Source organism: Oryzias latipes, chromosome 17 (genome assembly GCF_053564925.1).
Source record: "Oryzias latipes strain Hd-rR chromosome 17, Olatipes_Hd-rR_3.1".
Lineage (NCBI taxonomy): Eukaryota > Metazoa > Chordata > Actinopteri > Beloniformes > Adrianichthyidae > Oryzias > Oryzias latipes.
Window position 1 is genome coordinate 28,869,142 of NC_136253.1, and position 110,297 is coordinate 28,979,438.

Below are 110,297 nucleotides of genomic sequence, written 5' to 3' on the forward strand. Positions count from 1 at the left end.
TGTGTGAAGACACAGATCCAGTGTGTGGGATAACAAGCTCCGAGCCACCCCTTAAAGGCACAAACACTCGCAAGCTAGATATTTTGCAGAGCACCCTTCGCTAATTAACTTAACATTGAGTGAGTCTCGATTGGGATCAAGCCTTGTGCGCTGAAATCACAGGAAGGAGCAGAAGGTGTCCAAAGGTGTCCCTTTCTCCTTAATCTTATTAGTTAAAGTGGTTGAGGTGGAAGTGCCAATAAATTGGATGTGTCAAACTAACAAAAATAAGATTCACTCATTTCCGTTAACTTTCAAACCAATTTATTGCAGTGATTCCCTTTGTTGCTTGATGTGGGTCAAAATATGACACAACTTTAGTTCCTATCTCATCAAAATAATGTTACTTATGGAAGAAGAGAAGCAGAAAATAGATTAAATTCTGTTATCTCAACGTGTTCAGATGGGAGGTCCTCTGATACGGTTTTTCATCACAGTGTTCTTTTGAAAAGCCACCGCATTTCATCGGTGTTTGCTCACAGACATATATATATATATATATGCACGCCGCCGCTTGTGAGGTTCTTTGCTTTCTTTTCAAGCTGCAGGTCTAAGTTTGCATTACCACCTGCTAGCCGCATCTGACAAAACCACTGTTACAACATCGCAAACAAAGACTTAAAGAAAAGTGTGTTTCTCTGTCTCTGTCTGTGTTCTGTGTGTTTTGCTCCAGAAAGGCAACCATTCATTACGATGACAAAGGGGTAAAGAAATGCATTATCATAATTAATCTTGTGTGAAACTGTGGGTGGCAGCTTCAACTCTGCTAGGTCTCTGAAACAACTGTTCAGTGGAGAAAGAGTCGGTATGCCACTGGGAAACTTTTTGCCTTTTCACTTCGATCTGGGAAAATTTAAAGACCACAAATCTCACAGGAAGTTTCCTCTAAATAGTTCAGTGGAGTATTTTTTAAGCTTCAAAGGAACACGTTTCACACAAAAAGGCATTTTTGGATAGTTGATAAGCTTTAGTTTTATTTTATTTTTTAAAACAAATGCAATTCGGCTGGATCACAACAAATAAAGCTCTACTATTTTTGGGGTAAAAAGTCATTTCGATGGCCAAAATACAAAACATCCTACCTGAAAAAAATCCCTTTTTTCAGAAAACAAGAAACATGTTTCAAATATTTCAGTCAGTGCTGATAGGAGGTTATTGTCGTGTGACCTTTATGTCATTAAAAAAGGGCAGAGTTCTCTTGAAGATTCCATTCAAATTTGGAGTTATCCTTGTTATCCTCACCTTTTAATGTAAAAACTCAAAATCAAGACATTTGCAGACAGGACGTTTTACATTTTCGCTATTGAATTGATTTTGCCGTTATCCATCGAGCTGAAAGAGGACAAATTTAATTCATTTTTTTTTCCTTCAAAACTGAATTAAAATACAAAAATGTAAACTCTAAACAAGCGCTCAAAACAAGCACAACCCCAAAGGATCCGATGAACAATCTGAGAGTGTACTGTTTGATTTTACGGATCATTTATTTCCTGATGCTGCTTGAATTTGTTTGGGACCTATAATAAGTTTTCAAGCTTTACATGTCTAAAAAATAAATCAGACTTGGATAACAACACTGCTGATATGAACATTTGTGCACACATACGCACATGACCTGAGGATGAGATGAGTGTGACATACAGATGTCCTACCCTCAGAAAGGTAAGCCTAAACAATTTGCCTACCTATACATGAAGAGACAAAGAGATGTGTTTTAGGAGGGGGTTTACATGTGGCGGGGTGGTGCAAAGCGAACGTTGAGGTTTTTGTGCAAATACACAAATTACTGCTGAAACACACCCAGCTGCCAGATTTCATCATGTGGGTGAAAAGAGAGAGATCAGAGTGGAGTTTTTTCATTTAGATCAACACACAAAAAAACACAGAAGTGATTTCTAACTGTTGTTTTTTTTCTTTACAGCTTAGATGACAAATGTGCTCTTTTACTAAAAACATTATGTTTCCCTTAAAGTGCAAGGTAGCAACATCAGATTTATGTTTCTGCAACCTTATTGCCTTAAGATGCAAAATTACAGGCAAACATAACAGTAACAAACAGTAACATGTCGAGATTGGACATCCTAGCAAGTGCGGAAAAAAAATAAAAATAAAATCCTAGATACAGATGTGCAGTGGGGGTTATATAACAGTATACATTCAGTCCAAAAATCAATTTTCAGCTAGTTGGGCAGTCAGACACTCCATCAAACAGACCCATCTAAACGTTTGTATCCACTGAGCCACAAGTGGTGGTGGGGGGGCTAAACCAGTTTAGGGTAATGGACTTTCTTGTAACCAACAATAGTGAAGCTTTGGGACTGTTTCAATAAGGAAGATCTATCTCACTATCAGGTAAGCTGGGTTCTTACGTCCTTCACCCTGCACGCCACTCATCAATTAAGCCTTCAATCTAAACCGCTAAATTCCCTTCTTTTTCTTCTCAATCAATCACAAATTTTTAATTTGTGGATGTTTATCTCTCTACATTTTTGACCATTTTACCGGCCCTCCTCCACCCGATCTTCCACCTGGGACCAATGGTTTGTCGTGGACTGGCCCTCAACCACCATCAGCGTCTGAGCTCTGGGGTTCATTCATGTATGGTTCGAGGTCATTCCCAGGACGCCATCGGCACAGAGCCGAACCGCCCAAGACTAAGGACTTATTTCATGCACATCTTTTGCATCACAAATAAATCTATCTTTATTTGCATTCCAGAGATCTTTCCTTATTGAAATATACCATTGATCTTTGGTGAGTGGATACTTGATACATAAATCCACAAGAAATATCAGAGGATCCATGGAGAGATCTGTCCTTAAGATATTTACTACTTGATAGTCTCCCAGAATGATCTTACTTTATAACGTTAAGTTTTATATGGTTGATTTTGTGCTCAAATCCTGTAATTGTCTTTAGACTTTGTAGCTTTAAATTAAACTTCAAAATAGATTAAAATGACTGACTTTTGTTAACATCTGTCACTCAAAGTTTAATAAATTACTAACATTGTGACTAGTTCACATATCCAAAATGTCAATAGTTCAATGTAATGTAGGAGCTCCGAGTAGAATTACACAATTTCTCCAGTTTTACAACCAACTATTATCCCCACCCAACTAAACAAAATCCAGCATTTGTTCTACCTTATAGTCCAACAGATTTTCTTCTGTCATTACTATAAATTCTCCTCCTAGTTTTTTTCCAGAGACTCATTACTTTTTTCCTCCTCATAGTATGACGCAGATGCCAGTTTCTTTGCTGGTTTGTGGCATCTTGTGGTTAAACTATCCGAGTGATAAATGCCCTTTTAGACCTATTGGCATCTTTACAGAATTGGAAAGATGGAAAAGCATTTTAAGTTAGAACTGTACGTTACAAATCGAATAGAAAGATAACTGCGTGAGAAATCATGCAGGATTATCAAAAGTCAGAGCTCTGCCTCCCCCTCTGGTCACAGGCAGAAACTGTCTCCAGACTACTGAATGTACTACATCTCCCAGCAACCCCAGCACAGTTCCTGGATGCCACTCACTTGACTTTCATTTGCAATCACTCCCAGTTTACTTAACGATGCACTAAGCTTCACTCCCTGCGAAACATTGTTGGTGCCGCTCTGCCTGCATTACTGAGCGTTATAGCCCGACTCAATCGTTTGATTTCCTGACTCAGTTTTGTCGTTTGCCTGCCGCGAATCTCGCCAGGATCCTGATCAGTCATGTTTCTTCTCTAATGCTCCCATGCTTGATATCGACCCCTGCCTACTTGACCCTGATTTTTTTTAAATCAATTTACAGCTGGTGCATTCCAGAAAAAAAAAGATTTTTTCTTTCAAATATTTACTTACATTTTACATAAAATAACTGGCAAGTATGTCAATGCCAATGCCATTTCTATGGTGGTATTTCAACTGTTAAAGCTTGTTTTTTTCAGACTAAGCTATTAAACAAATGAGTTAGTGGGAATTATGAGGTGAGGAATGGGGGATAAATCAGTGAAAAAGTATTTGTTTATTTTCACATCTTAAACTGAACAGTGTTGTGATACTTTGGTTTAAAAAAAAACATCTTTTCAGATAATAGTATATTATCTAAATAATTGATTTAAAAGATGTATGTGTAATTAAAGGAGCTAAAACAGAAAATGGATTCATATTCAATGTCATACCTGCATTTGACGAATGCTTTAAACTTTTTCCACATAAATCATTGCAAAAAGGAATATGGACGGCTGCAGGGCAGTGAATGAAGAAAATACAAGATGATGATCTCGACACACATGGGTCGTAAAATAAAGCCACAAAAGACGTCTTCAGTGACTCACACAATGCCAACGACAAAATAGGACGGACAGTAAATTAGATATGGACACATAAAATAACTCTGCAGACATCCCTGTCCTTGTCAGTCATTTGTGACTGAAAAAACCTTAAACCTGTAATTTTAGAAATGAAGCTCCACTGATGGAATGCAATAAATTTTGTGACAGCAAAAGGAGCAGAAAAGGGAAAATGATAGGGAAAAAAAAAAAAAAAGCTCCAGGCGCGAGTCAGTTTCCTTCTCTGCTGTCTGTGTTTTTGAGTGTGAGGGCGGGGTGTCGGTGCGAACTGATACAGGATCGAGCTGGGTGGTCCAGGCCTAACATATACACCATTTTTGTGTACAAATAAACTTAACCCCCACGCCATAGTGGTCACCCCTCCCACTGCTTCTTCTCCCGCCTCTGGCCTCACAGCTGCACGGCATGCATGTGCAAACACCTACTGACTTTCAGTTAGACCATCCTGTTGGAACCCTGTAAACCAAGAAGCTGAGCTCTGTCAGTAATGACCTGATAATAACTGAGGGAGTCACCGATTGTTAAAGCCAGCTTCGTGCTGTCAATCACAATATAAAGTGAAAGCAGGAAAACAACGCACAGTAAGTAGCAGCGCATTTGCCTTTATTTGAACACAGCGCTTAAAAAAAAAAAAAAAAAAAAAAAGAAGCGAGAGCAGCACTGTCAATCCTTCAGAACTCTGGGGAATTTGTTTTCCTCTGGGTCAGCGAAGGAGGCCATTTCTTTCCCTAGAAGAAGCTAGATCTCCATCAGCTGGTCCGTTCCAACGATGACCTCGTTAGTCCTCTCGGCTAAACAGGAGACACATTTATAAATGGGAAGCGGTTAAGATGACATCAACAGCACAGCTTCCAGCTGCACAAAGACAAAGGCAGGATGACAGAAAAAAATAATCCTAAATGTGTGATACTTTTGAGGCATCAAATAATAGTGTGTAGATTTTAAAAAACCTCTCTATGCATCCACTTACACAACTAATAAAGAGAAAATATAATGCATTGAATTTATTGTAAACAAAACAATTGATTTTAAGCTAATTTAGCTTAATTTAACATTTAGTGTTTTGACTAAAGTATAAAACAAATGCAAATTTAGCTTAGCTTCTTCTATTGCAAGCCTTGAAAACATGATTATTTCTTCCACTGCCATCACAAACTGATCGGAACATTAGGAATGATGGTAAAAATGTAAAAGTCCAGGGTCCTCCTACAAAACAACAATTTTTGTCTCTTTTCCAAACTTAATAAAGCTTCCAGGACACTAGTGTATTCAAAGAAATCTGTTAAAATGCAACTATGTATTTAAACTAGAGGCAGATTGAAGTTATTTCAGTGTTTGTGGGCTGCTTTGTCCATATCTAATGTGTCACTCTCAACTCAGTGCAGGCCAAAATCGACGTTAGTATCAGAAATTGGCAAATAAAATTTAAAATTTAAAGCGCTTAAGAATTTTTCAGGTTGGTTATTAACCTCTAAAAGTGTGAAAACATATTTAATCTATTGTAGCTGCTCTTAACAACTGTGTTTTTCTTGCATATTACTACCACTTTGGGTTATCATGCCAATATCCAAATAACCTTCTGTCTTTAGTTAATTTAAAATGATAACAGGATAATATTTTAACCAAACTTGCTTTAAAATGCAGAAAATAAAAAAGAAAGGATCAATATAGCAAAAGAGATAACTTGGTTCTTGTTTTTTTGTCTCTACATGTGAAGTTATCTAAACTGTTTATTTTCCCCATTCGTAAAATAGATTTTAAGCATTTACAAGTTATACAAAAATCAAGAAAAATGGAACAATTAGAGCTAAAACATATGTATTAATGCTAAACTTGTGTTAAAATCATTATTTCATCTTTACTTTAATATTTTCTTATATTTATTTATAAAGAAAGGGACATTGCATATTACTGAACAGTCAAAATCAAATTTAGAATATAGCCACATGCTAATTTCCATCTGTAGTCCCCTGCCAGGTTGAAGTCATTAAAGAATTAAAACCGATTTAAAAAAAAAGAAACTACACATAAGAATATAAAACAATATAAAACAAAATATTAACAGATGGTTAATATTAACTACATTTCCCTAAATTTCCCTTCGGGGATTAATAAAGTTGTTCTTGAATCTTGAATCTTGAATAGTGTTAAATTCAAGGACATTAAAACATTCTTTAACAAATAATTTATTATAAAAAAATAAAAATAAAAATATGAAACAGAGCAGACCTGACTGTTGTCCCTGAAAGGAAAGGTGTAAACATTAAGACGGTATCCAGGTGCAGATGTTTAAGTGAAGGTCATTCATTTATTAAACATCTCTGTTAAAGATTTTTTGCCATTTTTGCGTAAGCTTTTATGAAACATATAATAGTAATCATCTAAAAGGGTCATGGGGCAATAGAAGAAACTATCATAAAGCAGTCACTTGACAGATTCTCAGGATGAAGACCTTTCCAGAAGTGGATTTTCCAGCAAGTTTCCCATAAAATGCCAACCCTGTAATTATCAGGGGGGCTAAAAACAAAAACAGCAACAGATCTCAGACTCTGCATACAGTAAATAATAGAAAACCCTCACTGCTTTTCAGGAAAGATATATCGAAGCATTAATGAGATGATGCACATTCCCCGTTTGATCATTCGAGTTTTTGGAAATCACTTTTGAGACCTTTAATGTTGCAAGGATTACATTTCCCCGATTGCTACATTGAGTCTTACAAAAGAGGCAGATGAGGATTTAGACAGAGTGAACTTTTCTCCGTCTTAACCCATATGCAGCCGAGGATGAGGAGCACAGCCACAACTCCACCGTGGATACCCTCCTTTCTCCCTCCCATCTGCCAAGCACCAGTCTGGTTCCAAAGCAAATGATGGCAGAGCGCAATGTTCCCTCCACACACAGCTTTTAGTGTGAAGGAATCTCAAAGTCTAGAACGAGCTTATACAAGGATTTGTGTAGGAGAGGACAAATGAAGCACAGGACAGCAGGAGAAGTAAAAGGTGGGGAGTGACTGGAAAGAAAAGAGAGGAAGCGATACTTTGTGTGTATCAAGTGATTTCCAGAAAACTCATTTAGACTGCAGATGCATGAAAACCATATGTATTTACATATTTCTCCTGACGGGGTGGTGACATGATTCAAAGAGGAAGTCTTGTATGTTGAAAAGAATGCCGGATTGTTTTACATTGAGCCAAATACAGATGTTATACTGATATTTCGCCATAAAAGCAGAGCATGCTTCAGCGCACAGAGGGAGTGTGGGAGGAAAATTCTGCTCCCTCTCGTTTGACTATTGTAGCAGAGCAGGTGAGTATTTGTGAAAGTGTGCAGACAAGGGGGATGTATCTTTAAACATCAACACCCAGTGGACTGCAGTGAAGGATTGTGTACGGATGCTTGTGTTTGCATGTGTGCCTCGGGCTTTCAGGGTGGTCTTTGGCTGTTAACAGCTTCAGCAGTAGAGTCGATGTGTAATGTCTTCAACAGCAAATGATCAACCGCTCGACTGCTTAGCAGAAAGAATAAAAAAAAAACAAAAAAACGGTTTTTTGATCTTGACATAAAAAAAAAAACGATTGCTAAAAAAACAAGACAAGAAAAATGTGTAGCTTTGCAGTAGATTAGACAAAAAAAATCAAATTAAAGTAAAAAAAACATTTTTATTAGGGTTTTTAACAAAAACACAAAAATACATATTATTCAAATAATGAAATATGGATTTAAAAATAAGTTGTCAATTGGCAAAAAAAAAGTATTTTGTTGGATAAAGTGTTAAAATTGGTCAATATTTCAGTATAAATAAAACTTAATAAATATTTTGTGCTTTATTGCATCAGACAAAAATAAAATAAAAAGTTTGCGAATTTATTGTAATTTGTTCGCACCTTTATATATTATATATTGTATATAATATATTATGTACTGTATACATTTCAATTAATCCTCAAACAAATGTGTACAAATCTGACAGAAAGAGGCCTCCACTGTTTGATTTCAGTGTGGCTTTAGCCTAAATTCAAATATTTTGTATTTTGGGCAGCCTGTTGTTCAGTCGGTAAGGCCGCTCTGCCTGGCAGCCGAGCTCGCTTGCTCTTTCTTTGGTGTGTGTGTGTGTGTGTGTGTGCGTGTGTAGATGTGGCTGCAGGCTGCTGCTGTTGAATTCCGGGTGGTCCTGTTCTGGCCCTGCTCTCTAACCTCTCCATCAATGTGACACACATACACACATGTATATACACACACACACAGCCAGCTCTGGGGACAAGAGGATTAAGGAAATTAAAAAAAAAAAAAAACTTAAAAAAAAAAAACTTTGTCAAGTCAGATTTTAGAAAAGAGAAACGTTTCTTGTCGGCTCAAACGCTTAGCTTTTCTAAACGGATACCACACACGTTCATTAACACCTTCTATGATTGAGTCAGAGAGAGGAACTGAGTTCATGAAGTAATGGCAACAACAGAAACTGCACATGACAAAACTCTGATAGAAACATTTATGAACTTTTATACAGCAGCCGATGACACACTTTCCAAGATTCTCTTCTTCTTTTGTTTACTCTGGCTGCTGCGGTATTGTTTTATGTCTAAGTAAGCCATCCTGTCTAGTTTAAATTTAGTGCCAACTGAAGTGAGAAGAGTTGGATCCTTTTTTCTGTGCCATGTCATTTCTCTGTACCTCCTTAAATGCCAGAATGTGACAGCTAAAATCTCCCTCTGGCAGATACTACGCTATTCTGACGAAGTCATACGCTTCTAAGCAACGTATCAAATACTTCAAGCCTCAATATGGCTGGAGTTCTTCTGCACAGAAAAAGAAAAAACCTTTCTACTAATTGAGAAACATTTGGGATATAATATCTATTAGCGTCAAGGGGAAAAGTGTTATCAGTGTAACATTTGCGGAAGTGGGCTGTTACTAGATTTTACATCGTGTGCCGATGACAGATAATGAAATGCTAGAAAAGTGGAGAAAAGCAGAAAAAACAGACCTTTTTTTTTAAAGTCTAAGTTGGAGCGTCTCACCTTCTGGTTCAATCCACTGTCCACTTCCAACCAGGCAATATTTGAGGTCTGCTCCTCTGCCAATTACTGCATTACTGCAGATCACGCTGCCCTGGATGTTGCATCTGGAAGCCACACAAAGACACAAAATAAAAAGAATCGTTAGATATTTGTTTAATCCATTGGTTTATGATTCTGCTGCACACTGAACCTCCACAGTCAGAGGTGTCTGTCTGTGCACCTTGGAGAGCTAACATCAACAGATTAGCACTCTTTCAGGTGGAGAGGAGAAAAGTGAAACCAGATGTGGAAGTGCTTGGTACGGGAAAAAAAAACGCATTCAGACTCCTGGTTCCCCTAAGCTACATGATTGGTAATTTTTAAATTGGGCTTCTCTGCAGAAATCTGGTGCACCTCATTTCATATCCTTCCTTTTGCGTCTGAGGCACCAGATTTTCGTGTAGCGGTCCACAGGAATAGATTCCGGGAAATTCTTTGTTTTTCCTGTCACTCATTTTAGGGCTTTTTCCTAACAATTTTAGAGGAACCCTGTTTGTTTTGTGGGATGTTGGCTTGTTCATTGTATGAATGACTGAACCATACAAACGGATGAAGCACTGTTGTCTTTAGGCAAATAAGATAAACGGACAGAGAAAACATTAAAACCTCCAAAGGGGGTCCTTGACAAAAACGATGCAAAAACAAAATCAGACTTCTTTGAATGTTTTAATGCAGCATATCATTTTTTACTTTTTTTTGCAAATGAAAACAGTACAAACACTTTTTATTTTCAAATCCGTTTTTTTCCCTTTTCGGGGTCACGGGGCTGCTGGAGCCTATCCTAACCACTCGTGGGCGGAGGCAGGGAACACCCTGGACAGGTCGCCAGTCTGTCGCAGGGTCACAGTCACAAACCCACGCACTCTCACACCTATGGACAATTTAGAGTGACCAATTAACCTATGAAGGATGTTTTTGGACGGTGGGAGGAAGTCAGAGTTCCCGGAGAGAACCCACGCATGCACCGGGAGAACATGCAAACTCCACACAGAAAGGTCCCCCATTGATGTTCTGGTTCAGGTCCCCCCAGCCGGGACTTTAACCAGGGGCCTTTTTGCTGTGAGGCAAAAGCGCTAACCACTGTTCCACCGTGCAAGACTTGTATTTATAATTATCCATTTGAAACAACAAGCCATAAGGCAGTTTTAAGGTTGTGTACACTAAGGGAAATCTCTTTAAAGTCCCACTCTGATCCTATTTTGATCTAATGTAAAAGTTTCTCAGGTCTTTTAATTGTGATTATGCTGTTTTTGGCCAAAAAACGGTGTCATTTTTTTAGTACTTAGTTTCTGCAGAGGTGCAGGAGTTCACCAGAAATCGGCATCTGAGTTGTGGGCGGGGCTGTTGGCACGGAGCACACCCGCCCCGCCTTCCCCTCCCCACTGCTAAGAGCTGTCTGTTTACGCACTCTTCCGCTAGCTTACAGCCCCTCACACCCCCAACCTCTCATTAGCAGTGCAACACAAAAGGTGAGCAATATTGGAGCTATCCAGCCGTACAGTTTTGAACCATATGGCAGTTCGGACCAGGAAAACAAAGACGTACATGGATGTAGTTCTCTACAAGTGGATTGATAAAGGGGGTACTTTTGTCCCGCCCACTACATAACAAATCAAATGAATCAAACTTCTTTTTTTTTTTTTTTTGCTCCTGATTCACAGAATAAAGAAATATGCTTGAATAAAGAAATACTCAGAAATGTAATTTTAAGCTTAATTTTCTTTATATATGCGCTCGATTATCAGAAAAATGCCACAAGAACATGTTAAAAACTCAAAAAGAAAATCCTCTGAGTGGGTCTTTAAAGCGCCTAGAAAGGGTGAGTCAGTGGCACAATTATGTCAAAAAATTATTTTTCAACTCAGCTACCTGTCATCTTAGATTTTACACACACATTCTGAGACACACACACACACGCTTCAACCAGATTGAATAAAGTGCCACCACTAAAGAGCCAAGACTGTTTCCTTCAATGACCTCCCCACCTGCTGTGAAGACTATGAATTATCCAATCGAGCAAACTTAATGACAAGACATTAGCATATTTATTAAGCAGAGGTCTGTGTTTTGCATGTCGAGACCTTCCTGGCCCTGGACCGTGTTCCCACCTGAACTGGAAGTGCCAACCCTCCGTCCATGCTCGCATTCATCCAAACCATCACCGTAAAATTTTTGGAGACACACACAGACCGTCTTATGTGTCAGGCGTCGGCTGACTGTGAAGGGGTGTGTAAATGAGTACGGGGCAAAGAATGTGTGTGCTTCAGCTGCTCGGGAAGCCCAGCGGAGAACACATTTTGGTCTTGCCCAGGTAGTGACGCACTCACATTTGGCCCTCCGTACCCCACACACACACGGGTCTGTATCGGCTCCTTTTTTTTCAGGTTGTTTGGAACTAAAAGGGGGTTGCGGGGGTGGGGAAATGTGTGTGTTTAAGTGACTACCTTGGAGGTGGTGGCAGTACTTGGTGATGGGAGATTACAAGATTCAGAGTTTTGTAACATTAGAGAGAAAGAGACCACCAAAGAAGCTTCAGAGCTGAAACACCACTAATTACTAACACCAGGGCTCCTCCTTGTCATGACCCCCCATCCTCCCTCTCTATCACACAAACACACTCGTACACAAACACACACATCCACCCCCACCTCCTGTGCCAGCCCCCTTATAAAGTTGACCCTTAGTATCCTTCTCCTCAAACATGCGGAGCTTTGTCAACAAGCTCTGGTCAGCTGCAAACAAAGAAACCAGAAATGTGAGGGGTTTCTGCGACATGGCTGGGGTCTGCTAATCCCCTCATACTGGCTCTTTCTTTTCTTTTTTCTCCTTCCTTCGGTGTCCTCAAAGCAAGAAAAGAAAGAATTGCAATTTCTTTCTTGCCTACTAGCTCACTTTCCCCCCGGCTTCTTTCTTCCCTTCTCCCAGCTCTCTTATTCTTTCATGGCTTTGTGCGTGCGCCTACATGGTCATGATGAGGGTCCCCAGCCAGCACGAGGACCCTGAAAGGCTTAAGACGGGATGGCAAGAGACAGAAAGAGAGCAAGATGGTGTTGAGGCCTGGATGGGCAGAGGCCACGTAAGAAATTGAGATAAAAGGAAGTGAGCTTGTGAATTGGAAGTATTAAAATCCAAATTTCAGGCCAAAATTATTCTCCTCTTGATCAGGAATTCCAGTTAAAAAGCTGATCGAACCAATCCACATCTAAAGAACGTTACCAACGCCCTCTATATAAACTTGTGTGAAAGCACATTTCAGGCTTCCATGTTGAAATCTCACGTTCACGCATGGCTACGCACGTTTTTAAGACATACAAAACACTATATGCACGTTGAAAGTCAAACTTTGACCAGCCAGGGGCTCGGACAAACATCGTAAAGGTAAAGGCTATCAAACCATCTCTAAGCAGCTTGAAGTTCCTGTAACGACAGTGGCACATATTATTTAGAAGTTTAAGACCCACGGGACAGTAGTCAACCTCCCTGGACGTGGCCGGAAGAGGAAAATTGAGGAAATTGAGGACACGGATAGTTGGAACTGTATCCAAAGAGCCCAGAACAACCTCCAAAGACATTAAAGTTGAACTCCTAGATCAAGGTACATCAGTGTCAGATCGCAACATTCGTCGTTGTTTGAGCCAGAGTGGACTTCATGGAAGACGACCGAGGAGGACACCACTGTTGAAAGGAAATCATAAAAAAGCCAGACTGAAATTTGAAAAAATGCATGTTGACAAGCCACAAAGCTTCTGGGAAAATGTCCTTTGGACAGATGAGACAAAACTGGAGCTTTTTGGTAAGCCACATCACCTCTATGTTCGTAGACTCAAAAATGAAGCATTCAACCAAAAGAACACTGTCCCTACTGTGAACATGGAGGAGGCTCAGTTCTATTTTGGGGCTGCTTTGCTGCATCTGCCACAGGGTGTCTTGAAGTTGTGCAAGGTCAAATGAAATCTCCAGATTATCAAGGCATTCTGGATAGAAATGTGCTGCCTAGTGTCAGAAAGCCTGGTCTCAGTCGCAGGTCATGGGTCTTCCAACAGGACAACGATCCAAAACACACAGCCAAAAACCCCCAAGAATGGCTAAGAGAAAAGTGTTGGACTATTCTGAAGTGGCCTTCTATGAGCCCAGATCTGAATCCCATTGAACATCTGTGGAAGGAGCTGAAACATGCTATTTGGAGAAGACACCCGAAAACCTGAGACAACTGGAGCAGTTTGCTCATGAGGAGTGGGCCAAAATACCTGTGGACAGGTGCAGAAGGCTCATTGAAAAATACAGAAACAGTTTCATTGCAGTGATTGCCTCAAAAGGTAGTGCAACAAAATATTAAGTTATGGGTACCATCATTTTTGTCCAGCCCTATTTCATTAGTTTGTTTTTAAAAATAATTCTGTTAATCAAAAACTCAAAGGTAATGGCTGATTTTGGTGATTTAATTTTCAGTAAATTTTAGTTTATTGTTACTTTTGAACGTTTCAAGTCATTTCAGTGAGCATTGTGGACTTTGTTTAACTGAGGGGTACCAACAATTTTGTCCACCACTGTATATGACATCAAGTCTTTCATATATCGGAGTAGAGCTGTGAAAGCAAAAGCCTGGAGCAAGATTTGCACCGCTTCGACATTTTGCACCACTGTCTGTGCAGATTTTTTTTGGTGGATTCTTTTTTAAGCAGCGCATTCTGCCTCCTGATTGGCTGTAGACCACTGTGAATCAATCCCCTCCTGTCTCCTGTACAGGATGCATTCATCTCGCCAATTTTACGAAAATCTACAATCGTGAGCAGATCTTTGTCATACTGGACTTATTTTCTATTTAGGTTTGAACTTTGAGGATTAAACAAGAGAGAAAAGTGTGAAAATGTGAACATTTTATCAAAAATAAAGATGACAGCTTAGCAGATTTCAATTATCACTAGTTATTTTTGAATGTAACTTCAACGATAAACAAGGGACAACTGTATCTATGTATTTAAAGACAAATATATTTTTTATAGTTTCCCCACCTAGGCTTGGCTTTGGTCGTAAATGTGGAATTCAAACTTCAAAGCAGTTTAAATGATGTAACTAATCATGATCTGAACTCCTGATTTCCCCCAAAAAATAATAATGATAAAACAGAACAAATATACAAGTTTTTAACGCATTCTTTTTGAGTTTAGTCGCTGTAAACACTTTAAAACCAGAAAAAAAATTCAAACAAAGTCAGTTCACTTATTAAGCTATAAACACAGATGTCCCAATTTAAAAACAATGATTTGATTCCTCAGTGAAGAAACAAAACAAAAAAGAAATAGTTAAACATATTCACAAAAAATTAAAAACGGACCTATCTTAGAGAACCATTAGGAGTCAAAGGTATTTCACTAATTGTACAACAAGGGTGAAACTTGGATAAAGGTGTGTAAATGTGACGTGGACTGAAATATACGGACGTTGTGCTTCACTTGAGCAGCTCTGTTTGTTTGGAACTGGTCTCTGGCTGGCTGCACACCAATACATGCTTTGTTAACACGATGATCCCTGTTTGACCTGCGAGAGGCCAGAAAACAAAACCTACACCTCCTATCAGCAGACACACACATATCAGTGAGCATCTGCCCTGATGCACAAACAGGCTCCCACACACCATTAGCATAGCACTGACTAAACTGGTGAAAGGTTCTGCTGGGATTTAAAAAAAAAATAGCCATTGTTCTGTTTATATTTGAATAAAATCTGACATCCAACTGAAATTTAAAAAATTAGAAGTGAAGATTAAACTAAAAAGGGAAAGAATTCCAGGAACACAGTGACAATTTACTAATAATTTCTAGTAGGAGTGACAGTTTATGACTTTATAAAGGTTATTCTGAGGCACATTCTTATACTTGACAATATGTACCGGTACATAAATGTGTGTTCTTACCCCTCCTCGATAGCAACTCCATGCATAATGATGGAGTTGGCGATTTTGACTTTTTCTTTTACTGTGGTCGAGTTTCCAATCGTGGATCTTTTTATGGAGGTTTTATCCGCCACCTGACACAGAGCCCCGATGATACTGTCTGATCCCATCTGAGGGGAGAATCCAAGCAGTGATGTGGATCAGAAACAAAACAGTAGACATACAAATCATTTCAGAGTGATAGATTTGGGGCAATTATTATAGGACTTGGTTAGGTGAAGTATGTCAGATCGTTTGTGTGTCACATATACCTGACATCTCTCTGAAATGACTGAAGATGGGTGGACCGCTGGTTCTTCAAACAGCTTTGGAGCCTAACCATGAAAAAAAGGTAACAACATCTTCCAAGAAAGGCCTTTTAAGAGTTAAAAGTAAAAATATCTGTTCTTCTATTAGGAGTAGTGCTTTACAGAATTTGAACAGACTGTAAACGGGGTCATTTGTCACTAACCAGCCGGTTTGCCTCTATATAAGCAGCCAGCGTGTTAACGCGGCAGCACAGTCCCTGCTCCATAATGTGGACGTAGCAGCGCAGCTTTCCTCCATGGTAAGCTTCACTCATGTCCCCACGATGATCATTCCAACAGGAGAGTTCCTGGGCTCGCTGGAGGAGGGATTCATCCCGTGATGAGATGACAACCTCTGACGGGAACAAGGGAACCACCATGAATGTCAGAATTACACAAAGCAACATCAGAAACAGGAATTTGGCTGCCTCTCCTTCAGAATTGAGAGGTGACTAAACCAGGTAGCAATATTTAAGCTACTGATGTGATTTTCTGTGCAGAGGATTACCGTCGTCTGTAGAGCTCTTTTTCTGCGTTTGGTCTTCGCAGTCGTCTTTTATTTTCTCATAGTTTGCTGTTTTGGAAAACTGCTTACGCACCAAATATGGCAACAGCTCTCCACGGATCGATGAAATGGACCTGAGACAGAAGAAGAAGAAAGAAGAAGTTAACAGTAACGCTAAAAATAGGTGAAGCTGATGACATTTTATCAAAGTGCATTGTTGTGACTGCAAAGATAAATTACTTCACAAGGGATCTTCAATATTGGATTTTGATTTTTTTTCAGATGTCTGATAATGACAACCGATTGTCTTTATTTTATTTACTATATAACACAAAGTCTCTCCTGTTTTTGGGTAATTAATGACTTCAGGTTTTTAATCAAAAAAATGCTTTACAATTTACCCCTTGGAGTTTGTTGCAGACTAATAATTAGTCAGGCTGAACGATACGAGGAAAACTATTGCGATGACACTATGACCTGCGACACATGAACAACGAGCAAAAACCAAGAAAACAAAAAATAACTAATGCATTGTTTTCATTTCACTGCAACAGTTCTGTTTAAAAAAAAAAGGTAACATAAATTACATAGAAAGTTACTTCAATAGGAGACTGGAAAGAACTTGTATGGTGGGAAAACACACCAAAGAACAATTTTCTACCTTTCTGGTAGTACTGGCTAAAACTAAAATGGGCAACAATAAAGAACAATGTACTGGGTATTGTGCACTTAAATGAAAATTAAAGGCTTCCCTGTTTATGCAAGTGTGTAAACATAAAGGTAACCATTTATCGCAGTTTACGCTGTCTTTTGCAATACTTGATCGCACAGGCTCATTTTGCAATAGCGATCAATTTTCCATTTTTTGTGCAGGAGCATTGTTGTGTTCACCGCCGTTGAAGCAGTTTAGTCAATGTAGAACTTTTGATTGACATCATCCGCTGATATTTTTGGTAAAATTGCTGTGCATGTGAAGTCATCACATCATTTTGCTTAATGGATTTGAGCATACAAGTGGATGTCTATATTATTTAGCATTTACAAGATAATTTAATTAGTAGAATTTACAGATTTATTCCTTGTTTGTTATTTTTCTAAATTAACATTTGGGGTTCATGTGGCTATCTTGCCCCAAAACACAATAACTGTTAAGTCTGGGAGTTATACCGCTGGCTAACCAACTGATAGTTGGCTGCTCAAATCCACTGGAATATAGTCTCATCATTTTTTTATGGGATCAATAAAACAGCGATCAATTTTTAAATAGAAGCACACTGGAGGAAAATATACCATCACCTCTAATTCTGTTCAATTAACATCCGATTTTCTTCTCTCCGCACCACAATCAGTGTTCTTCTCCACCATCCCACACCACCCTGCCCCCCTTCAACTTTCCTTCACTTACTCTCTTTTAAAGGGAGATTAGAATTTCCATCTGAATAACAGGAGAAAAACAACAGTTACTCTGTCTACTTCTCTCCTCCAGCGATAGACAGAGAAAGAACGGAGATGAAGCAGGAGAGGTTGAGAGGGGCAGTGAAAAGAAAGTCCAAGAAAGAAGCTGAAGAAAAGAATGAGTCATCTAACTGGACGTAATATATGGTGGCAATAGAAGGTGCATTAGTCATGCAATGATTGATGAAGATTTTACATCTACATCTGTTTAACAAAAACATCAACGGGAGGATGAGAAATGAGGATTTGACGTTACAGTTTGCAATCAAAGAAAAATGAGATTAAACCCTCTACAGGCTAACATTCAATTTTGAAATGATTTATCTTGGTAAAGCACCTTTATATGAAATGTTTTCGCAAATACTTTCAGAACAAATGGGGTTACCCCCATTCTACTTGCTTTAGAAAGTTAAGCAGCACAATCTGATAAAGGTAGAAACTCATCCATTTACATAATTGTCACAAATCTGCCTTTATTTAGATGTTTGTTACCATAAAGAAGATAAAAGGTGAACTTGAATTTTTTCTATTTTATTTTAAAAAAAACAAATATTTATTGTTTTCAATTACCTCTTAAACTTTAACAGAAACTGCATTTTACAGGCTGATTGTCCACCTGAAGACGCTGGAGTCCAGGCAGCCTCCCACTTCCTGTCCCATTGCTTCACTTCAGAGGCTAAAGGCCTAACAGCTTGTCTCAGTGGCACATAGTAAAACAAATTAACACCTTGCTGGAATACCCAGCTCACAGAGCATTTTCAAAGCCATGCAACTACGCTTAACCCTTGCTACAGATTTACCGGGGATTGAGAGTTCAAGTCGATAGGACTGAGGGGCACACGCCCTCCTTTTGTTCGGATGAAAGTTTGTTGACAAGTTGTTAATTGTCAGTAGAACAGTTTTTTGTAACTTCTAGAAACGTTGATCAAGTTTAAAGATGAACTGCTGAGACTGTCTGAAGTTTTTTACTCACTTGTTTTCAGATAGAAAGTCAACCACAGCTTTTTTCAGACAGTAGAGGTGAGCATCCACTAGGCCTGTTCTGATGTGCATTCTGGGATGTCTGCAAGAAAGAGAGTACAAATAAATCAATCAATCAATCAAGAAAACAGAGACGTCTGTCTATCGTCATCTTCCAGCTACTGATGCTGCCACGAGCAGGTTTATGGGAACTAATGGACAACACGCAAACATGCATTCACTCATTCCCGTACAGAGACACAGTGACCCGAGTTTAACGGCGACATTTATGGAGCGTGAGCAAAAGGAAACCATGCCATCTTTCCAGGTTTCAACTAAAAAAAGAAAGAATATTAATCTTTCACCCTCTCCGACTACCTGTCTTCTTCCTTTTTCCCCTTTCAATCCTTCCATAGTAAAACTTTGGGGTGCGTTGTTTCTAAAGGAGCACTAAAAGTTTGATACATACCCACAAACCCTTGCCAAGTACTGCTATATTATTTTTTAAGCATCCATGAATTAAACTTATACAAATTAAATACTCTCTCTGTATTACATACTAACACCATGACTTTGTCATGTCTACAAAGGTTTAAATGCAGTTTCACAGTTAAAGCGGAAGAATTTAGCTGGTGATTGTAGGTCGTGGTGCTAACAACATACTCCGACGAAAATCATGTTCTTGTGGCAATTTATTTTCTTTATTTTATCATAAAGAAAATGAAGCTCAAAAATGCATTTTCTGAGTATTTCCTTATTCAAATCAGGGGCAGACAAAAAATGTGGTTTGAAAAAAATCTTATTTTTTATGTAGGAAATATGTTGGGAGGGCCACAAGCTCCCTGTTCCGCTTAAACAGACAGCTGGATTTCTGGCTAAAACTGGCATAATCCCAATTAAAAGACCACTGGGCACGCTTTTAAAGTAGATCAAAGATCGAAGTGGGACTTAAATGAAACCTTTGAGCTAATAAGCAGGTAGTAACATTTTTGCTCATGGGTAAATGTGAAGCCACAATCACTCGTTTCCCTTAAATCTGTGATCTGAATATATTTTTGGGTTACACTGTGGCGTATAAGTGGGTGTAGGTCATGTTTGTATTTATACCCGATTTATCAAAAACAAATTGGAAAACTTGATAAGTCAGTGTGATCTAAAGGAAACAGGCAGATATTGTAAACGGTCTAAAGAGGTTTGAAATATTATCACTTTTCTTACCTTAATTCGTTCTCACCGTCTTTTCTAGTAACCAGAGCTACTCTAGAGGACTATTGCTCGGTCACACACATTTTACAGCCAGATGCTGAAGCCATGAATCAAACTGAGTGTGTCTGTTTATCTGTTTAAAGGTATTGCATTCAAAAGGATTAAAAAAAAAAAAGTCCTGCACTGAGTTGCTCTGCAGGTGTTTGTCAAATGAACAAATGTATTTATTCACATATCATTTCCCACGTGTATGTCTCTGTGAGAGCAGAATGGGTGTTAATATTACAGGAACACCCAGCCTGTGACATCACCGTTTGGCAGGCGGTCAAAAACTCTGGATAAGTCATAATCAGGTGGCCGGCCCATGCGATAAGACTGTGCAACTGCTTTTCTTTAAACCAGCAGAAACAAAATGTTATTTTGTGTTGTTGCGGATAAATTAGATTTTTTTCCCAACACATTACCTTTCCTCCCAGGAGAAGGACGCACCTTTCAGTATCAACAAGCTCATCTGAGCAGGGATTTGAAATGGCCTGAAAGGGCATTTTTCCTCACAGAAATCCACTTTACAGCATCTCACTGAGAAGGGTTCTGGGTTCTCTTTTCTTTAGCTCTGTCATTTCTCTTTTCTTTGTGCTTGTTTTTTGTATATTTTATTATGAGGGGCTTATTTAATTATTTTATTACATGTGTGGGGATTGGTTTTATTGTATTCTTGTTTGTTTTATATGGAAAGCACCTTGAGCTGTCTGTTTGACATGAAAGGTGCTTTATAAATAAAATTAATTTGAAAAAATGGCCGTTCACTGACAGAAAAGTCAGATGCAGCTAACAGTTCTATCCCCTTTTTATTTATGTTCCAAAAATCATTTAACCTTTATTTAAGGGTCAAACTCACATTACCACCTTAACCTATTAGTAAGCTTTGCTGTGAGTGGACTTGAATTGAAATTGTAGAAAATCCTGCCGTTTCTTTTCTTTAATTTGTTTATAAATCATTATTTTTGTTTATGAATATGTTTAAAAATTAAAATACAACAAGATTTGCTTTGATCAAATGAGCTCCTTTATAAAAACCTCGCACACTCCAGCTAATAAAGACAATAATATGAAAGAGAATCAAACCACTGCAAGTAAGATTTAGAAAGTGATAGGTCTCAGAAACTAAACATATTTGGAAGATTTGGCTTTAATGAACCATATTTTGAAAGCAAAAAAAGACACTTGACAGGGCTTTCACTAGTTTTTTTTCTTAGGGAAAGCTTTAAACACTTTTTTCTGGATGTAATCTGTTTTATTTTGTCAAATTTTTCAAAAATTAAAAACCTTTTTAGAAAATGTTTGGAGAAGACACTATGGGTTCCTTTTATATTTAAAACATTGATCCTGCTATAATGTTGCATAAAGAAGTTAAAAAACATTTTAAAGCCATGTTGTGATTGGGAAAGCTGTTTTTATTGTACTGGTTTACAGGAAAACCTTAAACCAGTCTGTGTATAAATAATGATGGGGGTCTAAATAAATGTAGGGTTGAACCTTTAAACAGAAAGCCAATTGAAACACTGTTACTATCTCACGCTGAAAAGTTAACCAATTACAAAGGAGATGGCGATGGAGTGGGCGGGACATCATCTATGATGGATTGCTTTCAGAAGAGAGGTAAACGAATAATTATGAAAGTAATAAAGTAAAAATAAAGCAATTATGGTTTAAAGCTTTATAGGATTAAGATGAAATTCCTTTAACATGGCATTATAGTTTATTCAAATAAAGAGACATTTAGTCAAGAAAAAAATCCCTTATTGCAAAGCAATCTTGGATATTTCAATCTTATCGGTTAGTAAGATCACTAAAACACAGCGGTTGTGCCACCATCAGAGAATTTTCATTTCTGTAGGTTATAAAGTGTATTGGGTCTTTAGGAAGGTGGAAAAGTGCTTTACAAGTATACACCCATCAGCTACCATCAAATTTACAGTAACCTCAAAAAGTACAGCAAAATCATTTGGACTAAGACTCCCTTAACTGCAAAAATAACAAAGGTGCAGCTATTTACAGGTTCTGTGAATCAGTCTCCTTGAAATTATTTTTGGAAATTGACAAATTGTGTTTGTATGCCCTGCTGCTAAAATCAAAAGAACAAACACACAAAAAGCAGGTAGACGTGCTAGTGTGGCTCTAAAGTCTGCGTGCCAGAGCATGCCGAGCAGCTGCTCTGGTCAGAATTTACAGTGGCTTTGGCTCCATGAAGTATTTACGAGCTCCCAAACACCCGCTCTCACACTTCCATGTGTTTTAGCATTGAGAAAGGACAATCCACCCAGAGAATTTACTTTAACATCTCACACACTCATACACACCTTCAGTAAAAGCCTTGGCACAGTTATATGCTGAGCCCAAGGACGACTTCTAACAAGCAACAGCAACTTTAGGTACAGATTTAGCTTATTTAAAAAAAAACAATGCGATTAAATGTTGGAGGCCTTTTCGTTGCAAAAGGTTTCAAATCAGTTTGATCCACCTGATACCACTTGAGCTGAGCATCAAGACAGACCTGATTAGGATTTCACGGGAAGGTGACACATTATCTTGTGGATTCAAAACTGTGCATGCTTTGTCAAATTTGTCATCACCTTTTAGCTGACTTACTTTCTAATGACAGACTTCCTAAGGGAGAGGCCGTCCTCTAGGTCTGCTTCATTGGCCATGAAGAGCAGCCGCTGCCCTGACTGATCCACACCCACAAAGTCTCTCTGCTCCGCTTGAATGCCAGACAAGTCGACAAAAAAGAACGTTAAAAAAAAGTTGCGTTTGTAAAAGGGATTTGTTTGTTTTTTCCTGTTACCTGTCTTTTTCTTGCCCTTCTGCCCCGGGACAGTCTCTGTGAATTCATGGGCTTTGCTCATTAACATGGCTAGTGTTGCATTGTGGGCCCTGAAAAGGTCGACCACCTCATGAAGCGCCACATCCGTTATCAGGTCACAGCTCACAACAAGGATGTCAGTCTGGAGAGAAAGTTTGGAGACAAAAATGTGACGGTTAAGCAATCGTTTATTTACTATGGTGTAAAATATGATTGCATGTCTCAAACAAACAATAAAACTGTTTAATGGAACTCAGGAAAACTGTAAAAAAAAAAAAAAAACACATTAAATAAATTAACAAGTTTATACTAAAGCAGGTTCGGTTATTTTAAGGGGGCCTTAGTGAAAATGTTTACTGCAGAGAGAACAAACTGTTCTATAATCTCTTAAAATAAAGTACAAACTTACATTGATTATACTTTTGCCTGCTTTGTACTATTTTCTGTATTTTAGTTTAAGAGCAGTGCAGTATTATAAATAGTTTATAAAATATTGCTTGTTACTGGTAATGTTTTAAGAAAATTAGCATTAAGGAATCAACAACAAAAAAAAAGAAAAGTTTTAGAATAGATTGATTAAATCAGCATAAAAGTTAAAAACCCAGCAGAATGATTTGTTTAGTTTCTGCAACATTTCAATTATTTACAGTATCTGTAAAAAACAAAACAAAAAACGGTTAAGAAAAAGTAAAACGAATATTTTTCTGCAATCCTGAACTTCAGCTTTAAAACAAACGACTGATATTGTTAAAGTCCCTTTATTGTAAAGATGAATTCTAAGTGGCAAATCCTAATCCAACATACGCAGAAAGTAAAATAAAAACAGACTCTGATCAGTCAATTTAACCGATTTCAATGGAAGCCACATGTCTGCACTTGAGCGTGTGTGCTCCTTGGTGGGCGTGCCCAACATTTGTGTGTCTGCGGTATCCATCTGCCTGTCCAGTGATGAATGCTGTCAGCATAGAAACTAATCCCACCATTAGCGCCAGCAGCTTTAATGACAGAGACATTGTTTTCCTGTGTGTGACAGGAAAGACAGAACCGAATACCACCAGGCAACTCATGAAAAAAGGCAAATACTGAAACAAATGGATGTAAACACATTCTGATATGTGTATCGTAATACAATCTGACTGGGGGGGGGGCAGTTTTTGTCATTTAAACTTAGAGTGAAGTTTCATTTATTAAAGTAAAAGTTTATTAAAGGTAAAATCATTGCAACGATTCACGTTACCCATGATTCACTTCAAACTTGATCTTTAGGTCACAGTTTGTGTATTTCAGAGCAGCAACAACACCAACAACAAAAAACGAAAATATTCAGAAAACATTCTTTTTAAAATTTGCTTATAAGCAAGTAACAACAAAGAAAAACCTTTTAGTTGGCTTATTCTAAGCCTGGTTTAATAAAATAAAACAATAAATAATAAATCCTTCTTACACACTTGTTTGAAATTTTCCTCGTAAACGTTCTGGTAAGGATGCAACCATTCACATTCCCCACGACTGGGTTCAATGGTGTAACTTTACACAGAAAATTGTGGCATCCCTTGTTTGTATGTAGCATCACATGCAAGAGATAAGCTCCTTTTTTAGTCTTCGACATTTTGAAATGAAAACGGAATGATGGAGGCAACTACCGAGAGGTAAAACTTCTGGTTTTCAAAGAAATGCAGATTACTAAATAAATGTCTGTAATTTGATTAATGAAAACTCGGCTCTTATTCTGTGCGCGTAAAAGGGAGAACTGAGAGAGACGGCGAAGGGTCGCCAAGTTGACCTCAATTTAAATCCAACCTTAACCTGCTGTTGGCGACAGAACGCTGGACGTGTCTGCAGGACATCAACTGACACAGAGACTCAGGTTTTTCAGCTTCCCTGACAAGCGTGCACACATGTTCAGAAACAAGAGCGCACAAAGCTACGTGTGACTCCGTGCACAAACACATGTACACACAGACATCAATGGACACAAATGTGCTTGTATATAGGCCACACACAGGCGACAGCAGAGTGGAGTCAGCTGGAGAGACAGAGACACTTTGGCCTTTCAACAGCCAGGATCAGTGGACAGGTCAGGACCACACACACTGATGCTCACACACACACACACACACAACAACAAAAAGAGAGTCACATACTTGTCCAAATGGTGACCAATTTCAGCCACAAACTCCTAACAAATTACACAATTTTATAAACTTTGATGTTTTCTTCTCTTAAAGCTTTTTTTCTATATTGTTTTCCCCAAAACTGCCCAATTTTAAGGCCTTTAATTGTTTGCCCCGTAACCCTTCCTGCATTGATAACAGTAGCAACTCCCAAAATGTATATTTTTAATCATTAATCCTCATTTACAATCGCTGCAGAAGCGATTTTATGTTAATGCTTCAACCATATAGTACCTGGGTTTGTCTTCTTATACTGTGCCTTAGCAGGTTAACAAAAAAAGAATAAGAGACAACAGATGGATGGTTAATGCAACATAAGCTTAATAAAAGAAAAAAAAAGAAAAAGATGGAAAGAAATAAGTTGAGTCTTGTATGTTTGTCGAGTTCCTCCCATGAAAATCCTCCGCTTTGTCTCCCAAGCCGTTCTTTATTCCTTGCTACTCTAAAGTTTTACTAGCAGACTAACATGTCTTTGCTACAGATGAACCTCTGAATCAGAGCATATAGAGAAAAGTTTGTTTTGTTGGCTTATGCCGACTCATTTTACCAGGTGGTTAGGCGGGAAAAATAATGGAAATGTCAAAAGGCTTGAAGCATGCGAAGCACAAAGTGCTTGCAAAGACCTCCTTTCACTAGTTGAGCTTATTGTGAAAGATCGGAGCATTAATCAGTGCATCCGTCTGGATTTGTGCAGCGAACTGTTTGAAGTCAGGAAAAAATAAAGTATGCCGCCAGTAATCTCTCTTTTCAGCAATCGGCAGGAATGACGTACCTCAAGTTTACACTGATTCCTGTAAGCATTTTGTTTGATAGCTTTCACCAAATCCTCAGTGAAGACATGAGGCTGTTTTTCAGTGTCTGCCCTGTGCCGATGCATGAGTCTGACAGATGGATGGATCTCCATGCTGCGATGGGGTAGAGTTCTTCACTCGTCACCATGCAGTGTGTGAGCGTTTGTAACTCAATGCCTCTAATCTAGCGAGATGCTTGAGGGATTAGGACCTGAACGCTTCTCCCTGGGAGCATGCAGGAGCAGGAGTGCAGTTTGGTGTGCACACATGTTGACATACCGAGCATCTATCAAGGAAATCTAAAGCAAAAATAACACCAATCTGTAAAGACACGAAAGAAAACATTTAAAAAAATTTCCATGTGGAAAATGTATGATTATGAACAGACAAAAATACAATCTTGTATTCCTAAATGTGTTTTTATTTGAGCAGATTTATACGCATAAAAAACAAGCCTCCAGAACACCCGTATTTTGAAAACCCCACAAGTTGACATCATATTAGAGAAGAAACTGAAGGTTCCCCCTAAAAGAGGTCTGCAATGATTTAGATCAAAGTTGTTCTGAGTAATAAAACACACAATTACTTCCTAGGTTAGACGTTTGGCACAATTGTATCTAAATTAGTAATGCAAAATATGTTAAACAAGTTAGCATAATTTGCAAAGTTCACATCAATGAATTTTACTGATAAATATTAGAATATTTGACTCACTGGTGTGAAAAAGAGAACTTAACCGTTTTCTAAACAAGATAATTTCTCTTTCAAGTGAGTTGTTGAATTTAAAAGAGCTATTGATTTAGATCTACAAATAATCAAGATTATGGACATTTATGATTCAATTAATTTAAGTAAACATTGTCATTTCAAAACCAAAATAGTTGGTAATGAAAAACAGTTTTCAAAGGACAAAAATGAACAAAGATGGAATTTTCATTAATACACACACAAAAAAATCTTGATTAAACCAACAGAATAAAAAAAAAAAAGAGCAAGAAATTCAATTTGTAAATTACATCCATAAATATGCATCTTCCAAGGGAGGATCATATTAATTATCATCTTAAATCCAGTTTAGGGATTCAGTGCACATATTTCATGAGAACTCCAGCCCAGAATTCCTCTGTTATTGCTTCCCGCTCCTGTTAAAATCACTGCAACTCATCACGTCTCTGCAGAACTGATGAGCTGGATCAGAGGTACCTGAACACCACAATCATGGTGCATCTGCAGCTCCTCAGTGGAAAAAGGGCTGCCCAGCAAGATGTGACATGCAGACAATTTGTGTACCTGTTTTGGGTTTTTAATAGAAAACAAGAGGCTGCTGTTTAGACAATGGCTGCCTTACCCTGGTCCTGAGGCTCTACTACCCTGCCTATACTTTCCAGTTCTATTGATTACCTAATCTCACGTGTCTCATCATTCTGATTGACTATACACACCTGATACAGATAATAAGAAGCAAAAAGTCCAAAAAATAAACAGTAAAAACTAAAAAGGCAGGCTGGGCAGCCCTGGTCTGGAGCAATAGATTTCAATAAAACACTGCCTTTCCTAATAAAGGCTTACAGTTGCAAAATGCAGTTAAGCTCCTGGAGATGCGGATTGTCGTGAGATTATATGAAATCCAGGCAGAATTTAAGGATTATAATCCAAGTGAGTTAGAGTACAATAATGCTCCCTAACTTCAGGAGACTGCAGCAGGACTGATGAAAACAGCTTCAAGAGTTTCAGCACAAATACAGACCAAATCTGGTGGTCCAAAGGAAAAAAAAAAACAAAGTAAAATATCACAAGACACAAATCAGTACTTTTTTTTCATCCATTCCTTGGCTTTGGATGGAAGAAAAACAACCTGCAACACCAGCATAACTGCTGAGTTTATCTTTCATAGTTTTCATTGATGTTGGCTGGTAATGAAGACTGCAGGATCTTTCATGCTCCAGTTTCATCCTCCATCAATATTTTGACCCAGATGTATCTTTTTTTTAATCAGTTATTGCTTTTTCTCAGATTTACACCACCACTCTAAAGTACAGCTATTTTATCTTTGGTCTTCAGCTGAAGATCATTCACTCTGCAACAGCAATCAGCTTTATTCACATTATGCGGCGCTTGTGTTCCTATTTTGTTATTTTCAGAGCCACTTCGCGAGTTCTCAAACAGATTCACCATAAAAACAGTCAGTGAAAATCCTACAAAATAAAAGCCTGTAACCTATGAGCAGTTCAAACTGTGGTTGATGATGGTTTAATCCTCCCCTTCTTATTTATCGAATCAGGAACAAAACGAAAAAAATGTACAATACCAACATTGAGTTTAAATAACTATTATGACCGTACGACTCAAAACTCAAGTTTCCACTAAACCTATGCAAGAAAACACACACACACACCTTAATCTTCTGCTGAATGTGTCGGAGAGCATCAGCGGTGCCCATGTCTCCATCCTCCTGGATGCAAACCACATCCAGCTTCATCTTCACGTCCACCTTTATTTTGGGGTCCATGCTCATCATCTTCTGCACTTCTTTTGTGGTGATTATAATGACCTCTGAAAACACAGATATGATTTTTTTTTTTTTACATAGAAAAAGTTGCCAAATGCATTTGCTTACTTAAAATCTAATTTGGCAAAATCAGTCATCTTCCATCGAAGCTGAGATTATACCTCCAGCCTTTTGAATGCACATATCAATCAACACATACCAGTCTGTCTACATTACTCAGCTCCATCTGCATAAATAGTTTTTAATGGGGATTTCTTCACTCTAGCTGTGACAGGCCAGTAAAATCTAATTGCATAGCTTTGGTTAGGAGGCTGCAGCCAGTTAACTGTCGGCCACACAGGATGATTACGCATTGAAAACAAGTCTTATTTAGGTAAGTAAGAAACTACAGGGTTTTACAACAAACAGTCTGGCTTACTGTCTGCAGGAAAAGATCCTGTATAGATTTAAAAACTTGCAGCACAAAAAAAAATCCACTTTGTAAATCAAATGTGGACATTCACAAATCAAACGTGGACATTCACACCAGTCAATGGATACAAATTTCCTGACACGCAGATAAAAGCATTAAATTGAATGTGCTTGATGATGTAAAGACAGGACTTGACAGCAGAGCTATCAGTAAGCATTACAGCGGAATACTGTCAATGTACTAAAGCTCGATTTAGCCATAAATGGTGGTTAAGCTGAAGCTACACTTTAAATACGGTCACAAAACTATCAATATGTAGTTTTACTTCTCCGCATATTACAATGAATACAATAAGGTAAATAAATATTTTGATTTCAATGGTTTAGTTGGATAAAGGGGAAGCAACATACTAATCTAAATGTAAAAAATGCAATAGTTTTCGGTAAAATGTGTTGCATAGTTCTATAGGTGTGTTGTGGAAAGTGTAATCTAAAGTCAAACCGATGGAGGGAAATCTCTGTTCTGAGATCTGCTGTAGAGCCTGTACATCTATACAAAATGTATTTTCAGATTATTCAATCGATTTTGCAAAACCTTGATCTTACTAAAGAAAAAAAGCATTCAAGCCATTCTTTTGAAACTTAGCTTAAGCTTGTAGAGTCAATTGTCATTTTATCACTATTCACACAAACCTTTTGCCGTATTACATCATTTTATTTTATTTTTTGTTAGTCTAAAGAATACAAAATGTTCTGTTCAGTAGCATTTAAAGTTGTTGATCATTAGAAATAAATGTACAAGCGATTTCTTTGTATTACTTTTCTCCTATTATAGCAAATGTATGTCCTAATATATTAAACATGCAAAAAAATAAAAAATAAAATAAAAACTGGTTGATCATTTTCCAAGTAATTATATAGAAAAATTGAAGGTGGTTTCAGTGAGCCTGTAAATTCAAGGGGTATTTTTTGTCCATGGTGAAAGAGTATGGATGGAACAGCTAATTGACTCTTATTGTAATATAAATATATATTTTTTGTTTATATATTCTTTGGTTTTGCCCTCACCTTCAAATCCTACCCTTTCCAGCAAGTTCAAGGGATACCAAATGAGGGGCTTGTTGCCAACGGGCAGCATTGCTTTAGGGGTGTTGTATGTTAAATCAGTCATCCGGGAACCACCACCCGCCGCCATCAACACCGCTTGGAGCTCCATGATGTCTGCAGCAACGGGCTATGGAGGACAGTCACCACCAACACAGAAGGACAAGGGTTAAAATGATGTTTATTGTTCAAAACTCCTATTCTGGACAGTCTGAACTATAAATACTGAGCCGTTCTCCAACAAATTCAGTACAAAAAGTGATGCTTTTAGTGTTTTCTCTACTGAAGAAAATAAATAAATAAAAACTAAACAAAGACAACAGTATGTCATCCACTCAGTTAAACCCTTAGGATGATTTTTTTTTTACTTAAGGAAAACTAACTTTAAGAGGAAATAAAATATCATTAAAGTTGGTTGAGCTGATTTAAACTGTTGATGAACTCCACTAGATGAAGTTAAAATATACATGTATGGTTTAATTTCAGATATATCAGTTATTAATATATTTGCTGCTTTTACTGAGTAGCAAATGAATTGTAAACTGAAAAAGACTTTGGAAGTAGATTCTGAATTAGTAAGAATGACTTAAACTTAAACTCATTTGTATAAACACAATTTAAAAATCAATCAATGAATAGAGTTTAAATCACATTTATGATTACTCTCTAAGAGAGTCAAGTGATTGAGATAAATTAGTAAAAATTAAACATCCGTTTATTTGTGCGTCTTTTTTGTTCCGTATCCAACTGAAGGATTCAATTATCTTCAGTTGTACTAATAAAAACAACAGCAACAAATCTGTGGTAATCCAAGTAAAGTATTGCTAGCAGGGAGAAGTCTCCGAATTATCAACATGACAGTTTTTTATGACACGTTAAGACCGTTATGCTATTAAAGACTTAGAAATATTCAAAATATTAAAAGTGTCTTTCAAACGTACCTGTTTCTTTGTTTTGATTACCGGCGTGGTAGGGGAATGAGCTGCAGACGCATGGAAGACGTGTTCCTGTCACTGTCAATTGGCTAACTCTGTTAGCAACTAGCCATCAAAGTTACCGCCGTTCTGCAGATAAATCAAACCCATTTAAATATGACTCATGGACGATAAACATCTAATCGGATCAGACTGGGATCCTGACTAAAATAAAGCTAAACAGTTAGGTCATTTACAGCAAACGCTTAAACAAGCTAACAGCTAGCATTGCATGATGACACATTGTGGTGTTCAGGAAAATTCATCCGTAGTTAAACAGTTTCCTATACAAAGTGGTTCCTCCAGCCGCCACCTTTGGTTAGTAAATAACAGTACACCCAAATTACTGCTAAAACAACAACAACAGCAATAAAAACAACAACAACAACAACAACAACAACAACAACAACAACAACAACAACAACAACAACAACAATAATAATAATAATAATAATAATAATAATAATAATAATAATAATAATAATAACGTGAAACATTTTAATTGATCAAATGCTTCAAAAAAAAAAGATGATTTTTATGTATTTGTATTGATTGTTGGTTCAGTATAGTTTGATTTAGTAACAATGCATCAAACCGAAGTTGTTGTCTACAGACCCACCACACTATATTTGTTTGAAACTAAAGCACTCCATCAACAAAAGTATATAAAAAACAAAATAAAAGTATAAACATATTTTTATACACTTTTGCTGATGGAATGTGGTTTCAGCAACCAAATGTAGTGTGAGCAGATTACCAGCCAGAAGAAGCCACCCACCCATCTACTGCTCCACACTTCAAGGTTGAAAACTCGTAATTCACAAAGCTGAAACTTAACAGCAAATTGAGCTTGGGGAATGTGGCTTTGGTTTTGTTTGCTCTAGCCAGGAGATGAGCTTGACTGCTCATTATGACTTGCTCAAAACCAGGCAAGCAACTAGAGAAAGAGAAGGAGAGAGGAAATGAAGGACAAAGAGACAAAGCAGCTTAGCTGCTTTAGCCCCCTAAAACAACAATACTCTCCCACAAAGATATGTGAATGCGAGTTACTGAAAAAGTTCATGATAAAATGTACTGGTTTACTGAATTTTGCTAAACTGCATAACACGCATATGTTTAACTTTTACAAAGTAACAACATCATTTCAAACTGAATGAAAACTGAAGCTTTTTAAAGTAAACTTCGTACCATAGCCAAATAGATCTGGTTATCATTAAGAAGTTTCTCGCAAAAAATGTTTAAAAAATGTTTGTCCAAGGTCACTTTCCTTGATTGACTTGTGCAGCTAACCCCAATCTTTGGAAAGAAGCGCATTTGCAAATCTGAAAAGGAATAGACTTTAAAATTGTGCTGTTTAGGGAGTACTAAATTTACCAACAACTTTCACTAAATGGAAACTTGAATGTCTGTTATTTTCTCCAATTTTACCCTTTAGAAGACCTTTTCCATTTTTCATGTTCAACCACAAACTTTACAAGGTGTTGTCAAAGTACAGGTGACATCTCGCTTCATAAAATAAAAACTTTTTTTTAATCTGGCAAAAAGTGAAGTTCTAATAAAAGTCAAACTGAAGTCTAAAAAGCTCACAGACATTACTGCTCGGCTGGTTAACCACAGGGAGCTGACGTGTGGGAGGCACTGCACATAACTACACCATGGAACCAGGCTGTTTCCACTGAAAGCTCACTTAACAGGATGAATTTCACAAAGGGCTAATAAGACTTCTTATAAGCCTACAGATATTTTTATGAATGGTTTCTTGCATTTTCTTTACATTACGTTTCTGGTTAAGATCTCCACTAAGAACATTTAAACCAGCATGTCACCTATCTTCATTTACATTTATACCTAACTTCTTCGTCTCTAGCCACTACAGTTTATGCACTGTTTTTTCTTCAGCCTATGCACACTCACACATCAGTTACATCACTCTTTCACCATTTTGCAGTTGCTTTCAAACTTTTGTGCTTACATTATTTTTTGCATTTAATGTTACATTTTATCTCTGTTTAAATAGTTTGTTTTTTTTTTTTAGTTTTATAATCCATTCAAAATGTTGTTTCATCCAAATATTCTTCAGTTTAGACCTTTCAAAACCAGAGCACGTTTTTCTATATCCTAAAAGTTTATTACTGTAATCCTTCTCTTTTGCTTTGCAAGGACTCCTCTGGCAGCTAAAGGCATGCACTGTACAGGAAAGCGGCAGTATATATTGCAAAGCCCTTAAAACACTTTAAGGGTTTTCCTTTTGCTAGATACAACAATGCTATTACAGCATGAAAATTTACATTTTATTAAATCAGAACCAACATTTTCTGGATTATGGTTTACTTAGACACAGCCTTTTGAAGTAAAAAAAAATCCTGACGTGTTTATTGCATGACAGGTTGATAAATGAAACTATAGAGCTAAGAGAAAAACTTTGAGTTTGTACTAATGTAAGAAATTTGACATTTGAGATTTAGGAAATAAAAGGCAATCAAGGTATATGTGCTCGATTTTTTTCTAAAAAATCAAACGATTTTTTTCTAAAAAATCAAAACGTTTTTCTATGACAAACGTTTTGTTCCATAATAGGAGTAAAAGAATAAAACTAAGCAGTGGCTGGAGGATGTGCAATCCCTCTCTCTATAAATGGAACCTCAGCTACGAGCACTGCTTGGGCTCACCAGTAAAAACTTCAACTTTCAATTTAATTACACACAATTCAGCCATAACATCAACAATTCAGACCCACAAACGTTCTTCGGCTTGTTCAGCTTGGGTTTCACGTGGAGGTTATTGTGACACTGAAACATTTTGCAGAGCTGAGGTGCCTCCCTTAGAAGGAAGGCAGCGAGTCCTGCAAAACCAGATTCTACCCTTCAACCTATAGAGCTTGATGATCTGCTGTCATAGCAGCCCTACACTCTCCAGAACACCCATCGAGGTTTTTTTTTAGTCCACAACGTTTGCTCCGCAACAGTTTTGGATGCTCCATTTCAGACATCATGAGTTTCTGTAGTGTCAGTATATTTAAACTATTTATACTTCATTGTTGCATCTGAGGGCTGTACAGTGGGGTATAGTGGTTAGCACTCTCGCCTCACAGCAGTGAAGCCATGGCTCGAATCCCGGTTGGGACCTTTCTTGGGTTAGTAGGTTCTCCCTGTGCATGCTTGACTTTTCTCCTAGAACTCCACCTTCCTCCGACAGTCCAAAAACATGGGATGTCTCTAAATTGCCCCTAGGTGTGAGTGTGTGGTCCTGCAACATACCCTCCCCTTTGTCCAAAAGTAGCTGCACTGGCTCCTGCAGCCACATGAGCCCAAAGGGAATCAAGAAGATGGATGGATGGATGGATGGATGGATGGATGGATGGATGGAAGTATGTTGCATGTCAAAACACAAATCAATCATCAGCCTTTGACAAATAGTATTATATGATCTTTTATTTCTATGTTTTATTATACACTTTAACAACTAGTATTTTAAAAGCTTTCTAAAATCAGACTATTGTAACAAATTATTCAGTAAAAATGAGAATTTTCTGTGTATAAAGACACAACTAAAATATAAAGTTAAGCAGTCAAATCTTTTTTTTTTTTTACATCATTGCAAACATCTCCTTTCAGTTTTATAGATAGCAAAATGAAAACCAGTTTATTCTGAAAAAAAGTCAATTCCACCAGAGCAGCAAATACCCATTGACCACACAAAAGAAGATGATATGAAAACATATGTTTGCTTTATTTATTTTGTTGTAAAACGTGTATTGACTGTACGGCAGACAGACAGTGACAGATTGTACATGAAATGTTTGTCCCTTTGAAATACACAAATCTTTATGTGCTGAGACAAAGTTCATTTATCTGCTGCTTTTTTCTTTGAATCAAAGCCAGATGTATTTGTAAAATACAGACACATAATATAAAGAAATGAATAAAAATGTATGGACAAAACTAAACACAATGCTGGTCCTCATACAGGACCAGATGGTTGCAAGAAACCATCAACAATTTCTAAATATTTTGGACGTTTTTTTCTTTTTTGTGTCAGAACAGCAATGATGGTGTTTTTTTCTTCTATATGTAAAGTCACACTTTTAAACGGTCATTGATCAAAATGATGTGTCTGTAAAGAAATCAATCCAGACAAAAGGTGTTTTAAAAATAAATAAGTAAGTGAAAAAACTGTTTTTTTGGGACAATTTGTGTTGTTTTCATCAGCTTTTATGGGACCCGACAGTCACTCGTGCACGTCTGATTACAGATTGATTTGACATGCAGCCATGAAAGTTCCTGAGACTTCCTCTTGTTGGCCATGCTGCAGCATCTTGTAAATCATTCTCAATTCACTGAAACAAGCCAGTTGGATTAGCTTGGTTTAGATCATAAACATTTGCAGCACAGACCACCAAGGAAGAGCGCAGAGCCAAGCAAGATTGTTCGTGAGTGTGCGTTCATCTGTGTGTACGTGTGTGTGTGTTTGAAGCGTTGCTCACATTCAGAGGTGGGTATTGCAGAACATAGAAGCTCATATGTGGTCTCAGACATGCAGTGGCACAGACACACACACCCACACTGAGGTTAGTGTTCAGGCCTCTTCCAGGGCCGGTGCACTGTGGGGCCCTAACCGCTGTTGTGGAAACCATAACAGCCTGTCCGCTCGGTCAGGGCCAAAATGAACATGCACTCACAGTTCAGAGATAAAGATGTCTCCCTGCTCTGCTGCAGAGGCCCATGCATTTCCTTTATGGCAAAAACTGAACTGTCTGACTGCATCGTTTGTATTGGCTTTGAATGACAGTCACTCTGATTTGCTGTGCAGCACGAGTCAAATTTGTTTGGATTTATTCAACTTAAAACCAGCCTCCAAATGTCAAACAACTGTGACATGAGGCATGTTTTCCAGGGACTTTTACACCAGTCTTCTGCCCCCCCCCCAAATTTCAACAATCCGTGTCACCAGACCTTGAAATCCATTCTTTTTTCACTTGAATGCGGCTGGAGTAAGTCTTTTCCCCCCAAATACAGAGGGGTTTCAAGAGCCAAAGGGCTGTCAGAATCAGGAAATATCTGGGTTGGGTTTTGAAGAGCAGAGAAGAAAATCCTGGTAACTCCCTTCAGATGGCCATGGGCTCTCTTCTCTGTAATCTGCCACTTTTAGTGGCTTAGCTGATGATTTACCATTTTTGTGTGCTCTGTTCTTCTGTATATGACACCGCAATGTATCACTACCATGGATGTATTACCTTTTCTGTTTGATCAAGGTTCCACCTTAAAGACCTCACAGTTTGTTCTAAGAGTTTTTTGCAATATGGTTCACATATGTCTTAAAATGTAGCATTAACAGTAACAACAAAACTGTTTATATTCGGTAAGAAAAAAGCGCGGAAAAAAGGGCTTGACCAATTGTTCTCAGCAGCATTGAATAGTCCGTTTTTGTGTATTTTTCTACCAACGTTGTGTTTGCAGGACTCTCTGGGAGGTCTCAGAAACACTCGGCCCAAACACACATAAACAGAAGAACACACAGACAGCCTTTGTATTCCATAAGCATGAAACATGAAAAAAATGCTGTGCACGTTTTAGCAAGAAATACCTGATAAGATCATTAGCAAAAATGTGTGATGAACATAAAAGAATATAACTGATAAAAGACAAATAAATTAGGGATAATCGTCTGGTTTAAATAAAGTCAGAAGTCCTGTCTTAAAAACAAAATATGTAGATGATGTACATTACATCTACGCAGACTGAAAGGTTTCCTGGATGAAGTCACTTTATTGTGGGATTTTTTAGAGACTGTTTAATTTGTGACTTCTCTGAAATCAAATTAAATACAAGTTACAACTTCTTTTTGCCTTTAACTTTTAGCACTGTGGCTAAAAATAAAAGATGCAGGAACTAAAAAAAAAATACAAACAAATGGTGACATTTATTGTCATGTAAATATTGATAATAAACAGTTTTATTGGTAAAGTAAATTTTAATATCACATAAAGACAAAAGATTACTTGTCTATTTTGTGTCCATATCTCAGTTTTTACCCCTAAAAAGAACAAAGAGACGTGTTTTTGAACATTGCCTGACTGTTTGTTGCTTATAGTTGAAGCCTTTTTGTTAAGTAAGTTGGCTGTACTTGTGATGAACTCCAAAAATGATTAGTAAGTTCTTAAATTATCATCCAAAATAAAAATTAAAAAACACAAAGACACCATGACTTAGCACAATCTTTGTTAGTTTTTCTATTTCTAACGCATTAATCTTTTCTCATTTTATTGACAGCGGCCCTAAAATATTCAGATTACTATCTGGTGGCCCACATGTGCAGTTCCACTTTTCTTCACACAGTCAAAACAGCATGGATGCATATACACACACACAGACACCCACACACACACACACACACACAATATACCCTTGAACCAGAATAAATGTTTATGGCATACCAAGCATTTCGTGTGAGGGACAGTATGTGTGGTCCTGTCTGCACCTAGCAAGGGGTTTGAGGTTAAGGTGTTTGTCTCCTGACGTGTCAGCATGTCATTGAAGTCTTTTAGCATGTTTGTGTGTTTTACTGAGTGTGCGTAAGAATGTTGTATATCTTAAAGAGAGGAAAGACCAAATGAGCATGCCTGTTTACTTCAGAAACTTCAAAGGGAATAGTTGTGTTCTTTATGATTTGAGATGAGAAATAATCAGAAATCCACATCACAAAAATGGAGGAGAAGGAAAGTGATGGAACATGGAATTATGATCGGCATCCACAACATTTCTGTATGACTCAAGTTCTTCTACACCTGCACCTCAGAAATCTCTCGTGGTGCTTTTCTTCTTCACCACTTCCATGTTTGGAAAAATACTGTAAACATAATGGAAATTTGAGAATTCCTTTGCCAGTTCTTTTTATTGATATTTAGGAAATGCAGGTGGACATCATGTTTTTTCTGTCTTTGCTTCTTTCATAAAAGTTAGACATTTCAATTAATTACTTTTAAATGTAAAACTTATAAAAAGAATCAGTTTTGAGGCATCTATAAGCAAACAATGGACCAGTGATGGATCCCAGATCTTACCCGGCCGGTGTTTAGAAATAATTCCAACATGATTAGGATTGTGTGCTGGCTGTTATGTTTTTGCAACCTTTGCATCTGTCTATCCCTATTTCCTCAACCTGAGCCAGTTCAAAAAATGACTCATGAAAAGATTTGGTTTCATAGATTGATCAGTTCCAGCTGTCTGTGAAGGAGCTGCAAGCAAGGCGAATGAATATAACTAAGGATTTCCCTGTCAGATTGGAGGTCATTGTTTTTTATTTGTTTGTCCAATGCGCAGTCACACATACATTGTTTTCACACACATATAATAACTTGTGCTTTTATAATAATCTGTTTATTTTGCCAGTAAAAGTCTTTAAGGACAGAATTAGTTTGATAAAGACTATTAAAGATATGTTTTTTTTGAAGTAGAAATAAGGTAGCGTGAAAATCCCATTGGTGAGGGTTACTCAGTTTTGCAAATAAATCCTTAAAAGCTATTGTTAGGTTATTTTTTGGCTAAACACAATCATAAATTAAATAAGCATTAGTCACCAGAGTCAGTGCAGTGGTGAAAGCTGCTATTTTAAAACTGTTGACCATAAACTCGTTCATTTGCAACAATAATTATAACATAATAGTATGTTTTAGCGGACTAGCACACTATGCATCTGTACATGAGTTTTTTATTATGTGTTAAAGTAAAAAAAAAAGAAGAATGTAGTAATATACACATTTTTTGGTGATCCTGAATGAATGCAGATCCTCTGTATCCCCCCTCTAAAAATAAATAAAGAAAGATACGTTGAAATACTATTATTGCAGAAAATAACAGTAGAAGCTCATGTTTCAGATGTGGAGAACCTCTTAAAATAAAGTATTTTATGATGCATAAAGAGAAAAAATGACAAAATAGAACATTTGAAAACAGTGAAGGAGCACCATCTGCTGGCTAAACTTGAGAAATGCCTTATCAAAAGTTATTTTGTGCTTTTAAAGTTAAGTGGTTACATAGAAACCTTCTAAAAATAACACTTTTTCTCTTTTTTCGGTGGAGAATTACTAATTTTCTGTGATGGAAACAAAGTTGAACTTCTTTTTTTTTAACTTGTCTTCTAAGATTTTTTTTGGGAGGAAAAAATACGAAAAGGATTTCTTAAATATTTGAAAAGCCTTTGAAAAGCAGCAATAGAGAGCGAAAAGGCTGCAAATAATCTAAAAAGAGGAAAAGTTAGAATATAATTACTTTTCCCCCAAAATGAATATTTACTGTAGCAACAGACAAGCCAAATACCTCCGTTTTAGGCATTTATTCTTTAGCTTTTTGGTTAGTTTCCTTAAATTAATTTATAATTCTGTTTAAAATGTGAAGACTGCACAGTGTTAAATTACCTCACTGTCATGAAACGAAAGACTAAAAGTGCAATTGGTGCCAGGAAAGAAAAGGGAAATTCTTTGGACATGATGGCACTGACCTTGCTGCCTTTAATCTGTTCACACTTCTGCCGTCTCTGGTGGATGTCACTGTGTCACTGACACTGACTGTCTCTGACAATAGAGAGCTAATAGACACATACAAATACACAGACACAGCACATCACTGCATCCTCATGTAGAGCCAAAACGATGCAACTGCTCCTCCATTGTCAAATCCCCAAGTTTCCCCCCTCCCTGTCCAGCTCTTTCTCCTCACCACCCCAGCATTGCTGCAATCCTTAGTTGGCCCCCTGTTCTTTTCTCCTGTTGTCATAGCGATGGCTAACAAAGCCATCACTTTTACCAATTTCCTCAGAGACAGGTGCTGGCACAATGACTGCTTCCTTGTCGACTGAAAGGGGAAGGGGCAAGAGAGGTCCATGGGAACTCCAGGCGGACACTCTGAGGGTTGTCCAAGTGTCCTCCTCCCTGGGCCCAGCTGAGAAAAGAAGGCTAATTTGTTGTCCCTGTTTTCCCAGGGAGGGGGGATGCAGGAGACAAGAGGAGGGGAAATGGTGGCTGGGTGTGGAGGGGGGCAAGTGGGCAGTAGAAAATGTGGCAGAGTAGGAGGCAGAGCATATGCAAAGGGGTGTTCACCAGTTTTCAAAACAGACCGCCCAAATTCTGTCCCTTCTCGTTCCGTCTGCCAGCAGGTCCGCCTTTCCTGTTCTTGTTGTGTTTTTGTCTCCTCTCACCTTTTAGCGCTCAGCTGCTTAAAGTCTTTGAGCTTTCAAAACAATGGCAGGCTGTGGCATCATGACTGTGAGATGGTTCACTTCTGTCCTCAGGAGGCATTCACGTCCTGCTTTGGTGTTTCCACGTGTCTCTGTTGTTGGAATTTAAACGAGTCAAGTGTCTAGGTCATTTTTTCACAACCAAAAACTATTTTCAACTCACTAACAAGAAACTTTTCAGTGTCTTACATTATTTGATTTATGTCTCATCAGTTTGCAGCAAACATTTATTCCTAACCCAGAGGAAACAAAAACCTGTTTAATGTTTTAAAAATCCAAATAACATCAATATTTACAGTGTCTCAGATGTTCTGTGTCACAGCAGACATCGTCACGATCTTGTCACTGATGGTGTTTTCTTCCTGTTACTGTTTACTGGTGCCTTTCAGATCCCGACTCTCTGAGAGGGGGGCTGTCTGTTGGAGCTGCTACTGAGCATTTGTTATCCTTTAGAGAGGAAAAGCTTTTATTTATTTTTAGGGAGGTGTGCCTGCATGTATGAGTGCATGTGTGCTGCTGATAGTGGTGGGGGGTGGGGGTGGGAGGGGGCTCGTGTGTGTGAGGTAACTCTCATCTGAATAGACCATGCAGCAGGCTTTGTTGGTGGTCTGGAACTTTTGAAGCACCATGTTGAGAGCTTGTGTTCTGTTTCAGAATGTTCAATTTAGCTGTACAAGACCCGAACAGGGACCTAAATAGAGTTAGACAGTCCCATTATGGGGGTCTCTTGTCCTTCCTGGCAACAAACAATAAACTATTGCAAGTACTTTATCATAGCCTTAACCTAATAAGTTTAATCTTTTTGTACTTTACACACAGGACATATATAGCAAATCCTTTAGTAGGACGATTAGAGTCAGAAGGTAAATATTTAAACTTCAAGCCTTTTGTATCTGTTTAAAACAGTAATTCAAAAGATATTTCTACATAGAATGAATGCACATTTTTTTGGCAGAATATTAGCTATAATAGGTAAAATGTAAAGTCTTGTTAATGCATGTGCTCTAAATTTCCCAAAAAAGTTGAGGAAAAGCATTACAATGTATATGTTGCCAAAATGTTAAACAGAACATAGATTATAAATTTTGATTTGAAACCACCATTCATAAAATCATGATTTGCTTAGTAAAAATATTTTTTTGTTTTGCCTTCTGTCACTTATTAAGGTTTTGCTCATCACACAACACAATGGTGGAGTACACAATAACACCACTAGAGGGGGACAAACAAACCACTCCTTTGCCTGAACCTAATAGTTATTTTCTCATCTCATTCATTAACTGTCTAGACCCCATGTGTCAAACTCAAGGCCCGGGGGCCAAATGTGGCCCGCCATGTCATTTTATGTGGCCCGCGAGAGCATCAAAGTTTTTAATTTCTTAAAATAATAAATAAATAAAAAATTGGTGTGTACTTATTCATATTTGGGGAAACGGACTTGAAATATCAGATGGGGCAACTACACATTAGGACTTAAACACTGTCCATATAATCTAACCTGACAGAATCAAATGTAAAAGGATTTATGCTAGAATAACAAACAAACATTTTTTCTATTCAACTGTTATTGTCACTTTATAAAGTTAGAATAAATAAATAGATGAGTTATTTAACATTAAGGAGTAGTTACTTTTATTTTTCATTACACTTAATTACATTTATAAATTATATCAGGCCCTTTGAGGGCAACCACTATAGTGATGTGGCCCTCAGTGAAAATGAGTTTGACACATGTGGTCTAGACCATGTTAAAAGGCTTTCATGTGATTTTTTTGTTTTCTGTCTAAAGAAATTAGAAAACCTCCTGAAGCAACTTTTAAAGGGAATTCGATCAGAGATCCATGAGATCGAATCAGCCGCAGAACAGGAAGTTTCTCATTTGCCTGGGATGTTCTCAGCAGTTATGATCAGATCTATTTTCTTTTTTCTGATTGAATATGCTGTGGCTTGAAAAGTAGAAAGGATTCAGTAGGAAGACTCAAAAGCCGTTTAAGAATTTCCACAACCAAGACCTCTTCAAAATTCTGTATTTCATTTAAAAAGTGTGAATAACAATCCTAAAGATAAAAAAAGGTGATAAATAAAATGCAATGATGAAAAAACCCAAAAAAGGATCAATCAAATTAATAAAGTGTCATTTTTTCTTTTTTACAAATAAGAATCTAACAATTAAATGTTGATGTAAGTTCTTGTTACCAAACCTTTTCTTGTTCAGTCATGTTAAAATCACTATTTCCTCCTACTTTTGGGACATATTTGTGCTTCACTGGGAGGAATTTGTCTTTTATTGGTAGGATTTGTCATCATGCAAACAGCTATGTGTCATAAAGATATTCCATTTTATCCTCCTACAGGAAGGGAAGGACCTTCCTTGATGATAAAATAAACAAAAATGTACAGTTTCTATAAAGGAAAACTTACCAAATTGTTATTTAGTCTAAATTTAAGCCACTCTTTTAAACAATGAAATCTATACAATAGTTTTAGTATTTTACATATTTTTGCTGTAGTCAATGCCTGTCTGTAAGGAAAAATATCTATCTTAATGTCCATCTCGATATCCAATTGGTAAACATTTAACTGAATCATACTTGCTTTTTTAAATTGCATGAAAGTATGGGCTTAACCGATGGAGTCCAGCATCTAAGTGTCTGTGGGTTTTAACTCAATCAGGGACACAGACTGTGTGCAAACAGAGGTCATCATCATCATTATGAGAATTACCTCACAACAGCCTATAAAGGAGTCAAGGCAATTAGTCTGTTCTTCTTACGAAAGCTCTCATAATTCCTCCAGGTGAGAAGCCACAGTGTCTCTTTAAACAGAAACCAGCACTAACGCATTTCAAATCATTTCATTTATTCGTATTTTTGATTTAAATGAACAACTGATATTTTTTACTATTAGAATTTCTATGTTTGACAGGAAAAAAAGAGAAACAAGACTAATTAAATAACATTTTTGTTAACAATGAAATATAAAAAGAAGGCAGTGTTCTTATTTTCCAAATGTGTTTATTTTATTGCCCATGAAAAGGGTTCCATTTAAATCTATGCCTTATATCAAAATACTATTACTATAGTCATATTTATTGTTTCTGTTAAAACCCCATCAAAGAAATCACCAAGCCAAATTAGGCCTAATATGAAATCTATTAAACCAGGATCAACTGTTTATTAATCTTTTAGCCCCAGTGAGGTACTTTTAGTGCCAACAGTGCATATGATGTCACTTCTTGTACTCTCCCTTGAAGGTATTTGCTCCATAATACATTACATGCTATTAGATTTCTTTTCTGCTAGGTCTTTGTTCTTGAGCTTTTTTAATCTCTTGACTACTCACTTTATCAGCATCAAAACAACCCAGCTCACCTTTGGATCAATTACAGGATTGAGTTGCAGGTTGCCTTTAATGATGATGACTATCAGTGGCATGGCTTTGATAAAATATCCTTGAAGTTGCTCTTCAAAACCGCTTGAGGAAGACCTCCAGCTGTTTCTGAGATAGTACTTAGATTGATTTAGAATGCTTAGCACTCTCTTTACTGGTGTTGGGAATCCTCATAAAAGTTATGTTTTCCTCCCTATCATGCTTTTAGGAGAGATTCATGTATGTCTATTAATCTGTACACAGACCTGCCAGTTTTTATGTTTTGATTTTTTTTGGGTTATTTTTCAATCTTTCTGATTTTATTTATTATGTATTGAGTCTGAAATAAAACAAATCACTATTACAGTTCACTGGCATTGCAAAACTACAAGCCCTGTCTTCTCTGCTTACCTTTTCAGACGTTTGACTTTGATTTCTATCCTTTTAAATATTTAAGTTGGCTGACCAACCAACTGATGATCATTTCTCTGCCTTCGGGAAACCGGATCACGCACAAGTTTCTCAACAATAACTACACAACTCTCCACCTATTTATGGAAAATGTTATTTATATAAGCACTCAGTAAGACACCTACTGTCACACAAAATGGTATTAGCAATGGTGTTTTCAGGGTTTTTTCTTGTTATATCAAAGCAGTTCCATTTGACAATGACTTTAAAGAAAAATGAATAGTAATTGAACTAAAAAAAATGTCCTTAAGGTTTGAAAAAAAATACTTTTGTTTATGTGAAACTGTTATTTCCTCAAGCTGTTTAAAATTGTGTCTATTTCATATTTTTTATGATTTGCTGTAAAGTTAGACCAGTTTTTTTTTCGAGTCCTCAACAATCTTTACTCCGTCCAGCAGGTGTCACTGTAGCACTTTTATAAAAACAGCTCAGTATGTAATGGCTTCTGCTTTTCATTGCAGCAAAACGGTATCTCTCTTTTATGTAGAACTTTCTACAACCTCTGGGCAGTGGCAGTAAAATGTAATCAATTTCAGTTTATAGCATTCGGTGGCTTTCTGCTCATTGTAATAGACAAAAAACAAAAACACAACCATGTAGTGATGACGTGTGATTCATCTATCACACATATAATGACAGTTCTAATGACTTGAAACATTAAAAAAGATCTTTATCACAAGTGACTGCATTACTTTTAGTTCACCTTTAAGCTATTTGTCCAACTGCATATAAGGGAGCCATGCTGAAGACCAGCGTGTGGGACTCTTGTCAAGGACAACAAGTTGCAATCACTCGCACTCTGGGGTGGTGCATGAAGCAAACCACTTCTTTAAATTTCACTTAAAGAATTTCTGGCTAAATCAGTGGTGATGGCCAAAAGAGTCACGTTTCAAAGTATTTAATATGTAGACAAATTGGCTAGGGAGAGGGAGATCTTCTAGGCAAACCTCAATTTTAGATAGGAGATGGAAAATAAATGGAGCAATGCATGGATGGATTTCCAGGTCAGAGGCAGGGGGAAAGAAAAAAAGGAAGAAGTTACAAATCAGAAAAATTACAGGAGGGAGGATTCGGTTTTTTGTTTGTTAAATACATTTTTCAGATAATTAAAACACCTTTTTTTCTATTTTTGTAGGTCTAATGACTTGTGTTCTGGGAGACTTTGGGTCAAGTTGCTGTTCCATTTTCAGATGTTTAATTAATGATAGCTGACAGAAAGCATAATGAAGCCCTGTGCCTTATTTAATTCTCAGGTTGAATGACAGCTGAATCCCAAGTATATCCCAGGCAGCAAAATTACTGTTGCCGAAAACACACAGAAGAGGGAAAAAAAAAAGAAATCTTCATCTTGTAAACCTTGACTGTTCCTGGGCTTTAAAAAGTCATTTCCCCCCTTCCTCCGTTTGGGGATAGCATGATGCAAGCAGTGTTCCTTTCTCCACAAGTACCTTTTGTGAGTGCAGCTGTGTTGCTTGACTCCAGTCTTCCATCTCCTTCCCTCCTGGTTCCATCCTTCACTGAACAGTCAGAGGACAGATTTATCCGATTTCCAAACAAGCACATTGATCAGAAAACAATGACACTTGATTTAAGGGCACGATTATCCTGTATTTATGGCCATTAGTGTGTCCATCTGCAACACCTGACTCTTGATACTGGCTTACATCATCTTTTGGTCCACTCACCCAGAACCAACAAGGAAAAAAAAAACAAATAACCTAAGCAGCAAGATTCACTGTAAGAGGTTCTTGGTGTTGTCAACCAAACTATATAATATTTAAGCTTATATAGATATACCAGATTTTCGTTTAAGTATAAAATCCCTAAGTGTTTTTTTTAATATAAATATTTAGTACCATAAGACTGATGGATGATTAAAAAACACGTGCAGAAACACTAAAGGCAGATCGTCTGTGAATGTACATAAAATTAATGGGTTTTAGAACAGATTATTCCAGCAACATCATCGTCCCCTCTCATGCTTTCACCGCATCATATCAACTGCGTGATCCGTCTTTATTTCACCATCAGTCATGACCTCGTGTGTCCCTAGAAATAAACAAGCAAAATCGAAAAAAAAAGGAAATCCTTTTGTGCTTTTTAATGTGTCTGTCAGAAAAATCCTCTTTGCTTTAACCTAGCAGAGCAATTTGAGGATGCAGGCGGAAACAAACTAAATAATGTGTCACAATGAGATAAAGTAAATGTGGAAAGTGGAAATTCAACAAATTCCTCATAGAAGGGGTATTTACACATGAAGAAAAGCATTTTTGAATTTTTTGAATTCTTTTTTTACAATGTTGAACTTGGCAGCATCATCAGCAATCAACTGGAATGAAAAAGGGGATGCAGGCAATCAACTCTTTTTGCCTCTTGGTTTATTTATTAGGAACAAAAGGTTACAGTTTTCACAACAAACAGCGCACTCAAACGGTCAGTCTAACTGAACAGTGGTCAAAGACGTACTTCAATGAATATTACGTTTTTAACATGTTCTTGTAGCACTTTTCTCATGATGGAGGACATATATTCAGACAATTAAGATGAAAACTGCATTTTCTGAGTATTCATTTAGGGTCCCGCTCTGTGGTCTAATAGCCATGGAGTGGGCCCTGGGCTGCTCTGTGTTGGGTGGGCACTGTGGTAATGACCCCTGTGGTCCGGCTGGGCCTTGGAATATATGGATCCCCATGATATCGTTTCCTCGCAGCAGTACCAAGCCAGACCTTATTTAAGCTGCAGTCCTTTGTTTCTGTTCAGGGTTCTACGGGGGTAATTGGGCGGGTGGGTGACCTGGTGAAGGAGGGGTCCCATCTTTGTGTGATTGTCCTGTGTTTTCTTTTTTATTAATTTTCATTTTTTATGACTATTTCATCTGTTTTTATGTTAAGCGCTTTGTGTTTTTAACTGAAATGAAAGGCGCTATATAAAAAAATAAAGTTTGAGTTTGAGTTTAAAAAGAGCTGTTTTGTACAAACATCAATCGGCCAGCTCCCTCCGCTTCATGATCATCCACTTGTAGATGAATAAATCCATGTGCATCTTAGTTTTTTTCTCATCTGAGCTGGCATCCGGCTCAAAACTGTAGCTGCAATATTGCTCACCCTTTTCTTTGCAGCTCTAATGTTAGGTTAGGGTTGTGAGGGGCTTTAAGCTAGCAGGAGACAGTATAAACAAAAAGTTCTGGCTTACGTCCTTGCCAACAGTCCTGCTCACAACTCAGAGGTGAATTTCGAATGAACTTTTGCTGCTCTGCAGAGACTATGTCCCAGAAAATTGTGAAGGTTTATTTGATTTTTCCTAAAAATGGCATAATCATAATTAAAAGACCACTGAGAATGCTTTTAGAATACATCAAACGATGATTTAAATGCGATTTTAAATGCATTCTATTGGGGAATATAGACATTCCAGGTTTAGGTCTTGAGCGCATACAAAGTAACATTTTTCAAAATCCCGACTTGTACTAAAAATCCAAACAAAGTGTACAATGCGGATCAGTTCTGCTCTTCGAGAAACCAAATACGACATTTGGAAGCTTCCTCACTTAAACAGGTCTAGGTATGTCAGCAACCATCTCGTCACATCTACAATACACCCTAACAAAATTATTTATCATCTTCACATGTTTGGAGGTTTGTGTACGGTACTATGTTTTTTGGCTGAAACTCATGTTGTTTTTCTCCTGTTAGTACATATTTGTGATCATCCACACCGTATGATAGCTGCTCTAAATAGAAGCGCTCTTGTAGGCTGAAACCATATGTTCTGGTTCATTGCTACACAGTGCTGCTGTAGGCTATTATTTTCATTTATTAAAACAAAAAAAACTATTGAGGCTCACACAATACCCTGAAGTGCTGTGTCTGTACTGTCACCTGCTCTAGTTATTGTTTCCCCTAAAACCCAGCTTCTCGTTTGCAGTTCCTCTGCGATATCTTAACACATGCTTAACTGTTCGTTATTGTTCCTCTGTTACCACAAAACATAGGTCAGATGAGTACAACTCAGGTGACTGGAGGTTTTTTATATAGCCTTTCTGTACAAATTAACATCCTCAATCTGAAGAGCATCTTCTGGGTCACCATGTCTGATCATAGTCTCTCCAGGTTGTCAGTTCTGCATTTTGAACCTTTTTAGCATCTTGTTGATCTTTGTTTCTTTTGATTTTGTTACACATTTATTAGACTTAGTAAAATGTACTTAAAAATAGTTGAGTCTCACCAAAGTCCATTTTAATTCTGTCTGAAAGCATCTCCTTAAAACGTTTGAGTATTTCTCCATTGATTGCAGCAGTAATCGAGTCATCAACCCAGATGATTACGATAACATTTTCAACCTTCTGTCTCTTTGCTATAAACTCAGTGACCCACTGGGTTCAGTGGGAAATTATTTTCAATAAGAGGCTCATTGTATAAAATCTTATTCCAGCAGTGGCCAGATGGTTTCAGCCCACAAAATGATTTTTAAAGCTTAAATACCAAATCTTTCCCTAATTCGTGACTTTCTGGCAAGCCAATGTGGATCTTGTAATCATTGTATATTTACTGTTCTCCCATCCATTTGGTTAAAAAAAATCCAAACTGCCTTTTAATTAAAAGTAGTTTTATTATTAAATGTAGTTGTTGGGAGAGCATGTTTTATCCAGCAAAATAAGTTCACTTTTCCCCCATAGCTTTGGCACAGAACTTTGAATAAAAGTGTTTTTGAATTGACATTTTCATCTTAAGCAAAAATCCCAAAATATCTAATCACAAATATTCAAGAAACACCAGTAAATTAATCAATCATTCAGCAGAAAGTGAGATGGAAATGACCTAAAAACAGAATTAGGAGACATTTACATTTGTGCTTAAATTCACAGTAAACTTATAGCTAAAAAATGTATTTTTCAGATTTACTTGAATGTGTTTGAATCAGTGATGAGTCTAACAACTTAATGATGCCTTTTGTGTGTCAGACTCATCTTTTTGTCTTTTAATCTATTCTGCCTCAATGTCCCACTTTTAGTTATGTATTGTTCTATTTTTATACTATACACTCAGGGCATTCACTTGCAGGCAAGTAGGAAAAGGCTGACTCAAAGAGACTGCTTGAGCACTAAGACTAAGTTCTGTAGATATGCCAGGCACAAATCAAAAAACAGGAAGAAACTTTTTCTTCTCATAAACACGTGTTCAGGTAAGAAAATAATAATAAGAAAACAAACATTAACATTTAAAAAAACAATTGGCTGTTGTGTTTAGTATACCACATTCAGTAGCCCTATGAATATTATTTAAAATGACCCAAATCCAAAATTCAAAGTGAGAATTACAAACTTAATAAGAAAAATTCTATTTAATCAGTGGAACCATGCATGAATAACTTAGAGAATGACTAAAAATATAGAAATGGGCCAAAATGACAATATAACAGATAGATCCTGCAAACAGTGAGGACTAATTAGTCGAATGGGAAGCAGCTGCAGTAATTGGTAAATCAAATCAGGTGTGAAAAGAACAGAGCGAAACCAAAAACTGAGAAAGAAAACCTGGCATTTTTTCAATGTTTTGTCTTAAATTTTCATTAAATTAATCATACCTGCTGTCAAAACGTATTTAAATGTGTGTGTTATATCACTTTTTTTTCCAGATATCACTGATTAGCTGTTTGATTGACTTTGTTTTACTGTTGATATCAATTCTTCATGAAACGAAGGATATCTTTGGACTGCAGCTGGCTCAGGATTAGTAAGAACTCACACACTGACTCTGACTGATGAGGTGCATGCGGCCATGCTATCTATTGATAAACTACAAACATTTATGCAGTTATTTGTGCTAAAACCCAAAAGTAAACATAAATATCTGACAAATCCAACCAGTCCTTTGTTCAAAACCTTAAATTTTTGTTCTTTTTAGCATAGTTAAAACAAGACATGAACTCATTTTAAAAATGAATCTTAATTTCATTGTTTTTTTTAAGTAAATATACCAATTATATAATTAATATGTCAAAAAGCTCTAAAACTTTATTAGACAATTTGAATAAATTATACTCACAGACACTTCTGTGTCACAAAAAATATTGTTTACTAAAAAAAGAAAATAAATGAAAAAAGAAGCATATAACAGTACACATCTAAATGCCATAGTTACTCCACTTTATCATTTGTCAGTCAGACGAAACTTATCTGAAATTCTGCTTAAAACACCAACTACAGCTCAGACAGAGTCAAGCTAAACTGGTTGGATGTGTTTTAGCTGGTTTTAAGAGCCCAAAACAACAGCAGTGTGCTGGGAACATGTGACAGTATGTTGGATTTGTGTTGGTGAGTTTCTGCTGCATGCATGTGAATGCATATACCTGTTCAGTATCATAATTTCTGTATGATTTACTGCATTACTGCTGATCAGAGCCCAGATCCACTTCTGCTGCTGAAAGGTTTTCCTTTTTGCTTGAAATATTTCCCCACACCCAATGTGGCGTTTAAACAAAACACAGCAATAAAGTAGGATTTCACAGAAACTGATGAAAAGGATTTCAGCAGAGACTACAGACCTTCAGGATTACTTCAGCCTACATCCACTTCATGTTAAGTCAATTTTTCCTCTAAGCTATGATTATGTAACTCAGTATGTATTCATTTTCTAAGATCCTTTTGTATGACTGTGAAAAGGTCTTGTTTTGTATGCTGTGGAATTAGATCCCTCAACATATTTTTCCATAAAAACTTGAATCTACAGCAACACTTTCCTGTAACCAAGAATTATTTCCTTGTTGACTAAGCAGTGTTAACATTTTATTCCTTTCAAGGTAATAGGAAAATGCCTAAAAAGCTTAAACAAACAAACAAAAAAACAAGCAGTGGCCCACATTTGGTAGTTCATAGATAAGGGCGTTTTTTTTATTTAGGTAAATCTTAAGATAAAACTACATGATTTGCTTCGGGTTGCAGGTCACACAGGAACATTAAACCTTACTGGTTGTTGTCATTTCAAACATTTGGTGATTTCCACTTCTGCTGGTGGAACTGCAAGAATTTTCCGCCCAGATTGGAGTGACAATAATGTGTGAAAAAGTTGGTTGAGTGGTGTGATTTCCCTTACATTGAACACATGCTCATGTATAAATTCTTAAATGCTTTTTGTTAGATATTTCTACTATTATGCATTAAGGTCAGTAATTACTGTGTTATGAGGTGGAATCAGGTGGAGTATTTTATCTAGGTACTACAGTAGACAAAACATTAACATTCACAAGGTGAAGTGAGTTCTTAAAAAAGCTTTTCCATTTGTTGTATAACAAAATAAGTGAAGTGAAGTGCACTCTAATGTAACGGCTCTAAACATTACACTTAGTTTTTTTGGTTCTATTAAAAGGCCTCCAGCACAAACACAAGTATGTTGATTTAGATTTCAAATAAAAACAAAAATCCAAATAGCCGACTATTGCATAATGAAGACATGTGAATCTAAGATGTGTCAGCAAAGAGGACATAATAAATGTCCATGACAGCACTTGGCTTAACTGCGATGTTTAAATAATTCCAAAAAAAACAAAAGAAATCAGAAATTTATTAACATTAACATTTAGCTCACATTGTCTTTGTTTTGCTACCAAGCTAACAAGTCAGGACTGCAGAGGATAATAGATTCATTGCAGTTCTGAGTTGACCTTAAAACTGCAAATTATCCAAAAATATTTAGCTTAAGTGGTGTTTTCACAGACTTTTGCCTTATTGTACCATCCTGTTTGACTATGATAGTCTATGTGATCTAACTGGATAAAGAATTCATCTTTCAAGGTCTGACAGTACCATTTTATGGAGCAATTTTGAATGCTTCATCTATTCCATTTATATATATTCATTCAGTGCATTGTATTCTGCACTATCCTGTCATCGGAACATGTTATAGGTTTGGTTGCATAGTAAACCACTGGTTGAACAACACAGCATTGCAAGAAAGTGAAAGTATTAAACTACCACAAAAGATTCTGAGATTTATATCATGCTTTACTAAAACTCCCCTTCTGCAACAACCCTAACCCACCAAAAATACAAGCTTGAACAGCTACACAAATTAGAACATTCCACCGATTTACATAGATTTTAGTAGATAACTATTTTTTACCGTAAAGTCCCACTCTGATCAACTTTTGATCTATTGTAAAATTGTTCCCAGTGGTCTTTTAATTATCAACACAACGTTTTTAGCCAAAATAAAAAAAAAAACCTGTGTCATGTTCTCGAACATACACTATACTGCCAAAATTATTTGCTCACCAGCCTTGACTCGCATATGAACTGAAATGCCATTCCACTCCTAACCCAGCTTCAGCTCTTCTGGGAAGGCTGTCCACAAGGTTGAGGAGTGTGTTCATAGGTATTTTTGACCATTCTTCCAAAAGCACATTGGTGAGGTCACACACTGATGCTGATCGAGAAGGCCTGGCTCAAAGTCTTCAATCTAATTCATCCCAAAGGTGTTCTATCAGGTTCAGGTCAGGACTCTTTGCAGGCCAGTCAAGTTCATTCACACCAGAGTCCATAAAGACATGGATGACAGAATCCATGTCTTTATGGACTTGCTTTGTGAACTGGCGCACAGTCGTGTTGGAAGAGGGAGGGGCCCGCTCCAAACTGTTCCCACAAGGTTGGGAACATGGAATTGTCTAAAATGTTTTGGTATCCTGAAACATTCAGAGTTCATTTCACTGGAACTAAGTGGCCAAGCCCAAGTCCTGAAAAACAACCCCACACCATAATTCCTCCTCCGCCAAATTTCACACTTGGCTCAACGCAGTCCGAAATATACCGTTCTCCTGGCAACCTCCAAACCCTGACTCGTCCATCAGGTTGCCAGATGGAGAAGCGTGATTCATCACTCCATAAAATGCGTCTCCACTGTTCTACAGTCCAGTGGCGGTGTGCTGTTCACCTCTGCATCCGATGCTTTGCATTTCACTTGGTGATGTGTGGCTTGGATGCAGCTGCTCAGTCATGGAAGCCCATTCCATTAAGCTCTCTGCACTGTTCTCGGGCCAACTTACCCTTCAGGATCCGCTGACCCCTCTGTGTCAGTTAACGTAGTCTACCAGTTGCTTTTGTTCCCAACCTCTTCCATTTGATAGAGCTGACACTGGAATAGTGAGTGAGGAAAGTTCATGCCTGGATTTGTTGCACAGGTAGCATCCTATGACAGTTCCACACTGGAATTCACCGGGGTCCTGAGAACTTTCACAAATGTTTTGTTTGAGTGCTTGATTTTATACACTTGTGGCCAGGCCAGATTATTAGGACACCTGATTCTGATCATTTGGATGGGTGAGCGAAGACTTTTTGTAATATAGTGTACTTTCTACAGAGAGGCAAGAGTTCCTTAGAAATTTACTTGGGAGTTCTGGGCAGAACCAATGAAGCCCCATCTCCCCTTCCCTTTCTGGATGCTGAGAGCTTGGAGCAGGGAGCTATTTGCCCGCCCAGCATATTTTCTACGTCACAAATACGCTCTTTTTCAAACGGTATATTTTTTTGTCTGCTCCTGATTCATAGCAACTTGAATAAAAAAAATACTTAAAAGTGCAATTTTGAGCTAAAATGTCTTTATATAAGTCCTACATCTTTACAAAAATGCCACAAGAGCAGATTGAGAACACCAAAAGCACTATTTTCATTGGAATGGGTATTTAACCATCTCTGGTTGATGCTAACTTTAACTTAACCTTTCTTCAAAATTTAGCCCTAAATCCAAACACTAACTTTCTGTGGAAATCTGTCAACATGTCCACTTACAGCTTTCAGAAGTCCTGACAAGTCAACAAATACAGGTACTCTCTGTCTCTCACACACTCACAGCCCCCCCCCCCCCCCCCCCCCCCCACACACACACACACACTCTTCAACAGAAACAAGGATGTTTACAACTTAGCTTTGGGTTGGCTGCTCTCTGATTCCCTTTTAATCACATTGTGACTCTGCTGGCCTCTGATCTTTGGCAGTTTCAACATTCCAGCCATCTGCTAGTCTGTCATTTTGCCTGGCAGCTCCCCAGCAGCACTACACCAAACAAAGCAGTCGGAGATTCCACTATGCTATACTATTCTCTGGAAAGATGGAAAGAAAGACGGCAAAAAAGAGCTGATTTTCAAACAACCTTTAATGTCATAAAACTACATAAAATCCACAAACTACCAAAAGGTCATCAACAAAGTTTCCTTATTCACAGAGTCAGCATACATGCTTGTTCAAATTCAAATTTCACATCAGGCCATCAGGCAAGCTGCAAAAAGTCTCTTGAAAACTAAAAGAGAAAGGGGAGAAAAAAAAGGGAACAAGAAAACAATGTTTGCCACCATATTTCCTGATTTTCCCACTGACACTTGACTTAGTGGGTGCAAATATTTGAATATCGTTGCTGTACAGCACTACAAAAAAAAAAAAGTGATGAGCAAAGATGCGCTGGTGAGCTGTCAGACGTTTTCCATAGAAAAAAGGTTATGATCTTTTCATTGTTTTTTTTTTTATGTCAAATGCAATGATGTGGTTGAAAAGCCGGAAGATAGAATGTCAAACTGTGGTTAAAACATTCTTTCAGTCTGTGCTCTCATTCGCTGTTTTGTTACTTTCTTTTTAACGCTTTGAAGGAATTTTCTGAACTTTTTTTTCTTGTAACACGTGTTTTCACATGACATTTTTAAAGCAGACAGGAACTAATGCAGACAGTTAACCCCAATGCCATAGCAAAACAATATTGATTTGTTTTAAAATGTCACCTGTAAATCATGTAACTTAATAAAGTCTTGTACATTTCTAAAAATAATTACCGGTATGTAAAAATGAGCTCAACCAAAATAATACAGACTCTCAGAACAACAAATTAAGACAGTACTGACAAAGCAATGAAAGTGTTGATTTATTGTAAATGCTCACCCACAGAGAGCGATATTTATCTAATCTGTATGACAAGTATAGTCTGACTAGTTCATCTTTATTGCAGGCTTTCCAAAGGTCAATCTTCAGGGAAGTTTTTAGACAACAATCACCGAACCACATGTTGAATCACGTTCCAGACGAAAGGGACCTTGAATCACAAAAACAAACACACACACCCATGCGACTTAGTGAAAACCAACCACAACACGTCACAGTGAACTGCAAGGCATGGTCTGACTTCCTGACTTTCACAGTAGCTGCCTATGACACCTCTCTGAGTTGGCTGTCTTAAGGTTTTGTTTTTAATTTTGAATTTTGTCTTTTTTAAATTCAAATGTGATGATGGTTTTCTTCTGAAAGAGAAAACGAGAAGAGCAGAAAAAGATGTGTCAGAAAATGAGAGTGAGCAAAGCAGAAAAAGAGGCAAAGCAAAGCAAGGGCCTGAGTTTACAAGAAACTCACTCTGTGATGTGAAATGGTGAGTGTGAGACTGAAAGAAAGGGTAAAGGAAAAGGTAAAGTGGAGGAGGGAGAAGACGAGGAAAGAAAGGGCTGGGGTTTTTCATACCCTCTCCTTTATGCAATCTAAACAATGACGCAGACACTGAAGATAAAGCCACACTCATGAACATAAACAATCAATCACACACATCCACACACATTTATTTTGTATTTTCTTGTGTTCTTATGTTGTATCTAATCTTTTGCTGCTCTTCATCTTTACTAATCCTTCTATCTACATCACTGTCACATTTCAGGTCAATCCTTTATGAAACTAACTTCCTTTGTGTAGTGGTGTGTGTGTGTGTGAGGAAGACTGGGGAATACTTAATAAGGCTTTTCTGTTCCTAGATGATAAAAAAGTTGAAACGAGATTTGAAAAGATGACGTTTCTTACAAAGAAATTATAACAAAAATGTACACAGAAATGTAAACACAGTTGGCTTCTTGGTGCACTCTAGAAAACAAAATGTCATATTTTAGTGAGGAGAGATGTAATCTAGGGATTGCACAGTGGGGTAGTGGTTAGCACTCTCACCTCAAAGCAAGAAGGCGCTGGTACAAATTCCATTGATGCACTGGCGACCAGTTCAGGGTCCCTAACAGTGGCTGGGATTGTGTCCAACAACTCCGTGACTCCAAAAGGGATTAAGCAGGATTAGAAAATGGATGGATGGATGGATGGATGGATGGAGATGTAATCGAACCTCTAGAGGTTTTGTTTTAATAGAAACTGGACATGAAAGGAAAACTAGCCAAAATTTAAAATGTATCAACAAACAACTAAACAAGATTACATTTGATTTGATTTTACATTAGTGTTTTTCTAATAATGTCTTCAATCCTGATCAAAGCAAACTGGAAAAGATCTAGAGCTTAGGCTCCAATCCCCAGCTTTCTGGGTCAGGAAACCACCATCTACAGAAGCATTTGGTTCCTTTTGCTGTGAGAATCGCATCAGTGGTGAATGATCTAACATCCCACCTCTGTGACGGCCCTGGACCACTTCCAGTGTGTGAGTAAACACTGAATCCATGCTCTAATTTCCTTTTTAGGCTGGTGTAGCTGAATGACACATTTTCTTTCACACCTTATGTAGCACAGACTTAAGTAAAAACCTATAAAGAAAAAGGGAACTTTTCTCTACACAAAAGAACAATTAGCATGTGTACATGTGTACATGTAGACTCTCATTCATCCAGGATATTTGTATTAAACTAAGAATTTAAGAAAAAAATTGGACTTGGTTTTTCTTTTTATTAAAGACATTTCTCTTCTTCTCCAAGAGGCGTTCTTAATTCTGAAATATAGTTGTGAAAGAGCAAGTTTATGTGCTACCAGAAAAAAGTCACCTCATTTTGTAGGTCAGGAGATCAGTATAAACCGTTTTGGGTTGTTGGTCCTTTTATCCCTATCATGGGTGAGGGGTTACAGTCATTAGCACTCCACGGCCTCATCCCCTCCTCTGGGTGAAGCCAGTTTTTGGGTTTCCAGAGATAGTTAAAGATGGATAGAAGGTTGTACCCAAGTCCACCAATTCTTTTGAGGGAAAGCCTGTTTTTTAACAAAAAACGCTTCTGAAACACTTCACCCAAACTATCCTTTATCACTAAGATTTCTGCCCATAAACAAATGATTCGTGTTCTTCAGGATTAGGTGTACCGCAGATCACTAGAGTTGGCCCTGCAATGATAATAAAGTAATCTTTACAACTGTTGTTTGGTTCCCCCAATGTACTTTTTGCTGCTGTCCACATTGGAGTGGATGAAGGCCATCACATGTCTCTGTTTGTAAATTGGGATTTTGTCCTTAAGGTAACCAGTTTCAGTCGGCAAGCACATTGTTCCTCTTTATTCCCACCTTCATTGCTTGTGGACACTTTGGGCTCATTTCTCCCCACTTCCTCAATGTTGGTCATAATGGTTGAAACTGGGGGGCCCATGGCACAACCATGTACTTGCCTCTAGAAGTGGTTCTTGGAACTGGAATTATGTTGTTTTGAGGCACATTTTCAGTACTTAGCAGATGTGGTCCAAAGTCATTTTTGTCCTTTCTCATAGTCCAAATCGTGAAGCTGTCTCCATCTAACTGTGGTGACAATTATTTTTGGGAGGCCATAGATGCCGTCTATAATAGGGTTGTTTGTCAGTAACTTGGACTGTCACAAGCTCCAGTAAATCGTCCATAATATTCTTCTTGTAGCCACTGGTAGGGCCTTGTTTTAGTTGCTCATTTATGATGGTACTGATTGTATTAAACTTCACTACATTTAGGATAACTGCATCTTTCTTTTTTGCAGGATGTTGATGATGGTTGATCATTTTACAATGTAGTTTGGGTTTTCCTTTGATTTAGGATGAGATTGCAAAGAGGTGGTTTGAACTTGGGCAGAGACATAACCAGGTTAATCAAAGGAACAAGATGTGGAACCTGGTTATTTGAAAACTAAAAAGAGTAGAGTAGACAGTTTTATCCTCTGCCTTGAAATAACTTTGGGAGTGTACACTTTACAAATGTTAACTTTGCAGCAAGAATATGCTCTCCTTTGTAGTTACGGCACATTTAAGGAATAGGCTCATTATATGGCAGCAGTACTAATTTACAAGGCTTTGGGACAGCTGGGTACAGAGGATAAAAAACACATGGTGGGCCACAATTGTCCTAACAAGCTGAAAATAGATACTGTTTATATCTTTGAGGGAAAAGGTTTTTGACAAAAAGGCTGGCCTAAAAAAACAAAAAGAAAGAAAAAAATTTGTTTTTTTTGGTCACACATTGCGCAGTTTGGTTTATAAAAATGAAATGCTTCTCCATCTGTCCCATCTTGACTGCTGAGTGTCGATGTGAAAACTGTATGCCCTTGTAAAAGTGCCATAGAAACAGTATTGATTTTACCTGCCCAGGCAACCATACTTCACTGACAGAGACCTACTCAATAAAACTGGGATTTTCCTTTGGGTAATATCAGAAAAAATAAAAAATAAAGAAAAAACAGGCTACCCGAGAAAGCCACTCATGACCTGCTACTTTTGTGCAATGTTAAGTCAGTAACCCACCCAAATATCAACTGAAATTTAAAACCCACAAGTAACCCATCATGTCAATTTGAATGGCCCACTTAGGGGAAACGATATGTTTGTGCCAAAGGTAATGCACTCTAGTTATGATTAAATTACTAAGACAGATGGTGTTAAAAAGCCTCTTTTAACGTTACTCATGTCTTCCTGTACCAAGAGAAAAAAAAAGGCGTGTAGGACTATGGAAAATGAAGAGGTAGTTTGTGAAATCTGCTAAACAAAGCAGATTTTATTTAAAAAAAAACTGCATATTCACTAGCTTGCAACTTTCACATAAGCAACATCATTTATTTAAAAAGCCAAACACATACACAGAAAACATTTTTGGGTTATGAAAGAACAAAAGAGAAGAAATTCATCTGAAATTGTTTAGTTTTGTGGGTCACAAACCTGTCAAATGTCAGCAGTAAGTGATTGGATCTGAGGTGAACAGATATTGATCATTTGGTTCCTATGATCACAAACACTATAAAAAGTGTTGTTGGGGAACTAAATATCTTCAGCACCAAGTAAGTTTAGGAAAAGTGCTGCATGTTTATCTTTGTAGTGTGACTTGAAGAACCTCAGTGACAGAAGGAAAATGATCTGTATCTGCCCTCCACAGGCATAACATCCTACATGCAACAGCAGCGGTTGGCACATAAACTCTCACTGGCAACAGCTAATGAAAGAAGCTGAGTCTGTGAGATGCTGCAGCATAACATTGTGTAACCACACAGTCTACACTTGCAGCTCTGTGTTTTGGTGGAACACTTTTATTCCAGTCACTTACTTCTCAACTTTTAGAGTCTCTCAGATTTGGGAAAAGAAAAAATTGGGCAGCAGACAACAAAAAAAAGCACAAATACTAATTCACAGCAGAAATAGGGAGAAAATGTTGGCTTTACGCATGAGGCGCTATTATTTTGACTGCTTTGGTAAAGTCAATGAGCCTTTTGGGGTTACAAAATTAAAAATATTGGTCATAAGCATTTCTTAAGACAAAATGGAAAAAAGTATATAGATTGTTTAACTGTTCAAAATAAATACCGGAGTTGTTTGAAATAGATCATCTATGAACACATAGCAAAACTTTTGCTTCATATTTGTTGTAATATTAGAAACCGGGTAAACTCTACCTTCCTTTTTTAAGCTCTCATCGTTCATTCCAAAAGTGATCCTGCAAATACTACATGATGTAATTCCTTAAATGACCACTGGAAGCTGGTTTCAAAAGGGTAAAGTTTTTTTTATTGACTTCCATGTTAAAAATGCTAACTTTACACCAAAAAGTAAAGTATGTATTGTCTGCATTGAAGTTGAGTCATACCATGTGGACTTGTTGTCCTCTTTACTCGACAGTCTGGTTTCAAAAATGTAGTTTATTGTTATATTTACTATTTATGACAACCCTGTGGGATGGTAGTGTTATAAGACAGCTATTTTCATTTTAGTAGAATTTGTGTTTTTGTTTTATTGAAGGCGGGTTTTTTCAATGGAAAACAAAGGCAAAAAACGTTTTTTCCTCACTCTATTCGCTTTTCAGAACAACATTGAGTTTGGCAGAGAATTTAGTCAATATGGCTGTGCCACTTTTTTATATTCCCTTGAATTATGTCAGACATTATTGGTCCTTTAAATGTGTGTCTATGGATTGACAGGTTCTTTTTTTTTCACCCATATATCTTTTTTTTTTTTGTGTGTGTGCTTATTTTCTTTTCTCATGTATGAAAAACAGAGGAAAAAAAAGAAAAGGGAAAAAGGTTCCTGACATTTTCTGCAGGTAGTTCTAAAATTCTCTATTTTTGTCAAACTTCAGACACAATTAGTGAAATACATTGCAGAAGGACTGCTGTCATAAACTGTTATATTGAGAAAACTAAATGTAATCAGACAAATGACATTTCTACAGTGCTTTCTCTTGAGTGGCTGTTTCAGTGTTTTGATCACCTAAGTGGATGGTTAAAATGTCAGGCATAGCCAAGTTTTTTCTAGTGAGTAGTTTAGTCCTTAAGCAGTAAACATCCTCTACTATTAAAAATGGATTGAAAAGAGTAATCAATTATTTTAATCTAGATTTGATTAGAAGTCGTTTATTCCTGTGGACAGATGAAACCAAATATTACACATAAAGGTTAATTAATACGAAATCAACGGACGCTGTGGAAGACTGCGCTTTACGTCGGACGGTTCAGGCTTCCACTACGTGCGTTAATTCTGATAATGCACACATCAAAGGCCATTAACCTACTTATACCATGGTCACTTACAAAAGAAATAAATATTAAATCAGTTTTTACTTGTTCTTGTTATTTTTTTCAGTTTAGATCGCTTTTTTCACAAAAAACTGACTATTTGTAACGTGGTGCGGCGTGTTGTCACATTAAGCGGCTGAGTGGGGACGGACCTTGACTTCAGCGTAAAAAGAAAAAATTATATATGTGCTGGTCGTCACGATGGGTTAAATAAAGCATCAGTTCTGAGAGAAAGTCCACCTCTTACTACTTGTTTTTGTCCAGATGATGAAGCTAAAGTTTGTTTAAAAGAAGCCAGCACAGTGATACAGAACCTTTAATCTATGTAACTGGAACTTAGGCGTGTGGTTATCACTGTGCGTTATCACTTTCTAACACACACCCAGAAGCCAATCAGAATTGAGAATTCACCCGGACCATGGTATAACAACTGTAAAAAAATAATGTCTTTAATAAACTTTTAATCTATTCTACGAAGTCATTAAAGACGATGTACTTTCACAGTAATCTTGAACAAAGATCCTTTTTCTTTCCTCCCAGGTTGCATGATAACACAGAAGCTTTTATTGTTCATAACTCTCAGCACAGCATTACCTGTGAAGATAATTTTATTGACCATAGCTGGACTGTGGTTTACAACTTGGGAAAAAAATCAAATATAATCTCCTGCTTTAAAAAACCGTGATAAATCACCTGCAGTGCTGTTTTGATGTTGAACAAGTGGGACTGTTTCAGAGAGGGAATGTTTGGACCTTCATGTTGAAAAAAAAAGTCGAAACTTCAGGGGAATTCCAATTTAAAATCCTCTTCAAAAGAAAACAGCTGTTAGATCATGAAAGTACAATTCGCGGCTTGGAACATATTTGAGCCAAATTCCCTGTAGCTTTTATTCTGCCTAGATGGATAAAAGTGACAGGTTTGACTTTTGTATCTGTGTTGGTTTTCCCTAAAATAAGCATGAAATGGAAATTGATGAGTCATTTTCCCCCCTTTTTTCTAGAAAAGATTAAAAAGTATAACGTTAAACATTTGGTTATTGCAATTTGTAATGGGATTCTAAACCTTAAACTTACAAACACATTGCGTCACGTTTAAGCTAAATGTAGAGCACTGTATTTTTGGTGTTATTAACAAGTTTTTGTATCATTTTTCTTATGATGGAGGACATATGTAAAGAGCATAAAATTACATTCACTGAGTGTTTCTGTAATCAAGTTGTTGTGAATCAGGTGCAGAAGAAAAAATGCCTGTAGCAGTGACGTAGGTGCCACAGTCAGCAAGTCACAAGCTCCCTGCTCCATTCCATACTGATGCATCCGCTTGCAGACAAATAGATCCGTGTACGTTTTTGCTTTTAGCCGGCATCTGGCTCAAACTGTATGACTGGATAGCTCTGATATTGGTCACCATTTTTGCTGCACCGATAACGATGGGTTGGGGTTGTGAGGGGTTGTAAGCTAGTGAAAGAGAGTGTAAACATAAGGAAGAAGGGAAGTCAGGGCAGGCTTACTTCACGTCAGCAGTCCCACTCACAACTCAGAGGCAAAGTTCTGACATTACTGCCACTCTGTGGAAACTATATCCTAGAAAACAACACAGATTTTGTAGGTTTTTGATTAATATCGGGATAATCATAATTAAAAGACCACTACAAACACTTTTAACACAGATCAGAAGGTGATTGGAGTGTGTTTTTTTATTAGATCTGTTATTATTGTGGTGCTATTCATTCGAATAAGGCTGACAAACATTCTCAACTTTGTGACTCTGTGTATTGTTGTGAACAATCAAAAAGTACTCACAAACCATTGTTTTTGTTAGAAACTGACTTTTACAATTTACCGGCTTTGTAAATGGATTTACTTGTATTTCGGTGTAAAATAATCAATAAATTAAAAACATATTACTGCATTAAAAGTTAATTAATTAATGAGATTATAAAAAATTGTTAAATGCAAAATTCGTTTTCCACTAAATTTATTTAGTTTATTTAGGTTTCACCAAATAAACTGTTTTCATTAATATCAATTCTTTTTTTCCTCTACATGTGATTTTATTTTACATTTCATTAATTTAATTCCACTATATTTTATAGATTTTTTTTCAAGACAATCCATTCTGGGTTTTATGTTGATGCACGTATAAAAGAGAGTCAGATTTAGGATATTCCCACAAAAGCTGTAACAAATGCTGAATATGCGTCCACTCTGCATGGATGACGTAGCACCAGCTGACACATGCGAGGCACCCATGCACCATGGGGGGGGATTCTTATGTTCAAACAAGTGACAACAAACACTAAACACATCAGACATGGAAGTTGTGGTGTCTGCTTTTAAAACAGCCATATCCCTTAGAAGTGTGCCAGAGACCACGAGAAAGGACAACAGCGGGGATTAACCCAGTGAAAAGAGGTGTCCCCCCACTGGGCACACAGACACACATGCAGAACCCTGACCTTTGAAGGAAGACGACAGATGGGTCCCTTTTCTTTGGCCAGGTCCACGCTGACAGCTGTCCCGGATGGGAAGAGGTGAAATGGGTGTGGGCATGTGGGTTGTAGGGGGAAACAGGGGCATGGTCAAAGGTCAAACAGTTCCTCAAAGAAAGAGCTGACCCACATGCAAATTTATATGGAATTTCTAAAGAGCACACGTGCAGCCAGATCACTATTTTAGCGTATTTGTTACAGCCATCCATATTCATAAAGGTCTCTGTCTGATTTTCTTAGTCTGTCCATCTGCCCGCCTCCTACACCCAAATTCAGCTTGGTTTTAACCCCCTCACCTGCTCAGAAATCTGGATACCAGACATCAAGGAAATCCTGAAAATCAAAGATATGTACTGTAAGTCATATGTCCTTTGTGCTTACAGATCCTGTGATTCAGGATGCAAAGTGCTTCCGCTGCATGCATGGGGGTTTCCCTTCTGGTCTTTCCGAACATGTCTGTGCATGTTCACACAGACGAGGGGGAGAGGAGATCTGAAGAAGCAGGGGGAAGTCTGTTTGGCATTAGTCTGTCAAAGATGTATTTGTGTGCGAGGAGTTTCTGTAGACTGATCTTTAGTTTAATTTAAACAGTTTTAAACCCTTTTTGTAGCAGATATCCCAGAATCCATCAGACTTGTAAACAAAGATTCAGAGATCCAAAGAAAGATGGTTTTCTTGTGCTCTGAAACCTGCAGAGTTCCACATGAAAATGAAAAGAAGAGAGACTAAAAAAGACTAAATTCCTTTCCCCCCAAAACCAAATTAAAATCAACAATTGGACAGATCAAAATGTTCTAAACACCAAACTCAATATCTGTTTGTTTTTCAGATACTTCTCTAGACTTCTACATCCATCGGTAGATCATTAGTAAACCTGCAAAGATTACCCAAACACCATTACAAAACGGGTGATTGTGCTACTTCTTTTAAAAGTTATTTCTAAACCTGTGCTCTCATTTTTTTCTTCTTGATTTTTGCTTCACTGAACACAACTCTGCTATTTCCTGTTGCTGTGTTTGCACTGTCTTCTTCATGTAGCTCACACAAAAGTAGGTTACATGAAGTTTCCATAGTCTTGCAATGCACAAACAGAAACAGGCCACACAACATTTTTACTCTAACTCAACTTTCAAAAATGGTACTTAAGACCACATTTTTGGGGGTGATATTTTGAAAATGCATTAACAGGAGATTTTCTTTAACTTTGAATCTTCAAAAACACCTGCAGATTTATTTTTCCAGACACCAGCAGATATTGTAATCTTAGCAATGTGTTTTTTATTTAGCATAATTCATCAGCATCCTCAAAAACACAGCATGAACTGGTAATGCTTCATTAAAATGCTAAAAGTGTACAGTATATATATATATATGTATATAAAAAAAACGCCCCTCTCACCCTCCGCGGGTGGTTTCTCCTCCAAGCTCGGGTCCTCTACCAGAGGCCTGGGAGCTTGAGGGTCCTACGCAGTATCTTAGCTGTTCCTAGCACTGCGCTTTTCTGGACTGAGAGGTCTGAGGTCTTTCCAGGTATCTGTTGTAGCCACTCCTCCAGCTTGGGGGTTACTGCCCCGAGTGCTCCAATTACCACAGGCACCACTGTCACCTTCACTTTCCAGGCTTTTTCCAGTTCTTCTCTGAGTCCCTGGTCCCCTAGTCCCACAGGATCTTTGCCCTATCATTCTCTACCACCTTCGGAGGTGTTTCCCATTTTGATCTTGGGGTTTCCAGTTCATATTCTGCACACATGTTCCTGTATATTATTCCAGCCACTTGATTCTATATATATATATAATATATATATATATATATAAAAAAATAAAAAAAAACGCCCCTCTCACCCTCCGCGGGTGGTTTCTCCTCCAAGCTCGGGTCCTCTACCAGAGGCCTGGGAGCTTGAAGGTCCTGCGCAGTATCTTAGCTGTTCCTAGCACTGCGCTTTTCTGGACTGAGAGGTCTGAGGTCTTTCCAGGTATCTGTTGTTGCCACTCCTCCAGCTTGGGGGTTACTGCCCCAAGTGCTCCAATTACCACTGGCACCACTGTCACCTTCACTTTTCAGGCTTTCTCCAGTTCTTCTCTGAGTCCCTGGTATTTCTCCAGTTTCTCATGTTCCTTCTTCCTGATGTTCCCATCGCTTGGCACTGCCACATCCACCACAACGGCTTCCCTCTGTTCTTTATCCACCACTACAATGTCTGGTTGGTTCGCCATTACCATCCTATCAGTCTGGATCTGGAAGTCCCACAGGATCTTTGCCTTCTCATTCTCTACCACCTTCGGTATATATATATATATATATATATATATATATGTGAATAAACTAACTGCTGGTCAAAGTAAGTTTTTAAAGAAGAACATATATGACAATGCAGATACATGTTACTCTGTACAAAAAACAAAAACAAAACAGTGTGTGACAAAAAAAAAAACAGAGAGACGTACAGTTTGGACAAATGGCATGTTTTTGCCTCCTTTTTAAAAGCGTCAAACTTTCCTGATACCTTGTTCCTGATGAATATTTTCAGGTTAGATTTGTTTACACTTGGCACAGTTTAAAATCAGATAACATGAAACAGATATGATAAACTGACGGGAAGATAAGTTTAACATTTATGTCTTTATTTTCATCCCCACAATCCCTGGAGATGCTATAAATGCTATAATGTAGTTTAGTTTTTCTTTTTTAATCTTTTCACTAGATTTTCCTCAGAGTATTTTTATGTTGGTTTTAGGTCTGCTGTCTTAGTGAAAGCATCCAGATGGCCCAGCATTGGGGGAGTAGTTTAAGGAGGCCTTAGATTCTTTTCGGCTGATAGCAAATCAAAGTTTTTAAAAAAAATCTTTTCTTCTTGAAACATTTTGGCACAAGTTTTTGTTTCAAGAAGAAAAGATAAAAAGTCCAGATTTCATGACTCCACAATATCACTTATGACTGAGAATCTTCATTGACTCATCTTTTGAACTCACCTTTTCTTAAGTACATCCAAAAGAAAAGGAAATAATCTAATTAGTACTGTATTTAAAAAAAACACGATTGAGTATTTTCAACTAAAACATCTTTCAAATATTCCAAAAAACGGCTACAAAACAAGAGGAGATCTCACCTTTCAAACTGTCGTTCCTCATCTTTGGAATTTCCTTCCTTTGGCGCTGCTTTAGATCAACTCCGTTGAGTGTTTTTTCAAACTTTTAGTTGATCTTAGTCTAACAGTAACTTTAACTCTTATCTTCATATTTAGCTGGTCTTGTCAGTTTCAGATGTTTTTGTCTGTCTGTGTTTGGATCTTGCTTTATTCTGTCTCATATTTTTTTAAAGGACTTTGTGATTTTATTTAAGTTTGTTTTTTCCCCTGAAAAAAGACTGAACGTGTTAAAGTACCCATGTCACTTTTAATCTGATTAAATCTACTATCAGGAATATTATAGTTGCAATTATGTTATTTTTTTAATTAGTCTAAGCAATTTGTTAATTAAGTCAGATTTTCTTCAGTCAGAGAAACACAGAAATTCTATTTGTAACGACTATCAAATCAACCATCACATGAAAGTCTGACCCCTGGTTGTTTTTGCTGGTTGCATCGTCGCCTGACCTTGAGACTTTGTGAACTCAACTGACGTTTAGGTCTACAGAAAGTCAATATCAATCAATGAAAACCCTGTCTGTGCAAAGAGAAAGAGAGACAATAATCAGTGGCATAAAACACTTGACTGGGATCGTTTGAACCTCTCTTTTCTTGTGAAAGTTCACAACCCCAAGGATGGAGAAGTACAGCGTTTGCTTCATTAGAAAAAAACGTCATCTGTTTGCTTGAAAATGCAAGATCTTCATGGCTAATCAGACTCACAACAAAATATAATTTAAAAAAACTGTAATGGGTCAAATAAGGGAAATATCCTGTTAATTACTGTGGTTATTAAAGGAAATAACCTAAGTTTGGAAGGGTTTTACATTTATTTCATGGTTAGTTGCTACTTGCAAGAGATTCAGGAATGTTTTATATTTCCCTTCAAAATAACTAAAATGTCATTTTTGTGTCAAGTCTTTGCTTTCACTTCTTAAAACAGAACACAAGTGGAAAGACCAGTTTTATAATTCCATGTGGTGCACTTCACAAGCTCAGCAGGATGGAACAAGGTGGTGAAAACAGTGCAACAAACAGCTGTGTAAATGCAGCTGCAGTTTCTTAAAATATAACAGAGTTAGAAAACTGCTGTTTCTTGAAAGTCAGTGCACAAGGGAAAGAGCAAGAGATCTTTGCTCAGACGTGCTGAGGGAGTTTCCAATGAAGGTACAAAGTCAGATGGCTTGAACGAGGCAAATTGACTTAAAATTTAAATCCAAGCAGAGCACAGAGAGTTCCATGGAACTATGTGAGCAGCTGTTTTTAGTTGTTTAATATTATTGCTTCTGTTCTGCATAAAAAACAATCAGTAAAACTTCCACTGACTGTTCCCTAATCTCAAATTTAACCTTCTGTTACCTTCTTATAGTTGATCTATTTAATTCATCTATTTTTCATCCAATTATTCATAATTCTCTTTAGTAGTTACTTGATTGCTGCTAGATTTTTTATTATGGCTCTAACCAAACACACTATTGTAAGATCCACTCCCAATTGGATGTTTTTTATTTCCTTGGTAAAATTAATTCGACAATTTTTTGTGTGTTTCCGCACTATAATTAGCTAATAGGGGCTTTCTAATGCAGGGATCTCCAATTCGACTCAAATTTTAAATGAACGTGAGGTTCTTTGTTTAATACATCTGTTAGGTAAAAAAAATAATAAAGAAATTAATGTACAAAAAAAGAACCACACCCAACACAAAAAAACCATAAGACATCATTTTAAAGTGCTGGTTTGATTAAACGGTTGGTTTGATGGCACATCAACACATTCATCTTTCTCTCCCCCCTCTAGTCCTCTTAAGGGGGCATGCTAAAAGGACAGGTGCATGCTTATGGCCTCCACAAATGCATACAACTGGGACTGGGATTTCAATAATGTCATTCAGAGCTGCTGAATAGCAGTCAGAGGGGGCTCTGCTCTGTCCCCGCACCTCGGGTTGACAGACGAGCAGCCGTGTTTTTGTGCTGAACGGAGGGGCCCCGATCCGTCAGCAGGCAAATGAGGTGGAGGAGGAGAGAGTTGGAGGGTTTTATGGGGGCATTAGTCGCAGTAATCAGCAGAGCGTGTAGACACACAATGTAAAGAAAAAGAAAAGAGGAGGAGAAACTGCGGCGGTTTCTGAGGCTCCAGTTGTGGCAGCCGTTGGAGCTTAAGGTCATGTGTCAAGTCAGCTCTGGCTGCTTTCGTCACAGCAGATGGAGGTTGCGTTTGGCTTTGTTTTGTTGCTTATCGTCTACTACTGTTGATTCCCATCTTGGTGATTTGCAAAAACATCATTTCAAGGAACTTTCATGCAACCATGAATGGATTCACACCTGTAAACAAACGTAGATATACTTTTGTTTCAGCCCACTAAATTCAACTAATCGTTTTTTTTCCATTTGCTATAAACATAAATCTCTCAATAAGATACTCTCATCAAAGACTAGTATTGGCTGCATGAATATTAATGCATGGCACATACAGCTGAGGTTGCTGCCTAAGCTGTTTCAGTGCTTTCCCCAATTACAAATAATGGTCCGCTTTATAAAATCCTGTTTTGCCTAAAGGGCAGCCAAGAATTAAATTAAAAGGGTCATCCTATTTATTTCACTACAGCTGCCATTATTAATGTGCATCTTGGGCTATTTAAATTTAAATGATTTCAGGAGGTAAAATGTAGACCTATAATGAAAGACGTTTAGACAGCTTTCATGCAATGTTGGTGAATGGAGGGACATTTTGGGAAAAATTTCACGATTGTCTTTTTTATAAAAATATAAATAGCAATCACCCATGTTAACCTCTTATATTGGTTTCCTTAAGAATAAAAAATTTTAAACTGTAAAATCTTAACTGTTATTGACTTACTTTTGTTCCATTTAGAGATCCATTTTTTACATTTGCTTTTGGAGAAAAATACTTATGTAGAAAAATGTCCTTGGGTTTGTATTTTTGATTTTCTTAATTTTTTTTTATTGCACTGAGTGTCTTTCTCTTTTTTTCTGTCGTATTATTATTATTCATTTAAATAAATAATTGCATTTGCTCCCGTAAACAAACTATTTGGTAAAATGCATTAAAGTAAACAGGGAAATACTTTCTGTGACTAACAAAAAGTGGCAACAGATAAAGATTACGGAAGTCTATATGGCAGTGAGATCTTTGGGTTTTTCCTTTTTTTGTTTGAAGACAAACACCAATGTGCACAAAATATATGGATCAGAGAGCTGAAGGCTTTGGCAAAACAGTGGAAAAGTTGTTGAAAGTTCATTGACATCTAAATAAACTTCCCCCAAACATTTCTAAACTCATTTTAAATGACAGAATCAAAGAAAAGTGCTGTGGAAAAGTTTAAAAACAAATATATATTCCTTAAAGTCACTGATTTTGTCTTTATATTTTGATAAAATATAAAGAATTTTTTTTTTAACTGAGCCACAAAACATGTTCAGTACACACTGATCCAATAAGAAGGCTGAAAATGATGATGGCAGGAGGTGAGGTGGTCTAATGTAGGCTAATCACATCCACACTGAAACAGACCATAACTCTGGCTCTAGATATGCAGGCAGTGACTTCCCTTCAGCTGTATTCTCAATCTAGCTAGAAGCGCCTTAAGATGCCATACGGGTTAGCTTGATAATGACTGATTATTATTTAAAAAAAAAGCATTTAAAGAAAAGGGTAGATAGAGAAATTAGTGGGAGGAAGGATTTGAAATTAATAAATAATCAAAAATTGTCAGGAACTAATGGTGTAGTAGCCACAATGCAGGAGACTGCAGAAACGTAAACAGTATATAATAAATAAACTTGAAGACAAACCCCCATGGACAAACAAAAAAAAGGTAGCAGAACAGAGCAGCTGATCTGAAAATAGACTCTTAAATAGACTGAGGGCAATTAACTAAAATTAAAAACAGCTGTAAATCATGATAAACCATACCATATGAAAAACCAAACCAAAGTTTGCAATCCTCACAAAAATGGAAGCAACAATTCAATGATATAAAAGTAAATAAAGAGGACAAGAACATGAACATGAACATGAAGACAGGAGGATTCAACAGAGGAGGATGATATGTCATTTTACTCACCAATCAACTACCAATGGCAGTGGCTTGTCTGAATGAATGGCTGCTTGGCTGGCTGTTTGTGATGGCAGTAACAACAACATGTCTCCTCTCTTGCTCTTGCAATCACCTCTTGCTGGTTCTCCGTGCTGATGATGCATGCTGTCATAATGTTCTGCTCTATCTTTCATATCTTCTTCTTCACTGTGATCTGCTCTGAACAGGAGTTCTTAGATGATGCACACTTCATCTGTGTCAACAAGTATTGTTTACCACTAATGAGAATTATCTAAGTAAATCAGCTGACCTACTTTAAAGTAGTAGTTGACATCGGCCCAAATATACACACAAAAGTATAAAAAGAAAACTGTTTTTATTGCTCCACCAGCGCAAAGACAAAACAAAAAAAATTTGACTATTTCAAGAATAAGGTAATCTTTGGTACAAGCAATTGTGCATGCCTAAGCAACCTCATTTCTCAGTCTCTCCAAAAATGTTATTCTATTTATTTAGCCTCCAGAGACTCCTAACTGTTGCAGCAAAAGAATGCAAACTAGCAATCATGGATTACTCTAATCAAATTTTCTCTTCGTTTGGCCCAACTCTGAACACAGATTCATGACGCACTTCATTTGATGCATGCATTGATTGCCTATTTCCCATTGTCTATCACCATCAGTTAGGGGGTGGGGGGTTGTGTGTAGGTCTGTGGAGGGGGCTCTATTTTACATCTTTGTGCTTGTTTTTATATTATTTATTTTGTTTTGTCTTACTGTAAAGCCCTTTGTGTTATGGTTTTATAAGTGCTACATAAATAAAGTTTGATTTGATATCTGCTTTTCTGTTGGATACAGATAAAAAACCTTGTTATTTTGCCAAACTTCCCAACTTCAAACTATGCTTTTTTTGGTCCGTTTCCCGTTCCGGGTTACAGCACGGACGCATGTGGCTCACTGCGGCCTTAATTCTGTCTGATAGAAGCTAGGAACCGGATAATGATAAATCATGTAATGAAATGGTTACGCTATAACGGGGTGGGATTATATAAGTTCGCTTCCTTCCACTCCCTTTGAAGCAATATTTATTAATATGTCTAATTTTCCTAGGTTTGATTCGTCGTTGTATGAATGTATAACTGATGATTGTATTGTAATGTAACATAATTTTGCAAATATTTTCAACTTTTGATACTTGATCTTGTGTATTATTCTTATTTGATTGCTTGAAATAAACCATTTCAAAAATAAAAAAAAAATTGGTTTCAAGATGCACCTTTCAATTCTGTCAAAATGATGACATTAAGGCTAAATGTTAAAAGTATTTTAAGTTCCTTAAAAAACGGCCACAAAGTGATCATATTAATAAATGAAAAGACATTTTTCCCCCCCATCATTCTTATTTAAGGTCACTTTTAGATATATTGTTTTTTATTGCTAGTAAAGCAAACGTTTCCTCAGTGTGTCTGTTCCAAAAGCTCCACATTTCCTCTTTTAGTGGAATACAAAAACAGAGATTTATGACAACAAAGACTCACGTTAACACTTAACGGCAGCTGTCCCAGCTGGAGCCTGAAATTTCAACTCCCCAAACCCAGTTTTGAATTTGTTTTCTCTGCCTAACTGCTTAGGTTTGGAGGTTTTATTTTTTTTACAGCAGAAAGTGTTGCAGTGTCTTTATTAGACAACCTGCAGAAGCAGAGAGAACTTGCCTAAACCAGTCAGCCAAAGATCATCAGCTCTGCATGATGTCCATGATTCACCCTGGAAATGGGAAACACAAACACACACAGGTACACATGCATCAACACGTATCTACACAACCACCTTCCAGCCATAAAACAGCATGAGGTACCGTTCACTGAGAAGTCAGTAGGGAAGAAGATCTCTGGGAAATCACTTTGACTGCACCCATACCGAGTCATTCTTGAATAATTAAACAGTTTAAATGACAAAACAGAAACTTTAAATGAGGTCAAATTGAATTTACATAAACAAGACACAAAAACAAAGCTACAACTAATGTGTTTATTCCACATTTTTTAAATAGGTTTGATTTTAACCAAAACATAAGATTTTAGAATGTGTTACATTTGGTGTGATGTTTATTTCTAACCAAAAAGAGAGAATTAGAAATTTAGAAATTTCTTAATGGAAAAAAAAGAACAACTGTCATCACTATTACACTGATGAGTTGCTTCAAATGTTATTTTCTTGCACAATCTTTTGATGATTTGTGCTGATGCATCTGCAACCTCCTTTCTGTGGGCGTCTGCATGTGTCTTTTCAAGCCTAATCATGACTCCTGGGGGAAAAAAGACTGTTGTCTCAGAACAGGGAGAAGTCAAGAGGGATTCAGCAAAACTGAAGCAAAGGTGGTCGCTGGAGAGCACGTTAGCATGTAGCGCCATGCTGATCCATTAGTTGAGATTACATGCTTCTTAATAATACCAACACTCAAAAGAACCTGTGTACTCCATATGCCCTCTTCATGGGCAATATGTGGGAGAAATACGCTCTCTGTACACGACTATATGGATTAACACCGAGTGACTCACCAAGAGAAACTCTTAGTGTGATTTGGGGTTGTCGCATCACCATGGCAACACATCCTGTAATGCGCTGTTGCATCATTTTGTGCGTCTGAGTGTGAGGTTCTGTCTCAGTGGGAGGAAGGTGACAGGAAAGTCACACATGTTCTTATCACAGCTAAATCAGTCTGTTTTAATTTTTTACATGCCACATGGGACTGCAATGTAGAATGCTGTTGAGAAGATATAAATAACATAACAACACAGCAACATTTATTAATATTTTTAAAGACCATTTGTAAAAATGTGCTCACTGCTGCAGATTTTACACCACTCCCTGACATAAATTGCTTTATTTTCTTTTAAAATGTGCTGTCCATCAATAGATTAGTAACCAACTGAAACAACTGACGAATATAGTTTTAAATGAAAAATTTACCAAAAGGGCAAAAAGGCACATTTTTGTTTAAATATTATGATATACTCCAAGTATGTTTCCTTTATTTTATAGGATGGATGAAAATCTATTGAATGTTCTGTTATAGGTTACATAGAACAGTAACAATTTTTTACCATATTTGATCATCAAAAAAAGTTAAGAATGCCTGAGGTTTTAAGAGATTCCTGAACCTTTTTTTCTAATAAAAGTGTGAAAAATAAACTTTTTAATGAACAAGAATTATCTTGGAGGTTTATGTGTATGTGAAACATTGTAACCCTTGTGCTATCTTAGATGACCCCACCCTTACATTGACGTGTTCTCCCTACCATGACAAAGGTGGATACAGGTGGAAAGATTTCATGTAATCCATGGACACCAGTGAAGATCACAAATCATTAAAGAAAAAAGGTTCAGCGCACTGCCTTGTGGGTCTAGATCAGTGTTTTTCAACCTTTTTTGAGCCACGGCACACTTAAACCTTGACAAAAATCCCGCGGCACACCAGCATCCAAAAAAAAACAAAAAGCAGAAATTCATGGTCTGTATTGATCGACAGCCCCCCCCCCCCCCCCCCCCCCCCCCCCCGCCCGCAATCTCACGTGCATTTTTGTGATAATTGTGGCCGGAAAAGCAGGAGGTTGCGGCTGTTTTTTCTAAGAGATGAAATGAAAGTTAAATTAGAAAATTTAGAAACTGTTTGTTTGTTGTGGTTTCAAGGCGTTTCTCAAGGACAACTCATTGTGCGCTGGGACACTGGCCCTTTAAGCCAATGCATCATGGGAGATGTAGTGAGAGAACTGCCGAAAACTTGCAGAAAGACTCGCGTCTCTGAGCTTCATTGTATTGTCCACTTGTTCCACGGTCTGACAACGGACTCTGTGGAAAGCTACACCGCTAAAGAAGAGCTTTAGCTGGTATTTTTGTTAGAACTGAGCGACTTTATCAGCAGAATTAAGAACAAGGAAGTGAAGACTTTAACCACTTCTGATTGGTCAGACTGATGACATGTGATTAAGCCTTCAAGAATGATTGGTGGAGACAGTTAAAGGGGCGGGACTTTTCCGCAAACTGTCATAGCTGCAGGTAAATCGCGGTAACATCATTCTTATCAAAATGTCTTTAATAGAATTAAATAAACCCAAAGAAAAAGTAATTTTAAGATCTTTTATATTCCTAACTACTCAGTGTTTTATCAGGCAGCCAGTTTGGATGAACAAAGAGCTGATTTCCTGGAGATGGGAAATGTTTTTAGATCAGTTAATGATTAATGAGGGCAATTTCCCACGGCACACTTGACCATCTCCCACGGCACACTAGTGTGCCGCGGCACACTGGTTGAAAAACACTGGTCTAGATGACCCAACTCCCAACGTTAAAGTGCCTAGGATGGCACAAGGGTTAAAGACCTATTCCAATGAAAATTGTGTTGTTTTTTTTTAAAAGGCCTAAATGATCTTATTCTTAAGCCTTTCAGATTAAACTATATAGATCTATATCTATCTATATATAAAGAATATTCTTTTAATTAAGAGTCATTTTCGCAGTTCATTTTCTTATTTGGAAGTAAGACGACTCGATCTCTGAGGCACGGCTTTCGCTCCTTGTTGGGACCGCCCATTTCATGACGTCAGCCTAGAGCCGGCCTTGTCTGTGTTTCGCCCACAAAAGCAAATGACATCCAAAATTTTGCAGAGAAGCATGTGCATATTGTACATATAAAGTGAAAGCATTTGGCCGATCACCGCTAGCTCCACGGAGAAAGTGTTTGTGTGTGTGTGTGTGTGTGTGTGTGTGTGTTAGCCTGGGGGCGGAGGTGGCAATGCAGACTGATTCCTGGGAGGGGCAGTTCTCACTGGTCTCTGTCAGCTCGTTAGAACCTGATCGTTTTTGTGGATTGGGTTGATGCTCAGAGAGCAGGTTTTTAGAGGAATACATAGAGATGCGTTGTTGGATCAAAATTTCAATTTAGGGTTGTTCAGAGTTATTAGTAATTAATCCAGGTAAAAGCTCAAAAAGTTAATTTTGCATGATCTTGGCCCTTTAACATGTTCTTGTGGCATTTTTCTCATGATGAGGGACATACAGTACAGACCAAATGTTTGGACACACCTTCTCATTCAAATGAATGGGGAGGTCTGTCCAAACTTTTGGTCTGTATATAAGGAAAATTAACCTAAAAATTGCATTTCCAAGCATTTTTTTTTATCATTCAAATCGTGTTGAATCAGGTGCAGATGAAAAATTGCTGTTGAAAACAGCCTGTAGCAGTATCTTAGGTTCTACAGTCAGAGGGGCCACAAGCTTTCTGCTCCGCTCCATTCTGATGCATCCACTTGTAGACGACTAGATCCCTTTTGGCTAAAAATGATATAACCAGACCGCTGGTAACACTTTTTTTTTACAATAGATCAAAAGATGATTGGAGAGGCATATTAAACTAATTAACTTACTAATCAATCTTAACATGTTAAACTAAGTAATTGTTTCACAACTCTATCCACCAATATTCTCTTTGCTCTCCTATGGGAGTTACTGATGCCAATTCTAAACGGATGATAATGTGTGTTAACTTTAAGTCTTTTAAGGGGTTAGTTGTTGTTTCTCTTTTGCTTTTAACTAACACTTTGGAACAATTGTATTAAGGGATCAGTGTTTTGAACTGATAAAACTTATATCTCTGTTTCTGGATATTGGCAGTATATCAATATAAATTTAGACAAATATACAGTTTTAAAAAAATGCTTTGCCGTTTTTGCCATTTAAACACTTTTTGCTCACAAGGTTCAATTTTGCAATTTAAAAATCAACAAAAAGTTCATTTAAAAGATTTCAATGGCTTTTTTTTAATTCTTATCAAAGGTTTATCTCTTTTAAACATTAGCTTGTTGGGTTGAACTCTGAGTTTCAACAGCCTCTAAGAGTGAGAGTGCTGACTGCACTCAGGAACATTTGCAAAACAACATTGAAGAGCTTGACACAGACTAACACCCACTCCCTGAGCTGAACTCTGGCCAAATCTGCAGTTAGTTTAAGGTTAGAAGAGTTAATGTTTAATACTTCTATAAAAGGTTTAACAACATGTGGAAATACCATCACAGTACCAAAGATTGTATCCTCATAAATACCAAGCATTACATCTAGGCTTAAAAGTTATAAAGAAAGATAAAATGTGTTTTACTGAGTTTAATGGTGGAAAAATAACAACAACAATCCAATTACTGTCTCTGAACAGCATAATAACACTAGTTGTAAAATGTATTTTTATATAAATGTGTTTTTGGTTGATATTTCTTTGTAAAGCCTTTTTTTTGTACGGTCACCACCTCTGGTTTGACCAAAGCCAGTAACCTTGGCTCCTGCTTGTGTTGAGCACTTAGGTGATGGGGCCAAAATGAGCCCCGCATAAGTGGAAAAGGTGATTAGATTAGAGTTAGACTGCACAAATACAAGACAATGCAATGTCGTCACACATGGTGAACTTTGTGTGCACTTGTGTCGGGGGGGGGTAATGCTGAAAAGAGTAAATTCCCCATCATTTATAGTAAACATATCTTTCCTGAAAGTAGCTGAATTACATTCAATGAAAGGAGACATAAATTTTATTAGACATTATTTTTTTTGATAACCTCACAATTAACCCGTGTTAAATGGATAATTGTAGTAATGGTGGGATATTACGTGAAAAGATCTGGTCTTTAGGGATATGTTATCGATTTACATTGTGATTGTGATAACAACTATTTCGGTAAAGAAGGCATTGGAAAGTACTTGGTATAGGAAACATAAAAAGTGCTGTTTTTTTAAATTCCTGGATGCTTTAATTTCCATTTTGAAAACACGAGTGACATTAATAACAGCAAAAAAGCACAACTATATATAAAACATATTCTTTTGTATTTTAGATTGGTAGAGATTAAATGACATTAACATGGACTGATTTCTATTTCAAAAAGATATTTCTCCTGTTTTTACCATTTGACCAAACTTCAGATTTTAGGTTCTTGTCTCTATTTAAGGGGTTGCAGGGTGGCATAGTGGTTAGCGTGCTCGCCTCACATTAGGAAGACATGCTTTAATTCCCAGCTGGAATTAAAAAGTATTTAAATATTTAAGCCCAGCCTGTGACAGACTGGCAAACTGTCCAGGGTGTACCCCGCCTTTGGCTTGGTGGGCTCCAGCAAACCTGTGACCGTGTATGGGACTGAGCAGATATAGACTAGGGATGGAAACAAAGTCCTGCTTAGCTGCAAATAATAAGATGTAGAGGTGTCCTTTAATAATGATGCCTTGATAAACACTAATGCTACATTCACACTGGCCTCGGCAACACGTGTTCAAGCAACCACTTCCTGTGAAAAGTCTATGTAAATGTGTGTACATGTGCGTTCGAGGCTTCAAAACTCTCACGTTCAAGTGTCGCTACGCAAGTTTTTTTAGTCTGTTTTTTTGTGCTCTACATACAAAACGAGTGGCCAGTGAACGTGCATTGATAGTTGAACCACTGAACTTTGACCAATCAGAGACTTGACGAGGAGGATGCTTTCTTCCCGCAAAGTGCGTTAATTCTGATATTGCACATATCGAAGTCCATTAACTTGCTTTTATACCACGGTCCGGGTGAATACTCGATTCTGATTGGCTGCTGGGTGTGCGTTAAAAAGTGATGACAGCACGCCCCAAAAAGAAGTTTCGGTCACCTATCTTCAAATCTTCTGTATCACTGCGCCGGGTTCTTTAAAATAACCTTTAGCTTCATTATCTGGACAAAAACAACCGGTAAGAGGGGAAATTTCTCTCTGAACTGATGCTTTATTTAATCCATCAGGACGATCAGCATATATATATATATCGCTTTATATCACTGAAATCTTGACTGTAGTTATAGAGTTAGATAAGATAATTCTTCTCTAGGAGTTCTGGTAAATCGCCAGTTCGTCCTGGGGGAGGATCCCTCCTTCATGTGGGCACCCCTGAGGTTTCTTCATTTTTTCCAGAATCCATTTTTTTAGGAGTTTTTCCTTACTGCGATTTTATTTTTACTTTTATGTTTTACTTTTTCAATTTCCGATACGAAGACTGTTATTTTTTTCAGTTTGGATTGCTTTTTTCACAAAAAGCGGACTATTTGTTATGTGGAGCGGCGTGTTGTCACAGTAACGTGACAACACGCCGCTCCAACCTCCGATCTCGACTGCAGCAAAGGAAGGCAATATATACGCTGGTCACCACGATAGGTTATATAGAGCATCAGTTCAGAGAGAAAGTTCACCTCTTACCGCTTGTTTTTGTCCAGATGATGAAGCAAAAGTTTGTTTTAAAGAAGCCAGCGCATATAGAACATTAAAGCTATGTGACCGGAACTTTTTTTTGGCCGTGCGTTATAACTTTTGGAGTGGCATATTAAACACAAACATTAAAAAAAAAAAATGACCCAGACATGTTAACTTCAACAGTCTTTTACCCTCTAGCCACTATAGAGCTTTCTAAGAAAGTTTGAACAGATTACTCATGTTGTACTTACAGCCCCCAGAATTTCAGCTGGATAAGAGGGGGCTGTGCTACTTGTTCAACTGGTAAACCCAGAAAAGATTACAAGAAGTGAGGTGGATCATATTTGCCTTTTAACAAAGAGTCTTCAAGATAAGTTTCATTTTTGATTTTCTTTCATGCCTACATACCAACCTCAACATGTCTTCAAGCACTCACACACTGACTTGTTGAAAGACAGTTTTCTAGGATCCCCTCAATACATAGACAATCCAATCACATAGTGGGTGTTTCTGATGAAGATGGCTCTCGTGGGACAGCCCCGCACTTTTTTGAAACACACAAAACTGACTTCATGAAGTTCAGCGGGGGCTGTTATGGGGAGATCCAGAGTTGGGTGGAGGGGTTGTTTTGGTGACAAAAAATCAAGTCGTCCTTCCTCCTCCACATACATTTTGTTCTGTCATATCTCTGTTGGTAAATGACAATATGACTTATTTAGTTCCTCTGGCAGAATTTCCCTGTGTTAATGGGACAGGTGTTGTCATGAATACAGGAAGCAATAAAATAACCCAAAAGTTTCAGACAGGAAACCTTTAAACACACGTAGACATATTTTTATTTAAGTTGATTGATCATAAATATATTTTCCTTGTACACATGTCATACTGTATGTTTTGATAGTTTAATTTTAAAGTTCAAGGCCAGTAAAGTGATTTTAATGTGGATTTTTTTTAATGCTGTCACTTTATTTTTACTACTTTTACCATCAAATGACCACCATTCCTGCTATTGTTCTCTATAGAATCACAAATAATCTGAATGAAATAAGTGGCACATGTGTCAGCCAATGTAATGGTTGGCTATTCCTTCTTTGCCCACAGCATCATTCAAATAATTTGTTTGTATAAAGAATTAAAATGTTGTATTGATGTTTCAATGTTGGTTGCTGCTTCAATGTGTTACCATCTATTTTCATTACTTGTAATGGTCTTCACAGCCAGCTAGGAACTGGGTACAGACGAGCATTGTTCATTCAATTTAATAAAAAACATAAACTGTCATCAGATCAAATACATAACTTTAAATAAAATAAAATAAAACTAAATGTGAATTGCTTTTATGAAAGTAAAATTAGTTTAAAGCAGAAATTGGATCTTTCTCTCTGTTGAAATGGATAACTTCCACTTCCAGATTCCACTTTTTTTTCATGTCATAAATATTTCTGTGAAGAATCTCATTCATCCGGATTGATTCATCGTAGTAGTAGGTTGAAAAATTATCATCTGGACTAACCAAATCCAGATGACAATTTTTAAACCTATTACTGTGTTATGAATATTATAAATTGATCCGTTTCAAACAATAAAATTACTGTACATAAAGGGGCATTGTGCTAAATTCCCACAATCACAGCTAGAGGCAGAGTCAGACAGGGTTGGGTCTAGAATGATCAGTTGACAGAAAAATCATTCATCATGGTTTCGGCACAAGAGGCACACAGAGGCCAAATTTCATGCTGCAGCACACATTATTCTTTAACTATTTTGGCTGTGGCACCGGACAGCCTGAAATATGGCACAGCAATCCTATTATCACAGCTCACTGAGTTTGCCTCCATTCAGTCAGTCAAGGGTTTTTCCCTCATTCCTCTTGGATTAGATTAAGTTTGTTTTATCTCTGTGTATTTCATTCAGGATGCCTGGGGGCTAACTTGCAGACAGTATGGTGTGTACACTTCAGAAGGTCATGTTTGAAACTGTTACTTCAAGTAATTTCTTCTCTGTCTAATACCTTAAACTCATGCCTGAAGTACCACTGTCTAATGTTTTCCATTGATATAGAAAGTTTTGATTTTTCTTTATTCTTTTTGCAGGAATGTTAAATTGGAAATGAAACATTCACACTAACTTAGAAATGAATAACTAAACTCTAACTATAAATGTTAGTGTAACTGTAGCTTTTCATCTGAGCTGAACTTTGTGTGTCAGATGATCCACAGTGTGGGATTTCCCCCTTTATCGGTCAGCGCCAGGCATGTCTGGAACTTCACTTAAAGCTAATATTTGTTTGGGTTTTTAGGAAGCTGAAAGAGAATTGGTGAAAGACAAAAGAGGAAGAAATACATGAAAAAAGGCAATGTGAGTGAGTTTCACAAAAAAAAAAAAAACATTCAATCTTTTTTTTCATGTTTGCATTCTCAACACAGAAAGATTATATCTCTTCCCAGTTGTGGTTTCACACAAAGTCTTGACTTTAATTTAGAAGCTCATAAAGCCTCTCTGGGGGTTTTCAAACAGCCCCCCACACAGGATAGAGCACAAAGTGACCCATTGAGATGTGTGAGAAGACCCAGGGTGCCTGGTCCTACAACAAGCTGTTATTCTACAACAGATGGACTGAGGCTTAGACATGGTTGGAGTAGGAGGCTTTTCACTGTATCAGTTGTCACACAAGCAGTCTTTAGGAATTCGGGGTAGAAAGAAAAGTCAATTGCAGCAGTGTGTCTAACAAAAAAAGTTTACAGTGAAATGAAAAAAAACAAAAAAACAGAATCAGACTTAAATTGAATCTTTCTGACTTGGCAAATTTATAATACACACAAGAATGAGCATTTCAGAGTGAGTAGAATTCATTTCTTTTTTACTTTTTTAGTTGTTTTCTGTTCCAAAATCCAAAAAACCCTTTTGTCAAGTTTGGGGATCCAGCATGTCCTCCTCATATGATCATGCCGCCTGATTATCACGTGTGCAGCTTTTCACCGACGAATAACGTGATGTTTTTGGATCATTTTCCTCCTGCCGACTTCTGCTGGATTAAGCGTGACTGTGACAAAGCAACGTGATGAAACAACATCAACACAGTAAACGTTGTCTGAGTTTCCATGGCAGCGGTTCAATCCTCTGCTGCCAAGCTCTCATGTCAGCAGTTTCATCTCCATGGCTCTTGATAAAAGTCTATTTAGCAGATGATAAAATTTGTGATGATGCTGAAAGATATAATTGAAAAGCTTCTGAGGGAACAATCAGACTGAATCAGCTTTTTGTCTCAAGGATAAAATGTTTAGCATAAACAGCTTGTTTGATGTCAGCAGCCATTTTGGTTGTGGTTGGGTTGATTTCTCCTTTTTTTATGGAAGTGAAATACAAGGTAATGTTAAACCATTATCAAATTTCAATGTATAGCCAGGATTTCTTCATAGTTTGCTTCCCTGTAAGTCATGTGAGTGGTAAACCTTAGTGGTTTGTAATAATTTGCATCCATCAATGGCTAAATTTAGCATGCGTTGTTGAACACGTTTTACAATATTTATTTGTATTTTACTTTGAAATCATGAAACACATTCTTCAGTTATGCACAGCAAAATCCTTCTGTTTGTTCATTGTGCATCGTACGAAATATCACTGTGCTGGATCTCTTATTGATGATGTTTTTGAACAGCTTTAGCCACTTTTTCAGCACTTACACCATGAAATCCGTTCCAAAAAACCTACTCTGGAGCCTCGATGCATCCTCTGCATGTCTGTCTACTGACCATCTGTTACAGAGTGCTGCATGGTTCTGTCTAGTCAGCAGACTTTTCCTACCAAAGACATTAATGGATTAACAGTCTCCCACACAAGCTGTCACCACATAATTCACTGGTGTGGACAAACTGCTGCTAAAAGAATGAAGACCATCCTCTCTTTTTGTACACGAACAAAGAAAAATAAACTACAGAAGGACCAATGTTACTAGAGACTGCCTGATTTTTTTTAACTCCATGTTACCATAAGGTGGACTGTGTTCGGCCTACAGGGATGTGTGCATAAATGCTGGAAAGTTTCCTCTAATGTTCTATTCTGGCTTTCTTTGTGGTTGTATGTAGTAGTTATGTTAGATTTTATGACCCTATCATTTTTTCTTTAATTATATCATAGATTAATAATTCTTAAACCCTGTCTTTGTTCCATTAAGCCACGACCTCTAGTTCTACAGTAGGCTTGCAGCTAAGTGTGAAGCAGCTAGGTTGAGATTTAGCACTAAGGCCATGGTTCTCATAGGTGGAATGCTGCATCCAGGTCAGGAGGGAACGAATTTTCCATGTGGAGGAGTTGAAGTGGGTGTTCTGTTAAGGATGACAATAAATGGATCTAGGCGCTGTCTGTGGTAATAGAGAACGTTTACCAGGAAGAGATTGTTGAGTCTGAGAACAAAGCTCTTAAACCTTGTTTCCACTAAGCGGTACGGTACGGTTTGGTCCAGTCCTGTTTAGAATGGTCCAGGCAACTCAGGTGAGTGTTTCCACTCTGACTTGGACCATCACGGAGCATTTGGGGTGAAGCTAACAACAACAACAATGGTGGTCATCCAGCAACTCATTTGTTTCTGCTTGGCTTTTGGTACAATGTATATATAAAGCACTTAATGTTGTCTGAGAGAGGATTGCGGGCGGCAAAGAGGAATAATGCCACTTTCTTGGTGCTTTTTTTTTTTTTTTTTCGTAATGACGTTGAGCCAATCAACGGGTGTCAACATAGCTCCGCTGTAACATGTCGGTTCCATTTTTCTATGGATCTACAATCAACAGGGTCCCAAAAATGGTACAGTTAAGTCCGACTTAATGGGTCCTCTTTAAATGGAAACGCTCAAAATGCTGTACTGGACTGGAGCGGACTATACCAGTCAAACAAAATGAGACTTTAGGGCACTGGTTGATATATGTTCCTGCCCTCATCTACCACCATGGGCTGTAGATTGAATGGTTAAGTTCATTGGATCTATCCAATAGAAAGGGGGTTCCATCTCAGGTTAGCTAAAAAGAAAAAACAGGATGCAAGCTATTTGAAGAAAAAAAAAAAAAAAGGTCCGAACAGAGCTGCCATACCTCCACACAAAGAAGAGCCAGTTGAAGTGGTTGGAACACCTGGCAAGAATGGCTTTCAATCGGCCTTCCAGTTAATATTACAGGCATGTCTGACCAACAGAATGAGCCATGACAAGCTGGAGATGTTTTTTAACTGGCTTGGGTCTGCTTCTGTATTTGTTCTTGCAATAGCTGGAAGAAATGGCCTTAGAAGAAAGGTATGAGTTTCCTTACAAATACCTCTGCTCTAACCAAACAAAACCTAGATAAGGTTATAAGGGGCAAAAAAATTACTATTTTGTTGAAGTTTAAATTACACCCTTGCAACCCAAACTAGTTGAATTTAAGGCCACTGCAGATGTCAAATAATTTTCATTATTCAAAGTAGAACTTTTTTAAAGTTTTATTGTTTTTGCATTTACAAATGAACGTGTATTTTTAACTAAACAAAATTAAACTAGTGTGCTTCAAAATCTTCCACATCCATGCCAGTGACGCAAAATAAAATCATACTTCCTGGCAGATATTTGCATAGAAAACGTACACACAGTTCTTATTTACATCTTGCACAGTCACCTCATGGTGGTGCACCACCGCAGTGCATACATTAAGAGTTAGCTGAAAGGTTAGAAGCTGTCGATGACTTCCAACATGACATCTGACACTTTCTCCAGTGTAAAAAGTCGAAAACTCATCTTAGTTGGAACATTCAAAAGCCACACCTGCACCTGTAAAATGTTGCTTTTGCAACAGAAATAAAACTGCAACTAACAGCCTTTGATCTGCTTGAGCACAGGAAAAAAATGCACTCATTTTACCACAGAGCTGTTTTTATTTTCTTCAGCCTCAAAGGTTTGTTGTTGCGTGGGCACCACATCTGGCTTCATTGACACTTGAAAAACAGGAAGAAGTGTGAATATTTTTTGCGTGTGTTTACACCACAGGATGCTAGATACTCATTGCGATCTTTCCACACACTTCAGCCCATGCACTGTAGACCCCCTGACTTTTCAAATCTATAAATGGCTGTGGTTCCACATGTTATTGTGAGCTCACTAACGGCTAAAAAGTGAGTTTCTACAACGAGTACAACCATGCGTTCAATCATGCTCAGATGACTGAAAGACTGTCACCAGTTCTGAGTTGGTTTCTAGTGAAAGCCATCTGGACTGCTATGAGGTCCCAAGCAGTGTTGGTGGCCTAAAACTGTAACCAAACTACTCAACAATTATAGTACGACCGTTAATTCAAAGTCAAATTTAAAGTTTTCGTTGAATTCTATCTTGAATTTCCATAATGTGGGGGAACAAATTAAAATAGATTCTTAAATTACCATAGCTGGAAAATTACTGACCCGTGGGTTGTTTGGTGTCTTTAAAATGCCAGCATTCATTGAAATGTACAAGATCCCCGTGGTCAAGCATGAACACATCTTAACCCCTTGATGCCTGACTTATTTTCCAATAAGTCAAAGTGTATGCTAAATTAAGTGGAGTCCTGGATTACATGGTAAATTGTGAATAAGCAGCATACTGAAGGAAGGGGTTAATGCAAACTTGGAGTCAGTCTCATTCACATACTGCACATTGCTGGACTTTTAGACACAAGAATTAACAACAAATGTGCTTCCTGAACTACTAGCTAAATGTGTGTTGGCATCAGCTCAATCTAATGCGGGGCCTGCACAGTGACACAGTGGTTAGCGCCCTTACCCCACAGCCAAAAAAACAAAACAAAGCACACTTCATGGTTTCAGTAGTAACTCTATCAGGGTTGTCAAATTCCAGGCCTCCAGGGCCGGTGTCCTACATGTTTTCCAGTCAACCTGCCATTGAAGCTCCTAAATGGCTAAACACACCTGATCCAGGTGATCAGCAGCAGATAACAAAATGCAGGACTGCTTGTGGTTCCCAGAATTTCTAAAAGTACAGTTGGAGGTAGAGCCTTTAGCCACCAAGCCTGTTTTATGGAATAAGCTCCCTGCTCATAGAAGAGAGGCTGACACGGTTTCTACTTTCAAAGTTAGGATCAAAACATTTCTCTTTGGACAGGCTCATTATCAGGCTAGCTAGTAATTACAGAATATTTAACTTACTTTTAAGATGTTTGAATTAAACTTAACAATAACAATTAGTTGTTAGTAGGCTGCTAGAAGTTTGAAGCTGGGTGAAGTATGGTGTACTGGGGTTCTGTCTTCTACTCTCACCTAGTCCTCCTCTCCTCTATTCTTGATAATGTTTTTATCATTTAATTCTCCATGCCTCTATTGGATGCAGTGCAATTTATGCATTGTCCCGCTTTCCCACTCCCCACTAGAGGGGAGTGATTCCAGATTCCATTTGGCTTGTCTGTGCCCCTGTACCTGACCATGTACCTTGTCTCTGGCTTGTTTCTGCTCCTGCTCCTACACCTGGCTGTGGAATTCTGCCTCTGGCTCATCTCGTGCCCCCAGCTCTCCCCCAACTCCATCTGGATGAAGCCCATCTGCTGAACTATCTAAACATGTAGTTATAGAGTTAGATTAGCTAATTCTTCTCTAGGAGTTCTGGTACATCGCCTGTCCGTCCTGGGGGAGGATCCCTCCTTCATGTGGGCACCCCTGAGGTTTCTTCTTTTTTTTCCCCGGAATCCGTTTTTTTTATGAGTTTTTCCTCACCAAAAAGGAGTATGTAAGGGCAGAGATGCCCAGTTTTAGTAGAATTTACCTATTGAATTCTATGACTTTATGATCCTTAGGATTTTATGTTTACTATAAAATTGATGCCCATTGAGATGACTATGGTAATAATATTGGGCTATACAAATAAAATTGAATTGAACTGAGTCAGATAAGGCAGGGCTTCTGGAAAAATGGTAAATAGTAAATGGCGTATACTTATATAGCGCCTTTCGTCCTACAAGGACAAAGCGCTTTACAGTCACAGACCCATTCACCCAGTCACACACATATTCACTCACACATTCACACACTGGTGGCGGCTCCGCTGCCAAACACAGGCGCCCGCCTACCACCAGAGGCAGGAGGCCGGCCCTCGAAGCCTGGATTTGGACACCCTTGCGTCTAAATTGTGTACTTGGGAGTGATTGTGTGCCCTGCTCCAGACTTGCAACCTGGCCATGATGTGCCGCCCCCTTCACCCAGCAGTGGCCGGGACAACTCAAGCAAAACCCCATGACCCCAAAAGGGATTTAGTGGTTTTAGAAAATGGATGGATCTATCTAATATAAAGAACCTTTCTTTACTAAGTATGTGTGGTAAAAGACGGCTTTAAATTATAAACAATTTTCTTCATACATAGCAGACTAGCATGAAGATTTTTTCTTAGCAGCTGGATCTTTTGAGGATCCAATGAGCTGAAGTTTGTGATGAAGAACAGAGACATCAAATGTCTGACCTTACTTGTACCACATAGGTATGTCTGGTATTTTATTCAAGCTTTTTCTATAAAAAACATCCCACACAATTCATTTTAACAAGTTAGATTACCACAGCGCGCCTCCAAGAAGCCAAAAAACAGCTGTTTAGGATTTATTAGAGTATTGCCTATTTCAAAAGTGGGATTTTAAGTGAGGAAAAAATATATTCACCTTTAAAAAACTGTGTCAAAAAGCAATTAGAGTAAAAGATCAATGTGGCATATAAATGTCTAAAACTAAATAATTGATTTGGATGTGCAAAGTCTGAGCACAAAACCATGGGAAAGAAAAAACTTCAATGTACCAGAAATGGCAGTTCCTGGGAGGAAATAGGTTCTAGCTCAGCAACCCCACTGATGCATAAAACCCGCCTAGACACACTCACATGGGTTTTGGCTGGAATTCATGAGGAAAGAGCATTGCAATGGCCCACACACTCCTGAGAAAACACAAGTTACTAATTAGGTAAATTGTCCCACAGCAGTCTGGCTGAATTCCTCCTCTGCTCTCATCTGTCTCCAGATGTTTGAAATCCTTCAGATTTACTGGTAGCGCTGTTTCATGTTCTGTCATCACAGCAGGCCATGTTGCGGCTGATGATCAATGTTAATATTGGGCCAAGCTGTGGAACAAAAGAACACACAATGAAGAACCATGGTACAAACCCTCATAAAAAATAGTTTTTTGGAGACTTTTTAAGTTTTATTAAATTTGGTCTTTAGGACGTTCTAACTAAAGTCTCAAAAAAATGGTTTATTGAATTAAAAAGGTTTGTTTCGAACAATAAGCAATCTTGATCACAGTTAGTTTTTCTGAATACCAAAATGAAATGTTATAGTGTCGAGTAAATATTTGTTTGGTCATAGAGCAGTAGATATAATTTTCTTTTTTTGCTTTTAATGAAGAACAGAAGGAGACTTGTAAGAGGAAACGTACATTTCCTGTTGAACTGGTGTGTGACATGCATGCACTTTGTACAAGAGCACGACACTGGGAAATGAAAGATCCTTCACGACGGGTGAAACCGCTGCCAAAACGCATACACACATCACAGACAGACAGAAAACGATGCGGTCAAGGGTCAGTAAAACAGTTACAGAGGAAGGGAATGGACATCATAGCCACCCACTTCCCCTTGCCTCACATTTCCTCCTTCAAAGAGTTTATGGATTGCAGCAGTAGATCTCCCACATTTAGTGAGTGGGGGGTGGGGGCACGTGGCCCTGATGGGGAACATCATTACTTTAACCCATAAGAGCCCATGGTGACATTAGTGTATAAAAATATCAGAAATGGATTCTGTGGTCCACTTAGTTTGTGGTAAAATATACATAATTTTATTTTTAATGGGTTTTTATGGGTTAACTCCCCCCACCCCCCCCACCCCAACAGTGTGGTTTGTTTTTAAAGACACAAAAGCTGCGAAAAAACTATACATATCTTACATGTCAAACATGTTTAATTTATCTTAAGTTATACCATGGTCTGGTTGAATACTCGATTCTGATTGGCTGCTGGGTATGCATTGAAACCTGATAACCGCACGGTGAAAAAAGAAGTTCGGTCAGCTAGCTTAAATGATTTGTATCACTGCGCCGGCTTCTTTAAAACAACCTTTTGCTTCATCATCTGGACAAAAACAAGTGGTAAGAGATGAACTTTCTCTCTGAACTGATACTTTATTCAACCCATCGGGACGATCAGCATATATATATCGCCGAATCCTGACTGCAGCGGTGGTGCTGCGCGCCGCATCACGTAACATATAGTCCGCTTTTTGTGAAAAAAGCGATCCAAATCGGAAAAAAAAACAAGAATTAAGGACTAAAACCTGGTTAATATGTATTGCTTTTGTAACTGAGCATGGTATAAGCGGGTTAATGGCCTTCGAAGTGTGCGTTTATTACTTTTTAACGCACTTTGCGGAAGCAACCGTCCGATGCGAAGGCTTCCAGGGCGTGCGTTAAAAAGTAATAACCGCACACTTCGTCGGCCATTAACCCTTATATAACTGCTGCCCATATCCCATCTAAGGAAAAAATTGCTTACATAAAAAAAGGTAGCCTAAAAATTGGAAATGATCTCAAATCTTAGGAAAGAAATCCCAATAAAGTAGTAAAATGATCTGTTCACGCCGCAAATTTTACTTATAAGAAATCGAGTAATATATCAAAACCTAGAAGTTCAACACAAGCATTCAAAAATTAAAATTAATCCATAACACAGGTATAATCGGGGTGGGATTATATAAATTATTTTCCTCCCAAGGAAAAATTTAAACTCAGTTTGACAAACTCTCTATTTAATAAATGTGTATGTACTATATGTATAAATACAACTAAGTAATTACAATGACATCATTTACATGAGTTTGTGGATAGAATATATATGATTAATATCTTCTTTTACTCCAAGGTTTTTACTCACAATTAATCATCCAAAATGTCTATACGTAGATATATTAAGCTTTGGATGATTTTGTTCGTCTTCTTTAGTATTTTCTGGTTTGACTGCTTGAAATATGCCAATTCCACTGTTTTAACAACTTTTGGCATGTTCTTTGTTTTCTTTGCTTGGATTTATTTGGTTTTTGCAGGAATCATTTTCCTTTTGTGAATTACTCTAAATCGGATCGTCTAATGTCTAAGGTTCACAGGAAAATAGAAATTTACTGGTTAACTCCCAAACTCTTAGGAAAAAGATTAACAATTTATTTCTAAATTTCACGATCAAATTTTTATGTAAAAAAACAAAAAAAACACAGACAACAAGACTAGGTTTATTTTAAATAATTGAAGACATTTGATCTCCTTTCCAAAAGGCTGTACCTATTAATATTTATAAATTCAAAGTGGGACCCTGGCAGAGCAATTTGCCCACATTAAAGTCACATTCTCTGTCCACCACATTGCAGAATTCCTTACAATGACAGAGTGACCTCTCAATATAAGGGAAACCCCATTTTTCAGCAATGTTTACTATTAAACGAGTTGTAAATTCTGGCCCACCGGGCTGGTTTGAACAAAGTCATTGGGTGAATTCATTTTAAAAAAGTGGTTTAAACTGATTCCAACAGGAGGAAAACAAGATGACTTTGCCAAAGCAGCAGAGTGAGAAAGCAGTCACATTGCTGAGGTAAGTCTGGCAAAAGGCCAGAGCGGTGCAGCACAGTGAGTGCAGTGTAATCTGCTGAGGAAATGATCTAATGCTGAAATAGCTGTAAAGAGCTTACTGGTAGAGTATTTGTTTGTGTTCTAATTTACAAGGACCCAGAAATCCCATTAAAATGAAAAGATATAGACACGTTAGATAAGAAGGACTCCGTTCAAAAACATCGGGCAGATTTACAACTGAATGCAATTGATTTTAGAATGACTTATCTATGCTGCATGTATATCCTTTTTTTTTGTATATCAACTGGTTGGCAGCTGCTGTAGCCTGAAGCATCATCGTCCATAAATATTCTTTTTTAATAGAAACATGAAGTTTTTATCACTGTTTTCAATGTTTTATTCAACTAAACTTTGAGAGTAAACATTTAGCTTCCTTTTACATTTTTAACAAAAATTTGTTTCCTCTGGTACAATCAGCTGGCTATTTCCTCATGTTTCACATCTGTATTAGATTTAATGTGATCCTCTGATTTTTGTGGGATTAGAACCAACACATTGTTTCATTGAGTTTACTCTCGTGGGAAAAAAAATGCAATGAGGTTGAAGAATTAGGATCAAGTTATGAAAGCTTTTTAGGAAGAATTGCCACAAGCCAAGTAGATTTGTATAACCTGCTTTATTACGTGTCAGTTTTAAGAAACCCGGAACAACTTTTGAAAATCCACTCCAAACTATATGATTTGCTACTTTTGTGTCATCACAGAGTGACATCTTTATAAATACCAATCAAGTTTCTTATTTTTTCGTCACTACCCATATCTTAAGAGAACACTGAATTCTCAACCTATGAGAAACAAAACGCAGAACTCTCAGCACAGTTTGATACTGGTTTATTTTGAATTATGTCAAAGGAAAAGCTTGGAGACCTTAAATCTTTTCACTGCGATTTGTCAACCGTTGGTCACAAAGGTTTCAGAAATACTTTTGGTTTATAAGATCAATCTTTTTCAGGGAAGGAAGCATTTCACATTTCACTTTTTAGATCTTTTACCTTAAATTGTCCATATTTTATGCAAAACTCTGTCTAAAGCTGATGCTATTCTAATAATAACTTTTTCCCAAAATGAGAAGATACATTTGCTAAAAAATATATATCTATCTCTAACCTTTTAACAGATCTTTAAACAGTGTGTTGAGTTTTTGTGGAGTTGAAGCTTTCTTATCTTCCTGACTGAAAACAGTGTTCAGTTTTGCGGCGCTTCAAGGGTAGATGTATTAACCTGAGTGTATTTGCCTTGCAGTGCTTTGTAGTTAAAACGTTCACAGAGAACACTGTGTGGACAATCTGGTTTGTTTATATGTACTTTGTCCTTTCCTAAACTCAATGTTAAGCTCATCTGTAAATGTGTAATCATATTTAAACATTCATATATCAATGTTTTTACATCCTTCACATAAAAGTCATTCATAATAACTTTACACAGAAAGATTATTTTAAGCTTTTTAAATGTACTTGTTTTTAATCCCTAAACAAAATGCGGTAATTGTACAAATGGCTGGTTTGTGAACTCTTATAGTAGCAGCAGATAAGACAGCATACCTGTAAAGTAAGTACGCCTTTTTCTTCAGCTGATAAAATCACATACTTTATAAGCTTTAGCAGTGATGTCAAACCATCATTACTGCTTCCTTATTCCAAGATCTGAGGTGTTACTTCAGGCAAGTTTAGAAAACTAATGCTCCCAGACCAAATAATTATTTTCAACTATTTTATGGGGGGAAAAAACTATAGTTTATTTAAAGATTTGCCATGTGCACCAATGTCTTCTTTCATATTTGCAACCTTTATTTTTATATACTTGCATAGTAAGAGCTTCTTTTTCTAAAGAAGCATGATTTGTTTGCTTTCCTAAATCTGTGATTGGGGCCTTTTTACTGCAGAAATCAATGTTTTCATAAAGCTATTCTAAAGGACTACTTTTGCTTTACATTTCATATTTCATTTTTTTCTGTCATGAATATTGTTCAAAAACATGTTTATAGTCAGTTGTATTTTTGAAATTGATACCTTTATTATAAAGGCGGCACATTTTGAACAATACTGAGACTACAATACCCAAGGGGCATTTAGGCAATTTCTTATGATTTGTCTTGTATGTGTTTGCAGTTCTGAAGAAAGCTTTTGAAATCAAATTGACAATACATGACATTGTCCTCTACAGTCTGTATTATTATTTTTTTAAAACAAATTTTTTTTTTTTTTTTTAGCAACTAAAAAAATGCTAAGCAGTTCAGCTGTTCTGGCTGTTTCTCAGTTTCACAACAATATACCTTCCCATTCCAGTCATTAACGCCTGTGACTTCAGTGTGGATGATTGCTAAAAATAAGTTAGATAGCTTTTTATACAAGTAGAAACGTTATGAGGGACCACTGGAAAAACTTGTCACCTGAATTTCATTGCACACAAGAACATCAGAGAAGTTAAAGAATAATGCAACTGTTTAAGAGAAGAATTCAATGACAGATGATGCTCATGACCAAGGTGTGCAGATCTGTACACATGCACGTTTTGTCTGTTTGTCATTCATTCACATGTGTTTGCACAAGGCGAGAGGAAACAGCTAAAGTGGTTGTCTTAGAGCAGGAACACTTGCTGCACATCAATCTGAAAAGTCATAAAAGCGTCTCCGAACAGGAGCCTCCCACAGCAAGAAAAACAGATGTCAGTTCTCTCTAGAATGCAGTTCAAACTGAGAAATATATATTTTTTAAATGTCTCAATTCTTACAAACCGCTTTGAAAATGTTAAATATTTAGGTGTCCGCCAGTCACAGTAAAGGAATTCTGAAGCAGCTTTACAGGAGAAGGGTTGTGTTGGGAGAAAAACATGTAGTAAAAGAGGTTGAGTTGAGCTTAGTCAGACAACTGTCCAAAACCTTTCCAAAAAATGCAAATCTCTGACAAAATATTCAAGATCAACTTAGCTTGCTCAAAAACTGTGAGGCTGACAAACCCATTTGTGGGCGTCGCTGAAGCTCAGTTTTCAATCTACTAAATCATATCTAAGTACTAATTTTCACAAAAATATCTATTCATTCTGTACTCTTTTTAAATGTCTATTTAATGAAGAACTGCCCTTTATTCCATTTTCATAACCTGCTGAATTCCTTTCGAGGTAGTGGGATGGCTGGAGCCAAACAAGCTACTATAGGCCAAGGGTGTGGTACACCCTGAACAGGTCACCACACCAATTAACCTATGAAGCATGTTTTTGGACTGTGGGAGGAAGCCAAGGTGCCTGGAGGACACCCACCCATGCACATGGAGAGCATGCAAATTCCACAAAGAAAGGTTGCAGCTGGTATTTGAACCAAGGCTTTCTCGCCACGAGGTGAAAGTGCTAACCACTGCACCACTATGCAGCCAAACTGTAGTTTTAAAGAGCCTAATTTGCCTGCTGCAAAGACTAAGATACATTCATTTTGCATATACTAGTTATAAATATTCAGATTTACCATGGTGTGCTTGTGTTCATTTAGCATATTTGCAAATGTCGTATTATTAAAACTAGTATTATATCTCACACACATTGTACATTCTCAGTACCTTTCCACTACATTGCATAAGTTTCTTATTCAGACTTCTCTTTATATCTGTATCAGAACGCCAACACTGCTGCTTTTTGTTTTCTGATTGGATGCACTTGGCATTTATTCTGAACATAAACAATGACAATGTTGAATATCCACTCCAATGAAAGACCAAATTTCATTCATTTTCAATAAACTTTATTTTTGTCCCAATTTCCCCCAAAAATGTTACATACAAAAAAAAAGTGATTGAAATTGAACCGTTCCTCGTGTCAATAACAAAAGAAAATTACACAATAAATAAAAAAAGAAATGTATAAATAAAAAATAAATAAACAAAACGACATTATGTGCCAAAAAAAGAACTCCTCTAAATTGGCAGATGGCTTTCACAATGTTGGATTTTCTTTGAGAACACATGTATGTAATACTTGCATTCCAGGTCACAGTTTTTAGGATACAACTCTGGATCAAGAAAGCAATGTAAACCAATACAGGTTACAGTACAACAATGTTTTCTCTCTTCCATAGTAGATATTACTGGGGTAAATACTTATAACAGTTGTTCTAAAAGCTTATACAAGGTAGTGAGGAGTGTAGTGCTTCTGGATTTACTCTTAACACTTGGCTCAAAGTACAAAAGTAAATCCTAAATTTAAAACCCATCTCAAATCTCGTCTCCCGCTTGACATTCACAAAGGGTTGTTATTGCACTATACAGACATCCCTCAGAAAGGCACTTATCCACGCTCTCTGCCCTCGTTTTCCAACCAACAGCTACGTTTACCAACAGGTGTGCGGCCAACACACATTCACCTACTCCAAGTGAAATTTAAAACTGTCATTTAAAAAAAACCAAAACCATTTGGTTCCTAATTTAAAAACAAGTAAAATATGACAAGTGTATAAAAAAAAAATTACAAAAAAAGTTTTTCCAGATTAAATTTTAAAGAAAAAATGTGCAAAATTGTGTTGTTCCCATAGCCGGTGTAGCATGCCGTGTACCGCATCTGTGAAATTTGTTTCCAAAAGTAAGACAAGTGACGGAGCAAAAAAAGCAGCAATTATTCTTGAAACTTGGAGCATTGCTATCATGAAGTAAGGCCAGAAATAAAATCTTGTGCGTGTGAGGTCAAGATCTAAAGTGATCCTATAGCTGGCTCATGTATAAAATGTAAGGAATAAATTAATGTGTGCATGCTCCACAGAGGGCAGAAACTAACAGAGGGTAGGAAAGTTCACTCTTCAGTCAGATTTTCACCCGAAGGCATCTCTGCTTAGAGATCACAGTTGCAGTCGATGGAGTGGGAGAGCGTGCTGCTAAAATGCTTTTGGAAAAGTGAGCCTTATTGCATTTTAGCACCAAGATTCCCTGTACAGTTGCAAGCGATTTGGACAGTTTTAGTGTTTAGCCACCGTTGAGAAAGCAGGCCTGCTAAGTTTGGTAGAAATGGCTGAGACTGCAGGTTTGTTTGCTTCCGAGAAGCACTGGTTCTGAGTAGATGAGAGAAGGTAACTTAGTTGGTTGTGTCGGCATCTGCCGTTAAGAGATCCATCATAAAAAACAAAGCATAATCTCTTCCTGCGGGTATCAATACCTTCCATGTGGTCCACCTTCGAGGCATAAGCAGGGCAGGCACTGAATCTCAAGGCAGATGCTGATTTGGGCAGCTTCCAGACTGCTTGACACTCATCAAGGTCAGTCAATCAGATAAACTAGACAACAGTCCAGACAAGGTATCGCTCAGGAGTCTTTCATCTGTCAGGCATCAGTCACTCTCGCCACTACCTGAAGAAATCAACAGGGCTGACTAAGATGTTGTTGAACTGGTCATGCTGCCTCTAAGGCAAGTGTCACTCAGTGAGCCTGGGCGGCACAGAGCTGTGCTTTCAGGCATCCGTGTGGTGCTGGAGCAGCTGGACCACGTATCCGAGTCTGTGACGCAGCTCAGACGTGCAGCCCATCTCCTTCAGCATGCTGAGGAGGTATGTGTACGAGACACGCTCTCGACTGATGTACGTGAGCAGGTAGGAGTCGTCGGACGACTTGCACACAATGATCTTTGTGTGGTCTGTGTAAAAGTTGACCTAAACAAGAGGAAACAAGAACTAGTGTAAAAGAACTGAACCATAATGAATAAAAAAATACATAAAAAAAAAACTTTTTCCAATTCTAGTTTGATAAATGTGTCACAACTGTATTGGTGGTTGGCACTAACCTGCAGAGTGCCATTATTGAAGAGCATGACAAGAGCATGGTCAGTCTTTACCCACTGAAGGAGCAAAGGCGGAAGTGCAGAAGCCTGCTCCTCACAGTGAAGATCTCCACCCTGACGGCACAGAAATCCTGAGTTTAGCTCTCAGGTCATGATTTCTTAACTTTGAAAGCATCTGAACAAAATCAATTTCAACTTTTAATTACTGCATTGCCATCAAAATAGATAAAAACATATAGATGAACATCAAACCTCCACATACCTCCATAAGGTTCTGCTCCATGTAGTTTGCCATGAGTTCCACTATTTGCTTTTGGCTGCGAAGCTGTTCAGGTAGAGAGTTGGCAGCGAAAGTGAAGTGCTTATTGTTGGTCAAGCAGTAATGAACTGTCCTGTTGAGAAGAAAAACAAAACCCTTTTAAAATGGAATTTAATTTAAAAGTTATATTTGACTTTAGCAGAGTGTCAAAACTTCACTTGATGCCATAAAAAGCTTAGCGAGGTACTTACTGACGCTGGTCGCACAGACTGAGATGTGTTCCCTCGTTGAAGAGCACCCCTATGTTTTGGTTTGAGAGCTGGTAGCCAAAGCCATATTTGTTTGAGTAGTCAACCCATTTAGTCACCCACAGGAACGACTGGGGTCTTGATAAGCATGGGGGGTTTCTATTGGCTAGAAATATAAGAAAATAGTAAGCCATCTAAAAAAAAGAAAATGAGCCCATTTAATAAATATATAAATTGGAAGACAGATTAGTAATGCTCTGGCAATTTCTGTCAATCTTACCTGCAGGCATCGCGGTCAGGCAGTCCTTCAAAACCTTCATGGCCGTTTCAGCAACAGCTGCAGGAGTCAGGACATCCTCACATGCTGGGGGAGAAAAAGAAGAAAAAAAAGACAATTCTGATAAGAAAAATATAGAAACACCAAGATGGATATAATGAACGACAGAAAGAAGCTTACGTTCAGTGCCGCTGGCCATGGTGCCTTTAAAAGAGCGGGAGATGGACTTCCTGGATTCCTCCTCAGCAGGAGTCGGCTCCAGGGGCACAGAGCTGACCAGCTGACCCGTGGGAGAGGTCACCTGAATGACAACATTAGCATATTATAGCAAATAACAAAAAAAAGCCAAATGTCTGCATGCAACAGCCTTAGACTATTTAAACACATTAAAGGGAAATAGGTTAATTCATGTTTACGTTGCTCCTCAGCTCCTCTAGTCGACCAATTAAGATAGAAATGAGATCATATAAAAACAGAGGACCTTGATGGACAAAACCCAGGTACCTCAGAACAGCCTCATTGTGTAATTTTGGAAATATTTGTTCAAACAATGAGGTTGGTATTTGATTCTATTAATAGAAAGCAGTTGAGCTTGATAGGGGATGGGCAAATGCACATTCTGCTGTTCTGGCATTTAGTCACTAATCCAGGGATGAAGGACAATGCTTGTTAACAGAGCACATCATGTGTCATCTTGCTGGATTCTCAAGAATTTGAGCTGTTTTATGGAACAGAGAACTCCTTCATACAAAAAAAAAAAAAAATCTTCAGTCTACTAAATGTAACCCCCCCCCCACCCACACACACTTCTCCAAATCAAATGCCAACAGCTACAAATGCAACGCCGAACTCTCACTTTTAAAAAAGGTTCACAACATGGAAGGCCACAACCGAGACACTTGTGCATCCTGACCACCAAACTTCTAAACCACAATGAAAATATGAACTCCTCTAAAACAACCCAAACCCCTGTTGAGGTTAAATCAGTAGCCTGATGGCCTTTTTGACAAACTCATTGCAGTTTTTCTTGCCTTCGTGTTGAGGTTAAGTTACTGGGTAGACTTGATAGTCCTTTGTTTTAAGCAGAAGAAGATCTCATGTTCAAGACAAACTGATTTAAGTAACGCATGAAAAATTTACCTCGCTGGGTCCCACAGTTTTGTAGCTTATCTGCCGGTTGATAGAGCATTTAACAATGCCCGACACCAGCTTGGAGATGTCCCTGTCCTCTTTCTCTTCACATGGAATCTTCTCCACTGAAAAATGACGACAGACATTGGAATCTCACGGCAAAACGGGACGTTTTTAGATTTTTTTTTAATTTTCTTTTTTACTTTTAGTACTTTTGTTGAGTTGATATGACCACAGCTGCTGCTTTACCTTTTGATTTCTTCTTGCCAAAGAGGCTCTTGGCCATTTTAGAGAAGAATTTCTTGGCGGGGCTTGGCGGGTGGAGCTCTGGCACCATCACACAGCTGCTGGGTGGAAGCTTGTCTGGAGTAAAACCCTAACAAAGACGACAAGATATACCAATAAGGCATATGACAGGATTGCAAAAATCTAAAGAGCTAAGGAATGGTGAAATTCTGCTACAGTTATTCAACAATACAGACAACCCTGTGTGTGTGTGTGAACTTACTTTGAAGAACTCGTGGTTTAGGATCTGATCCAAAGTCAGTCTGTCACTGGGGTTTTTCTGCAGAATGCCTGAGATGAGTTTCTGTGCAGCCGGGGAGAGACTGGAGGGAAGGTTGTATCGAACTTCCTTTATACATTTGTACGTTTCTTTCAAGTCAAGAGTCTCAAAAGGAGGGCTGCCACACATCAGTGTGTACCTGCAAGGGCAAAAAGGGCAACAATCAGCTAAATCCTGAGCAAAAGTAATTAAAAAAATATATAAAAAAGGGTAAAATAAACTTAGATCAACGTACATGACACATCCAAGAGACCAGACGTCAGACTCTGTGCCGTGTCCTTGCCTGTTCAGCACCTCTGGGGCCAGGTAGTTCGGAGTTCCACAGATAGTTCTGAGAAACAAAGATGTGTTAAATTCTTCAAATAATTCAAAGCAGTTTCCCTTTTGCAAGATGCACACAACAAACATCTGAGGTATTTTTTTTTTTTTTTGTGCTACGCTCAGTCGTCAGGCATTCCACAGGAAACCAGTAGAGATACTGAAACTCTGCTCACTGCACAACATTCCACTGCCTCTTGGAAACTGGTTTGGTTTGGTTCTTACTCACAGAAAACCAGGGGCAGAGAGCTCTGCTTGTTTAGTGAGGTTGTGGTTTTAGATTAAGCAATTTAACCTTAAAAAATACAATTTTCCTATATTTAAAATCTATTTACAAGTACATTAATAAAAATGCCTACAGATTTAAGAATGCTGCCATTTTCTTTTAAAACCTTGCATTCCCCCCCCCCCCCCCCCCCCTTTGCCCTACTCTAACAAAAGCTTTGTACAGATCTGTGACAAGATTGTCTAAATAATCAAACACTAACTTCTTCCTCTGTTCCACAGTCTCCAGCTTTGCAGCAAGACCAAAGTCTCCGAGCCGCAGATCCATGTTCTCATTGATGAAGAAGTTACCTAAAAGAGACAAGTGGATTTTTTTCAGTCAGCATTCCAAACATAAACGAAGCCAAAGTCACAGCAGATTCCTGGGATGCTTGTTGCCCGCATGCCTCATGACAATTACCTAGTTTGAGGTCTCGGTGCAGGATGCCTCTGTTGTGCAGGTACTTGAGACCCGATATGATCTGTCTGAGGTAATACCGCACCTCGGGCTCTGTCAGTGTGTGCCTGGCCTTCCAAATGTGTGCGAGGGACTGGAGAGACAGAGCAATGAGGGAAATGTCAGACCTGCGCCCATCATTGGGACTGCAACACAGACATTTCTCTGCAGCAACAAAGAGTTAGAGATGAGCGTCTGTGAGCGGTTGGCTGTAACACATGGCTACTTTAATCCTGTGGGTCTGTTCAGCAATTGTGTAGTGGTCTAAGCTGCATAAAATAAAAATCTACAATTTCTGAGTTAAAATACCCAAAGCAGAAGCAAAGTCTGGTTAATCTAGAAAAATTAAAACAGGAACAAAAGAATTCAAATGTGCCACTGCATGTGGTTTAACCAGACAAACTGAAAGCTGACCATTTTTTTAAGAGATCTGTGAGGTCTCACCTTACGACTGCAGAGCTCCAGGAATATGTAGATGTTTTCTTGGTCTTCAAAATAATGGGAGAACTTCACCACATGCTTGTGTGCCAGGGTTCTGTGCAGCTCGATCTCATTTGTGATCTGTCAAACATTTCACAACTGGTCAGTTTCTGGCAGGATATATAAGTTTAAGGGCCGACAGATGCAAAGCGCTGCTTTTTTTAATTCACCTTCTCCCTCTGGTGTGGTTTAGACACTCGGCTCTGTGGTATCACCTTGACGGCATACATTTTGTTACTGGACAGGTCTGTCATCTCATAGCAGCGAGCAAAACCTCCCTTTAAAGAAAAAGAAAAAGATATTTGTAAAGATTCACAGCAATTAAAAAAACTGCATTGAGGGCCTTAGAGGAATAATCAATGAGGTGGAATGCAGTTCTTAATAAAAGTCTGTAAAAATGCCTTTGAAAAGCATATTTCATCATTCAGTCCAAGATGAAATTGAGAACTGTTTTTTTTTCTTGTGATTCGGTCAAGCCTCCACCCTCCCATCCCCATATTCCCACCCTTTAAGAGGGAAGCTGCTGCATCCATTAACCATGAAAATGACGGAGACGCTTTCAGCCCTGCGGCAGCAGCAGCAGCAGGGGGCGGGAGGGGGTAAACAAATAAATATAAAGATCTGGCTCTGAGTCAAGCAACACGTAGATTCATTCATTCATTCATTCATTCATTCATGGACGCAGTGGTGCATCATCATAAGGGCCGTCTGCCAGTTTGGTGAATCGTTCGTCTGATGATGGGTGTCAAGTAAAAATTAAAAAATTAAAAACAACAAAAATCACCGACATGTCTCTTTTTTTTTTATTATATGTTGTAACGAGACGTTGCTAAGCGCGCGCACGCACAATACAATAGGCGGGCACACCTTGCGCCTAAATCACTCAGCAATGAATGACACGCAGAATGATCAAATCCACAGGGCAGACACTCAGCACACCTGGAAAAAAACCCTCTCATGATGACGATTTTCATTAAGAACCACGTTTGTTCAAACTAGCGACCGTCAAATGCAGAGCTGCTAATTTATTCAGATTCTAGATCCATCCATGAAGTCAGCAGCACATGGAGGGTGGTTTTTCTTCTGAAATGAATAGCTCAAATCGTCGTACCTTTCCCAAAAGCTTCCCTTTGCTGTAGGATCTCCCCGTCCTGGAGTCCGTCACCACCTGAGCCAGCTCCGGTTTGCTCTGTTCGGGTTTATTCCGGGCATTTTTCGCCGTGCCAGATGACTGGTGGGGTCCACGCTCCGGTGTGGGCTTAAATAAATCCGCATTCATGGTGTGGCACGAAACACGGTGCGCCGCGGTCACACAGCCGGCATCCATTAAACTCAGAGACAACTGTCGTTTGGCGCTTTTCGCGTTTTCTTTCTTTTTAAATCCCTTTCTAGTTGTCGGCGGATGCTACGAAGAACCACACTCCCTGCATCCGCAATGACGGTTTTCATCTGGCTCTCTTGAAGCGGACCGCCCTCTATATAGACAGAGCGGCGACGTCACACTTCCGGGGGCGGAGTTAGATGACGCAAAGGACTAGAAAGTACAAATGATTAGTCCTGACATGATCTCCCTCAAAGATGTATCAGAGGCCCAGGGAAACTGAATGAGACCAAGGCTCCACTGCACTGACACATTTTTCATTATTACTATAAATTACCTGTGAGTAATCTGATTTTCAAAAGATTTATGCAGAAGGCCGAGTTTTTCTGCCCACACATATACTTTATAACTAAAGTTTGATTTAATTTGACATGTTTTCCAAAGACCAACAACATTCAGCTTTAAGATTACACACACATTTTGTGTCTCTATTTTATAAAGCTGAAAAAGAATTCTAAAATGTGCCAATAAAACTAGGATTTTCATTTACAAAACAAAATACAAAAATTTACAAAATAAAAAATACTAATTAACTTATCAATTAATAAATTTAAACACTAAAACATAAAGACTCAGCAGTCAACACTAAGTTATTTTGAAATACATCATTATTAGTTTTAAAGTATTTTATTGGTTGTTTTCGTTTTTGGGAGAAAAGTAAAATGACACTGATGTTTTAGCATAAAATAATTTCAAAAGAATAAATATATATTAGTATAATTGACCACTGATTATTACATAAAGATTTTGGGATGTAGAAGTAACAAAAACAGACAAAGTTCATCTTAGCTGGTATATTTGTTAATAGTTTTGGAACAAATCAATATTGGAAAAACAACTTCAGTTGGAGGAATGCATTTCAGCAGTATAGGAGATCAATTTTCCATTGAAAATGAAACTATTGCTACCATACATACAGACTATGGTGGAAATCCTGCAGGTCACATTACCAATTTGTGGAAGCATGATGTGTAAACATACAACAATTATCAGACTCATGCAATAATTTGGATTATGGCAATAAAAGCTTATCAGTGTCTTTGAAACCCATTTGATCCATTTATAGAATTACCATAAAATAAAAAGTACATTTACATATGTGAAAAACCCTTTAGGAACAAGATGGAACGTCTTTGATATCTGATCTAACATTACATTTCCATTACTTCAGATCTTAAACCAAAAGATGATAGGTTTGATTTTAGCGCCATCTGGTGGACAGAACTCCTTTCTGCCCATAATAACTTCAGGTGCCAGACAAAAATGTTTCCATGTTTGCATCACATTAGGTATATGATCCTTTAACTCTAACTTTTAAACTCAAGATCGAAACAAAAACTGCAAAATTTAAATGTCCATCGTTTCCTCTCCTCGAAACTTCTTCTCCTGGGACTCTGACCAAGCTTTGTTGATGGTTCTCTTCATCTCGTCATCTCCTTCTTCGTAAATCTTTTTCAGCATTTTCATTAAGCCATCACCTGGGTCTGCATTATCCTCAGCACTGGGTTTACTGTTGAGAGGGAAAAAAACAACAACATTCATGTGGGAATATTTTCACGGCTGCAAGGAAAGGGTCATGTACTATCAACCCCGAGAAGATCCTTGAATTAATACATGTGTGATAAGTATTTCAATAAAAAACTTGAAGTTTCCCCACTTTTACAGCTTTAATGTGTGTTATGGCACTTAATTTTATTTTCCTTATTTTATTGGTCATTGAATCAGGTTAGCGTATCTTTACAGACTGGTAACAGTCTGTGGGTCACTTGGCACCAGGCCCCATAATGTTACTTTACTTATAAAAACACATTTTCTGGGCAGTTGTGTTATTTTGTTTTGCTATATTTATCTGCCACACCTTAAAGGTCCAATGAGGCTACAAATAGCCTCTTTTTTTCTTGAACTTCCACTTTAATAGTTCGGGAAAAGGTCTTAAATTTACTGGGTCCTACACCAAAATGAAAAGTTCTAAGTCTGCTAAAAATGTCTGTAGATTTTATATAGAGAATGGCAATAAAACAAAACAAAACAATGCTGCTTGTTTGTGGTAGTTGTTTCTGATTTGTGATAACTTGTAAAAACAGGACATTTAGGACATTTTTCAAAAGGAAAACTAAATAATAAAGGTCTCTGATAAGAAACTAATACTCCTATGTAGTAAAAATAAATATAAAATGGTTCAAGATTTAATTTAAAAACAAAATATGATAAAATTTTTTTGTCCTGAAGCATAACCAGAGCCTGAATTGAGTTGACCCAGTGCTTTAGTCTTCTCACAAAGGATTGTAATTTAGCTTTTATCCAATTTTCATTCATCAGAAGCACCTTTTCACATGTCAGCAACTTTGTTCTATTCAATCTATGTCTCCTGTAAAAATCTACAGACCTTTTTTATAATGACTTTTTTCTTTAGACTTTATGTAGAAACCTTGACTTGATAAATACATTTCCTCTATATTGCCCAACATTAAACTGGCCAAACATTGTTGTGTTTCCAGCTAAACATTAATGAAAAACACATTTAGTTATTAAAAAAGAGGTTTATTCTGAACTTACTCTTTTTCTTTGGACTGCTTTTCCACTGCTGTTAGACAGTCCCACTTCTTTGTGGCCTGTTTCTTACACATGATCAAGACCATGTCTGTTTTGATCTGTTGCAAAAAAAAGTAGTAAGAAATTAGTGACATAGAAAAAATACAATTGTAAAAACAAAGGGGACATATATGCCGAATAAATGGATATGTAATCCAAAAAATTCAGTGAGCAAATTTTTAGGTTCCAAAATCCTTTGTTGGTTTTTTGTTTGCTGATTCGGAAGAGTATGAAAACTGGGAAGGTTTTTTGATAAAAAAAGAAAGAAAAAAAAAGGGGGCTGACATTTTGGTACCAAATTTTGCAAAGAATACTTTTTTCAAAAACAAAAACATGGTGCTACTGGTTCAAACAAACACTGGAGGAACATTTAAAGGACAAGAGAAAAAGTGACTCACCTTTTTGTAGCTGTCCTTTTCATCAATTGGATGTAACAAGTTGAGCACTGACATCTGGTGATTTTTCCCATTTAGATTCTTTACCAAAACAGAGAAAGACCTGAACCAAGACAAAATTAGGCTTAGCATAAAAAAATGTATGAATGCTCCTTACAAAACTGTAAGATAAGTGGATTTACCTTTCAGTGAAGTTGACTTCAACATTTTCTGCTGGGATTTTGTCAACACCTTTCAAATCCAGGTAAATTTTAACAAATTTGTCTGACTGGTCCCATGCTACAGATACAAAAGATAAAACCACAAACAATTCTTCAAATCTTTCTTTTTTTTTTTTAGTTCCAAACACTTGTAATCTCTCAAACATGCTCCATACCATAGTTGGTGATTTTAGTTGTGTATGGTGCTTTAGAGCCTGCTGTTGGATCGGCTTCTCTCTTAGCCTGCTGCTCCTGCTGATGTCGTTTCGTTGCAAGCTCTTTTTCCACTTTCCTCTGCTCCTGTTTCAGCAGCTCCTGCACCCTTTTCCTCTCAGACTTCTCCAGGAGGGAACTAAGCTCCTGCAAGTCTGCTTCCAGCTGACTGATCTGTTAGAAAAATGAGGAACAACCACTGCACAAGCTGATCTTGATGAAGCAAACTATTTGTATCAAGTCTGTTTTATTTATTTATTTAACTTATATATAGCTTCTTCTAAAACAGTACAATTTAAAAGTTTCATTTTCCTGACTGGAAATTCTACATCTAACCTTTACTTAAGTCAGTTAAGAACCAATTCAAATGTGTGAACTGCTAATGATGAGATCTGCAAGTCCCTTATGGAAATGTTTTAACGTACACTGTTCGATTAAACACATTTATGCAAAGACATGATTAAGAAATTCACCTAAAAACATAAAAAAGCATTAATTAAAAGCAAAACTCACATGATTTTAATCAAAATATAAAAACCAAAGCAAAGCATGGCTCTATTATGACTTAAGTTTAATTATCACGACATATAATAAAATAAACCTCAACATTTACGAGTAAGGATATTCAATAGCATCCAATAGGAATTGAGATATTGTCGCTTTCAATCGTTTTTCTATCATTTAAAATGCTATAAAGCAACTCCGAAGGAAGTGTAGCGCAGAACCCGCGAGCGTGATGTTGCTAGAAGGTTCTAGTAAACTTCATGAGCACAACTGAACGTCAATCATCACAGGGACTTTTCTCGCCCTCAACGTTTGTCACTGTGACAAACTAAACAAGCTTTTCAAACAATCGTCTAAAAAAATATACAGACAGAAAGAAACAAAGCAAAGCATACAAAAAAATCCGTTAAGGGCAAGCGGCTAACCGACAGCTAACACAACACATCGCCCAACTATTGAGACCGACGTAAATTTAACAAACTCATCCAAATAGACAATGATTTTTTCTTCTAAAATAATACTTTGGCCAAGACATGTTTCTTACCTGTTCCGTTAGATCCATTCTGGTTCTTCAAATTCCACTCAGTTTTGTCAAGCAGCACAGCTCTTCGCAGTGAGGAGTTCTAACAATTTGGTTTGGCCCTCTTTAGAATTATTTCCTGCTGTTAAAAGTTCCTTTAATCTCATTACTGCCACCCAGTGGTTGGAATAAGTAAGATCAGAACAATACACAACAGTAAGATATATTTATTTTAAATTTAGCAGATTTTACGTACTGTAAATTACTAGTGGCAATATTTATACTCACGAGTTATTTTTTATTTTATTTTAAAGCAGCTATTTCTATTTAGGGTGAGTATATGACCTGACAACAAAAACATTTAGCAACTTGTATCACTGGGACACTTTATTTATTTTTTTTTAGAAATACCATCATGTTCAAATTAAACACCATAAATTAATCCTTTAATAACACTGTGAAGCTTCAAACAGCCGTGTTGAAAATTACACAGCACATGAATGCTTAATGATGGCTTTAACTTTTCACATCAGTAGATCATTCAGAAGCATTTTTCTCCACAATAAACACAGTGTTTGTGTTTATTACCACCACATAAAAAAGAAGGAAAAAAAAAACAGGACACTTTTGTACAACAATATTTATTATGTTTTGTTTTTTTTTACTCTTAGTCGAGCTTAAATACTCAATATTTGCATTACTTCTTTAAGTTCACACAACATTCTAGAAATCTGCAACCTGCATTGCTTTGTTAACACACAATCTTACAGACGAATCCAATAGACCACATTCACCACCTTGCCCTGAGAATCCCTGACATCTGGTTGTGGTCAGCTAGGTGTCGGAATACAATTCGACTCAGTCGCCACCTCCGCTTCACTCCTCGGGGCCGGGAAGTCATCACACACCTGTTGCGTATCCTCACAGGGCAGCTATCTCTCGGGAGTGCTGCAATTTCTTTGTCTGCTATCTCCTATGAAGACAATTAGACAGGGTTTAGGGATTGTCCGCTACTGGTGTACTTTCAGCTGTTTGACATATATTGTGTGTGCAACTAGAACTTTTGTAAAATCGTGACTCTTTAAATAATAAGAGCATACTGTCAAACTTATGGTGTGGCACAATGAGGAACTAGTTGTAAATAGGAAGCTGGAGCCTACCTGAAGCTCTTTAGGCAGGATAGTATTCTTTCTTAATGCATTGATCCGTAGCCTTTCATCTGCATAATCGAAGGCCATCTGTCTTCTTTTGACGTCCCTCAGCATCCTCCAGTCAACATAATAGCTTCTCATCTGCTCCACAGCTCCCCAGCAGCTTCTTAGTGCCTGCACACAACACACATCAAGTTTCTGACAGGTTTCTCTCCATTTACCACACATTTGCAATCTATTTTCTCTGGTTTTAAGTTTTCACTTGATCTTAGTTCTGTAATGCAAGAGGTGCTTGACAAAATATTGTAAAAGAAGTCTGTTTGCGATCATCAGTTTAAAAATAATTCCTTCTCATTTTGCGGGCTTGAAACAAGTGGTCCAATAATCTCTTTTTTTATTGCTTTGGCACAGTTAAACTAACACTGTTATAGCAGCTTATAGAGTACACCAAAACAAGATAGTAGGTCATGTAAATCGGACCATCTTTAAAAAAACAGTAATGTAAAAGATTAAAAAAATGTAAATGTTTTAGGCTTTTTAAGACCAAGAATATAAAATTTAGTATTACAAATTGACCACTGACAGAGAGAAGTGTATTTGGTTCACTGCTTCATCATTGGTTTAATGAATACAAATATCTCTACTTTTTCCATAAATGTTCTTAACGTGTTTTTTTTAATCATGTTTGTCATAATGTCGGATAAGTCAATGTCGAACCCTGATGCAAACGCAGGCTCTGACTAATTGGTTTATCAGAAATGTAATGAGAGCTGCCTGTACCGTCTGCAGAAAACGCAGCAAAGGGAGAGGTCATAATAATGTCAGTCGATGTTCACAATATGTTAACTTTATACAAAAATGTCAGTCTCTATTCTACAACAGTTTTAAGATAAAGTTACTCTCAATTACTGTCTATCCTCCTCAACACAATTTGAACAGTAAAGGAATTTATTATTAAAGTTAAATTTCGCAGCAATTTTATGTCTCCGAGTTAGCTAACATAGTCCAGGTCAAAAAGAGTTTTTGCACCCTTTATTTGAAACTACATGGGGCGATTTTACAAAAAAAAAAAAAAAACATAGGTCAAAACGTTAATACGTGACCTTTACCTGATTTGGTGAGAAGACTGTAGAATAAACGGCATTTAACCCCAAACATGTTAGCCGGCGGGCCGCCATATTGGTTTAAGAGTGTCCTCTTCACGACGTGAGCAGGATATGACCATGGTGAGGCTGAAAGTGTCGCCACCTAACGACCAGGAGGGCGCACAACAAAAACCAGAGCCGTTGTAATCTTTAAGAATTAAATAACCATGACGGTAAAATATGTCTGAAAAATGCACACTAACCAATAATATGTTCTTAAATTTTTATTGATAGTCATAGCTCAATTTTCAACTATTAAGTTAGGTTTAGTGGGAATATAAAACATATAAAAACATGTTGATTCTACATTTCTTTTTAATGTTTTGAATTGGAAAGCAAGCTTTACTATGATAGAAACTTGTCAAAACACATTTAAACAACACATTTTATGGTGAAGATAAGAAAAAATTACAAGACCAATGTGACAATCCTACCAGTAGGTGGCAGTGTAGCGCTTCTGTTTTCAAACCTTCACAAATCTCAAGTTATTATAATTTTGTAATGAAAAAATGATAAATACATTTCATTAAACTTAAATTCAGCAGTTTCGTATTATTATTATTATTATTGTTATTATTGGTATTATTTGGTATCCAACAGAATCCCAAACATCTGAGCTTCAGCAGGATGCCCAGCTGTTTTAAAACCTTGAAGGGTAAAAAAAAAAAAAATACATGGATGCAGATAAACAACAGAAGCTGATTCTATTAAACAATTCTCGTTATTTTAGAGCCTGTAGGGGATGCGTTCATGGTTAAGTATTAACACATGAGGTTTGGGAGTGCTTCCTCTATAAAAAGGAACATTTTGTGGCTGTAAAAGCTGCAAAGGAATTTGAAAATTGAACAAGAGAAACCAGTTCATCTCTGTTGTCTGCAACTGACTACATTTTACACTTTTCATTGAGGATGTAGCAACGTGTCAAATATTTTTTTTTATTTGGATTTAAATGAAATCTAAATGTCTGACTTAAGTTTGCCATAATGGCAAAAAATATTTTATAAGGAAGTTACTGGTTCTTGAAATGGACAAATATTCTTATTAAAATTAAAAAAATAACGGCATCGTCTAGAATAATATATAGTTTATTTGCTGTTGTTTTGTTCCTCAAGGTCTAGTACTCAGTTCAGACTTTTAAAGGAACTATTTTGGGTTCACCAAGAAGACCAGAAGTTTGTGAAGTTATTCCTTATTATGTAAATATTGAGGACAGCCATGGGTCTTAGATGCATCCCTCAAGGACAGAGAAACAAGAGATTTTCGACAAATTTTCTTAAACCTTTGAAAGCAGGAACTGGGTTTTGCTGTGGTTGATTAAAAGTGTACCTCTCTGCTGCAAGCCTTTCAGCATCCTTGGTTTAAACTTTTGATTTATCCCTATTTTTAAGCCCTATTTGGGTAAACAATCCTTTATCTGATTAAATTCAGCAACAGCATCAGACAAAATACAAAGAACATCTGTACACAGACAGAACAAGCAGCTTTGAGGATGTGTCGTTTGATGCTTTCAAGCATCCCGCTGTGGCTTCAAAACATATGAATGTTCAAAGGAGAACATTTCCCCAAACTGGGACTTCTCAAGGTCCAAGACTAAAGTACCTTGTACTCAAATCTTACACCACAATTGTGCACTGATGTTCCAAGACCTCAGAAAGACGTTTTTACACTAAAGTCACACTATGTCAGACTGGTGTGTTTGTGAGTTCAGCGGAGATTACTCAGACTGCTAACCTCATCTATAAAACTGACAGCAGTCAAGTGAGGACGGTCAGCACCGTGACACCATGTAACTTAGGGTGGAAGGACAGGTCACAAACCACAGCATCTTGCAGAACAGACTAAACAAACAAGTAATGCACAGTTTCACTCTCTCAGAAGATACGTTTACATTCCTCCACACGTGGGGCCAGTTGGCTTCGACAGAGAATGAAATCCAAAGTATATTTTGATCAACAATTACAGCTTCACAGTGGGATATATGATCATGACAACCTTTTCTAAGCAATATAATGAATGTAATTTTCCAGTTTCCATTCCACAGTGATAGCAAATTAACTGAATGGGTTGTGTACTGCACGTGTGCAAAAACACAACATTTAAATGCACGCACTCTCTTAATGATACATTTAAACAGAAATGTAATCATATTAAGTAACCCTTGTGCTACCTTAGATGACCCCACCCTTACATTGACGTGTTCTCCCTACTATGACAAAGGTGGATAAAGGTGGAAAGATTTCATGTAATCCATGGACACCAGTGAAGATCACAAATCATTGAAGAAAAAAGGGTTAGAGCACTGTCTAGTGGGTCTAGATGACCCAACTCCCAATGTTAAAGTGCCTAGGATAGCACAAGGGTTTCAAGGCAGCATGTTCAGCCTTCATGCGGTCTTTCATTCCACTCTTAAAATGCTACCAAAGGAGATAAATATATATTTTCTCTTATCAGATA

General features: G+C 37.6%; 4 protein-coding genes and 2 long non-coding RNA genes across 7 annotated transcripts; all 6 read right to left on the reverse strand.

Moving 5' to 3' along the window:
* Positions 1–4,963: 4,963 nt before the first annotated feature.
* Positions 4,964–30,933, reverse strand: eif2b3 (eukaryotic translation initiation factor 2B, subunit 3 gamma). Of its 2 annotated transcripts, none has more exons than XM_004079241.5 (12): positions 30,597–30,933; positions 29,620–29,785; positions 28,027–28,184; positions 22,649–22,808; positions 22,453–22,564; positions 18,611–18,700; positions 16,186–16,316; positions 15,842–16,032; positions 15,642–15,704; positions 15,352–15,500; positions 9,399–9,502; positions 4,964–5,168 (listed from the first exon to the last, which is right to left on the reverse strand). In XM_004079241.5, the coding sequence occupies exons 2-12, from the start codon at positions 29,765–29,767 to the stop codon at positions 5,116–5,118; spliced, it is 1,359 nt and encodes a 452-aa protein (XP_004079289.1). In that variant the 5' UTR covers positions 29,768–29,785; positions 30,597–30,933; the 3' UTR covers positions 4,964–5,115. The 2 variants fall into 2 exon arrangements, with proteins under 2 accessions (XP_004079289.1, XP_078791260.1); XM_078935134.1 differs by lacking the exon at positions 4,964–5,168 and adding an exon at positions 8,024–8,631.
* A 6,556-nt stretch (positions 30,934–37,489) lies between these two features.
* Positions 37,490–40,348, reverse strand: LOC144986833 (uncharacterized). Its single transcript, XR_013650679.1, has 2 exons — positions 40,157–40,348; positions 37,490–39,952 (listed from the first exon to the last, which is right to left on the reverse strand). It is a non-coding gene; the product is annotated as an uncharacterized LOC144986833 (long non-coding RNA).
* Positions 40,349–53,824: 13,476 nt separating this feature from the next.
* On the reverse strand, positions 53,825–64,569 carry LOC144986766 (uncharacterized). The gene is made up of 2 exons (XR_013650621.1): positions 63,217–64,569; positions 53,825–62,943 (listed from the first exon to the last, which is right to left on the reverse strand). It is a non-coding gene; the product is annotated as an uncharacterized LOC144986766 (long non-coding RNA).
* A 29,134-nt stretch (positions 64,570–93,703) lies between these two features.
* On the reverse strand, positions 93,704–101,255 carry plk3 (polo-like kinase 3 (Drosophila)). Its single transcript, XM_004079242.5, has 15 exons — positions 100,854–101,255; positions 99,913–100,020; positions 99,707–99,823; positions 99,227–99,356; positions 99,030–99,117; positions 98,459–98,554; positions 98,167–98,362; positions 97,908–98,034; positions 97,668–97,783; positions 96,708–96,828; positions 96,531–96,614; positions 96,254–96,416; positions 96,006–96,135; positions 95,747–95,857; positions 93,704–95,615 (listed from the first exon to the last, which is right to left on the reverse strand). Exons 1-15 carry the CDS (start codon positions 101,067–101,069, stop codon positions 95,418–95,420), a joined length of 2,001 nt encoding a protein of 666 aa, XP_004079290.1. The 5' UTR covers positions 101,070–101,255; the 3' UTR covers positions 93,704–95,417.
* Positions 101,256–101,731: 476 nt separating this feature from the next.
* On the reverse strand, positions 101,732–105,727 carry cacybp (calcyclin binding protein). Its single transcript, XM_004079243.5, has 6 exons — positions 105,572–105,727; positions 104,487–104,697; positions 104,293–104,389; positions 104,114–104,213; positions 103,680–103,774; positions 101,732–102,633 (listed from the first exon to the last, which is right to left on the reverse strand). Exons 1-6 carry the CDS (start codon positions 105,587–105,589, stop codon positions 102,471–102,473), a joined length of 684 nt encoding a protein of 227 aa, XP_004079291.1. The 5' UTR covers positions 105,590–105,727; the 3' UTR covers positions 101,732–102,470.
* Positions 105,728–106,172: 445 nt separating this feature from the next.
* On the reverse strand, positions 106,173–107,966 carry mrps14 (mitochondrial ribosomal protein S14). Its single transcript, XM_004079244.5, has 3 exons — positions 107,808–107,966; positions 106,708–106,872; positions 106,173–106,520 (listed from the first exon to the last, which is right to left on the reverse strand). The coding sequence occupies exons 1-3, from the start codon at positions 107,874–107,876 to the stop codon at positions 106,338–106,340; spliced, it is 417 nt and encodes a 138-aa protein (XP_004079292.2). The 5' UTR covers positions 107,877–107,966; the 3' UTR covers positions 106,173–106,337.
* Between the last annotated feature and the right edge of the window lie 2,331 nt (positions 107,967–110,297).

Coding starts and splice junctions, on each gene's coding strand:
- eif2b3 (XM_004079241.5), bottom strand. CDS start 29,767: ATGGAGCTCCAAGCGGTGTTGATGGCGGCGGGTGGTGGTTCCCGGATG. Junction 22,809..28,026: donor ACATTCAGCAGAAGATTAAG/GTGTGTGTGTGT, acceptor CTTTCTCTCCAG/ACTGACATCCTTGTTGTGAG. Junction 22,565..22,648: donor GAAGGGCAAGAAAAAGACAG/GTAACAGGAAAA, acceptor CTGGCATTCAAG/CGGAGCAGAGAGACTTTGTG.
- cacybp (XM_004079243.5), bottom strand. Junction 104,214..104,292: donor GAAGTCAACTTCACTGAAAG/GTAAATCCACTT, acceptor GTCTTGGTTCAG/GTCTTTCTCTGTTTTGGTAA. Junction 102,634..103,679: donor AAGCAGTCCAAAGAAAAAGA/GTAAGTTCAGAA, acceptor CCCTCTCAACAG/TAAACCCAGTGCTGAGGATA.
- mrps14 (XM_004079244.5), bottom strand. CDS start 107,876: ATGGCGGCCCGCCGGCTAACATGTTTGGGGTTAAATGCCGTTTATTCT. Junction 106,873..107,807: donor CAGTCTTCTCACCAAATCAG/GTAAAGGTCACG, acceptor TGTTGTGTGCAG/GCACTAAGAAGCTGCTGGGG. Junction 106,521..106,707: donor TCCTGCCTAAAGAGCTTCAG/GTAGGCTCCAGC, acceptor TTGTCTTCATAG/GAGATAGCAGACAAAGAAAT.
- plk3 (XM_004079242.5), bottom strand. CDS start 101,069: ATGGATGCCGGCTGTGTGACCGCGGCGCACCGTGTTTCGTGCCACACC. Junction 99,357..99,706: donor TGGAGCTCTGCAGTCGTAAG/GTGAGACCTCAC, acceptor CTGTCTCTCCAG/TCCCTCGCACACATTTGGAA. Junction 98,035..98,166: donor TAAACCACGAGTTCTTCAAA/GTAAGTTCACAC, acceptor CGTCTTTGTTAG/GGTTTTACTCCAGACAAGCT.